Source organism: Cydia pomonella, chromosome 9 (assembly GCF_033807575.1).
Source record: "Cydia pomonella isolate Wapato2018A chromosome 9, ilCydPomo1, whole genome shotgun sequence".
Classification (NCBI taxonomy): domain Eukaryota; kingdom Metazoa; phylum Arthropoda; class Insecta; order Lepidoptera; family Tortricidae; genus Cydia; species Cydia pomonella.
In genome coordinates, this window is record NC_084711.1 from 14,395,035 (window position 1) to 14,539,213 (window position 144,179).

The window sequence follows — 144,179 nt, forward strand, 5'->3', positions numbered from 1 at the left end:
ATCTTTTGTACCAGAACTAGGTCAGTTGCAGTGTCGCGTGTACGGAATAAACACACACATCCTCGTTTCTAATCCTAACCTCGTATCGGAATCGTTTTCAGAATCTTCCCGTGATCAGGGTTTTAATGCTGAAAGAAAACGTAGGATCGTACTATTTCTACGTACATTAAGTTGTGTTCACATTTATATTTACACGATGAAAGAATTCAATATGTACCTATACGTATAGAATGTGTCAAAAAGGTCAAAATAACCTGCCAAAGAAAGACACATAGGTACACAGAAACCAACAGAAAAAATAATGCCTACCCTGCCTTCTATGGAATTCTTGCATGTTATTATTAAGTTATTGACGATCGTGATGTCTTTTAATTTTCGCTTAGGCAAATTTGTACTGAAATCTAATCTAATATAATCTAAGTCAGATAAATAAATACTTAGACATTATAACCTACTAAAAATGTAATTATGATATATGCAGCATCTAACGAGCTCAACCAGTTGCGGGTTTAGTTAGGGTCGGCAACGCGCATGTAACTCCTCTGGAGTTGCAGGCGTACACAGGCTACGGAGACTGCTTACCATCAGGCGGGCCGTATGCTTGTTTGCCACAGATGTAGTATAAAAAAAACCCTTATCGAGCGACCGTAGGTAATCGATGTATTTAGTTTCCAAACCCCCGTATCAGATGAAACCATAAGAAAATTTATTGAGAAAACTCCTCGCGTAGTCTATAATTTGAATAGATTTAGCATAGCCTGTGCCTTCACCAGGTCGGATTACGTGTGAAAGTATACTTCAAAATTATTCTCTAAGTGGACAGAGGAGAGACGTTTATTGGATATATTTTTCTTCGAGATAAGATATTGCGACAGTCTATAGTGAAAATCAGTCGAAGGTAGCGTCCTATGTAATTTGCACAAGTTTTCTAATCTGTGATTAGCGATAATGCGGACACGTCCTGGAGGTATATTCTGATTGGTTACGCTAGCTTGGGCGAGTCGAGTTTCTGGGCAAACCAGTGTAAGGTGGCCGTGATATTTGTAAGAACTACTTATAGGTATACGTTATTTGATAACACTATTATATATATATTATATACAGCGGCAATTGTTACAGACCTACTGATGAGTGCTAAATCTGTACCTAAGTATTACCGGATGCCTAGATTATCTAGTGGATTTATTTTCGATTGTGCTAGAAAAATATTAATATCATACAATAGATAAATAAATATTTGGCGACAGTCTTACTCAGATCGACCAGCCCCAACCTAAGAAAAGGCTTAACTATGGATAAATAGGCGACGATATACATACTTATAGAAAAATACATACTTAGATGCATAGATAGCATCCATAACTCAGGAACAATATATATTAATAAATGCCTTTACCAGGATGCGAATCCGGGACCATCTGCTTCGTAGGCAGGGTCAATACCGACTAGGCTATGAGGCCGTTAACAAAAACCCGACAAGTGCGGGTTGGACTCACCCACCGAGGGTTCCGTACTTTTTAGAAGTTATAGCGGCAGAGAAATACATCATCGGTGAAAATTTCAACTGTTTAACTATCACGGTTCATGAGATACAGCCTGGTGACAGGCGGATAGACGCACGGAAGGACGGGTCTTAGTAATAAGGTCCCGTTTTACCCTTTGGGTACGGAACCCTTAAAAGTATTGGTTGTGCACACCTATGAGAATAGACGTTGGGAGTATGAAAGAGCTGCAAGAGGGGTAATTGTCTATTATGGTTCATTATGGAATTTATGGAAGCGAGACTAAGCTCTGCATAGGTACTTTAATCCCATTGTAGAAAATATTTTCCGGATAAAGTTCTGGTTAACGTAGTGCTATCCTCTTTGGATCTATCCTTAACATAAGTTTCTTCGTTTGCAAAGCAAGATGGATGTGAGTTTATAAATTCAGGATGATAAGGGAGATTAGAAATATATGGGGCGATAGACACTCACGAGCTTTGTGAGTTACCGATAATTGCTAACTTATGAAATTCATTGTCAAGTTATTACTCTCATATAAAATAGTCGATTTATTTTATAAATTATCCAGATATTTATTAAAAAAAATTAGGTTGTAAATTTTTACTAATGAATTGACTAATTATTTGTAGGTAATATTTTTTACAAATAGCCTCATTTTTTGTGGGGTTGGGTTAGCCACTCCTGACAGACAGTCATGTTTTTCACGACCGATCTCGCCTAGGGGGTAGTGACACTGCCTATGAAGCCGATGGTCCTGGGTTCGAATCCCGTTAAGGGCATTTATTTGTCTGGTGACTACAGATATTTGTTCCTGAGTCATGGATGTTATCTATGTATGTAAGTATTTGTACTTATACCTATGATATATATTGTATCGTTGTCTGAGTACCCACAACATACGGCCCGATTCGAAGAAAGATATAAGATAACGATAAGTTCTGCATACAAATCATGGTTCCATTTTTATCACTTGTCAGTATGCCCATCCCTTTCACGCTTACATACTTGTTAGAACGTGACAGGCACGGTGACAAATGATAAAGAGTCGACCATCTTAGCCCTACTGCAGCGGTATCATGGTCGCATTTTTATCACCTGTCATGTCATGCATAACTTTCGCACTTACATACTTGTTAGAACGTGACAGGCATGGTGACAAATGATAAAAAGCCGACCATCTTAGCCCTACTGTAGGGCTAAGATGGTCGGCTCTTTATCATTTGTCACCATACCTGTTCCGTTCTAATGAGTATGTAAGTGCGAAAGTGACGGGCATAGTGACAAGTGATAAAAATGGAACCATGATGCCGCCGCAGGTTTAGATAAGTTCTCATTTAGATATCGTTTGTATGTCGTATAATTGACAGAAGCAGCTCGATTGACGGGCAACCAATGTCACTTTGACGTTAGAAATATCGTAGATAGATCTCATTGGGATCATAGCGGAATCGAAATAAACGTCAATTTTAACATGTCGTTTAGTTATCGAACTTTTAAAGATATTTCCAAGATCTTAAACGTGTCCCTTCTTGGCTTACCGTGGGACTTAGTTGATTTGTGTAAGAATGTCCCTATAATATGTACTTATTTATTTAATCCGAACTGGCGTGTTCTAATGTATCTAGCATGCATATCTAGCATAGCATGCATAGCACCATGCTAGCATTAGAACACGCCAGTTCGGATTAAAAATGTTTTTAGGCTTTCATCCCACTTGCGCAGTAAGCGTGCTATTTCACGCAAGAGCACCGGGAGCTAAAGTCCATGTTACCTTCACGGGAGTTCTAGCGTTTTAGGGTTCCGTACCCAAAGAGTCAAACGGGACCCTATTACTGAGACTCCGCTGTCCGTCCGTCCGTCCGTCCGTCTGTCACCAGGCTGTATCTCATGAACCATGATGGTTAACCAGTTGAAATTTCTACAGATTATGTATTTCTGTTGCCGCTATAACAACAAATACTAAAAACAGAATAAAATAAATATTTCTTTCCAATCTCGAGGTTCTCATCCAATCACTGAAGTTAAGCAACGTCGGGCGGGGTCAGTACTTGGATGGGTGACCGTTTTGATAGATAATGGTACGGTACCCTTCCGCTGCGAGTCCGACTCGCACTTGGTCGATTTTTTTTTTAATTATGTCACCAACTCATACGAACCAAGTAGCTTATAAGTTAAATACTTGTTTTAAGTAAAATGCTGCCACTACTGAGCTTGGTCTAACTCTATCAAAAAAGCCGGTCAAGCGCGAGTTCATTTTACTCGCGCACCGAGGGTTCCGTACAAACTTGAATTATGTCGTGTAACTAAAGGCGAAAGACTTTTGATCAGATGTACCTATACCTACTAAGTATAATTGTGTACAGCGCCGTCTATCGGCAAATTGTTGTTTTTCGAGGATAATTCACTATAATGTGAACCGATTCCAAAACTTGTTCCTTTATTTGGAAAAAGGTGTCTTTAATAATCACACGTAAAGTTGGTTAAGTTGCATACTGAATTCGAAAATGTTTTTCGTTAATAAAAAAAAGTCCAACTAGGACAAAAAACAAGTTACCTCTACCTGTACCTGTATTGTATCTGTGTCTGTAGTTATGAACAACGCTAACCCGGACACAGTCTGTTTTTTTTTTAATACCATGACGGTGGAATACAAGCAAATGGCCAGCCTGATGGTAAGCAGTCACCACATTCTATGGACGCCTGAGTATATTATTTATATTATATTCTTTTTATATTTATTTACCATAACAATGTACATAATGGATATATACAGATGATTACTTTAACTAGCTTATATCTAAAATAGGCCCTTGAGGCATTGTACCAAGGATGCTGGCGGCATTTCCTCGTTGTATCGCAATACTGATACGTTGTGTGCGGAAGCCGCCAGCTCTTCGGTCACCAGTTACGTCAACCAGACGTTTCGCGATTTCTCTAAAAAACTTGTGCGCGCTGGGACCCCATGGACCTAGAGTTTCAACGCCAAATGGTACAAAATGGTACTATATATTAGGGGGAATGGTATTTTTTTCATATTTTCCGTCATAAATCATGTTATTTTTACTAAAAAAAAAAAAATGTTTTGGAATGTACAATTTAAGTTCTATCAAATAATACCTCACTTAGCCTGGTCACTAGACTTTGAATTTTTGCCCCCTATTAATATTGGGCATTTTAAATAACATATAAAAATAATACTTTGAATGTGTCCGGGTTAGCGTTGTTCATAACTAATTAACTATTCCAAATTTCAAATCGATAGCTATTAAATGGTTCTCGAGATATTTAGCGATGATGTGACAGACAAACAGACATATGGACGGACGGACAGAGTCGCACCATAAGGGTTCCTTTTGTACCTTTTTGGTATGGAACCCTAAAAATGACAAAATAGCGGAAAACTCAAGTCTTTAATTCTCTCCTGCCTGTGGCTGTCGTGTATCTATAGAATCTGGTTTACAATATTTCACTTACCCCCCTTACACGTTTTAGCGAAAGTTGTATCGCAAGATTTTATTAATTCTGCTGGAAACGAGTTTTACCCCAACAACAGCGAGCGACTTTCTCGCATATTTGCGAGCTTACATTGTGGGACAACTAGACGATGTCTCCGTCGAGTGCTCCTTTCTCTGGTAGCAGAAAATACATATTCGTGTAAGTTAGCCCTTACATACTTCTCAGAAAAATTCTTCACAGTATAGTCGTGACACTTTCCTGTTATGATCCTCACAGTGCGCTTTTGCATTTTAAAAACTCTGTCACGACCAGCTGCCAGGCCCCACAGGTTACTACACCTTGCGTTAGTATTTAAATTATTGAATGGAAATATACCTCTATAGTACGACTGACGTAAATTTTCACGTGACAGACTAGGTGCGAGTCTGTATAAGGCGTAGCAGGCTGATGCTAGTCTGTCACTCGTAGACTCGTTGTGAAGGGGCCAAGTGAGACCAGTCTAACGAACAGCCGAAGTACTGATCTTGATTAAACTGTGGTCTTGAGTAACCTTGAACATTATACTCGTACTATGTTAAGTTTCTTATAATTTTTTCATATCTAGCTAAGCATGTAGTATATTCGTTTTGTCAATATTTAGCATCACCCGTTTGTTACCAAACCAACCACTTGGTTATAGTATAAAACTAATAAATAATGAATCAAAACCGTTCAAGAAAACAAGCTTCTATCCTGTGGATAATAGGTACCTGTTGTTATAGTGATAAGGTTATTGTAGCTGTATGTATCCTGTATTACTCCACGTGTTGACTCATTACTTTTAAGTGATAGTTTATTATAGTTTGGACACAGATTCCCATTTCCCGCTTCATTTATGGCGGCAGCCATGTTTCTCATCTGCTAAGTAACTGCATTTAGGTACCTATTTACTAAGCATACTGAAGATTAAGTTTGGCAGTTCTCAAAGTTTATTCGCTAATAGTTCCAATTCTAACTTAAAGTTACATAAATTACGCTCTAATGCGCAATGTTTGCTCAGCTTAGAATCAAAATTCCGTTCTATGTGCTGCGACCGGCGACCGCTGCATTCCCCATGATCGAATAATAAGGGCGCAAGTGTATCTTGAAACTATAGACATTTTACTCCTAACGCTGTGTCCAAACCAGTTCAACAAAACTGAAAATTAAAAACAAGATTGAGCAATCGGAGATCTGATTCAAACTGGTCCGTCATTGCTCAGTTACTGGTAGGGATAACAACACAGCGCTTACGCTTCTTTGGAACTGAGCGAAATGTAGTATGTGATGTACTGGAGAATTCAGCCAGTGCATAAAGCATTGGACACGGTCCATTGTATTAGCCTGATTGTACTGCGGGCTTTGTCTGCGAATGGTTAACGATATAATTAAAAGTTCGCTGGGAGCAGCAGCGGTACAGATCTTAACTGCTAATTAAGTTATTACACTAAATACAGAACATAAAAAAATACATTAACGTGTTGTGAAATATATCTCAAAAAGCAATCAATGGATTAACGGTAATGAAATATTTAAGTGTATACAGGGATATGCTGCTGTATGTTGGTAAATTTTCAAATACAAATTAAGGCTTGGGAAACTTGTGGTAGTACAAACTGGAGGTAAATTAATTCAAAACGAACTTAAACAACACAAAAAAACTCGAAAATAAATTCTACATGAACTAAATTACTTATTTACTTAATGCTGTGGCGCAGCGACTCGATGCTTCTCTGTCCAAAACCGTTTCTGTCCAATCTACGACGCCGAGTTTTAAACGAAAGTTAACAAAATGGTTACTGTATAAATGTCTTACTTAGATTATAAGGAACCGATGACATTGTGATATATTGAATTGTAATAATTGATTTTCGACATTGTAAGTATTTTAAATTTATTTAATTTTTAGAATTTTTTAATTATTTTTGTCAATATTTGTACGCTTGCTTGCATGCTGTATATAAGGATTCCTGTTGATTATTTTAAGAGCAAATTGTACTGTATTCTTACAAATAAAGAATTAAGAATTATAAGTTCGCTAAGGTCTTTTTGCACTTCGTCTCTCCAGGACTAACTAAATTAAATAATAATTATCTTTACCTTTAAAAAAAAAAAAATTATAACAGTTAAACCTAGAAATAAAATACACTATAAAATATACTTACCTACAAAAACAACAGATCTGGGACCCAAAGTCTCAACCGCGAGCGCCACATACTTAAATAATTAATCCTCCTGGACATAGCTTGCTGCCACTTAAACTTGCTACTGTTGAAAATTTCTAGCGATTTAAACTTCACATGAAAGTTTTTGTCTCAAAGAAAATCTCCGAACACCGTACTTAAGTACTAGAACCGAAAAAAACTAAAAGCGGGCTAAAAGTTGCATGGAGTTACGTGGCCCGAATGGCAGGTACAAACTTGCATTCCTTTGTGACTGAGGAATACGTTGTTTCATTAAGGGTCGAGTTAATGAATGTTGTATACGAACATTAACACAATATTATTATTATTGGCTTTTATATAATACGCGGATTTCGGGCTTTGTACCTCCTACCGGGACCTACAAAATTTTACAAAAATTTCATTTCTTATTAAGACTTTTTTAAACATTTAGGATTCACCGAAGTGATTTAAATTAGCTTTAACTCAAGGAAGCTGCGTTGTTTTATCATATAATTACTACCTATATTTCAATGTCTTCAACATTCTTTACCTTTTCTTTCACTTATCATCCAGAAAAACTTATTTCAATTAGTAAGTATTTTAAAGTTCAATAAGTATTGGTGCACATAATGGTGTATAAATGGTAATGGTATATTCAAATCGCATGAGTGGCGCCAGAGCTGCTAACAACTTTCGGGCCAACCCTCGTATCGCACTTACAAACTTTTTTATTTAATGAGCAAAACCTACAATTGCTCAATTAGCTATGAGCTTATTGAGCATACCTAAATAATCTTCATCATGTGTTTACATATAAATGTAATTCAAGTCGTTATTATTGAAAATGGTTTACCTGCCTTAATATTGCCTTAATAATATATTAGGCACTTCATTACCTAAGTATTATCTTTCGTAGCGTATTACCTACTAATAGGTTTCCTCTATATACTTATAAATATCTGCGGTAGCCGTGGTTAGAGATATAAATATTATGTCTGTGACGGTTATTATTTGGTCACTCATAATATTATGTATTTCTTAAAGTGGCTTCACCACGGCCCGCGGCCGCGGTCTATAAGAAAACTGTACACCCTCAGAATTTCCCAGAATTGATCCTCGATATACGGAGGAATATCAGGTCACCAAACTTGGTTATGTTACTATGTTCCTTCATTATTTGTTATGATTTACACAATAATAATCCAATCATATTTAGGGGAATATTATTTATCTAGAAATTTGGACGGAACCCTCGGTGGGCGAATCCGACTTGCACTAGTCCGGTTTTGATTTTATTAAAACCAGGCCGCGTAGCCAACATGCAAATCGCTTACACTCCGTAGCGATCGAAACGCAACTGTCACTGTCGCACTCATATGGAAGAGTGATAGAGAGACACAAAGCGTTTCGTTGTCGTAGCGATAGCGATTGTCACCTTGGCTAGGCCGGCAGGCAAGAGCATGGCGTTCTTAATTATTTACATAAAAGTTCCGTAGTTGTCGGTCCATCAAGGCAGGTTGCCTTAATAAAAAGGGGGATTTGTGTAGATACTATGGACATGTAAAAGTAAATAATAGTAGATTATACGCCAAGGGGATAAAGCACTGTTTTATGTCACAGGCGCGATGTTGTTAAAAATAGTAATAAAGAAAAGAAAGAAAAGAGCGATTAGTAGTTTCGTAACTTTTATTAGCTCTATTTCTTTGCATTACAATTTATTGTGTCTTATTAGACCGCGCCGCGCCGCCGGTTCGTGCCATTCACGAAAACGCGTCCCTTGATTCGTAATGTCATATTATTAAAGATTAGATTTGACAATTCTGCGCGTCATCGTGGATGACACGAACTATATACGAGTACGAGTGGCGAGGCGAATTATGATACGAATGAGGGGTCGGTATGAATTATGCCCATAAATATAAATGCACAAAACATGTTGTAAAGTGGAACTTATATTAAATAATATACAATGATTAATGGGACTCCGTAATGAAACAATCCTGACCGCGTTTGGGCTGCTTAATTGTGATAAGTATTTAAACCATACATTTTTATTAGCATATAACTATAGATCATTGTTTGTTTATGCTGCGATTTCTTTACGAAAACATTTTTTTATCTCTTATTAAGTTAAAAATTATCAAATTAGTTTCTGGAAAACAGAGGGGAGATACGAAGTTTTCCCATTAAGATGTTATCGTAACATAAAAATTTCGCGCAGGGGAATTGGGTTAAAGCTCAAAATATCTCGGAGCTAGGCGAAATTAATGCCAAAGGTGAGTATAACATATGCAAGCGTGCACTTCAATCAGCAGCTCAAAGGTCAAAGTTGTGAATAACCTAGAGGGATAATTACTTTACAAGACCTGAATAAAAAATAAATCTCGCGCACACTGACGAATTTTTTTTCAATCATGTATTGTAACATCAAACTGTAAGTGTTACTTAGTGTTTTCAGTGCTCCAAATTTATGTAAGTATAATTTGGAGAACTGAAAACACTTTTTTAAATAAGCATAATTTTTTTAAAGGTGGTCCTTAAAGTACTAGTAGAATAGTAAGTAGTTTTACTATTCTACTTAAAAAATAAAATAATCGCAGCAATACATAGAAGTGAGATATGAAATTTTGTGTTTCATTTGGTACCAATATTAGCACGAGCGGGTAAACAACAACTTTGCCCCCTTTTAAAACAAATAACTATTAAGTTCAAGGGAAAATTTGTAACTGTAATTCTATCAATTTTTTTTATTGTGATTTTTCCGCAAACGTATTAAAAACGTCGTTTATTATGCGTTTGCAAGTGTTATTATGTATTTGTCCCGTTTCTTTAAAGACATGTTGATGACATACCCACTTTGCATACTTCGTATATCCTATTTCATTTACGATGGCGGGATTCCGCTTGAAACTGCACAAATATCATAATGTTGATCTACTGTTTAATAATTGCTTTACGAGCTCCGCTCTTCAAAGTCAGCGTGTTAATACGCCTACGTATTAACAGTTCGCCAGGTATCCTTTGTTGTCACTACTCGTTTGTTTACGCCTAATCACCGTCTCAAGTGGAATCCCGCCATTATAAATGAAATGGGGTATATAATATTGACTGTTACCTACCCCATAACAAATTCCTGGAGAAGTTTACCTGTAGCCTGTAGTGGTAAATATTGAGCCAATATTTTAGTTCCGAACGTGTCATTAGTGTAAGTATCGTTTTCCGAATAAGAGATGAGTCTTTTGCCCCTTGCCTAGCTGCTGTTTGTTACCTAACGTTGAATAAGTCTGCAATTTTGTTCCACTACTAAAACAAACTAGATTACAAATAAACTGAATTACAAGTGTAAACTCGATCGGACATAAGTACTATTTCTGGAATACGGAGGTGCTATTATAAATTATTTTCTGTATAATTTTGTTTGTGGCATAAATTAATTGATCATGTCATTCATAGGTTGAGATTTTATAACTTGTAGACGTTGTATTGCAGCGAGTATAAGTAGGTAGGTACATTAAAACACATTTAGGTACTCTTGCTTCATATTTATTGAAGACGTACAGTTAACTTATTAACAGAATTTAAAAGATATTTACAAGGAAATGTAATATTTAAGACATGGGTAAAATAGATTTTAGTTGGTATAGGTATATAACATTTTCATTTAACCTAATGATATGTAAGGAATTACTTTGCCATAAAATTCATTGCATGTAAAGTACAAGAAAATAAATAAACGCATTTAAGGTTTAAAACAGATCATTTAAGTAAAATATAAATATGTAGATAATGTAGGTAGGTATATTATGTTCATTAAATAAATGTTAAAGTGGATTGCAGAAAATATATACATGTCCGCAGGTATTATATAAATAATACGTTTAAATTTTCTAAAAATAATAAGTAACTATATTTAACATTATTATCCTAAGCAAATTTAAACTACACCTTATGAACGTGCACAACATTTAACAGTGATTAAAATTATCTAATAACTATTTAAATCAGTTTTAACAAAACAAATCAAATTACTCTCAATAAATTTATTAATCTTGGTCAGTTTTATAAATAGTTTTCATTCACTTCTCTTTGAGAATAATTTAAACCATTATAAAACCAGCCTTAAATGAAACATACATTAAACCTTACATAATTATACTATAAATCTAACAATAATTTTGATATGCTTGATATTCTTGATATCACACAAGTAGCTGAAATTACTTCTTTTCTTTTTTGTTTCTTTCAACCTTTTATTTATCACTGAAAGTTACTTGAGCAACTTGTGGTGAAATATTTGTCAGCAGCAAGTATCTTGTTCGAAAGTTGCCTCCGCTCCCTAATATTAGTTGTATCTTCGATACATCACAATACTGGTACACCGTATATTAACGCAGAATGAGTTATACCTTCATTATTACGAACGCAAATCCAATTCGTTTATGCAATATGTATAATAGAAATATTTGAAGAGAATCATAGGAAATATCTGAATTAACCACTGCCTCATTCATTTTTAAATTGTCATCATTTTCGTGTCTCAGAATCAATTTAGGTTCCTACGACTGTAGATGGTAACAAAATGGTATTTCATAAGAGTTTCATATTGACAAGTGCTCTTTTGGGCTAGAATTGCAGTGAAACGGCTATAGCAGATATCAGAGCAAATTGTAAATAGATATTTCGTTTCCTTGTCCATTTAATAACTTTAGTTTATTATTTTTGGATAAGCAATCGTAGAAGGCTTACATTTTATAAAATATTTAATTATTCGTTGACTGTCTTGTGATTTGGAAATGAAACATTGATAATGGCGTTGTGTGCCATTCCGCAGTCGCCCAGGCGGCGGCGCTACCTGTGGACACTTTATGCTAAATATTACTTAACCTTACTCAACTAACTCTTCAGTCTTGGACGTTTCGCTTAAATAGAATACTCCTAAACCCGCGTTGAATGTATATCGATATCTCTCCACTTTTACTTTAATTTAAATCGTGTGTATATTCTACAGTGTGACCAACACACTCAACAACGACTCCATAACAACACTGAGATCAAAGAAATTTATGATATTATATAGACACACACAGAATGAATCGGATTAAGATTTTCAAGAGTATCGTTCTAAAGAAGACAATTAGCTACTAACTTTAAACATTGCAATGATGAATTTTGAAAACATGGGAAATATTGTTAAGAATTTCAAAAATCACATTCACTATAGTAACATAAAAACATTTACGAGTCACACGACACGATCAAAACTTACGACATCTAAAAAGAGAAAGCGAAAAATGTACACAACACGCATCCTCGTGGAATTACTCTATTAGAATACATTTAGCTTAAGTACTTACGCCTCAACTAGTGACTACTAAGAACGAACTGATCACAAACAGCTTTAAAATCCATACCTAAATGTATAAAATCGCTGTGTAAAGGTTTGCACATAATACTTAATTATTAGCTATTAATATTAAAAATATATTGCTCAGGGTTCCAGTGAGTCGGTCTATCGAATCAGTGCGTGTTAATTGTAAAGGATCTTCGCTGATCTAAACAATCATAATTATTGACCGCGTCTTTCATACTTTCAATTTTTGTTCCCGTTTCGTAGACACTGTCAAAATTAATAAATATAATATATCCAGTATAAACGATCATTTCGATTGGTACAATAAACCCAAAATGAAATCGGTATATAACTACATTGTCTAACTGAAGTGCAGCAAAATTTTGTATACAAAACATCCCGTACTAATAAATAATTTTTTTTATTTCCAGGTGTTCTAATTTGTAATTACTCTAGATGTATACATATATATATTTTAAAAACCTTAAGCACTAATGATATGTATTATTTTGATATGTAAGAATTACATTCGATCACAACGATATGGTGCGTCCATATGTCCGGTAACGCCATTGACCAGTTACTTAGTCCTCGGGCCAGCCGAGGTCTTCTCCTACGAGATCGTAGAACCTCTGGTTGTGCTGTATAAAAAACTTCCTAAGCTTGGTGACGACGGCCGGGTCCACCCGCGGGTGCTTACGACCTTTAGTTTCACGCAGACACTTGTCCGTAGTGTCATTTCGTAAACAGTAGAAGCCTTTAGTTTCGTTGAAGTAAAAGTTTCTTCTTCCTGTACATAAATAAAATAGAAACAATTAAACTGTAATCTATTGCATATTTACATTCTTAAGAAAGTATTTTATACAATCGTGTTATAATAGAAATCTTTTCAGTCGAGTGCTGACTCACCAATTTTGTGCTCTAATCCAAGGAACTTCTCGATACGCCGCAGCTGAGGCACCGGATCTTCGATCAGCAGGTCTCCATTGACTACCAGAATCTGCTCCCGCGGAAACACTTCCAGCCAACGATGCAAGTAAGCGTGGTACAATGATATGGCGATAGGCCTAGAACAATTTTTTACGTTAACTCCTTTTATGGGTCCATATATAGTCAACAAGAAAAATTCACTCCGCTTAATGCGCTACCGCAAAAAAGAGTTTTAGCTTAATGATACAGGCTTATAGTATTATTTGCAATTTGTAAGAGATTCATTAGAAAGCATTCAGCACTTGATTAGTTTTCGGCTATATGTAAAAAGAAAAAAATGTGACGTATGATCTGACATTTAAAGACTATTTAAAAACGCAGCAGGTATTTTAATATTTTCCATAAAACTTTAATAGTTACAGGCCACTAATCTAAAGAAGACCTACCTATACGCGACGTTGATGGAGCCATCGGGCGATATGGCGAGATGCTCAAACGGCTTGGCGGCGTCAGGTGCCGGATGGGATGGCGTCATGGCGTGCGCCGGAGCCGAAGGCGTGGCGCGGCTGCGCAGCTGCGTGTAGTCGGAGATGGCGCGAGTCACCGGCTCGCGCACTATGAGGAGCAGCCGCACTGAGGAGTTCATAGCGCGGACACGTTCTGGCACCTTTAGGGAACACTATTTAGTAATTTGTCTAGAAAAATAAATAGTACCATCATTAGGAAAAATACACGTTTAGGCAGTGACACTGTAATTAACAAGAGCCCCAATCCCCATGTGTACCTAATTGACAACTTTATTATTGTTAATAATTGTAACCAAATTTATTACACAAAAATGTATTTCAAGTCATTTTCTTCTTTAATGTTCTTTCTATCTATTATGACTATTCGAAATCGAAGTACTTACTGAAAATTTACACGTGAGCAATACCTAAGTACTTATCCGGTTAGGCATGATTCTTACCTCAGGAGTAACGAAGTAACTAGGGCTCTTCTCTATCGTAATCTGCCCTTTAAAGGACAGTGGCATTTTACTCCTGTACCACTCCAGGCCCAAAGCGTAGTTCTCATCGCGATCGAAGAAATGCACTTCGCCAGACGCCTTCTGTACCATTGGATGGAGGTACAGCATCTCTAGAAGTGCTCGCGTACCGCACTTGCGGACTCCGATTATTAACGCCTGAAGAAAAATGTTACGTTAAACATGTTTAGCAGATTAAAAAGGGTTAGTAAACTTAACAATATTGTCAAGTTTGCAAAGCGCTGTGGTGTGGCGGGAGCTAATTTCTGTAAACCATCAAGTACACGCTGTGTTTGCGATTCCATTAAAGCGGTGTTGGTTATAAGTGCAAAAACAACGAGCAACGGAATACTGAATAGAATACTATTCAGTATTCCATCTTTTTCAGTGGTTCATTAATAGTAATACTCAGAGATGTGAAAAATACTTTATAAAAAGTATTTAAATACAAAATACAAATACTTCCTTGATATACTATTTCAAATTTGTATTTAAAATACTAAATACAAAATAGGTATTTTCAAAATGCTTTTTTAAAATACAAATACTTTGTGATAAAAGATACTCTTAAATAGTGAATACCTAGTCTGAATTAAAAAGTTAGTATTGCTCGGAATTTACAAGTTGGAAAGGCTTTCTTTATTCTTTAAAAATAGTCCTCTAGAGTACAAATTTTGTGTCTCCTCATGTTTACCGGTTGAATGTACTTTTAAGTGATGGTTTTTAACGGTCAATTATTAAAAGCATTAATTTAGATTTGTAATGTTTTACAGCTAGTATATACCTCTCGTTGGTTGGTGAAAACGTCTCGTTTGTGTTTCACCAGGGCAGAAAGGTTGTTTACCTCTCGTGCCTTGAAACCCTTGCAACGCAAGATTCAACATTTTTAATCTCTCTCTACGCTTGTGGTCATTTGCGGCGTTACTAAACAGTTTCACCAGTTCCATGTTAAAATAATAAATAAATATTATAGGACATTATTACACAAATTGACTAAGTCCCACAGTAATAAGCTCATTAAGGCTTGTGTTGTGGGTACTAGACAATGATAAATATTTATAAATACTTAAGTACATATACATAAGGTCGATATTTAAACGATAGATACAATAACAGCTTCGACAGGAAAACATAACTAAGTATGTAATAATAGTATTAAGCAAACGCGGATCCCTAGAGGTTTTTAATAGTGGCTTATTGTGTTAAACCCTGTTTCAAAAAATTCATAGTGAATAAATACACAAAAAAAAAACAGAAAATTAGAACACCTGTGTTCATCACACAAATAAATGCCCTTACCAGGATTTGAACCCGGGACCATCGGCTTCATAGGCAGGGTCACTACCCACTAGGCCAGACCGGTCGCCATAAAAGAATGAGAGAGTTGCAAGGATTGTAACGTCAGAAGAGATTGTAACTCCTACTTACTCACCTAATAAAAAGTATTTTGTATTTTGAAAATAGAAAATAGGTCCCAAAAACTATTTGAAATAAAATACAAAATAGTTTTCTTTAAAAGGTATTTAAATACAAAATACAAAATAGGTATTTTGCATTTTGTATTTGCATTTTAAATACAAGTATTTCAAATAAGTCACATCTCTGGTAATACTTGTCGGTTTGAGACTGAGGAAGTAACTGACCGTAATACGTTATAAATAAAATAAAAAAATATTATAGGACATTATTACACAAATTGACTAAGTCCCACAGTAAGCTCACTAAGGCTTGTATTGTGGGTACTTAGACAACGATATATATAATATATAAATACATAGAAAACACCCATGACTCAGGAACAAATATTCATGCTCATCACACAAATAAATGCCCTTACCAGGATTTGAACCCGGGACCATCAGCTTCATAGGTAGGGTCACTACCCACTAGGCCAGACCGGTCGTCAAAATGGTTATGGTTATATACATGGTTATATGGTCGTGGTTATGGTTTATAGCCTAGTTATTTTTCTTTCGTGTAATTTACCTGTGGAAGCCTCTTCATCGGTCTCGGCGGCCTTGCGGGCCGCGTCCTCTTCCGCAACGCCATGGGATGGTTGATGCTGCGGCCGCCCATTTCTTGGCTGTGCAGGATCTTGCGGCTCTCGCTTGCCGCGGATGCCAGGCTGGCAGCCTGAGGAATTATACGTGTTAGCCAAATACCTTTTAATTTAATGGATACGTCCGCATAGGTTGACTACCAGGCGTATTTTATTCCCAGTATCATAATACAAGATTCAATAAAATCAACCTTATCACCGAATCAACTGAGGTATTTGGAAATTCCAGTATTCATTCTGCCAATCCTGATACTTGATGTAAAAAGTGCCAAAAATATAAAATAGGTATGGTGAAGGAATTTAATTTCCTACTCATTTCGTACCTTGTCACAGTGACAAACAACATGAAAATCGCTAGAGACCTCATACTATTGTCACTGTGACAAGGTACGAAATGAGTAGGAAATTAAATTCTTTGACTGTACAATTTAAATCCCGCACACAGATTTTAGAAGATAACCTGCCTCACCGTTCTACAGTGGTGCTCGTAAAACGAAAACTGATTGAAAATCAATCTACACGGCGTCGAAAATATTTTGGCTGGAAGGTTACAAAATAAACAGAAAGAATTCAATACCGGAAGGGTATTCTTTTGGTAAGGGAAGTAAACCTTTGATGTTATTTTTGAATGAACATTCATTGTAGTTTAAGACACCTTCAGTTTGAGCACATAATCCTATAGACGGCGAGATTGTATCGGCATAGTCGGATCTCATTTAGATTATCCTGTGTTTGCGATCACGGGCATCCGATATCGTCCGGGGATTAGCAGTCAAACAATTTCCTATATTATGTACGTTCACTTCAGCGTCTGTTTATGTTGTTTATAGACATTGCTCCTTTGTGGATGCTCGTATCGATACAATACGTAAACCAAACACGAGCATATAAGCAAATAATTGTCTCAAGATGTTACCAATAAAGCAATGAAGTCTTTGAAAACTCTGAGCGTAGTTGTTTTGTGATAATAATAGTGCCAGACATTTTAATGTTTTGAAAAATAAACATTACAGTTTTTAACTTTTTTTGTATAATTACTATAAGGTAAAGGGCCCCCTGTTTCAGCAGGTTAAGGCTCTTGAGAAATCGTATATTTTTTAAAATATAACTAAGCATGATAATACCATGAAAACATTTGAGTAAGTTATAATAATTCTTTGGTAGTAATTTAATGTATAAACTATAGAGTTTTAGTTAAAACTTATTTTTATATGAATTTATGATTTGGCTCCCATTTCGTGATAAAATTCAGCTCAGCTCCTACTCGTGTCCCCTGTTTCGGGATAAAGTTTTCTAGAGTAATTGATAATAATTTGATGACAATAATCATACATATTTAACGGGCTTACCTACTTAAGTAAAGTCATGTTCATAATTTCATCTTAACTACCTTATCTTGCCCTTACCTTAAAACTTTTTCTATACTCATCGACTTTAATGGTGTTATTTGAACTTCGTAAACCAAACTAGAATCACATACCTTTCACTGTGACTTTACGAATGACTTTATTATGAAACGCATTAGTGAAGTATAATGAATTTGATCAATCGCGTCTCGCCGCGGTCAAGAGGACAAAACCAGAGGATAGAAAAAAGCCATCAACCAGCTTCTCTTTCAGTAGATACTTACGATACTAATTTTGTTTATTTATTTAGGTTAAGTTGTATACAATTGTGATATAATCAAGTTTTTCAATCTTACTTAGGCCACTCAGCATTTTTTACAAGCTACTTAAGAAATAAATAAATAAATAAATTATTCATTTCAGACCAAGTTGATCCATAGCTTGTTAGTAACAGAGTATCTAAATAACTATGTTAGTAGAACAATAAAAAGAAATTAAAAAAAACAATAGAAAAAAAAATTAAAACAGTTTTGCAAGCATTGAAAGCCATCATTTCTACCTTTTTACTTATGAACTGATTGATTTTAGTTTCTATATTATGTTTTGTACGGAATTTTGTTCCTCGCATGTCCCTGAACAATAAAAAGAACCAATATTTTACTAAAATCTCAACAAGTTAAGATGCCTACCTGCTTAATGATCAGAAATGTACTCATTGTAAGTCAATTGCGTAAGTTGTTTTTCTTTATGTGTTACCTATCAGCCTATCACTAATATCACTATAGATTTATATGTCACGAACTAGGAGAAAAGTAACAAAAAAGCAGTACCGTACCTCGTGTCACTGATTTTTTTTAAATTACCGCACTTAATTTAGTCGATCATATATTGAAAGTACGTAAATTAATAATTAACTATCTTATATGTTATAAACTTAAACAAAAATAAATAAAACAAATTGAATTATAAACAAAGTTGTGCTAGTCTTTACGGTGCGAATTTACCTTAAAAATGTAAACTCGGGTCATATTCAAACTAGTTTTATGAGAATTCTAGTGGAAAAAAAAATATACCGATTTTCGCTCATACGAAACTTCATGAAATACATTATTTGTTTTCTATATCATATTTAAATTACCTTCGTTGTTATATTAATACGCAAGCAATCAAATTATATCTAGAAAATCCTTGATTCGTTAGTGACACGAAAAATAAAATGACCGCTATTTCGTTAGTCAATTTATTGCAATTTTAAGGTACTTCTATGCATATATTTATTTATTTTTAATATCAAATCAATTACTAAGGAACCGACAGAAACACTCTCAAAAACTTTTATTCGAATGGATTTACATTTTCCTTCCTATAAGCTTAACAAGTTAGAGCGCGTACCTTACGGCTACAAAAAGTGCGCGCATACAACACAGTTGATCGCGGCTAATCGTGGCCGTCTGACAGTTTCGAGCGTCGTATTACTTTCAGTTTAGGCACTAAAATATTGGTCCTTGGTTTTTTAACGAGATTAAATAACACAGTCTTTTTCTTATGTATAATTTGAATAAAATATATTGTAATTGCTTAATATTTGCGCCAGGAAAAAAACTAACGAAATGACTTACTATCACGGACTTACGGACCTTTACCTTATATTTTACTAATATTACTCTTACCACTGACCTATCACACATAGACAGTTAGTCCTCATAAGGCTAATCTGCCAAAAGTGAAGCAGAAACACGATCGATGTGTGCGTGTCTTACGCTCAGCGACACACACATATATACAAAAATGGGTTGCCAGAGTTAATTTATTCCCCTCAAAGTAGATGGATTTTAACCACATCCTTATACTTGGCTATCAATCAGTGTGTATGTAGATATTAAATTTGTAGCAAAAGCTTTCACGGTTTCTTTTAAGGACTTTGCTTTCAATACCGTTGATTTTGACATCTTACTGGGTATTTTACGCTCTCTCAATGTTTCTTCTGCAGCAATTGAGTGGTTCCACAGCTACTTGGATGGTTGTCGGCAACGAGTTAAAGTTGATAACTCTTCTTCTTCATCTTGGTGCAGTACTCTGGCCGGCGTCCCGCAGGGTGGTGTGCTGTCCCCCTTACTATTTTCTATCTTCATTAATTCTATTACTTCCAATCTCCTCTCTTCTTATCATCTCTATGCCGACGACTTCCAAATCTACTCACAAGGCCTGCTAGATGATTTACCACATCTTGTACATTCCATTAACACCGACCTGGAACGCATTTCTGAATGGGGCTCTTGCTATGGTTTAAGGGTTAATCCATCTAAAACTCAAGTAATTATCATTGGCAGCCCAAGAAGTATAGCAAGAGTCGATTTCGATGATTTGCCTGGGGTTCTGTTCGATGGGGTACTGATTCCTTTCTAGAGAAAGGAATCACCACACAACCAGGTCAAAAAAAAAATTCTGGGTGTAATCATTGATCGTACTCTTTCTTGGATTCCGCAGATCAGTGAGGTGAGCACAAAGGTCTTTGCTACGATTGGTTCCCTACGTCGACTTCGTAACTTCCTGCCTCTCGCCACTAAAATTGCGCTTGCTCAGTCTCTCCTTCTGCCTATTTTGGACTATGCTGATATCTGCTATTTAGACCTTACTGAAGAGCAATTGAACAAACTCGAACGACTTCAAAACGTGTGCATTAGGTTCATTTTCGGGTTGCGCAAATTCGATCATATTTCAAGCTTTCGTTCGCAGCTCAAATGGTTACCCATCCGATTCCGTCGCAACACGCATATTCTTTCCCTCTTGTATGCCACTCTGTTCCACCCCAACACTCCGTGCTCCGGCTTTAAGATAAGCCCGGTTTAAATTTCTTTCATCTCTTAGATGCTCTCAAAATCTGCTACTTGTTCCCCCTCCTTCCTCTTCAAAATTCTACAACAACTCTTTCAATTTCCGTGCTGTCCGGCTGTGGAATAATCTACCCATTGATAGACGTGCTAAATCACTTCCCATTTTTAAAAACCTATTAAAAGAACATTATTTGTCTGTTTCATGAAGGTCCTATACTCGTATTCTTTTAAACTCGTTGTCGTTGTTATGGCTTCCTTTGTCATTTATATATATATATACAGATCGCTGTTTAGCGATAAGTCCGCCTGTTGTTACCTACCAATGTGTATATTTTATCAATTTCTGTATCTTTTTTTATGTAGTTTGTTTATTGCACATAAAGAATTTTATTATTATTATTATTTCTGTACTTTGTGAAATAATGTTTAAATAAAAAAACGTTTCTTTTTTTATTTTACAAATATGCACGAATAATATCTGGTAGAATTGACTTTGGAATAATGATTTTAAATGATAAATATTTAATATGTTGTAAAACAAATAACTATGTATCGTCAGAACTAGTAATTGTACCTGCCGGCCTAGCCAAGGTGACAATCGCTATTGCTTCGACAACGAAACGCTTTGTGTCTCTCTATCAGTCTTCCATATAAGTGCGACAGTGACAGTTGCGTTTCGTTTTTACAGACCTAACTGTTACACCTGTGTTCCACAAATAAAATTTACTTTACCTGCTCATCAAAATGGCGAGAGCATATTCGACTATGCTGTAATTTGAATTTTATAAAAGACGAAACATAATTTGAAATAAAAGAATGACAAATTAAAAAAGAATATTTTCTATAGTCATACAAGGAACTTAAAGTAAGCATATGAATTTTATCAATTTAAGAGCCCTTAATCCTTGGAGCGTTCTCCGATTTCACGAAATAACGCTCGATAGATGGCGTTGGCGCTCGGTACGCGAGCGCCGGCAACGCGACGCGCGTTTCAATGCAGACTAGAATAATCTTGATAGTTTTCAATATAATTTCAAGCAACATTAATTTTAGTGTCATATGATATCATATGGGCACTCTTTATTTTATTGTATATGCACAGTAGTTTTTTTTTTATGTACACTACTACTAAGTGTACAGACTACAGAGTGTACTATAACCCTTGCTCTTTATTCTGTCTCTTTCACACCAATGGAAAATGAAGAAGTTACTAAATGACTGCAGGTATAAATAAAGTATATTAGTGCGATAGAGAGACAGATAGTGTTTCGTTGTCGTATCGTAAACGATTGGCATGTTGGCCACACACTTGCTTAGTGCCTAGCCAAAATACCAATCGTTTGCGTATATTAGTGCGATAGAGAGAGAGTAGTGTTTCGTTGTCGTATCGTAAACGATTGGCATGTTGGCTACGCACCCATGATACCTAGCCAAGAAGCCAATCGATTGCGCATATTAGTGCGATAGAGAGACAGATAGTGTTTCCTTGTCGTATCGTAAACGTTTGGCATGTTGGCTACGCACCCATGCTGCCCAGCCAAGATGCCAATCGTTTGTGCATATTAGTACGAGAGAGAGACAGATAGTGTTTCGTTGTCGTATCGATTAGCATGGTGGCTACGCACCCATGCTGCGTAGTCAAGATGCCAATCGTTAGCGCACATTAGTGCTATAGAGTTTCAGTGTTATTTGAAATCACGTTAGGGTTTGTATTATTATTTTTGACCCGAATGAAGTCCATCCAGGTTCTTATGATGGAGTCAGGAGTTGGTCACCAGAACTCCTAATCTACTCATTATAATTCCATCGTGCTTGGGCTCAAAAGATTTGCCCTGACGAACACCATCGATCTAGATGAGGTCCAGGGTCTCATGACGGAGTCAGGAGTTGGTCACCAGAACTCCCCAGAACTCCTAATCTACTCATCATAACTCCATCGAGTTTGGGCTCAATAGATTTACCCTGATGAGCACCATCAATCTAGATGAAGTCCAGGGTCTCATGATGGAGTCAGGAGTAGGTCACTAGAACTCCTAATCTACTCATTATAATTCCATCGTATTCGAGCTCAATAGATTTGCCCTGACGAGTACCATCGATCTAAATGAAGTCCAGGGTCTCATGATGGAGTCAGGAGTTGGTCACCAGAACTCCTAATCTACTCATTATAATTCCATCGTGTTTGGGCTCAAAAGATTTGCCCTGACGAGTACCATCGATCTAGATGAAGTCCAGGGTCTCATGATGGAGTCAGGAGTTGGTCACCATAATTCCTAATCTACTCATCATAACTCCATCGTGTTTGGGCTCAATAGATTTGCCCTCACGAGCACCATCAATCTAGATGATGTTCAGGGTCTCATGATGGAGTCAGGAGTTGGTCACTAGAACTCCTAATCTACTCATTATAATTCCATCGTGTTTGGGCTCAAAAGATTTGCCCTGACGAGTACCATCGATCTAGATGAAGTCCAGGGTCTCATGATGGAGTCAGGAGTTGGTCACCAGAACTCCTAATCTACTCATTATAATTCCATCGTGTTTGGGCTCAAAAGATTTGCCCTGACGAGTACCATCGATCTAGATGAAGTACAGGGTCTCATGATGGAGTCAGGAGTTGGTCACCATAATTCCTAATCTACTCATCATAACTCCATCGTGTTTGGGCTCAATAGATTTGCCCTGACGAGTACCATCGATCTAAATGAAGTCCAGGGTCTCATGATGGAGTCAGGAGTTGGTCACTAGAACTCCTAATCTACTCATTATAATTCCATCGTGTTTGGGCTCAAAAGATTTGCCCTGACGAGTACCATCGATCTAGATGAAGTCCAGGGTCTCATGATGGAGTCAGGAGTTGGTCACCATAATTCCTAATCTACTCATCATAACTCCATCGTGTTTGGGCTCAATAGATTTGCCCTCACGAGCACCATTAATCTAGATGATGTTCAGGGTCTCATGATGGAGTCAGGAGTTGGTCACTAGAACTCCTAATCTACTCATTATAATTCCATCGAGTTTGGGCTCAAAAGATTTGCCCTGACGAGTACCATCGATCTAGATGAAGTCCAGGGTCTCATGATGGAGTCAAGAGTTGGTCACCAGAACTCGTAATCTATTTATCATAACTCCATCGTGTTTGGGCTCAATAGATTTACTCCGACAAGCACCATCAAATTAACAACTACTGAGTCCATCATGAGACCCTCGACTTAATCTAGATCGATGGTACTCGTCAGGGCAAATCTTTTGAGCCCAAACACGATGGAGTTATGATGAATAGACTAGGAGTTCTGGTGATCAACTCCTGAGTCCATCATGAGACCCTGGACCTGATCTAGATTGATGGTGCTCGTCAGGGCAACTCTATTGAGCCCATACACGATGGAGTTATGATGAGTAGATTAGGAGTTCTGGTGACCAACTCCTGACTCCATCATGAGACCCTGGACCTCATCTAGATCGATGGTGCTCGTCAGGGCAAATCTTTTGAGCCCAAACACGTTGGAATTATAATGAGTAGATTAGGAGTTCTAGTGACCAACTCCTGACTCCATCATGAGACCCTGGACTTTATCTAGATTGATGATGCTCGTCAGGGCTAATCTATTGAGCCCAAACACGATGAGGTTATGATGAGTAGTTTAGGAGTTCTGGTGACCAACTCCTGACTCCATCATGAGACCCTGGACCTCATCTAGATCGATGGTGTTCATCAGGGCAAATCTATTGAGCCCAAACACGATGGAGTTATGATGAGTAGATTAGGAGTTCTGGTGACCAACTCCTGACTCCATCATGAGACCCTGGACCTCATCTAGATCGATGGTGCTCATCAGGGCAAATCTTTTGAGCCCAAACACGTTGGAATTATAATGAGTAGATTAGGAGTTCTAGTGACCAACTCCTGACTCCATCATGAGACCCTGGACTTTATCTAGATCGATGGTGTTCGTCAGGGCAAATCTTTTGAGCCCAAACACGATGGGATTATAATTAGTAGATTAGGAGTTCTGGTGACCAACTCCTGACTCCATCATGAGAACCTGGACTTTATCTAGATTGATGATACTCGTCAGGGCAAATCTATTGAGCCCGAACACGATGAGGTTATGATGAGTAGTTTAGGAGTTCTGGTGACCAACTCCTGACTCCATCATGAGACCCTGGGCCTCATCTAGATCGATGGTGTTCATCAGGGCAAATCTATTGAGCCCAAACACGATGGAGTTATGATGAGTAGATTAGGAGTTCTGGTGACCAGCTCCTGACTCCATCATGAGACCCTGGACCTCATCTAGATTGATGGTGCTCGTCAGGGCAACTGTTACGGACAGCATGGACCCCTGCCGAGACGAATGCTCGGACGGTACAGACCCGGGCCGGAAAGAATTGCCTAACGCGTAAAACTAAATAAAATAGCTATAGGGTGCCTAGCTATAGGATAGGAATAAGTTGACACAAACACACTTTGTATGATTGACTTGTCGGTCGATTGACTGGAAACAGGATGAAATTGTGGTCGCTATGAGGGTAGCGTTTTGTGTCAGCTTGTTACGTGACGTCATCACCGCGGGTGAGCGGCCGGTGCGATCGCTGCGGAAGCCGGAAGCGTACTGAGCGGCGCGGACCTCGGTGCGCGGTATTTATATGTTCGGGTCGAGGCGACCCAATTTCACCTGATTTCTCCCAAGTTAGGCTTTCCCCAGGGATCGTAGTGACCTGTATAGATAGAACATAGGATTAGCTATCCGTAGACACAAACATTGTAAGCATTGGGCCTAGAATTATCGAGATATTAAGACTTAAAGTTATTTTTGTATGGAGTTGAACTATCGATGAAGATAATTCTTATATTCATGAATATTTTCAGCTGAAACTGGTATAATAGGGTAGATCTTCGTAAATGCTTTCTAAAAAGGTACGGTTCATCACTGAAAACCTCAGGGTTCCCGAGATAAACCCGAAAAGGTGGTTAAATACGGGGAAAGTTCTACGCCCAATGCGAGAAAGAGATAGCACAAGAAAGAGAAGTCCACGTAACGAGGCCGTTCTCGAATTATCTGGAGTTACTTTCGAGACCTCGTATTCGCCCTATATAAGCAGGCGAGATACGGCCTGCGGACAGTGAGTTAGTACAGTCAGTTCAGTTCAGTTCAAGCGATCGGAAAACAAAAAGGAAAAGTGAGGAAAAAGTGAAAGTGCCCTAAAGTTGTGATCAGTATTAGTGGTAATAGTGGTTTTAGTGCTAGTTACGTGGACCGCTTAGTTATTTTACCTTAGTAAGTACTAGAATAACGTTATAGTGAAAGTGCCTATAGTGTTAGTGTTTAGTGCTTAAGTTTGGTGCCTAAGGTCTAGACTAAGTGTGTGCTAGTGCTAAATAAATAAGAATCTAATTAAGTGGTGTTTGTTTGACGCTCCAACTACGTCCCACCGTGGGAGGAATTGGATTTCCGAACCAGCAGGCTCCGTAAATAAATATTAAACTGAGTTATCGCTGAGAGCTGACTCCAGGGTGTCCTCTGGCGGTTACAGTTTTGGTCCTTCGAACCGGATCCTGAAATTCAGTGGGACCTAGTAACTTTCAGTGAGTACAGTGAGTGTCTAATTAGATTCTTATTGGACTAATACTGAACAGTGGGAACTGTGTTGTGTGAATATTGTGTGTGACTGACGAACCGTGCAGTGAACTGTGTTGTGAACTGTGTTGTGAAGTGTTAATAATGTCGGGAAGTAACTCGAAAATGGGAGTTACAACAAGATCGCAGTCGGACCGCACTAGGAACGAGCGGGAACGTACGACCTCCACGGATACCACGGGTCGCGTATCAGAGGTCGCGGAGCGGGCAACGGACACGTCGGGAGGATCTAGCCAGCGCACCGGGAGGCCGTTAACGACGGCTACCGGAAGGGAGTCGACGGCTAGCCCTCCATCTAGGGGGGAACACCGCGAGGACGTCGAGGGCACCGGGTCAAAGGCCATCGACGAGGAAGCAGAGGCGGGTTCCAAATCTTCGCCGCCGGTACTAGGGAAGGCTAAGGCCGAGGTACCACTGACAAAGGCCGTGAAGATAACTGTCCACAAGGGGCCTCCGCGTTCACCGTCTGTGATCGAGCGGTTTAATCAACGGCGGATTGAGCGACGCCGCGCCGAGCGCGAACAATTGAGCGCGCGGTCAAGGAGAATGTCGCCCATTTCCGAGGGGGAGAGTAGGGCGGCGGAGGAGAGGCAAGAACCTCCGCGCACCACACCCCTACCTCCAGCATCCTCGCCTAAGAAAAACGCACGGAATGAAGAGTCGTCGGTCAAATCTGCATCATCAAGGGGTTCACACATCAGCAGTCTATGTTCAAGCAAAATAAAAGAGCTTCAATATATAAAAGAAAAAAAGAAACTGGAACTAAAGCTCAGGGAGCTCGCTCTGGAACGCGAGATGCTTGACATAGAATATAAGCACCGTCTTAACGTCGTGCTTAACGAATATGGGTCACTTTCGGACACCTCCGTGGCATCATCACGCGGGAGTAGCCCCAAGCGACGAGTACGAGCCGAACCCGAGAGCCGAGTCAGCGAGTGGCTTAATGACATTGGAGAGATCGTCGAGACGCCGCATCGCCCCCACGACGACCCGCCTCGCGTTCGCGTAGAGACGCTACCCGTGCCGACACGGGCCGAGCGCGCCCGATCGCCGCCGCGCGGGCCGCGAGCTGAGTACCGATCGCCGCCGCGCCAGCCACGGAAAGGGGATAGATCGCCGCCGCGCAGACCGCGCAATGAATATCGGGCGCCGTCACCGGTAGAGCCGCCGCGACGATCACAATACGAGTACCGTGCGCCGTCGCCCTTAGAGCCAGAAATGGGGCCGTCGCGACCACGCAACGAGTACATGGAGTCACGAACTGAACCACAAAGGGATTACTTCGCGTCAACGCCGTTCACTCCTCATACTAAACTAAGGTCGTCGGTAGAGCCGCCGCCGAGTGACGCGGCTACTGCATTTAATAGGCTCGCCGACCAATTAAGGGACGCCGTACGCACAACGCCGCCAAAACAATGCTACGAGCTGCCACCTTTCTCGGGCAACCCGAACGAGTGGTTATTATTTTATAATGCCTACAGCGAGTCAACTCGACGCTACAATTTTAGTGCATTCGAAAACATGGCAAGGCTTCGAAATTGTTTACGTGGGGATGCACGCCAATGCGTGCAACATCTATTATCAACGTCGACACAGCCAGATTTAATAATGAAATTGTTGAAAAAGAACTTTGGAAGGATTGACCTTTTAGTCGATAAAGCGCTAGAAGAGCTTAAACGTCTGCCGCCTGTGGGTCCTAGTGCCATAGATTTAAATAACTTTGCTACAAAAGTCGTCAATATAGTAAGCACCTTGTGTGAACTGGATAGTAAAAATTACAGTAACAATCCTTTGTTGGTAAGAGAAATAACCGATCGTCTGAGTCCCCACTTACGAAGCAGATGGTGTGCATATGCCCGAGAAAATATAAAGAATGGTAAATGTGAGCTTATGCTCATGGCGGATTTTCTCATCGAGGAAAGCGACGCCGAGTTAGAGTTCTCACACGCTCGGCTACCTACAAGCAATATGAAGAGGAGGGAAACGGCAGCGAAGGAAACTGCCCGCCCATCAACGACGAGCCAACAAGTCCAGGGAAGTAGACGTCCACAGCGGGCGCAGTACCACGCCGAGCAGGCATACACGACGGGTAACGCCGAGGCGCGGCGTGTACCCTGCCTATGTTGCGGCGGTGGCCACAGAACCCCGGAGTGCAAGCGGATCTTGGCCATGGACATAGGAGCTAGATGGGACTGGGCCAGGAGTAACACAATATGCTTCAGATGCCTAAACAGCAAGCATAGAAAGACTAAGTGCCATGACAAACCTTGTGGAATCGACGGATGCACTTTTAGGCATCATAAGTTGCTGCACGAGGGAAAGGCGCAGGAAGTGACGCGTGAACGCCGGCCGCCACCAGTGTCCCGCGCGGCCGCACCCTCTTTGCAGCCCACCGCCAGCCTAGGGTCCGGACATACGCCGGCGGTTATAGCACAAGAGCCGGACACTGTTACGAACACTACGGAGTATGTGAATAACACAACCACGGTGTTCCTCAAAATGGTTCCCGTCACCGTAGAGGGTCCTAAGGGGAAGGTGGACACCTACGCTATGTTGGACGACGGGTGCACTATAAGCCTGATTCAGACAGACGTAGCGGACACCGTAGGAGCTACGGGACCTGCCACGCCGCTATGTCTCGCAGGCGTAAGCAATATGGAAGCGGAGCCTGAAATAAGCAGACAGGTGAAGGTGCGCGTACGCGGAAAGGGCTTGGAAACCGCATACGATCTCGTCTTCACGACGGTACGACGTATAGGCCTACGCACGCAACGGATGAGTAAGAAAATCATGGAGCTGGAACACTTCAAAAATATACCGACTGCGTGCTATGAAGAGGCTATACCTAAACTGCTTATCGGCATCGACCAATGGCCTGTGCTACTACCACAGGAAGCAATCGTCAGGGGTCTGGACGAGCCAGCGGCAGTGCTAACTGGGCTTGGATGGGTGATCTTCGGGGGAAAACCACGGCTGGTTATTCCCAAGGAGGGCGAGGAACACCTGATGCTGCACTGCCGCGAGAGGGATGAGAACCTAGACTCCATGCTACGAGATTATTTCAACATAGATTCGCTGGGAATAAAAAACGTTACAAAGGTGGATCCGCAAGTCCAAAGGGCCATGGATATTTTGGACAGAACAATAAAGAAAATCAACGACAATGGACCACGCTATGAAGTAGGTCAGCTATGGCGGGACGACGAACCACGAATGCCACCGACCATACAAACTGCAATGTGTCGGTTAAGGAGTATCGAGAGAAAGATGGATCGGGATCCGGCATTCGCTGAGAGTTACAAGGAACAAATTGATAATTTATTAAAGAAAAAGTACGCCGAGCCACTGCAGGAGCCGCCAGATAGCAAGATAGCGTGGGTATTGCCGCATTTTGCGGTAACTAATCCGAACAAACCGGGCAAGATAAGGCTAGTCTTCGACGCTGCGTGTCGCGTTCAAGGGAAATGCCTAAACGATTTTCTTTTGGAAGGACCGGATCTATTACAGTCAATTATAGGGATTCTCTTTCGGTTCCGCGAAGGGCAATTTGCAGTTGTGGCGGATCTACAGGAAATGTTCCTCCAAGTAAAAATAAGGGCCGAGGATCAACCGTCACAAATGTTCATTTGGAGAGGGGACCGCCGGACAGGGAATCCGCAATTTTACAAAATGACGAGCATGCTTTTTGGTGCAGCAAGCTCACCATTCCTGGCCCATAGCGTCAGAAATAGAAACGCTATGGACAACGCTGATGAGTTCCCGGATGCTGTGGAAGACATCACACGTAATCATTACATGGACGATTACGTAGCCAGCTACCCGGATGAGAAGGAACTCTTACATCGTGCTACGCAAGTCGCGTCGTCTCACGCCAAGGGAGGGTTCCAGTTACGAGGGTGGACTTCAAACAGTGTGAAGCTACTCCAGCAGATCCCGACGGAGTTACACGCAAGTACACCGGCACAGCTCGGCAAAGGCAAGGAAAATAAGATCCTTGGGATGTACTGGAACCCTGAAACCGACCAGTTGGGTTTCAACACAACAATGATAAGGGTACCGGCCGAAGTGAAGGAAATGATACAGACGCCTACGAAGAGGCAAATGTTATCGGCCGTGATGTCAGTATATGACCCGCTGGGGCTGTTAAGCCACTATACTATAACAGCAAGGGTTCAGCTGCAGGGTCTGTGGGCCAGGAGGCTGGACTGGGACTCTCCACTGCCAGAAGAGGATAAGCGTGACTTCGAGGCCTGGCTGCGAGCTCTGGATAGCGTCGCGAAGCTCAGGATACCAAGATGCTATCTTTCAACGGGGGCAGTGGCGAGAAGGGAACTACACGTGTTCGTGGACGCCAGCACCAAAGCATACGCATGCGTGGCGTACTGGCGAGTAGCCTCAAATGGCGGGGAGGCCCAAGTGAGCCTAATCGCGGCAAAAAGTAAGGTTGGGTCAACGAGGCAACTCAGCATACCACGCATGGAACTTCAGTCGGCGCTCATCGGGTCAAGGCTACGGCAGACCATCCGAGAGGAGCATCGTCTGACGCCGGATCAGGTCATCGGGTGGACGGAGGCCTGCCGCGCAATGTGTGGCCGCGCGGCATCGTCACCCAGGTGTACCCAGGACCGGATTGTGGAATACGATCGGCTGACGTTCAAACCCGAGGAGGCGTGTTCCGGAGGCCCGTTACAAAGTTGGCTGTCCTACCGTTGCAACAGGAGCAGTCGCAGGAGCGTCAGCGGGGGCAGACTGTTACGGACAGCATGGACCCCTGCCGAGACGAATGCTCGGACGGTACAGACCCGGGCCGGAAAGAATTGCCTAACGCGTAAAACTAAATAAAATAGCTATAGGGTGCCTAGCTATAGGATAGGAATAAGTTGACACAAACACACTTTGTATGATTGACTTGTCGGTCGATTGACTGGAAACAGGATGAAATTGTGGTCGCTATGAGGGTAGCGTTTTGTGTCAGCTTGTTACGTGACGTCATCACCGCGGGTGAGCGGCCGGTGCGATCGCTGCGGAAGCCGGAAGCGTACTGAGCGGCGCGGACCTCGGTGCGCGGTATTTATATGTTCGGGTCGAGGCGACCCAATTTCACCTGATTTCTCCCAAGTTAGGCTTTCCCCAGGGATCGTAGTGACCTGTATAGATAGAACATAGGATTAGCTATCCGTAGACACAAACATTGTAAGCATTGGGCCTAGAATTATCGAGATATTAAGACTTAAAGTTATTTTTGTATGGAGTTGAACTATCGATGAAGATAATTCTTATATTCATGAATATTTTCAGCTGAAACTGGTATAATAGGGTAGATCTTCGTAAATGCTTTCTAAAAAGGTACGGTTCATCACTGAAAACCTCAGGGTTCCCGAGATAAACCCGAAAAGGTGGTTAAATACGGGGAAAGTTCTACGCCCAATGCGAGAAAGAGATAGCACAAGAAAGAGAAGTCCACGTAACGAGGCCGTTCTCGAATTATCTGGAGTTACTTTCGAGACCTCGTATTCGCCCTATATAAGCAGGCGAGATACGGCCTGCGGACAGTGAGTTAGTACAGTCAGTTCAGTTCAGTTCAAGCGATCGGAAAACAAAAAGGAAAAGTGAGGAAAAAGTGAAAGTGCCCTAAAGTTGTGATCAGTATTAGTGGTAATAGTGGTTTTAGTGCTAGTTACGTGGACCGCTTAGTTATTTTACCTTAGTAAGTACTAGAATAACGTTATAGTGAAAGTGCCTATAGTGTTAGTGTTTAGTGCTTAAGTTTGGTGCCTAAGGTCTAGACTAAGTGTGTGCTAGTGCTAAATAAATAAGAATCTAATTAAGTGGTGTTTGTTTGACGCTCCAACTACGTCCCACCGTGGGAGGAATTGGATTTCCGAACCAGCAGGCTCCGTAAATAAATATTAAACTGAGTTATCGCTGAGAGCTGACTCCAGGGTGTCCTCTGGCGGTTACAGCAACTCTATTGAACCCAAACACGATGGAGTTATGATGAGTAGATTAGGAGTTCTGGTGACCAGCTCCTGACTCCATCATGAGACCCTGGACCTCATCTAGATTGAAGGTGCTCATCAGGGCAACTCTGTTGAGCCCAAACACGATGGAATTATAATGAGTAGATTAGGAGTTCTAGTGACCAACTCCTGACTCCATCATGAGACCCTGGACTTTATCTAGATTGATGATGCTCGTCAGGGCTAATCTATTGAGCCCAAACACGATGAGGTTATGATGAGTAGTTTAGGAGTTCTGGTGACCAACTCCTGACTCCATCATGAGACCCTGGACCTCATCTAGATCGATGGTGTTCATCAGGGCAAATCTATTGAGCCCAAACACGATGGAGTTATGATGAGTAGATTAGGAGTTCTGGTGACCAGCTCCTGACTCCATCATGAGACCCTGGACCTCATCTAGATTGATGGTGCTCGTCAGGGCAACTCTATTGAACCCAAACACGATGGAGTTATGATGAGTAGATTAGGAGTTCTGGTGACCAGCTCCTGACTCCATCATGAGACCCTGGACCTCATCTAGATTGAAGGTGCTCATCAGGGCAACTCTGTTGAGCCCAAACACGATGGAATTATAATGAGTAGATTAGGAGTTCTAGTGACCAACTCCTGACTCCATCATGAGACCCTGGACCTCATCTAGATCGATGGTGTTCGTCAGGGCAAATCTTTTGAGCCCAAACACGATGGGATTATAATTAGTAGATTAGGAGTTCTGGTGACCAACTCCTGACTCCATCATGAGACCCTGGACTTTATCTAGATTGATGATACTCGTCAGGGCAAATCTATTGAGCCCGAACACGATGAGGTTATGATGAGTAGTTTAGGAGTTCTGGTGACCAACTCCTGACTCCATCATGAGACCCTGGGCCTCATCTAGATCGATGGTGTTCATCAGGGCAAATCTATTGAGCCCAAACACGATGGAGTTATGATGAGTAGATTAGGAGTTCTGGTGACCAGCTCCTGACTCCATCATGAGACCCTGGACCTCATCTAGATTGATGGTGCTCGTCAGGGCAACTCTATTGAACCCAAACACGATGGAGTTATGATGAGTAGATTAGGAGTTCTGGTGACCAGCTCCTGACTCCATCATGAGACCCTGGACCTCATCTAGATTGAAGGTGCTCATCAGGGCAACTCTGTTGAGCCCAAACACGATGGAATTATAATGAGTAGATTAGGAGTTCTAGTGACCAACTCCTGACTCCATCATGAGACCCTGGACCTCATCTAGATCGATGGTGTTCGTCAGGGCAAATCTTTTGAGCCCAAACACGATGGGATTATAATTAGTAGATTAGGAGTTCTGGTGACCAACTCCTGACTCCATCATGAGAACTTGGACTTCATCCGGGTCAAAAATAATAATGCAAACCCTAACGTAATTTCAAGTGAAAATGCGTTTTTCAGAAAATCGCAGCCAAATAACACTAGACCTTACTCATAGTGTTGTGTTCCTGCCGGTGAGTAAGGTTGCCAGAGCTCAACGAGGGGTGGGAGGGGGTTAGGGTCGGCAACGCGCATGTAACTCATCTGAAGTTGCAGGCGTACATATGCGGGCCGTATGCTTGTTTGCCACCGACTTAGTATTAAAAAAAAAGTAACACTGAAAATCCATCAATAAGCGAGTCTGTTAGGCATACTGTAAAAAATGAACTTTTATTAAGAGTCCTTATTCCTACAGACGAGCGTATTTTGTAAAATGCTTCCTTTTTCATTCAAGATTACGACGTAACTATTAGTATATATTCAAAAACTGGTAACGTACTTAAATAATCGTTTCCTAAACTAGGGGCTCCAACAGTTCAAATTTTCATTTTCTCTTTTAAACCTCTTTTTTAATGAGTTTTTTTGGGAGTCTTTTCCAAATTTTGCAGTGAGATGTGGCGTTTCGGTTCTCAATTTTGCTGTAAACAAGAATCATTTGGTACATGAATGACTACAATTTGATTCAACATATCTCGTACGAGGGGCTGGAATGATTAACAATCGAAGATTCATTTGAAAAAACTGATAAAATAACTTCCGAGTTTTCTTCATTTTTTTAGGCGAAAACAGGGTTTTATTATATTTTTTTTCCGCAAATTGTACGCATATTTTGCTTTAAAAATAATATTATAGCAAACTGTAACTTTATGTTAACCTATAAAAAAAAAATCATAACTATGGGACCTACATTGCCGTAAATTTATATTTTTTTAAAACACGTATAAATCACGCAGCAGCGACGCCCCGCTCTCAGTCCGCGCGGAGCGCGCTTAGAGGACGGACCTGTGCTCGATTGTCAGGCATTCGTTGCGATCGTAATCAGCTACGGAGTTCCGAGAAGTGCTATATACTGCGATTAGAAAATCTTAATAAAAGTTCATTTTTTACACTATGCTTAACAGACTCTCGCTTATTGATGGATTTTCAGTGGTCCTTTTTTTTATACTACTTCGGTGGCAAACAAGCTTACGGCCCGCCTGATGGTAAGCAGTATCCGTAGCCTATGTACGCCTGCAACTCCAGAGGAGTTACATGCGCGTTGCCGACTCTAACCCCCTCCCACCCCTCGTTGAGCTCTGGCAACCTTACTCACCGGCAGGAACACAACACTATGAGTAGGGTCTAGTGTTATTTGGCTGCGATTTTCTGAAAAACGCATTTTTACTTGAAATTACGTTAGGGTTTGCATTTGCATTATTATTTTTGACCCGGATGAAGTCCAAGTTCTCATGATGGAGTCAGGAGTTGGTCACCAGAACTCCTAATCTACTCATTATTATCCCATCGTGTTTGGGCTCAAAAGATTTGCCCTGACGAACACCATCGATCTAGATGAGGTCCAGGGTCTCATGATGGAGTCAGGAGTTGGTCACCAGGACTCTTAATCTACTTATCATAACGCCATCGTGTTTGGGCTCAATAGATTTGCCCTGACGAGCACCATCAATCTAGATAAAGTCCAGGGTCTCATGATGGAGTCAGGAGTTGGTCACTAGAACTCCTAATCTACTCATTATAATTCCATCGTGTTTTGGCTCAAAAGATTTGCCCTGACGAGCACCATAAATCTAGATGAGGCCCAGGGTCTCATGATGGAGTCAGGAGTTGGTCACCAGAACTCCTAATCTACTCATCATAACTCCATCGTGTTTGGGCTCAATAGATTTGCCCTGACGAGCATCATCAATCTAGATAAAATCCAGGGTCTCATGATGGAGTCAGGAGTTGGTCACTAGAACTCCTAATCTACTCATTATAATTCCAACGTGTTTGGGCTCATGAGATTTGCCATGACGAGCACCATCGACCTAGATGAGGTCCAGGGTCTCATGATGGAGTCAGGAGTTGGTCACCAGAACTCCTAATCTACTCATCATAACTCCATCGTGTTTGGGCTCAATAGAGTTGCCCTGACGAGCACCATCAATCTAGATCAGGTCCAGGGTCTCATGATGGACTCAGGAGTTGGTCACCAGAACTCCTAGTCTATTCATCATAAATCCATCGTGTTGGGGCTCAAAAGATTTGCCCTGACGAGTACCATCGATCTAGATTAAGTCGAGGGTCTCATGATGGACTCAGGAGTTGGTCACCAGAACTCCTAATCTATTCATCATAATGGTAATTTGATGGTGCTTGTCGGGGTAAATCTATTGAGCCCAAACACGATGGAGTTATGATAAATAGATTACGAGTTCTGGTGACCAACTCCTGACTCCATCATAAGACCCTGGACTTCATCTAGATCGATGGTACTCGTCAGGGCAAATCTTTTGAGCCCAAACACGATGGAATTATAATGAGTAGATTAGGAGTTCTAGTGACCAACTCCTGACTCCATCATAAGACCCTGAACATCATCTAGATTGATGGTGCTCGTGAGGGCAAATCTATTGAGCCCAAACACGATGGAGTTATGATGAGTAGATTAGGAATTATGGTGACCAACTCCTGACTCCATCATGAGACCCTGGACTTCATCTAGATCGATGGTACTCGTCAGGGCAAATCTTTTGAGCCCAAACACGATGGAATTATAATGAGTAGATTAGGAGTTCTAGTGACCTACTCCTGACTCCATCATGAGACCCTGGACTTCATCTAGATTGATGGTGCTCATCAGGGTAAATCTATTGAGCCCGAACTCGATGGAGTTATGATGAGTAGATTAGGAGTTCTGGGGAGTTCTGGTGACCAACTCCTGACTCCGTCATGAGACCCTGGACCTCATCTAGATCGATGGTGTTCGTCAGGGCAAATCTTTTGAGCCCAAGCACGATGGAATTATAATGAGTAGATTAGGAGTTCTGGTGACCAACTCCTGACTCCATCATAAGAACCTGGATGGACTTCATTCGGGTCATAAATAATAATACAAACCCTAACGTGATTTCAAATAACACTGAAACTCTATAGCACTAATGTGCGCAAACGATTGGCATCTTGACTAGGCAGCATGAGTGCGTAGCCACCATGCCAATCGATACGACAACGAAACACTATCTGTCTCTCTCTCGTACTAATATGCACAAACGATTGGCATCTTGGCTGGGCAGCATGGGTGCGTAGCCAACATGCCAAACGTTTACGATACGACAAGGAAACACTATCTGTCTCTCTATCGCACTAATATGCGCAATCGATTGGCTTCTTGGCTAGGTATCATGGGTGCGTAGCCAACATGCCAATCGTTTACGATACGACAACGAAACATTACTGTCTCTCTATCGCACTAATATACGCAAACGATTGGTATTTTGGCTAGGCACCAAGCAAGTGTGTGGCCAACATGCCAATCGTTTACGATACGACAACGAAACACTATCTGTCTCTCTATCGCACTAATATACTTTATTTATACCTGCAGTCATTTACTAACTTCTTCATTTTCCATTGGTGTGAAAGAGACAGAATAAAGAGCAAGGGTTATAGTACACTCTGTAGTCTGTACACTTAGTAGTAGTGTACATAAAAAAAACTACTGTGCATATAAAATAAAATAAAGAGTGCCCATATGATATCATATAACACTAAAATTAATGTTGCTTGAAATTATATTGAAAACTATCAAGATTATTCTAGTCTGCATTGAAACGCGCGTCGCGTTGCCGGCGCTCGCGTACCGAGCGCCAACGCCATCTATCGAGCGTTATTTCGTGAAATCGGAGAACGCTCCAAGGATTAAGGGCTCTTAAGTAGACCAAGATACCCACTTACCAGGATAAGCTTTTGCTGGATATGACACGTGATGCTTGAGAGACACGATGACTTAGACAATAACTTTTGGGTTCAGAAAATATGAGAAAATAAATATTTTTTCGGGGCGGATAATCTTACACATGCCGATCGATCTAGTCCCAAACTAAGCACAGCTTGTGTACTATGGATTCTAAGCGAAGATATACATAACTTATATAGTTCGTAACGTTCGTAGGAATAAGGCTTTGGACAGAGAAGCATGGCGGTTTTTGGTGTCGGAGGACAAAAAACACTTTTGGTCGCTGCGCCACAGCAGTAAGTATATAGTTCGTCGCAGGGTCACTATTACCGACTATACTAGGAAGCCATTGTAAATACGTCATAATTTGTACGTCTTCAATATTTTTTTTCCAGACTTTTCACGTTCTGAGACCCATCAAACTAACTAGCGAATTTCGCTGTTCTTGTTTGATAGACTGGATTCGTTGTAACTGTTGTAAGTAGCTAATTGCCTTATTTAGTCTGCAGTGACCCGAAACTCATGCTTCTCGCATCGTCTACATGCGCGTTTACCATTAAACACTGAACATTACAGTACCTGGAATATAATAATATGTTACACAATGAAGGCCGCAAAAATATCTGACGTGATCTTATTTGTAGAGCCATAACGTGTGCGTGTCACATATTTTTGCGGCTTTCGAAGAGTAACATATTATTGCCTGTAAATACTTGACTACTTTAATCTAAGCTAGACTTGTGATTAAGTAGGTACCTAACGAATCTACTTATACCTAGGTAAGATGACTAATATCGCCTCCTATTGCATTCTACGAAAACGCCACCGTCAATATCAACACACAACATGAACAGCTGTGTATGCAAACCATTCCATTTTCTTTCTTGATCTAGAAACCTAACAAAACAAAGTTCGCGATGACACACGCTGACCTCATGTACCAATCGCGCATATAATTAATCACAAATTGAATACGCGTTAATGAGTAACCGTTTATTTTACATCTAATTGGAACAAACAAAGAAATTAAACAATTTAATACTTACATGCTGCATCATCGCTCATTATTTTATTTCCATGGCGATAAGGATTAATTAAGTATATTCTCTTTTCAAAACTAACAAAGAAAATGGTAATCATGACGACTCATTTGTTCTACTTACACTATATCCTCAGATCTACCGAAAATCTTGACAGCACTATTCAGGATTCTCTACTACAAGAAAAAACGTCATCTAGCGCGTAAATTTAATTTAAAATCATTTTTTGATTAAAGTTATTTTAATAATTTTATTGTAAAATGGATAATTTATTTTCTCTAATAAAGAAATGAATTTAATACATTAAGAGTCCTTATTCCTACAGACGAGCGTATTTTGTAAAATGCTTCCTTTTTCATTCAAGATTACGACGTAACTATTAGTATTTATTCAAAAACTGATAACGTACTTAAATAATCGTTTCCTAAACTAGGGGCTCCAACAGTTCAAATTTTCATTTTCTCTTTTAAACCTCTTTTTTAATGAGGTTTTTTGGGAGTCTTTTCCAAATTTTGCAATGAGATGTGGCGTTTCGGTTCTCAATTTTGCTATAAACAAGAATCATTTGGTACATGAATGACTACAATTTGATTCAACATATCTCGTACGAGGGGCTGGAATGATTAACAATCGAAGATTCATTTGAAAAAACTGATAAAATACCTTCCGAGTTTTCTTCATTTTTTTGGCGAAAACAGGGTTTTATTATATTTATTTCCGCAAATTGTACGCATATTTTGCTTTAAAAATAATATTATAGCAAACTGTAACTTTATGTTAACCTATAAAAAAAAAATCGTAACTATGGGACCTACATTGCCGTAAATTTATATTTTTTTAAAACACGTATAAATCACGCAGCAGCGACGCCCCGGTCTCAGTCCGCGCGGAGCGCGCTTAGAGGACGGACCTGTGCTCGATTGTCAGGCATTCGTTGCGATCGTAATCAGCTACGGAGTTCCGAGAAGTGCTATATACTGCGATTAGAAAATCTTAATAAAAGTTCATTTTTTACAGTATGCCTAACAGACTCCCTTATTGATGGATTTTCAGTGTTACTTTTTTTTTAATAATAAGTCGGTGGCAAACAAGCATACGGCCCGCATATGTACGCCTGCAACTCTCGAGGAGTTACATGCGCGTTGCCGACCCTAACCCCCTCCCGCCCCTCGTTGAGCTCTGGCAACCTTACTCACCGGCAGGAACACAACACTATGAGTAAGGTCTAGTGTTATTTGGCTGCGATTTTCTGAGAAACGCATTTTCACTTGAAATTACGTTAGGGTTTGCATTATTATTTTTGACCCGGATGAAGTCCAAGTTCTCATGATGGAGTCAGGAGTTGGTCACCAGAACTCTTAATCTACTAATTATAATCCCATCGTGTTTGGGCTCAAAAGATTTGCCCTGACGAACACCATCGATCTAGATGAGGTCCAGGGTCTCATGATGGAGTCAGGAGTTGGTCACTAGAACTCCTAATCTACTCATTATAATTCCATCGTGTTTGGGCTCAACAGAGTTGCCCTGATGAGCACCTTCAATCTAGATGAGGTCCAGGGTCTCATGATGGAGTCAGGAGCTGGTCACCAGAACTCCTAATCTACTCATCATAACTCCATCGTGTTTGGGTTCAATAGAGTTGCCCTGACGAGCACCTTCAATCTAGATGAGGTCCAGGGTCTCATGATGGAGTCAGGAGCTGGTCACCAGAACTCTTAATCTACTCATCATAACTCCATCGTGTTTGGGCTCAATAGAGTTGCCCTGACGAGCACCATCGATCTAGATGAGGTCCAGGGTATCATGACGGAGTCAGGAGTTGGTCACCAGAAATCCCCAGAACTCCTAATCTACTCATCATAACTCCATCGAGTTTGGGCTCAATAGATTTACCCTGATGAGCACCATCAATCTAGATGAAGTCCAGGGTCTCATGATGGAGTCAGGAGCTGGTCACCAGAACTCCTAATCTACTCATCATAACTCCATCGTGTTTGGGCTCAATAGATTTGCCCTGATGAACACCATCGATCTAGATGAGGCCCAGGGTCTCATGATGGAGTCAGGAGTTGGTCACCAGAACTCCTAATCTACTCATTATAATTCCATCGTGTTTGGGCTCAAAAGATTTGCCCTGACGAGTACCATCGATCTAGATGAAGTCCAGGGTCTCATGATGGAGTCAGGAGTTGGTCACTAGAACTCCTAATCTACTCATTATAATTCCAACGTGTTTGGGCTCAAAAGATTTGCCCTGATGAGCACCATCGATCTAGATGAGGTCCAGGGTCTCATGATGGAGTCAGGAGTTGGTCACCAGAACTCCTACTCTACTCATCATAACTCCATCGTGTTTGGGCTCAATAGAGTTGCCCTGACGAGCACCTTCAATCTAGATGAGGTCCAGGGTCTCATGATGGAGTCGGGAGCTGGTCACCAGAACTCCTAATCTACTCATCATAACTCCATCGTGTTTGGGTTCAAAAGATTTGCCCTGATGAGCACCATCGATCTAGATGAGATCCAGGGTCTCATGATGGAGTCAGGAGCTGGTTACCAGAACTCCTAATCTACTCATCATAACTCCATCGTGTTTGGGCTCAATAGATTTGCCCTGATGAACACCATCGATCTAGATGAGGCCCAGGGTCTCATGATGGAGTCAGGAGTTGGTCACCAGAACTCCTAAACTACTCATCATAACCTCATCGTGTTTGGGCTCAATAGATTTGCCCTGACGAGCATCATCAATCTAGATAAAGTCCAGGGTCTCATGATGGAGTCAGGAGTTGGTCACTAGAACTCCTAATCTACTCATTATAATTCCAACGTGTTTGGGCTCAAAAGATTTGCCCTGACGAGCACCATCGATCTAGATGAGGTCCAGGGTCTCATGATGGAGTCAGGAGTTGGTCACCAGAACTCCTAATCTACTCATCATAACTCCATCGTGTATGGGCTCAATAGAGTTGCCCTGACGAGCACCATCAATCTAGATCAGGTCCAGGGTCTCATGATGGACTCAGGAGTTGATCACCAGAACTCCTAGTCTATTCATCATAACTCCATCGTGTTTGGGCTCAAAAGATTTGCCCTGACGAGTACCATCGATCTAGATTAAGTCGAGGGTCTCATGATGGACTCAGTAGTTGGTCACCAGAACTCCTAATCTATTCATCATAATGGTAATTTGATGGTGCTTGTCGGAGTAAATCTATTGAGCCCAAACACGATGGAGTTATGATGAGTAGATTAGGAATTATGGTGACCAACTCCTGACTCCATCATGAGACCCTGGACTTCATCTAGATCGATGGTACTCGTCAGGCCAAATCTTTTGAGCCCAAACACGATGGAATTATAATGAGTAGATTAGGAGTTCTAGTGACCAACTCCTGACTCCATCATGAGACCCTGAACATCATCTAGATTGATGGTGCTCGTGAGGGCAAATCTATTGAGCCCAAACACGATGGAGTTATGATGAGTAGATTAGGAATTATGGTGACCAACTCCTGACTCCATCATGAGACCCTGGACTTCATCTAGATCGATGGTACTCGTCAGGCCAAATCTTTTGAGCCCAAACACGATGGAATTATAATGAGTAGATTAGGAGTTCTAGTGACCAACTCCTGACTCCATCATGAGACCCTGAACATCATCTAGATTGATGGTGCTCGTGAGGGTAAATCTATTGAGCCCAAACACGATGGAGTTATGATGAGTAGATTAGGAATTATGGTGACCAACTCCTGACTCCATCATGAGACCCTGGACTTCATCTAGATCGATGGTACTCGTCAGGGCAAATCTTTTGAGCCCAAACACGATGGAATTATAATGAGTAGATTAGGAGTTCTGGTGACCAACTCCTGACTCCATCATGAGACCCTGGACTTCATTTAGATCGATGGTACTCGTCAGGGCAAATCTATTGAGCTCGAATACGATGGAATTATAATGAGTAGATTAGGAGTTCTAGTGACCTACTCCTGACTCCATCATGAGACCCTGGACTTCATCTAGATTGATGGTGCTCATCAGGGTAAATCTATTGAGCCCAAACTCGATGGAGTTATGATGAGTAGATTAGGAGTTCTGGGGATTTCTGGTGACCAACTCCTGACTCCGTCATGAGACCCTGGACCTCATCTAGATCGATGGTGTTCGTCAGGGCAAATCTTTTGAGCCCAAGCACGATGGAATTATAATGAGTAGATTAGGAGTTCTGGTGACCAACTCCTGACTCCATCATAAGAACCTGGATGGACTTCATTCAGGTCAAAAATAATAATACAAACCCTAACGTGATTTCAAATAACACTGAAACTCTATAGCACTAATGTGCGCAATCGATTGGCATCTTGACTACGCAGCATGGGTGCGTAGCCACCTTGCCAATCGATACGACAACGAAACACTATCTGTCTCTCTCTCGTACTAATATGCACAAATGATTGGCATCTTGGCTGGGCAGCATGGGTACGTAGCCAACATGCCAAACGTTTACGATACGACAAGGAAACACTATCTGTCTCTCTATCGCACTAATATGCGCAATCGATTGGCTTCTTGGCTAGGTATCATGGGTGCGTAGCCAACATGCCAATCGTTTACGATACGACAACGAAACACTACTCTCTCTCTATCGCACTAATATACGCAAACGATTGGTATTTTGGCTAGGCACTAAGCAAGTGTGTGGCCAACATGCCAATCGTTTACGATACGACAACGAAACACTATCTGTCTCTCTATCGCACTAATATACTTTATTTATACCTGCAGTCATTTAATAACTTCTTCATTTTCCATTGGTGTGAAAGAGACAGAATAAAGAGCAAGGGTTATAGTACACTCTGTAGTCTGTACACTTAGTAGTAGTGTACATAAAAAAAAAACTACTGTGCATATACAATAAAATAAAGAGTGCCCATATGATATCATATGACACTAAAATTAATGTTGCTTGAAATTATATTGAAAACTATCAAGATTATTCTAGTCTGCATTGAAACGCGCGTCGCGTTGCCGGCGCTCGCGTACCGAGCGCCAACGCCATCTATCGAGCGTTATTTCGTGAAATCGGAGAACGCTCCAAGGATTAAGGGCTCTTAAGATTTTCTAATCGCAGTATGTAGCACTTCTCGGAACTCCGTAGCTGATTACGATCGCAACGAATGCCTGACAATCGAGCACAGGTCCGTCCTCTAAGCGCGCTCCGCGCGGACTGAGAGCGGGGCGTCGCTGCTGCGTGATTTATACGTGTTTTAAAAAAATATAAATTTACGGCAATGTAGGTCCCATAGTTACGATTTTTTTTTTATAGGTTAACATAAAGTTACAGTTTGCTATAATATTATTTTTAAAGCAAAATATGCGTACAATTTGCGGAAATAAAATATAATAAAACCCTGTTTTCGCCAAAAAAATGAAGAAAACTCGGAAGGTATTTTATCAGTTTTTTCAAATGAATCTTCGATTGTTAATCATTCCAGCCCCTCGTACGAGATATGTTGAATCAAATTGTAGTCATTCATGTACCAAATGATTCTTGTTTATAGCAAAATTGAGAACCGAAACGCCACATCTCACTGCAAAATTTGGAAAAGACTCCCAAAAAACCTCATTAAAAAAGAGGTTTAAAAGAGAAAATGAAAATTTGAACTGTTGGAGCCGCTAGTTTAGGAAACGATTATTTAAGTACGTTACCAGTTTTTGAATAAATACTAATAGTTACGTCGTAATCTTTAATGAAAAAGGAAGCATTTTACAAAATACGCTCGTCTGTAGGAATAAGGACTCTTAATCGTAATGCCTCATTTAGAGAAAAAAAGATTCATATCACCTGGCAACATTTATAAGTAATGGCGGCTGACGAAAATTTGGACTTTTGTATTTAAAGTTACGTAAAAATATCACATTAACCACGATACTTACGCGTGAAATGTTATATCAGGCTGTTTGTTTTTATTCACTGATGTGTTGTGACACCCATTCACCGCACAAATAACCATCTTTCTTGTATTTTTTAATTTATAATCGGGAGATTCCAATTCGACCTTGAGTACTGCGAGGACCGTTCGGATACGATGACACGAGTGCGACATAATGCCGTACTCGAAATGGCTTCACTAGGGATGTACAGACTAGGCATCTAGGCTAATTATAAATCTATGACTCTTACCTGATTTAAAATGAACAGACACAAGTAGGGCGTGTATTGTGTGCTACTGTACAGGTACGTTAATCAAGAACGTCAAGATTACAGTTGCACGTCTTATTAGTAATACCTACACATCGCAGGAGAATACCTATCAATTATCACGAACTAATTGCTAATAACTATAGCAGATTATGCAACACAAACCCACCGGAATTAGAGGGATATGTTCGAATTAATGAACTACTGTATGATTCGGTGATTGGACGTGTTAATGATTTCCAGTGTTCCACATATTTGATAATCTATACGAATCGCGTATTTACAGTGGCTAAATTTGAATTGTGAATGGTAATTGGAGTGATTTAACTGCGATCTGCATTTTGTTGTTGATAGCCAAGCTTCATTGACTGGATTAAGCTAAAATTACCTGCGGGTACATTTTTGATACAAAAGCGGAAGATATGTCATTTTTCACGAGTCCCGGGAGATGTTTCACGAGTGGTTGTGATAAATAAAAATACTTCAGATGAGTAAAAACAAATTATGAAACGACGTTGTTTAATACTTTTGCGAGAAAATGTCAGCAAAACAAAAAGTTATCATTAAAGCAGATTAGATCTATGATTTTTTTTCCATATGGTTACTTTACCTTAGACAATGATTTAGTCTGGCGAAACATCTATGCTTATTTTTAGCTATTGATACGATTTTTGTGAAATGTAATTTATAATTTCGGTACTGGTAAAGTTAAAAAAAGTTGTAGAAAGATATGTAATGCAAGTGATGCAAGCTAAAAACCTTAATTCCTGCGCTGCGAGTATCACGATGAAATGCAACCCAACCCCTTTTCTAGTTACAACGTAGTAGGGATGCTTACATAATTAGTGATTCTCAACAAAGTTATAGTAGCAGTTAATTTTAACTTCGTCAAGTATCTAACAGAAAACTGTTACCTATGTTAACAAATCTTGTTGCTACTTATATTAGATTTATTACTTTACTTAATTAAGTCGGGTGTTGCACTTATTATTTTAGACAAAAATCGCCTATTACATTATGACCTTATTAATATACCTAATCCCAATTATTATAGTCGACATTCCTTTGGCTGATTTCCTTTGGCGAAGTGGAGTCACCAAGATATTTGATGTACATTTTTAAGGTTTGGCTCACAACTTTATCTTGATATTTATATCATTTTAGCTACTAGGCCAAGTTTGATATCGTTTTCGTATAAATTGAGGATGCTGAATTCATTTATGGTATCATATTGACACCATTCCGAGGTAACAATATATTAAATATGAAAAAAAAAAAAAAATTTGAATTCTTCTTCACGCTTAAATCGCTGTACCAATTGAGTTAAAATTTGGTATAGAGAGTCCCAGGGAATTTTTATCCCAAAAAAATCCCTTAAAAGTGAAAAGGGAGGTGTAGGTTTGTATGAAGACTTAATAACCGCTCAATCGATTAAGATGAAATCTACGTCTACATCTTTGATTTAGTTGAAAATGATACCAAACTTGACTTAAAAAGTAAACTTAAACAATTATTAACCTCAGACGTCGCCGCTATAGCTATAATAAGGAGGCACCCGGAAGAAACCCAGAAAAAAACAGACACAGGCCACAATTATACTGGTTTGTCTACCGCGGACTTGCGCTCGGTTAACGATGGAAACAGAGCTTGTGTAGGGTAGGTATCTACCATAAAAATGTCCTAACGGAAGTATGGCGGCAACCCTTTGGCTGGAACAACAGCCATCATAAAAGAAGGGCGGCGTGGCGTTATCTGCGGGAGCAGCGCTTACGAACATTAATTACGATTACGACCAGTGCGATAGGAGAAGGCCTCTGGTGCTTAGGAAGTGCACACTGCTTGGTACTAACTGAAAATATTCACGTTTTATATGGGGACAAAATTTTAGATTTAAAAATAACTAGATTTTTATTTTTTCCCTGCTTGTCGAGGTTTTCCAAAAATAACCACAAAATGGGGTTTTAAAAAAATGAATCAGCGTCACGCATGAAAAGTTGAAACTTTATAGGCTACGCTTATCGCTTTATCATTAAGAGGGCGTGATTGCTATTAACATGAAACAAAATGTGTTCGGTTTTACCAGTTTTGTTACCAATAGTATGAATACTTATAAAAATGTTGCGGGCAATTTCTGAGGACACAGCGGTATGGTTGAGAGGTCTTGGTGACTCAGATTAAACGCTTAAATCCTCCATAAGTTAATAAAACATTGTGTCGTTCGTTGCCCTAAGATCACGTCGGTAGGTACCTACTTTATCGGTATCGCTCTGCTGAATAATTGAAGAAGATGTCAACAGAAAAATAATAGGTAGTTGAGACCAAATTAAATGTTCATTTGGTTGCAAGATTATAACGTTTCGTAAGGTACTTTCTTAATTGAACATTTATCTAGTTAAGGAGATTATCGTGGTATTCCTCAATATGTATTTTCAACCAAATATTAGGCAATGATGAAATATATTATCGACGCTGAGTCTACATCTGATAAAAGTTCTTGCGCATTATTTTTCGATTGTGGTAATAGCTGGAAACCGACTAGCAACATTTGCTAGTCCTTGATCGCCCCGTTGTCCACTCAGCTGTTGGCTTTTCGTGAATTTCTTTGAAAGATTCTATTACAAGTTAGTACTATAAGCCGCTTTTAATTGGGATAAAAAAAATACTAGCATATTCGAGCACACACAATGAGTGTTTGCCGCGTGGCTGTAATTAGACCAGGCTCTCTAGAAGAGTGTCGTATGCATAATAGTTAGACCGCAGTTTGACTTCCGATCCTTGTAGTAGGTCTCCCAAGCTTCAACTACAGGTGTAACTATATTTTACAATATTTGACAACTCCTGACATTAGAATTGGCAACTTATTCGACCTAGCCATCTGGCATAAACAGCTCCACAAACTCATGAACCTCGCTAAACCTCGGCCGTCTAAAAAAGCACCGTCAAACCACTTTATATGTCACGGTATTTGTTAACAATTTCAACTTATTTTAATCATAAATATGCGTGAATACATTATAACGAAAAAAAAAACCTTTTTGGTGGTGGTATCATTCGCACGAACGATACCACTTTTCAGCCCGGCAACATCAGGCCCGGCAACATTTTTAAAGCTTGGGAGAACTAGCAATGCACCGACGAGAAGTTTCCATAGTTGCGAAAATGTTCTCGAGAACGAGAATTTATCGGAATACTTAATGATTTCATAATATACACCATTTGGATATTTAGATATTTAGGTTTCATTCGAGAATAAGTAGGCTAATTTCACCCTGCCTCATGTACCCAATCGTGGCTCAGTTGGATTACACGCGATTTGCAATGACGATGTCCCGGGTTCCATCCCCGAATGATGAAATATATATATTTTTTTTGTACTTTAATTTCCTATTTTTGATTGACTAAGCTTTGTAGCAGAGAGAGGGAGGTCTCTGGATCTATACTCTGCACTGTAACTTTTGTATTTTGTTTTTTGTAACTTTTTTTATTTTTATTTTAGAGCAATTAAACATCATTTAGAGGTTGCAACAACAACTTGACACAACGAAAGACACGCATTAGGAAATTTGTCGGTACTTAGTAAATAAAACAGGGCTGCCAAGACCAAAAGTGGTAATGTTCTCTGAAATATAACGAGAATTTAAGCAACTTATTGGTAACTTATCACTTATTAACAAAATAACTAACTGTAAAAGACAATAACATATACATTATAACATGTTATTTAATATTATGACAATTCAAACTTTATTCTAAGAACATTCTCTTTTTTATACAATAAGTTTCAGATTGCAGCAATGTTCTGCGAACATTCTCGAGAATATTTCCGCGATTTGGGAATGTTCTGCAATTTGTACATTGCTAGGGAGAACTACTACAGGGATAAGAAGTCAAACTGCGGTCTAATAATTATACATACGATACTCTTCTTGTGATCCTCGTCTACATCTAACAATATAGCTCTACACTATATGTAGGTATATTACAAGCAGACATTACAGAACAGTTGCCAGTTTTATTACAATAAAATCTCGATGAGATTTGCTCGATAAAGCACTGCAGTGTAACATTTCGAGTCTGCCTGAGGGCTTGGTCGCCACGCCCCGCTGGAGCACGCATCGCCCGAGCCGGAAGCCGAGTAGGCTTGCAAATAATTAGCAACCGATCGCCAGCCGAATTAAGTATAACACTAAATTTAAACGTGAAGAAAAAGTGTTGTTTGAAACCCATTTTTTAAACTATTGTAAATATAGTGAGCGTCAGGATGGCGGGTGGACCTCAGCAAATTTGAACGAAATATTTATTTATAAACATATTGTACCTTCGGTGTACCTCAGTGTACCTTTAATAGAATCCAGTGTACTTCTCCCTAAAACGAGATATTTAACAAAAAAGGTCCATGCGCCTTTCTGACGTCAGGATGGCGGATGGACCTATGAAATCTTGCATTATACTATATATATATATATATATATATATATATATATATATACACTATACGCTATATTATATATACTATATAACACAACCCTACCCTACAATTAATAAAGTATGCAGTCATATTATAACTTCAGTGTACCTCTGTAAACTTTTAAAAGAAATCAGTATATCTATCCCTAAAACGAGTCAGGCTCAAAACAAAGTCTATTTGAGGGGTAATTTCAGTTAGGCAGAAGAGTCTGTGGCCTGTGTTGACTATTTGATAAACCATTTGGCTGAATTACTAATAGTTTATTTACTAGGCACTGAAAATGTTTATATTAAGTACGGATTTTAAAATAAGCCAACTAACACCTACCATTGTGTGTTTGAATAAAATGTATTGTGTAATAGCTACTTCGGGCGAGTTTTTCCATTAAAAATGCAATTTATGAATCCAAAAGATAAGTTTGTTTAATAAAAAACCAAATATTTTTGTAAAAACCATAAAGTTGCTCAAAAAAGGCCGAGTACCTACAATTAACTGGGTAATATATTAAGGTCGTTTCATCGTTCAACCCTTGTTTAGTTAATTTAGTCGGTGCCCCTGTCTCGACTGATTTGTTGGATTGCTGTTGCTGTGTTTAGGATAAACAAACAAATAGCACCCGGCTGTTGGTATTAAAACCTATGGCACAAGGACAACGTTCGGGTTAATATTATAATTTTATATATTGGCGTTTTCCGGGAAATTCGTTCATTTTGGCCGACCCTTGGTTATGACTCAGCTACTAACTTCCCCTATGACATTAACAATATGGATCGTCACCCTCGGTATGGATATAACAATAAATAAAACAGTATGTTCATGTGTGGATGCCGATGGACAAAGGTGCCGGGTTTCGGCAGATTCATGGCCAATTCTTTTGAAATAATGGCTTCTCCAGGACATGACTTCAAAGCTAAGTAGAATATTATCAGTATCACATCATTTTTTTAAGAAGAAATTTATAAGTATGTAAAAAATATATTATACCTACCTAATTACCTGATTGTAGTCCGACACACATTACATACTTTGTTTTCTAAAATTTCGATGAAATTAATTATAGCAGTTGAGTTTTCTAATTTTTGGTTTCCAAGTTCTGCATTTCATACATTCCGGACCCCTGGCCCTATCGATTACAAGCTCTCTGGTTTCCTGCAGCTCGGCCTTCGGCCACGTACGGGAAGACATCGAGATTGAATGCTCTAGGTCTTAATATGCCCTAGTTAGGAGCTTTGCTTTCGGCGTTTCTTTATATCTACATATGGGCATTAGTTCATGGCCGAGCTCAATACTCTTGAAGCTCTTCCTTTGAATTGTCTACAAGACAATTCTTTTACTTAGCACTGTATACAGGGGCCTTGCAAAGGCCTAACGCCACCCTGACCGTGAATAGGTACTTATCTATTAGTCCAAGATCACAGTAGCCGATTGCAGATTGTGACATCAGTGCTGCTATCGGATTGATTCGGTTGTAGTCGGTGCGGAATCAGTTTAGTATTTTTGCTTCCAGCCAAAGATGCGCGACAGCAGGGCACTCGATCCCTTGCATTTTCTTCAATTAGGAAAAGAAAGGACACAAAACTAGTGTTGGTAAGAACTCGAATCTTTTAAGTCTAAACTTGAAGAACTTCAATAGTTATTACGCGCCTCTGCGCTTAAAAAACTTCCGAGTCGAGTCCTTTATTGAGTTTTTTAAGTGCAACTTAAAAAGACTCGATTCTTCGAATAAAAACTTCGTCAAAAAATGTATAGGTTTTATCTACGAATAACACAAAGGAAAATTGACATTTTGTAATAATTTATGCATATACCATGAATTTAATGTGGAGACCATGCCTTTTGGAACCCATTAACGCCCATTTTACCCACTTGGGTACACCTGGGTTATGGCGTTTGATTCGATTTTCTACTCTATCTCTACCTAACAGCATTAGACAAATGATGGGTGCCCAAAAATGGGTGTGGGCGCTAATAGGTTAAAGGGTTTAAGTCTTTATAAAAGACTATCTCGATAAGGACTCAAGTTTCGACTTAATGACTAGAGTCTGAAAAACTGAATCAAGTTTTAAAGCAGAGGACTCAAAGGACTTGAGTCTTAACCAACACTACACCTAACGCGAGGAATTTCGTCCATTGACCCAACTGTTCCTATCTCTATCGCACGCGCGTAATTAAGTATATTGCTGTCCGGCCCATGATGCCGGCGGGCAATGAGACTGTGCGAACGGCATAGCAATATAATTAAGCGCGTGCCAGCGTCCTTTTTTAGGAATATGGATGTGGCGCCGATCGTTTACCACAAAAAAAAAAGATCCTGTTGCCAAATTGTTCTCACCTGTATGCTGTAAAGCGCGCTGTCGTACAGCACGTGGAAGGTGAGGAAGAGAGACAGCAGCGTCACGGAGAGTAGCGCAGCCGCGAGCTTGGGCCGCGACACCCCCACCACGAGTACGCAGTCCGCCAGCTCGCCCTCTGCCGGCCGGAACGACGACCGCGGCAACCATCTACAAAAACATATCAATTTTAGTCTTTCAGGCAAATTTTATCAGTAGAGAAAGGGGCAAAACTTAAATATGTAGGCGCACATCCCATACAAATTTTAATTTTCGTGGTTTGACAGACTATTGTAAATAGACTGAGGCTTCCGCGAGTGTAGCTCTATAGTCGGTGGTCACAGCACTATGGCTAGGCCCGAACTGTTAGATGCTCACTGCTGAAACGAGTGCGCGGCAGTGGCAACAGCATGCTGAGGAGTTTGGCCGAGCGTCTTGACAGCCCGCTAATTAAATATTGGATTGATGTCACGATGGGGAGGGACAAGTAGGCCTAAAATCGGGGTATTTTGTAAGTGGTTTAATGTTTATTGTGGTTATTGTTAGTTAGTTAGTGCTTCTGGGCATTTTCCGCAAATCGACAACCATTGTGCCTATTTGCGTTGTGGTTATTGTGTGTTAGATTCTAGTTTTTTTATTTTTTTGCATTGTTTTTCTGTGTGTACTCTAACTCACATGCATTCTACTAACTCATCTATGGATTATGTTGGACCGAAATAAACAATTTTTATTTTTGTTTTTTTATTTTTATATATTAAGTAATTACGTACCCTATGAAATTTCTAACGTAAAGTAACCTATAATAGAAAAAAACTTACTTCACAAAATGCCTAGTATGGAATGCCATTAAAATTATTTACGACCAGAATGCATTTCAAAACAAGATTAACTAATAACTAGCCCCAAGAATTAAAATACGTGAAGCTCAACAGTTCTATTTTGCATATAATATTAGAGTAACACCAAGGTGGCAGCCCATTTGATAGCCTAGCTTATGCAAGTGTTAAGTAAACGTTATTTTGACCATGACTAAAATATTGCTTAAAAACGTAACTTAAGATTGAAGAATAGTTTTTCGAATCTAACAAAATAACGGTTTAACGTACGGAGGAAACGGTTTCGACTAACTATATCTATCACTTTTTTGATGTCAATTGCTTCAGCATAATATATTCTTCGCTTTTTTTTAATTTTTTTGAAAATTTTGAAAAAAAAAAAGAAAACCTATAATCTAGTTTTTCATTGTGTCAATAACATACTAAAAAACATGGAGAATGGAAAATATTTAGCAGTGGACAAACGTTTTCTCTTTTTGTATGGACGATCACGTATACTTTCCTCTTAATGAATGAATGAAAAATGAATGAATGAAAATCATTTAATGAAGAAGATAAATCGCCAAACGTAAAATACGCGTCGTTAAGGAATTCCGTTCTGGTCTTCATCAGTAGTTCGACTTGATCAAATGTAACTTTTTTATATGGCAATTCTTGGTTGTTGGTGAAAGTACAAAAATCACTATAAATATCTCTCCCTATATTTCTCATGGATCCCATCACCAGAACTGGATTTTGACATAAATGGCAACAATTTGTAAGTATATAATTTCAAACAAAAAAAATATCTATCCAAACCGCTCGAAAAATGACGGAGTTCTGAGATAACAAACATTAAAAAAAACATACAACCGAATTGAGAACCTCCTCCTTATGAAATATTGAAGTCTGTGAATAAGCTCTGAGCGTCGGTACAATCGGACTGCAACCCGACAACAACTTACAGTCAGCGTGCAGCTCCCATACAAATTGCAGTCGGGTTGCAGTCCATCTGTATCGGCTTTAATAGGCGTGAGTAATCGTAACACTATATATACCGAAGCAGCCATTTAGGGCCGGTACAGAAGGTCTGCAACCCGATTGCAAGTTGTATGGGAACTGCACGCCGACGTTGCAGTTGACATGCAGTCGGGTGTAGTTCTTACAGCTTAGTGCGCTCGAAATGCACTGCGAGTCATGTTATGTCATAGCTCGTCCGAACTTATTGGTGTGCGCGATACTCCATACTCCATAGCAAGAACAAATGAAATTTTGAGCGTACTAGAATCGGCCTCAGAGACTACAAAACTTACAGAATATCGAGCGGCAGAGACTGCGAGCAACTCCTATAGGTTGCTTCCGTGCGTTTGATCGGCAGCGCTGGACTCATCTGCACGCGCGTCTCCATGCGGTCCCATCGATCTGCTCCTCCTATGTGGACATTGCGTATGATCTACGCCATTACATCTACTTGCATCACAGTCGTTGCTTCTATCTGTTACACGTTGATATGTGAAAATATGCCGCCATCGTTTTGTTATTGTGACCAAAATCTGCAATGAAAAAATCAAATTGCCATACCTAAATATGTTATCGATGTTTTCTTTAAATCAAGAACAGGGAAGGTCAAGGACTGTTGCTTCGGTCTAGTAAACTGTACAAACTTGGTATTTTTGTATGTAAATAATGTCAAATGGTAAAATGATATCCACCAAAAAGTATCAATGAACGCATATCCCAAAAAGGAAGAACATTGTTATATAGGTTTATCTCCTAATCGCCGGATGACGATCTATCATGTTTGTTTATGAAAATTATGTACCATCTACCGGGGTGAATAGGGACAAATCTTAAAATGTGATTAACCTGATAATTTCTTAATAACTACCTACGCAAATTGTCTTATATAAAACAGACTATTATTTTTAATCGAATGATACAATTGATGTACGTAGTCATTAAGAAAAAATTATCAGGTAAATAACATTTTATGTTTTATCCCTTTTCACCCCAGCCGTCCCTATTCACTCCGTTTGGCGGTATTTCATACTAACACCACAGCTTAATTGAATATTAGTATAGTACACCTTACTTAAAAAAGTAAAAGTTTATGGACGGTCAATTAACTCTGTCAACGACGGCAAGAAAATTAAAAAAAATCAGCCAAGAGAATGTCGAGCCATGCTCAGTGTAGGGTTTCGTAGTCACCATTCTGTCCGAATAAGATAGACGGTATAGCATCATGTACATTATAAGCATAAGGGAGTACCTTCGCAGCGCTTTGTACGTCTTTTTACAAAGAAGAGAAGATTTTTTGCAATAATTCAAATCGGCTGAACCGATCGTGTTCGCTATAGTTTTTATTGAAAGTACGAGTAATTGATAAGCTTTTTTTTTAAAAAAAAAAACATATTTTTTGGACCCATGGTTCAAAAGTTAGAGGGCGAGGGGTACCTACACATATTTTTGTTTTCTTTCGGAGCGATTTTCAAAAATTTTCTTTCTCTCTTCATTTAAGATCATGGCTCTTGTCGGTGGAGTAGATGCCAGTTTTCGCGGTCCTCGGCCAAGTTCTTTAGAACCTGTAAGACATGACATTTGCTTTTCCTTTTAGTTGCTGCGTGTAACTTGCTTGTGGTTTTCCTCTTCCTATTCTACCTTCGATCTTGCCTCCCAAAATAGTTTAAAAGAAAGTGTCGTGTCTTAAGTCAAGTCTTAAGTGACCTATCATTTTGCCTCGTCTATTCTCTATGGTCCGTAGTAGGTTCCTCTCTCCAACAATTCGCAGCACTCCCTCGTTCGTTTCTCAGTCCAACTTATTCTCTCCATTCTTCTCCACAACCACATCTCAAAAGCCTCTAATCGTTTCCTATATTTCTGTCTCATTGTCCACGTCTCATACCCATACAAAGCGATAATCGAGATGTAAATCTTAATACGGCTTTTTTGTATTCTAGAGATCTTAGCCTTTAGCAAATATTTTTTGGCGTTGAAAACTGTTTTTGCCATTGCTATCCTTGATATTATTTTATATGTACATCTGGAGTCCTGTGTCACTGAACTGCCTAAATATCTAAATTTGTTTACTTGTTCCCTCTGATGTTAATTTGTTCCTTAACCGGGCGAATTTTGAAGCAATTAGTGTTTTAGTTTTATTAGTTTTAATTTTGAGTCCAAATTGTGTAAATATTAGATCCGTCTGTTCCATTATTCTTTTTGATTCTGTTGAACTTGGAGCCAGCGCTGCTATGTAGTCCGCAAATCTAATAAATACTATTCTTTCGACATTAACTTTGACTCCTTCTTCAGTTTTTCTAATTTTTTCTAATGGCACTCTCTATAAATATATTAAAGATATATTATAAGATAAGGGTGAGAGTGGAAAACCCTGCCGCACTCCTTGTTTTATCCTTGCTCTGCAACTTTCCTTTCGCACACTGATAATTGTTTCCTGTTCTTTATACAAATTAAAATTTATTCTTCGGTCTCTGAAGTCTACGCCCGCCCCTCATAATATTGTCATCATGCTCTTTCAATTGACCCTATCAAAGGCCTTCTCCAAGTCAAGAAAGGCTGTATCTGTGTTTTGGCTCAGGTCTATACTCCTGTCTACAATCATTCTCAGCGCCAATATGGCCTCTCTCGTACCTTTTTTCTGTCAGAATCCATATTAGTCTGGTCTTAGGTTTTCCTCCATAACTGGTCTCTTCGATGCTTGTGAGATTATTAAGTTAAGTGTCTTGTGTTCCTCGCATTTTAATGTGTTCGGTTTTTTTGGCCTCGTGATAGTTTTACTCACTTGGAAATCCTTTGGTATAACTCCTGTTTTGTATATATCTTGTGTTATAGAAAAAAATCTCTTCATGAATGGGATCACATTCTGCGTCCTTAATGAATTCAATGTATAGGCCATCATCGCCTGCGGCTTTTCCATTTTGTATTCCGATTAACGCCTTGTCAAATTCTTCCCTAAGTATATCGGGACCTATTCTGTCTTTATCAACTGTTATTTCAGGTTATATATCTTCTGCCTTAGCCTTGACATTCATATACGTTTTCTATATATCTTTTGCATCTACTTACAATATCATTATCGTTTAGAAGCATTTTTCCTGCCTCATCTAATATCACAGTACTCTTTGTTTTGTAGTTCCTATTCATCTCTTTTATATTTGTGCATGCTTTATCCATGTGTTCTTTATACATGTAGTGTTCAATTACATCACATTTTCTTTCTTCATCTTCTTTTCTCTCCCTGCATTTGGTAGTTATTTTATTTGTATTACACTATCATTGTCAGTTTTACCCTTATAATGTCTTCTTACAATCATCATGTCTATAATATATTTCGTTAACCAATCTTTTCTTGACACTATCTTTTCTTTGATATCGCACTCGTCTTTATTATAACCTTATTCCATTTATATTCTATGTCCTTTGGTAAATTGTTATTATTATTATATTCTATATCCTCTTCCTTAATTAATTTTAATTTGTCTCCCAATGCATTGCTATATTGCACTCTTATGTCCGGGTCCTTAAGTCTAGTGAGATCAATATTTTTTCTCGTATTCTTTCTAGTATTATTGTTCTTTTCTATAAAATGTTTACTTATAAGTAGATTATGGTCAGATTTTATATCGGCACCTGGCAAGGTCTTACAATACACCAAGCGGTTTCGATATTTTTGCTTCACGATTATGTAGTCTAGTAACTGGTATATAATGATATCTCCCGGCATCTTTCAAATATAGAGTCCCGTTTTGGTTGCTGAAATAACGATACCATAGGGTTAAAGTGAAAAAAAATGATTTAGAATGGGAGATACCCTACAAAACATTTTTTGTACTTTTTATTTTACCGTACTGTCGCCATGCATGTTTTATGTATCCATGCCAAATCGCAGCTTTCTACTTGCAGCACTAACAGCAAAGCAAAGCCGCGAACGGACGGACAGACGAACATGGCGAAACTATAAGGGTTCCTAGTTACGGAACCCTAAAAATGGGGCACTCTATACGATGCTTTAATACTTACGTAGGTCAGTTTAGTTATTACGTAAAAAGTTGATAGGTATACCTTCTATTTACACTTAAAGCCCCCAAGAAATTCTCAGAACTTGCAGGTTGATGCGTGTCGTTAGGTTTAAGTGTCACGCACTTTCTTCATTAAGGCTACAGCATACTACCTTGACGTTTACCATTTAGCAAAGTAGGCGGGAGTAGGTTAATCCGAAACACATTTCTATTACCCATTGTTAACAAGGTTGAGTCTAACTTATTCAAAAAGGAAAAAGTTTTACGAAAAAGCTATTAAGTTCATGCTTCGGGCGGGGCTTATACCCTTGTCTCCATATCATTTAAGTAATGTACCTATCAAATTAGAAACAGAAACAAATAAGACGATAAAATAAGGAGCGAATGTAATGTGTAGTTATAATTGAAATGGTTTGGTTTAAGGTTCAACTGGAAATAGTGCAAGAGACAATTTCATCAAGACATACATGAACAAATGGACATGTTTAATAATATACTTATAGCAACGAGAAAATGCTAACATTGTCCTATTGTAGCTGCAACGGGCATACATATTACAAAACTACGTGTATGTCTGACAATAGTGACAATACACGTCAAGTTTATACACCGTGTTTTTATTTAACTCCGTTAGCTTCGGTTAATGTAGTGACATTTAAGGAAACTTTTGTTTTTCATTAAAGGTAGGTAATTAAATACTGCATAATTATAACTTTGTTGAATTGTTGGGGGTTGCAAGGCTTTTTTATCGTGAATTTTCATTCCTTATTCATAATTGTGCTAAATCTTTTTCCATCTTTGATTACCCTCGTAAGGCCCAAGATCCTGCTAGGACTTATTCAGTTCGATGAAATTTAAATCATATTCAATTGGATCAGAGTTGCATTTCTTTTGTTTCGTTAAATTTTCAAACAAAAATCAACTGTATTCCCTGCACTATAGGTTCAAATTTCAGTAACAAATTTTGGATTTTACATATGTATGGCTGGGCCTTAAGAGGTTATTCCTGGCATCACTAAAACGGAATTAAATAGAATACCAGTGTCTTTGTCAGTACAGAAACGTCTAACTGACTTTCATCTTATTGTCACTCAAATAAATAATAGATTATTATTTTGTTAAATAATACATATTTTTGTTAATTAACAGTGTAACAAATTTTTATTGACGTAACAAGTATTTATTTTTTTACCCGTCAATAAGTAAGTTATCTAAATTAATAGTGTTGTAAAAAAACTCCTTAAACTGACGACCGGTTTGGCCTAGTGGGTGCCTGCCCACGAAGCTGATGGTCCCGGGTTCAAATCCTGGTAAGGGCATTTATTCGTGTGATGAGCATGGATATTTGTTCCTGAGTCATGGGTGTTTTCTATGTATTTAAGTATTTATAAATATTTATATATTATATATATCGTTGTCTACGTACCCTCAACACAAACCTTATTGAGCTTACTGTGGGACTTAGTCAATTTGTGTAATAATGTCCTATAATATTTATTTATTTATTTATAAATTACGTAAGTTTTGCGTCAACGGCATGAAAAGCACGGTCCCTGCTTCTTACACTTAAACAATGTATGAACTATTATTATTTCAGTAAAATAAAGGTAAATGTTTTTTTTTGGAGTAATTCTGGAGTTTTTATCAGTGAATAAAATTGTAAGTAGGTACCTACTTAGAATCTTACTGTAAAATTTCCAACGTGACTATAAGTAATGTATCATATTTCAATTGTGTCCGTCCATTTGAAGTTGTATTTTGATGAAACAGTTTCCTGATTGCTTAGGATGAGTTGCGTTGTCGCACGCGACTCCATACGTCAAGCGCGACATCAAGAATAGTCGCGCGCGACAATGTAAGTCATGCTAAGCGGTCTGTTGTATCCTTGTACCTATACTTAGATTGCAACTAAACCTTCATCATTATTTCATATTACCTACATTGACTATGAGTTAATCATTTTCATTGTTTTAATAATTGTCTGTTAATGTAATTTATGAACATACCACATATTTTCCATTATGTCAGCTTAGCCTCTCCCGCACCTGTAAAAGAACATCATTGTTAATACATGTTATTTAATATTTTCCAAGGTAGCATGCCGAAAATAGACTTAAATTTAGATAATGGACCTGAAGTTAAAACCCTGAGAGAGTACTATTATTCTATTCCTCTTTGTAATCTTTTAAAAAGATAAAATTTCTCATCAAAGCGTATAATATAGGTTAAGCAAAAAAAACATATAACAATTATTTTTCGCCCGTTTTATTGTATGTCTGTTACCTCAGATCTCCATCATTTCTGAACTTCAAATATTTTAGACATACATATAGCGGTTTTAGTATTTCCATACCTTTTATGATCTGAGATTTCCATCAACAAACCAAGCATTTTCATCCAAAACAGTGCCATTTGATGAAGTGAAACTGCTCATGATGACTATAACGGGCTTTTTTAACAATGCATATTTCACTTTTCACGAAATAAATTTGTCCTCTTCGTTATATTTGTTAAGCAAGTAAGTTCTGAAGGAAAGACATTTGTGTTAAGGTCTAGTTCCGATGATAATGCGGTCCAACTCCTCAAATCATGATGGCTTCAGATCCTGACCTTGAAACTTGAAATGAAACGTATCCAAAGCGCAAAATACACAGGCTTGGCACCGACTTCAAACTTATCAGTTGCTAGCGAATTTTTAACGGGATCATATTTTAGCTTACATCAAGTCCTTACCTTACAAATCTTATAATATCCCCATAAAATTCTTCCCATAAATTCGTTGAATTATTCCCAACTCATAACTTCATCCAAATAGACACAATTATCTATTTTCTAAGCGAAAATTACATTTCGAAGTTGAAGCGGGCATGGGAGTATTGCGCTGGATAAAATTAAAGTTCGGTTGTAAAGTTGAAGAACACGAAGGTAGGAAATCACGGCCAGATTGCGGAGTGCGCGACACGAACGCCCGGTTTACGACCGCGGTGAAATAAGTCCAGTTCACACGTTTACACCTTTGTTGTACGAATTCTACGTTATGAAGAGTCCAAATATTGTACTGCTGAACTTATTTAATGTTGCAGCTACGTGCCAGCGGTTAATATTGCGACTGCATAGTATCATGTAATTCCAACATTCCGCATTGTCTCCGCGGAGTCAAAGAATGAGAAACAAAAGTTGCAATAGCGGGCTTTCCTGATGGCTCATTTTCGTTTCGTACGTTTACTTTACGAGTGTATGATGTCACTTTGAAGCTATTTTAAATTGCGGGATACGGAGCGCGTTTTAAATTCGTGTTCTACGATTACAAAGAAAACTCGAGTCGGTTACAGTTACAAGATATTTGTAGTATAAGTATGCGACTTATTTTAAGAACAGACGTTTAACATTAATTACAACAAATACCAATCCGCTGATAAATTCTAACGTTCATTTAGTATACTAATAATATATAGGTATATCATTTACAATATGAAATTAATTAAAAGAATTAGAATTATTAAAACAATAAGAACAAGGACAGTCTAATACCTATGCCTAAAATGTACCTACTCAAGTAGTTTGTAATCGCACGATACACATAACCTTGTGATACGACAGAAAATTATTTAGAATACATAAACCAGTCAATATAAACACCCGCGATTTTATTAAATATTTATGTAGAATAACAGGTCAAAAGATTTCTATAAGTTGCATTAGTTTCTCAAGTCTCGCTGCTCGCGGATACTTACTTTTACTGAATCATAAAAACTCTGCTGCGTGGAAAATTGAAGTCCATTTCTTTTTACATTGTAAGAAATATACAAGTTTAAACCCTTTTTAAAGCCCTACTGAACCTTTTCCATGAGAATAAGACTGCTTCATAAAGCTTTGAAGCTCCTTAGAAATGGGGCACGTTTTGCTTTTCGAAGTAAACGTATTCAAGTTATGAATACAATTGTCAGGCAGTTGAATATTTCATAAGAATAGGTCAATAATAAATACAATAATAATTTCCGCGAGAAAAGTGTTTTGAATAACACGAAGCATTTGGAATATATAGTTCTATTGTAATTAAAACATAATTATAATTACTTTTCGAACATATACCATATATTATATATATATATTTATGGGAAAAATATTTTGTCAGCGATAAAGATTGCCACTGTTATTGCTTCTTTAAACGCTATTATTTATTATTATATTATTTAACGCTGTTTATTGCTTGCTTGCTTGTTGTTTGTGTAATAATGTCCTATAATATTTATGTATTTCTTTATTTCATGCTGAACATTTTTATTTCAATAACACGACTGCAATGTTTTCGGTCATAATTTTATGAAACACACAAGTAAAACGGTTTGAAAACGTTTTACCAGATTCCATTTTTTTTTTTCTTGAGAATTCTTCGCCTCTTTCAATATTGTTAAAAAATGGAACTGCGTCAGAATATCGAATCGTTTGATAAATCATTCAACGAAATCTGCTTACGAGCAGGTCGGATGTTACGTTGGAGGCCTACTTCATACATATATAGGTACATGATATTACACAAACATAGGACATATTTAATATGAATAGCTCAAGATTTAATTAATATTCTGTACCTACCTATATTAAGAAAGAGCGGATTTTCCTGATACAGTTATATATTTTTACTTACAAGGAGAATCCAAATCCAAACTGTATAATGTTTAACCTAATTAACTTTTTTCCTTTTCGTTTTTCACACCTATTCATATATACATACAATGACTACTGATACAAAATAACCCTCTTCGTATGTAGTCGGGTAAAAAGAAGTATGTAGGTAGTTCACTTTGCAAGATAAGAGCTTTCTATTTCTTCTGCTTATAGTGCCCACGTGACTGCCGTCAATTGACGTTATGACTTTTTGTAACGACTTAACTTTAGAGAAAGAGCAGTAACGATAAAACATAAGAGAAGATATAAAACTACCGATTTTAGATAGGTACTTGAATTACTTGAGCAGAAAGTTTCATGAGAAAAGGTAAGATCCTTTGTCTGCAGAGCAAAAATAGACTTACGGCCCGATTAACTTAAACATATGTCAAATTAGGTCTAGAGACGATAGGGATCGGATATGTCAGTGTCAAAAGTGACGTTTTTGTTTGAAGAAACGTCATTTTTGACACTGGCATAACCGATCAATATCATATTTAGGCCTAATCTTGGACGTATCTGAAAGTTCAAATTGGGCCGTTAAAGCATTATACGCTCCAACCCACGTACGATTCCATAAACATATTATAATATCCCTTAAGGGTTCTGAAATGGAATATAGTAGTTTTTTAATAGTTAAAATATTAGGCTACTTATTTAGAAAATGCTCTTTATTGTACAGTAGATCGTAACAAAGGTAAACTATGTAGTGAACGCAATAATTATAAATACAGTTACATTTTTTAAATTAGGTGGGTACTTGTATTTGAATTATTTATTTTGTATCATAGAAATAAGAGGTACCTTCTATGGTCTGAGTTTTCTACAGTTGTTACATTTGTATTGCTTTTTAACTTTGATGATTATATGGCCGGAGGGTGTCGTGGGTCGGAAGCTCCGTGGCAAACTACCGAACCCGACGCAAGAGCAGCCGATTCAACAGAGCCACGCTGTTTTGTCACCTAAGTAGTGTTTAGTTTTAATAATATATATATAATTATGTACCTTAACTTAATCTATAAGGTAATATGGACCTTGTTGCCTGAATAATGGTTTTAAATAAAACATATACAAAAAATCTAATATTGATTCATTCTTAATTAATAGTCCCAAGAGTATCTTGTTATTAGTTACTATTTAAACACAATTAAAACGAATTTATAAAAATTAAAATTAAATTATCGCAATACATTTTAAAACACTACCCACCTTAAGAAACGAGTAGCATGAGCTTGTACCTCTGAGCGATTTTGTATGCTACCGTAATTAAGATTACTTTTACTATATAACTCTGTTCTCGTGTAAGTGACTTGTATGTATTTTATGAGAATAAATATCTTTAAAACTAAACCTATATACGTGTAGCTAAAAACAAACCAACAGTATCTAAAACAAAAATGTTATTTTCATTAAAAGTCACGGAAAGCTACAGTTAAATTAATGATGTTGCAACCGGGGTGTGCGATGCATTTGTCGAGTGCAGGGACAGGCGAAGGGCGGGTCAAGGCTCACCGTACGAGTATTAATACACCGCCAATCGTGTCACGTTGGCTATTTCCACGCGAAGGCCCAACTTAGCTTATTGGATCGTAGCAGATCTGAGGGCTTAATAAAGGAAAATTGCTCTGAGATCTTATCGGTGCATTTTTACGACAAATTGGCTTCAACTTTCAGCCTCGTGTTCAAATGAGATTGAACTTGTTTGAATTGATAAACCAAGCAAAAATGCTCTTTCAGCTTTTGAAAAGCGCCATAACATAATACATGCGACTTAATATCTTAGCTTACTAGAAACGTAAGTGAAGCTGTTGGAATGTCGACATTTTCAATTCGTGGGTTTCAATACAGCTGCAACCAATCTCCACTCTTTCAGACGTGTGGAATGAAATACGGACTTCAGCTTTTAGAGCACGAACATGCATAAATTGCGGTGCCGCCTGGTTAAATATTTGGCTGCGCCACGTGTTTATTTAAACAAAGCACTAGTTCCTCTGTTGGCTTCCTTTTAAAATTGAACTCAAAAATACAAATAGCTTTCATATTCGCCTCAGCTTTCTTTAATAGCATTTTGAAACCTGACCATAATTTAAATGTATCTTTTGTCAATTTGGCTTTTGTTTAGAATGCTGAACGGTTTAAATTAAAATGTCTTTTCACAAACTGTCTCTTCAATAATTGACACCGTGTAGTACCTACTATTTTACACGTGTTACACAGTGCATGTGACATAAACATAACAAAATAAAACAATTTATGGAATAAAAGAATTCAGACTAGTTTAGATTACCAATTTTTAGAGCTTTCTTTGGCGGAACGTTAATTAAAGAATGAAATTGATCTCTGGAGGCACCCTCTTTACGACCAATCATAAAACAGGCATTTAGAGGAAAACATAAAGTTACGCAGTAATTTTTACGTGAGTCAGACATTTTATTCCATAATTAAATTCCTTCAAGTCGCGGATTTACACGCCCTATACGCATAATAAGAATATTCGCATAAATTGATGTCCCAGTGTGACGCGCCTCATTATATTATCATAGGTCAAGTACATGTGTATAGTGTATTTTAAATTGTGCAATGAAATTGTCTCAAAACTGCTACCCTACGAAACCCACAACGAAACCTACCTACGACACAACACTTGCTATTTGGTCAGTTGTCGACGCAATCCGAAGATGTACAAGGTAAGTATTTTAAATTGTGCAATGAAATTGTCTTGAAACTGCTAAACAACGAAACCTACCTACCATACAACACTCGCTATTTGGTCAGTTGTCGACGCAATCCGAAGATCTACAATGTAAGTATTTTAAATTGTCTTGAAACTGATAACCTACAAAACCCGCAATGAAACCTACCTACCACACAACACACGCTATTTGGTCAGTTGTCGACGCAATCTGAAGATCTACAATGTAAGTATTTTAAATAGTGCAATGAAATTGTCTTGAAACTGCTAACCTACGAAACCCGCAATGAAACCTACCTACGACACAACACTTGCTATTTGGTCAGTTGTCGACGCAATCCGAAGATCTACAATGTAAGTATTTTAAATTGTCTTGAAACCCGCAATGAAACCTACCACAAAAGACTCGCTATTTGTTAAATATCTGTTTCCATCTAGCTTATTTGACGTGGGAGCGAGCGAGAAGCATTCAGTTGATAAGTGGCTAAATGCGGTCTGACGGATTAAGCCAGCTTACGAGCGTTAGCTACCGCGTATCCCGCACGTATTCTAAAACGACGTATTTACTTCGAGACGATAACATTTGTAGGTTCTTTTAGCTTGGTAACAGGGCATCGCTTTGTTGTGTCTAGACTAATCAAACAAATTAACAGGAATTTCAAGGTAGAAAAGCCAATTTAGTGAATGTATTCTGGCAATTATCAAACAGTTATAGTGATCGATAGATTAATACAAAATTTCAGTTATTACAAAAGAGTAAACTAGTTTTTATGGTGGGTCATGAGTACAATCCACTTTTAACTTTATTAAGTCTTATGAGGTACTAAATCTCTCTGCATCTGACTGTACATAAATGTTTGTGTACGTGTACCTAAAATTAAATTTAAATTGTAAAATTCTATTACGAGTTTAATGTGCCATATCATGCCTACATAGGCGGTTTGTCACGGACGTTTCCTTGGTCATATTTTCATGGTAATTTTGAGCCGGTGTTTCATTAAGCCAGAGTTTACCGGCTTGCAGCGGGTTTATGCAAAAACGTGCAACTCGCGGTACTGGCAATTTTCTTTGAAGGCCGGGCCTTGAAGAACGCCGTTACCGGTTATTTACTGCTAATATAAAACTGACTGAAATGCTTGGGGTTTTGGAAATAAGACTTACTTCCTGTATTTAGCCTTCGGCCGAGGCCAAGGATAACGTTTTTGCATGCGATGGATAAAAATCAATGTGACATGTGTGATATGAATATAAAAGTAATAAAAACAAATACAAAATACATATAAACACATAAAAAATCTAACGCCAGCAGCGAGTCAGAGCTGGTAATGGAATAGTTAGGGCCATATGTACTGTAAAACGTTGTACGTTACATGTGCGAATAGGTAATTCGCAACTCGTGTCGATTTATCGCCACTCGTATCGAATTTCCCATTTTTCGCACTTGTATCGTAATGTACTATTACAGTACATTTGGTGCTACTTTACCGCACCAGTGCGAAAATGAGCATATTACGTTACTATATGTCGAACATTTAAAGTGCCATATGTACTGTAAAACGTTGTACGATATATGTGCGAATAGGTAATTCGCAACTCGTGTCGATTTAATCCCTTCGATCGTGTTTTAATTTATCGCCACTCGTTTCGAATTTCCTATTTTTCGCACTTGTATCGTAATGTACTAATTCTTTTCTTTCACCCTAGGTGAATTTAATGCGACATTTTCGACGAGCACCCCCGCGATAAAAATCCAAGGTCGGTTCCATTGTCTCAGTGATATTTGAAAATAACAAAATTAAGTGTGTTCCGTAACCCTTTGGAAACTAACTTGCTTCGAGATCCAGTGCCATTGTGCAGAAAAGGGCAAGTTATTCAGTGAATGACAGTGAAGGGCCTGAAAGGTCGCCTCCCCGTGTTGTATCTCTATTGAGGCTTGAGCCACCTCTGTACAATAACACAGTCGAGTTGCCTTTTCCACTTACCTTGACTTTGAAGCACCCGTCTTTAGATAATCATTTTAATTTGCTCTGAGATTGTCGATCAAAATTCTCTTAATGTTCGCAACATCAGAGTCAGAGGTGTAGGGTTAGAGCCGGTATAGTTTTATTTGACGGTCATAAGCGCATTGTAATATGCTTACTTGAATAATAAACTATCTTTATCTTTAACACAGCTAAGAAAATATTTGATAAATTTAAAAACTCATGGGCAAATTTTAGATGCAAATTTTTAAAAGTTGTAGATGAATCCTGATGTAGATTATTTTAATTGCGGTTTATTCAGTAATTAGGTTGGCTGGCTTACCTAGTGGCCAATTAATAGTCGGGAACTCGGATCAAGTTCTATGCCAGCCTCTGAGGTAGCGTAGGTACATACATTACCTACCTACATAACTGCAAGTTCGCTAATCCTCAGGGGTTTAGATTTTTTGGAAATATCATTAACGTTAATGTGTGCGCAAGGTTGGACTAATAAAACTATATTTCCATTTCTAGGTATCCATTTTATATGACTATAGATCAAAGTTTACCAATGTTTTACGTTGTAATTTAAACTAAAAAAAATTAGGTTAGGTTTTAGGTTTTTTGTGAATTAAATTTTATGGCTGCTAGAGTTAGGCCAAGATAAGTCTGCAGCGATTTTGATAGCCCAGACTGTGCAAGTGTTATATTGAATCTCAAACTTCTATAAAATTATGACGTGTAAAAATAGCACTTGCACAGTCTATACTATCAAAATATTTACAGATTTATCTTGATCTAACTCTAGAAGTCTAGAATATAAACAGACACAAAAAGTTACTTTAACGAAACGTATTAAGAAATCTAATTAAGATTGATAACATTATTTTATGATTTGTATGCTGCTAGTATAAAACAGTGGTTAAATAAATAAATAAGTTATCTTATGCCGTTAACGTTATTAGGTACTGTTATTAGCCTTAGATCTGAAGGATAAGTAGGTTAAACAAAGTTATCAAACCCGAGAAAGCGTTTAATTTCACCTAATTCACTATGAATCAACTCTTGGTTAGATGTCAAACCTCTTGCGGGATTTCGTGTAATATACATACTTATACGCTTAAAATTATTGTTCTATTAAATTATGCGTTTGACTAACTTATCTTTTAATAGCTCGTCAGATTGAATGTCAGTCGTGTTTTACGTTCATTTACACCGGAGTGGATTTCGGGTTAAGGTTTATTTGGAGCAACCGGAGTACTCACGTTATGCTCGTCTTTTATAAGACTAACGGTTATATAAGCCATTACAGGGAATCGCTGTGATATGATCGTGCAGCAGCCTGCTATCTTTCAGTAATGTGTCGATTAAGGCCCGGGTTACACAGCGTAAGTAAACGTAATAACGCCGAGCGCGGAGGTTCGCGACATTACCATAAAGTGCGGAGGCTATAACGGGGGCCTCTGAGAAATTTAGTTGCCAATAAATACGCGGTAATAACAATAAATAATCAAATTGTGAATCCCACAACTTTAATGGATACATGGTTTATTAGAAACCCTTTGGGGCTTTCAGGGAAGCAAGGAGGATGTGTCCGAAAAATAAACATAAAACAGTAATTGCCTCAGATTTTGTATCGCCCGATTACAGTAGGTAAAAGTCTACGCGCATACGCAGCGGCTTACGTGAACGATGACTCGCGAATGCGACGCGGCGCGGCGCGGCGCGGTGCGGCAGCCCAACGGCATTCGCGTTCACAACGAGATCACCCACGTAGGACAGTTCCATAGGTATCAAAGGATTGAATTCACCCGCGCCGCGTTGCGAGTTATTCGCTCACGTAAGACGCTGCGATAGTGTCCATCCAATAGGCTCATCCCAGATGAATATGTAGTCCCGTTGTTACAGATGCCCTGTAACTGATGGTACCTTAATATAGTCGCCCTTTAAGTACCTCACTGGGTGAGAATATACTCGGACAGGTATCTATCTATTCTTGACCGATGCTGGATGAAGTAAGTTCATATACGTATTTTAGCAGTAGGTACTTATGTAGGTAGTAGGTATAAAATAAACGTGTCTGCATTCTACATATTTCTCTACTTGCGTAATGCGTAAGCAACTGGACTGTTCGTTAGATTGAGATATAGATTAAAGAAAGTTAGATAACTATGGGTGAGTAAGTTTCACATACTCCTATCTATTGCTGGCGACTTCGTTCGCGTGAATTTTGATATTGATTGTAAGAATTCTACACGAACATTCTGGAGCAAAAAATGTGACCAAAACCGGCAAAACGTTTTTCGTCAAGATTTGCTTGTATCTGTATATGTATAACCTGTCAAGGCGTTCTTATGGCAAGCAACAAAGTGGGACGTTTAGCAGTTAAGTACTATTTCGGGTTAATAAGTCAAATAAAAACCCGTAGATGTAACTAGAATATTCTAGATTAAGTATACGTAATATTTCACGGTTGTAATTGTCCTGTGCACAGCAGCACAGCACGAGCATGTTACCACATGATGTGATTACGCGTGGATGGCCGACCTCAATCCAAAGCTTTAATTAATTCTCGATTCAGGTGCCATACGCCGTTCAATATCGACCACTACCCGACTGTATGGTAAAACCGTAGTCGGACATCTATAAGGCATTACTAACTTAAGGTCTGAGTATACGCAATGGGATTTTATCAGTTCTTATCGGACGAAGACGGGAAAATTCTAGATTGCTGTCCGGAAGAGGGGCTGTCGCCTATTATTCTATATTACTTCATTTTCATTCATGAATGTACGCACTTCAGATGAAAATTTAACAAAAATGTGTATTTGTCAACAACAATACGAGTAAATAGTCTGAATAGTCTGAAACATTCGGTCCTATAGTCTGATTCCGATTAAATAAATAGCTCTCCCTTTTATTTTGGTCGTACGTTGACACAAAGAACAAAAAATATATGATATCATTCATCATAGGTACAGTCAGTATCGATGGTATCAGACGAAACGCGCCAAAAGTCTTTCCAAGTTCTAAATAGGGACATATCTCTGCAGTTCACCGTTCTAAAGTATCAGTCATAATCTAAATTGTTCTACATAAGCACAAAGACATATTTCTTTTTGTTGAGTTATTAGTGAATGTCAGACACTTTTGACGCGTAATCCGATCCGCTACTTTTGATGCTAACTGTACACACCGAGTTAATTTTTTACACCTCGACGCGACATAACTGCGAACATACAATGTATTTTGTCTACAACACACGTGATTATGCGCCGACATTGTTGAGGCGTGAAATACATCTAGATAATCGGCTTTTCTGTGTGCCTTGGAAACTCCATTGGAGCACAGAGTACATGACGTGAACAGTAAGCTAATTTTACAATAACAAAGACATGATTGGAGTTTTATGTAATCCGCGATTTTTACCTAATGTCCCAAATAATTTCATTTCAATATAAAAGTTAAAATTATAATGTGATGTTGTGATGCGGCGCTTTCAATTAAATCACGCTCTTTTACTCAAATAAAATAACAATACCGCAGTTAAGATAAAAACAGCTTGAATGAACAATTTATGTACTGAAAGTTGGAAAACAAAACGTATAAAACATGGACCTAGAATACTAAGGACGTAGTTTCTCTAAAACACAACTAGGATTCCATCATCCGCCAATTGCCTAGTATTTACGCGTGACACACACACATTGACAGTTATATCTATGGCCTCATCCACCAATCTGCTGTCAGTCGAATTGAGACGTCAATACATTAATTGTTTGAAGAAAAAAAATACGCATGCGTGGTCGAATGTTGCAAAAATTATACCGATCGAAAGAAAAAAAGAGACAGGATAAGTTTTCATAGATAAGTTAATCAAGTATCACGTTATGTTTCGTAAAATACGATATTAATCTATGAAGTTGTACTTAAAGTGGAGGGCGCTCTCACTTTTTTGCCATACATATGGTATAAAATGTACGGGTGGTTTTAATTGGTTTACATTGACGCTTTAGTGCCCTGTTCCAAATGTCAACACTTGTAGGAGTTATAGGTATGTTAACCTACTCAATTAATTGTATGCAGGTACTAATACTGTCTATTATATACTTTTCTGTTTTGAATACGAGTACTGCGACCGCACACTTTGTAATATGTTTTTAGAGAAATGTTTGGCTCGAGAAAAAAAAACAACATATAAATGGAAATTTAGTCTCGTTTGAATTTAACATTGTTTCTCTTATGCGGGAGTAAAAGTTGGAAACCACCGTACATGTGTACGGTACCTACACGATCAAATACGGGGACTATTTTCCTTGTACATCAAGAATTCAATCTTGGCGTAATCATTAGTTACCAGTACTTACATTTACTAAAGTGGACCAAAGCGAATCGGAGCCAATGAAAAATCCGTTGAAATGTCAAATATTGCGTCGATATGTGCATACTAAAAGTACACCGTATGTAGCCTGCGACATAGCCTGCGACACCAGTCATAAGAAATATTTTAAATATTAAGAGGAAAGAGCACGGCCGTTTCTCCATACAAACATAGTCTCTATTTTCCTCTCTGGATATTGACATTATAGAAAATATTTCTACATAAGTTGATGTTTATTAACCATAGCTATGCCCCTGCGTTTGACATTTTTAGATTATTGTATAAGGTAATTTCGCGCGGGTCCTCCACTTTCGTCTTAATACTTAAGTATATATTTTTGGTCTGATCCAACTCGCCCTGTGATCCGATTTCGATTCGTCTCGGTCTACTATATATTGATAAATATACTGACAATTCTAATCTAATCTCGCATGATCATTGTTTATGATTTATGATCCACAAAATGTTCCAATATCACTACCGGGAATGTCGGAACGAGGGCTCGGGGATTCGACATCCATATGAACATCCGCGGCACTAAGTAGGTACACAAGGCGGGCTGTTGTGATGATATCCAAACCGCTGGTGGCATTATACTCAATAGGCTGGCTTTTGTAAAGCGTATGAAAATATGTGCTCAACCAATCTTTTGTATTCTGATATTAATTAATTGATTCGAGAACACTCCTTTGTCCGCTGCGAAAAATTATGCATAGGTACCTTATAGTTTTTTGCTATTTAAAAATCCTATTGTATTCTCTACTAATCTTATTTAAGAACCTTGAAATGTCAATAGGCGTCAAGTTTAATTAAAATCAATCATTACAGCCCTACTTAATGAGACTGTTCTTTGGGTACCATTTAAATCTAGTAGTAGCTTAGTTCGTAACTAAATCTAAGTTTAAGAATTGAATTCTTACTTACTAATCATACCACAAATAAGTCAGATACACACATCTTATACTTAGTAATCCATAATATACTTCGTCCATAATAGACTTTCGATATAACCATATTATCTATTTAGAAGTTTCCATAGAACTTCCATACAACATAATATCTTCATTAAAACAATAATTACCCCTCTTTCTCTTTTTCTTTCTCTTTTTTAAATGTATATAATTATGAATGTATGTATGTATGTCACTTTATTGCACATAAACAGGTGAACATACAACAGACAAAAAAAATGTTATGTACAAAGGCGAACTTATCCCTAAAAGGGATAATGTATATAACTTTCCTTATCACATCTGGCATCTGCAAATATTTATGATAACATACGTATTTACTTTCTCAAAGTTGCTTTTATGTCAATGTTACATATTCTGTATCGTTTAACAAGGTAATGACTGCGAGCACTTAATATGAATGTTTGCGAAAAGTCGGGGTTCGCTACGAAACATAATATTATTATAACCTTAATTTTAATCGTTACGTAGACATACAAAGATCTAATGTTTCTGGAAAATGTTGTTGAGGGTTTATTTTGGGTCGGTATGTTCTTGGGTATGTATATTATTTTACATCCTAATCTTTATTATATGTTTCGAGTCCTTGTTATGGTATTGCAAACGACTAGACAACACGATGATTTGAAATTAAACATAATAGTTAAAACTTATTCAACGTGCATGTAGCACCAGCCTCTACGACTTACTGGTAGTGTAGCGTGCTTGTGCCGCGTGTAGCAGAACAACGAATGGCGTGAATTGGCGTAGAGCTTTAATACGCTTAAATATCCTTTTTTCTTATTGTTTTGACGGTTTGTTGATTTTTTAATACTACGACGGTAGCAAACAAGCATACTGCCCGCCTGATGGTAAGCAGTCTCCGTAACCTAAGGCCGCCTGCAACTCCAGAGGTGTGACATGCGCGTTGCCGACCCTAACACTCCGCACCCTCTTTGAGCACTGGCAACCTTACTACTCACCGGCAGGAACACAACACTGAGTAGGGTCTAGTGTTATTTGGCTGCGGTTTTCTGTTAGGTGGAGGTACGTCCCCAGTTGGGCTCTGCTTTAGATCTGGATTGTCATCCGCTGTGTTGTGTGTGTGTTGGTTTGTTACCATTTAATTAGTCTGTATCGAATGTGATCATAGTACATACTAGTTACTACAACTGTAGTTATATATGTCCGGTATAGAATTTGGAGCTCCAGTCTGGCCTTGACCGCCCGCCTCTTACGTAATAAAGTCGTTGTATTCAATGCCTCATGGCCTTATCCAGGTTCATTTATATTTTACTATCAGATGAATATCTCAGTCGAAATACTACACGTACTGAAAAAAGCTTTCATCTAAACTGCCTTTCTTTTGATTTTAATCGTAAAATGTGCCAGGGTGGTCTCATCAATTATTCAATGTAATTTGTTTTACAACATGTTTAAGTCAGCCACATCAATTAAATTCACAATTTATAGTGCTATATCCAAAGATAAGAGCTACCCACAAATAATATTTGTTCTACAATCTGTGTAGATATTATATAATTAGTACCTATATAATTTTTTTCTTTCTTTCTGAAACTCATATGGTAGATAATTAAAATACATTTTCTTAAGGTAACAAAATTATTAGTAACGTCGACATATTGCCCTGCAATTTTTGACAGAGCGAAAGGTCTCCATTTTAGCTTGGGTAATGCTTACGTATGTCTGTCTGGGCCAAGATTGCGGATCCATGGGGTTGGCGAGGTTTACAGCTAACAGAAGCACTTTTACTGTGATACGGAACAGAATAAGAGTTGCTCACAATGTGATCTTATTATTTTGCTAGGGACGTGTAGGTTGTACGTTAAACTATAGGGTGATACATGTAGGACGAGCACGCTTTATTCTGCCTACGCCTAACAAGCAAGTTAACGGCGCTTTAATTCAATCTATGAGTAGGAGGTATTAATTAATTACATTTCCTAGGAATCGTATGAGATTCCGATATTGTATCAGGAAATGTATAAAACTAATTCTTGCTGCGAATAAAACACGATAGTAAACTGCACAATTTGACATAACAAGACTGTTTCCAGAAAAATAGGTTAGATTAGATTAGAACTGCGACCCCTACGAAAACGAATTGTTACCAGTATAGTAGGTAAGGTTAGGTTTGAACTGCGACCACCACGAAAACGAATTGTTGCTAAAATATTAAATTTAATACATTTCCAGAAATCCCATTTTAGGAAATGTATAAATTTCTTACGAAATGTGTGTAATAAAATTTATTTAGAATTTTAGGAATTATAAACATTTCCTAGAAATTGTATACAAAGACGGATTACATACGTTTCCGTTAACATATATATATATATATATACTACCACGTTATAAGTGTTATACTTATTGAACGCTTTTAATAACACTGTGCCAGCATATAACGAAAGCAACATATCTGTTTTATCTGGAACGAAAACAGACCCCACTAGACCAATTTATACACTATCGGCGTTAAGCAAAGTTTTCAAGAGACTCATCCTTGATCAACTTTTGTCTCATTTTAACTATGAATGATTTAATTATATAGAATTTTGATTCTTGGAGACTCCGTACATCTCTAAGGATAATTTGATAAACGATATAATCTTTTAGTTCTCACACTTAGAGACATTTACACCTCTAAATAATTTTAGATTAGTTTTTTTATCTGTTTGTGTGTTTTTTTTAAATATTATATTATAGTTTTTTTGTACTTCGACATTAAAAAAATTTATACATGTCTAACTAATAATAGTACTTACATTGATATTTTTAGTTAATATTATTTTATAATTGCTGTCTGCTTTTTAGGGTTCCGTAGCCAAATGGCAAAAAACGGAACCCTTATAGATTCGTCATGTCCGTCTGTCTGTCCGATTATGTCACCGCCACTTTTTTCCGAAACTATAAGAGCTATACTGTTCAAACTTGGTAAGTAGATGTATTCTATGAACCGCATTAGGATTTTTATACAAACATAGAAAAAAAAAACAATAAATTTTGGGGGTTCCCCATACTTAGAACTGAAACTCAAAAAATCTTTTTTCATCAAACCCATACGTGTGGGGTATCTATGGATAGGTCTTCAAAAATGATATTTAGGTTTCTAATATCATTTTTTTCTAAACTGAATAGTTTGCGCGAGAGACACTTCCAAAGTGAAAAAAATTGTGCCCCCCCTCCCTCTAACTTCTAAAATAACAGAATGAAAAATCTAAAAAAAATATATGATATACATTACCATGCAAACTTCCACCGAAAATTGGTTTGAACGAGATCTAGTAAGTAGTTTTTTTTTAATACGTCATAAAATTAAAAATAAATTTTTTTTTCATCAAACCCATACGTGTGGGGTATCTATGGATAGGTCTTCAAAAATGATATGTAGGTTCCTAATATCATTTTTTTCTAAACTGAATAGTTTGCGCGAGAGACACTTCCAAAGTGAAAAAAAGTGTGCCCCCCCCCCCCCTGTAACTTCTAAAAATAACAGAATGAAAAATCTAAAAAAAATATATGATATACATTACCATGCAAACTTCCACCGAAAATTGGTTTGAACGAGATCTAGTAAGTAGTTTTTTTAATATGTCATAAATGGTACGGAACCCTTCATGGGCGAGTCCGACTCGCACTTGGCCGCTTTTTTTGCATGTAATTCCATGTTGTCGTGATTTCTGAGTTGCTCAGTTGCAGGTTATTAAAAAAAAACTGTATATTAGAAAGTTCGAATAAGCCACTAGTATAATAATAGCGGTGGGACGACTGTTCTGTCCACGCTTTGTAGTCAGGTGTCTTAATTAATTCATTATTCGTGTTCGTAATGAATCGACTCCGGAAATAGTATATACCTCACAAATACAATTGTGTTCAAGCTGATAGGGAGCAGCTGCTAAAATGTCAAGGCTTTGAAAATGTACCACTATTGAAATAAATATCTACACTTATCTAGTAGCAAAATATAGCTATGTTCCAAATTTCATTAAAATATAGGTACCTTATAGTTTCTGAGGTAAACGGCTGGGACTTAACGAAACTATGAGGCGTACCGTTTTTGCCATTTTGATTTAGTAGCCCTAAAATGTACAAGTAATGTCACACGTTAAAATGGACGTTCCTCTATTAGAATATCGGAAGATAGATTCACCACCATACCATTAACTAGGTAGGTTTAAGGTCATCAAAACTATTGTACATAAGTACAGTGCTTATACATTTTGTATCCGTGGATAAGTGCTAGCAACTTTGCTGATGCATAATTGTATAATGTCGTAACGGAATCAAAGAAATTTTACTTTTTCCTCATAATCACAGCAAAGAAAATGTATTTATATTTTGAACTACAACTCGCTTGAAACATGTTCAGAATACCCTCACTTCTTAAGTTAAAACGTGTCCTACGTGCGCGAGAAAGAAAGCAATAAAATTACGAATAGATTATTACTGAGAGCGACCGAGAAACTTTAGCTTTCCCGGCGCTATAGGAAATTCAGAGATTAAAAAGTTTCAGCAGGTTCCGGAGGCATTTCTCAGGCAATGTCGCGATAATACACATTTTCCCATCTTATCCCGTGTATCCCCACACAATGTTATGCAAATAACTAAAGTTAACAAAAACCCTCCAGTCCAGTCTATCGACAGCTTTAAATTTTGTATTCAGGAGTGGCCCTATTCTGAAACGCGTGACTGATAAAAATTAGTTGAATAAAACATGATTTCCTTTCATTTCCTTTTAAGTGATTAAATATAAATTACCTTCGCAGCAAAGAAAATTTGAAATAGAGGTGTATTGTCAAAGAAAGCTTTGATCCTTATTCTTTCACTGATATGTGTTAAGTTTGTTAAATATCAGTGATAGTAATGATTATAGTTAAATGGTGTTCTAAGCAGTTCTAGTTTTAATCAAGTGTCGAAAGATGGCAGTTAATTTATTGTGGATACAAAGTTTTCTTTGACAGTCCACCTCTATTTCAAATTCTCTTTACTTCGCAGGCAATATAAATTTCATGATTCTTAGGCAGGGACTAAAAACAATATTAAATACACATTCATTTCGCTCGGACTTGTCCGTACACGCATTAGAGCGAGCAAGACGCACGGGTGAATGAGAACGAGATGAGAACAAAATGACATTATTTAGTCATCGTTTTGATGTTAGTTGTAAGTTTAATTTGGCTACTGTTTTCTTTCAAACGATATGTTATTATGTAATAAAACCAAATGTGGAACTTAACTGTAGGTGCAGGTACAGGTACACACTGTACAATACATAACACAAGATTTATTGAAAGACAGTGGCCTTGATATTTCATGTACTCAGGGAAATGTATCGACCATTAATTGTCGGGTACATCGAGTAACGGAACTAAGGAGACGAGGTGTTAAAAATAATTGTACCACAACTTTATTGTAAAAAAAATGTATAAATTATTATGAACACTTCACCGCTTATCACCTTCTGATGCCGACTATCTACTGTACAACAATGACAATGACAAATGATCCTAATGATCCTTAGGTCTACTATCAGTTTAATAGAACCTTGTACAGACAATGTAGACTAATTGATACTGCGGCCTATGCATGCGTTTCGCCTATCAATATGTCCCTATTGTTATGGATACGTGAAAAATAAACTCAAAAGTGGAACGAGGACTATTTACAAAGGATAAGTAGTTCATGAGAATCATGAAAGAGTTAAGTAGCTGAAGTTTACCACTACTATTTGGCGTTAGTGGATTGAATTGTGGGAAGAAATGAATTCAAAATTACTTATTTATATGATATGCAACTGACCGCCATTTCAATTAATATTTTTGCCTCTTTCCGTGTTATAAAAGCTTGCGCTTATCCTTAAAAAGCTTAATATATTTTAATATTGTTTAAAAAGACAAATTAAAATCCAATTTCTCTTGGTAGGTTTTGGTTCGAAAATATTTTGAACAGAAGTACTTACACTAGGTATAATTGTGTACAGCGCCATCTATCGGAAAATGGTCTAACTAATTTGTGCGATATAATGCACGTATGTCGATTTTTCGAGGATAATTCTCTATCATGTGAACCGATTTCAAAAATTGTTCTTTTATTTGAAAAAATGTGTCTCATAGCAAGTGTAATAAACACACGTTACGTTAAGTTGATTAAATTGCAAACAGTATTCGAAAATGTTATTAGTTAATTTTTTAAAAAATATCAAGATAGTAATGGTAATATTGAGTAAAAAATGTATAATTGTCTACGGTAAACTTCGGAGATAAGGGGGGGAATAAGTTTTTTTTTTCACATGTTCATCCATAAACGGTAATCTCTCTCTACCACTCTTCCATATTAGTGCGACAGAGACATTAGCATATCGTTTGCTACAGGGCTTGAACGATTGGCATTTCGGCTAGGTACCCAGTTTATACGATGAACATCTTTCCTACGTTTATGTGATTTAAATGTGTGATTTTGTCTATAGTAAAATTTCGTCATCTTCACTGAAAAAAAATGATCTGCTTTATACAATATCAATAAATGTTTGAAAAACAGTAAAATACAAAACAATAATGTTAACTGTTTGAATATCTCTAAGTATTGAAAAACGATAAAAATAAATGAACAGTCACTACACTTCAGTTACTCAAAACAGTAAAATTTGCTGTCTTTCTATTTTTTTTTCGATAGGCTCATTTGGAACTGTTTAATTATTTTAAATGTTTTTTTTCCCCAGTGTTTTCAAGTTGTCCTTGTCCTCTTTTGTCGACATTCCTATGTCGTCACCTTCGTAACTCGTACCTTTACATTCCTATATAGTCCAAGGCGCTGACTCGCCACAGTGTTAAATGGGAAGAATAGCTTTGCGATCCTAACGAAATAACGGTACTTTTTCTATAAAATTTCCATTTCGAGAGGAAACAGTTTCCACTAACTAAACCTTAACAAATCACTTTGATTTTGATGTTGATCGCTTCAGCATAATATATTCAAGGTTTATAGGTTTCGCTTGTTTTTGTATTGCAAATTTTGAATTAAAGGAAAACATAAAAATCATAGAGAATGGAAAATATTAGAAGAGGAAAAACATTTTCTCTTTTTGTATGGACGAGTAGAGTCAGCATCAATAGTAGCGGATGAAACAACGCGCCAAAAGTATCTGATATTCCGGATAACTTTTCCAAAAAAGATAATTCTCTAAATTTTACTTTCAAAAAAATATCTTTTACAGTCTAAATTGTTCTACATATAGAACCATCAACTTTGGTTAGGCTGTTACAGAACTACTACTACTTTTGATTCTGACTGTACGTGGTATACTTTCCTCGTAACTTCTCGCCATTCCTATATAGGCTTAGCACTATACCAATAACACTGTGGACCAAATAGGAATATGAACAAGATAAGAAATTGACGATATAACAATGTGGACGAGTTAGGAAGGTGACAATTTAGGAAATTATATGCTGATAACATGGCACTATAGACGATTTAAAAAGGTGACGAAATAGGATTGTGGACGAATTCGTTCTGAGCCTCTATATAATTGAAAGGTCTTTTAAGTACTTTGTCAGCTAATTAGATTAGAAGTAAGCCATCGTTAATAAACATTTGAAGTACGCTTGAAACTACATCAATTAAAACTAAACGGACCGCTGCCGGAAAGTTAATAAATAGGCTGAATAAAATTTATTTAGAAACCGACAACCTCACAAAAATAATATATTTGTGGTATAGGCCTAAATAATATACTAAGAGGAAGTTAATTCTAAGATCAAACGGCTTTTTAGTGTCAAGATCTGTACAGGATAAAATAATGTCTTGACTTTTCAGCAACAAAAAGTGACTTATAATGTAATAGTTAAAAACGCAAATTAATATGAATACTTGGTATTCTGTGGTACCTATAAAGAAATGGACTAGGCTATGAACGTAAACACACAAGAGCGCACACACGTAGTAAATATTAAATGTGTTAACCATTCAATTCTGGCATCACTGTTCTAGTTTACAAGTGTTACTGTTTAGTGTTTCATCTAGAAAACTTTGTTTAACTTTATAAGAGTACAGAGTTACAAATGTAAAGAGTTACAAAAGTTGCGCAACTAGCGATATATAAAATTGGCAGCCAAAAGAGATTATCAAAGACGTTAGAGTCCTCTATTTTCTAACTAGGATCCCGCCTAAAAATCAATAAGGTGAATAAGAAAATTTACATACCAAATTGCAAAAGTTCGTTAATGTACCTAGTATGTTAAAATAGCGGTTTTACAGTTTCCGGGTTTGTTTTGATCCCCTAGAACCCAGGAGTGTTTGGTCACGGTGTTATTAATTAAAGGGAAGCAACCCTTATTCGCATGATTAATGCACGCTCTCAAGGACGGCGGACGGCCTTGCAGCCGGGACATTTGTCACGGGAGACGATTTAGTGCTTGTTTCCGTCCTTAATCTATTTAAACGCATAAGTTTGGGTAATGTTGGAATTGCATGTCAGCTGTCTTGGAGATTGTCAAGCCTTTTTTAGCATTGACTAAGCGAGTGGTAAACGTCTATCGTTGGCGGGTCTGGTTATAAATAAAGCCTAAATAGTCTCGTTTTTTTTTTCACAAGCATCCGCTTTCGGAATCTCGGTGATTGAGTCATATGAATAATTTAGGTAAGTTTGAGATTCTGTTTGGTTGTAATAACAAGGATTGATACGGTACCGTTTGGATTCTGAATAATTGAAAATTATCTAGACCAACTTTTCCAGAAGTCTGTTGATTAACTCAATGATTTTATTAATAACGTTTTAAAACAGAAAAAGTGTGTCAGCTTTCAGTGCATTAAAACATGATAAAAGCTTGTTCTAATAATGCCTTGCCTACTACAATATTGCTAGTTTCCAATAGATAAATTACGTCGTGATCATCATGAAAATATGAATCATGGGATCCAAATACCAGTTTCACTTTAATTCAATCTCCCTTATTCAATAACTTAAAAAAAATGTAACTGTCGTGAGACATACTAATATTAAACTAATTTTACGCTTTAAATTCACTTAGTGCTCGCACTGTTAGTGCTTGAGAAAAGATACCTAGGCTCTCCGAGTCCTAGGCCTCATGAGTGACTAAAACACGTTAGTTTGCACCCTAAAACTAGTTTAATTATCAAAAAGTTATGAAAATACTCGTAAGACTGACTGCACGTTCTGACAGTTGGACCTACCGTACGTCTTCCTTTACAAACTTGATTGATGACGTTGAGTAATATCAACGCTAAAGCACTCATCCATAATGTTGGAATTTATGTGAAAATTCCCCAATATTCATACATTTACATCGACTGCGTTATACATATGCAAAGCGGCAGCACGTAATTTAAATATCAGGTGCCGCATCATACAAGTGCAGTATAAACTCCCGTGGCAAATGCACACATCCGAATTTCAAATATCATGTGTTTATTCAGATGAATTTGTGCACGTGTATGCCTTTTGATGATTCATTTTTTGACATCGGCTGTTACATACTAAGACCCTCAGCCCACGGAGCGTAAGCGTAAGAGACGCGTAAGCGTATCACAATATACGCATAGAAAGAGAGCGTTACGAGCACGAACAAGTCCGCACACGAAGCGTCGTCGTAGCGTAGAGTATGAGATTTTTGGCGTCATTACGACAGGCGTAGCGTAATACAGGCGTAAAAAACAAAACTTCTGAAAGTAAGATTGTCGATACATCCGCCGAAGACATTTGACGCCAGTGACGCTATGATTTCAACTAATGAGCTTTCACTTATAAAACGATTACGCTTACGTGACGCTTGCGCGACGCTTGGTGCCCAAAACTCTACGCGTCTCGTAACAGTTGTAACATTTTTAAGATGCGCTGACGCTCCGTGTGCTGAGGGCCTAAGTTTTCTATGAACAAACGTGACATATTGCACACGAACCGACGAACGAGCAGACGAACCATCTGATGGTAAGCGATTGCCGTCGCCCAAGGACACCCGTAACCCAGAGGGGTTGTATATGCTTTGCCAGCCTTTAATATAGGAGTACGCTGTTTTCTTGAAGGTCGTGTCGGTCCAGAAATACTGCAGACGACAGTTTATTCCACAGTTTAGCTGTGAAAGGCAGGAAGTAAAATAAAAAGGTCTACTTTTTCGGGGACGTTACGCCAATAGCAGTTACACCTTAATGAACTCCATAAATCTGTATTATACAACCGTTTAATTTATAGCTAAGTTATCAAACGTTATCATGCCAAATATGAGCATCTTAAGGGGCCCACTGTTTACCAGTTAGTCGGACGATATCAGCCTGTCAGTTATTCGCGATTGTCAGCTTTTGCGAATAACTGACAGACCGATATCGTCCGACTAACTTGTAATCAGTGGGCTACTTTACCTTTAAGAGAAGTTTATTTCATATTACGTCGGTTGCAAACAAGTATACGGCCCGCCTGGTAAGCAGTCTCCGTGGCCTATGGACGCCTGCAACTTTGGAGGAGTTAAATGCCCGTTGTCGACCCTAACACTCCGCACCCTCGTTGAGCTTTAATAAATGGCTTTAAAAATGAAATAATACGATGAAAGGCCAACATTATCATAACTTACAAGACCTATGAAGACCGAAATTTCTGTTAAAGTAGCGATGTTGACTTGGTCACGGAGTTAGTTTGTATTAAGTTAGACTTCAATCTGTTTTACCGGCTTCTTTTAGTCTGTCGTAGTGTTTCGTACAGTTTTTTCAGGTATTCAGCAAAAAATAATAATGCCAAGTGTGTGTAAAGTAATTTCATAAGATAATTATGTATTATTTATAATATCTAATGCCTTGGTAAATGTCCATAGGATTGGACTGTATGATGTTATTCAAAAGGACTTTAGTTAACCTAATACAGACTATATAATAATAATATGAGGTTGTATGTTGCATACTGTGGTTTACTTTTCTGTATCGATCATTAATAATTAACAACTTCATGAAGCTAAGAAAACCTTTAATTGCCTGACCACGGTAGCTTCCACGCAGTACAATGTAAATAAAACTTAATTGGTGTAGCGACTTTTTCCGCGAAATAATTAGTAAATATAACCGTTCTTCCAAAAACGTTTTGTGATTTCAGTGAGCGTGAACTGCGGGATAAACTTGTTCAAGCGTGAGGAGGTAAATAACCCGAGGAATATGACACTTATTGCTACGCGCCGCTATCACTTTGCTACGAGGTAGTCTCTCGTAGCAGCTGCTACGAGTATGGAAGACCAATCCCAGTTTGAGTTCTGAGTTACTGCAGAATGATGAAATGAAAAACTTCATGTCCAACTTCAACTTCCTATACGCGTTCTATCTAATTAACGAATTTCAAATGAGGTTAGGCATCGTTAAATTCTCATTAAGTAACATAGCAACGTGTTTACTACATAGTTAACCACACTCGTAGTATACTCGTAAAGTGTCAAGTTTTCAAGGCCTTGAGCTTTGACCTTCCACATGTTTTACATTATCCGTTATTACTGCATTCTTAAGGTGCTTAATAGCATACTGTTTCATAATCTTACCGTATGGACAGCTGCCTGAAGTAATGCAACCCAGCTTTAGCAACACAATCTCACATTACACATTCGATCTTCTCTTTTGTTCGTTAACACTCAGTCGTTATTCATCGTAAAAACTCTTCAGCATTATAGTTTATTGCAGTATGTGATTGTGGATGTTATTTGTTGATATTATTAAGTTGTTAGTCGCGTGCGAGGTAGGTTGGCAGCTGTCACGAGCGGGCGAGACGCGCGGTCCGTGCGAGCGTCGGCGGCGACTGACCGGGCGGCGCGCGCCATGGGCCCGGTCGATATATGCGGCAGAACAGAATAAACACGCCGTACCGTACTCGCGCCGTGATGTTGCCAGCCTCCGCCCGCGCCCGCGCACCCCGCCCCGCCTCTCGGTGTTGCCGACTCGGATGTTTGCGGCGGTTTGTATCTCGAGTGCTCGCTTCACGCCCCGCGCGATGCTTAGGTAGGTACGCGACACGCTCCCAGACTCACAAATAGGTGTCGTTATGAAAATGATGCCAATGTATTTGTTTCGTTTTAGTGTAACGACTCGTTACACTTCTTGTTCGCACCGTATCTTTTTCATTTTCCGCTTTAGCACTTCAGCATCGGTCCTGAATTTGAATTTCAAAACTCGATCGCGATAAGTAATATAGGTAGTAGTTATAATTCCCCATTCTCTCCGTGCTTGAGGCAATAGTGGTACGCTACGTATAATTTACGTGTAACCTTCGCTTATCTCTACGTTTGAGACAGAACCATTTACATAATAAAACGATCTGTAGTCAGGAAGGATCATCCTGCAATTTCGTCATTGAACTATCGAAGTATCAGCATCGAGTTATTTTATGCATTATGACGATAGATTATTGTCTATTGAAGGAATGATAAAGTTGATATCCCGAGTTTGTGCAAAGTTTTATACCAATACAATACAAACATCGCGTAACAAAAGTACTTGAAAGAAGTTGAAGAGTTTCCGCGTAGAAGGCAGATTCTTTTTAACTTTTGTAGTTGGGTTGTTGTACAAAAAGCGTTTTAATGCTTGTGATTCATACATGTGGTTTTTGTTATTTATTAATTTGCTAAGAGAAAAACATAGAATTGAAAGTCCCCACTTCGTCTAACGACCGATCAACGTTACCTTTTTAATTACCCTTTGGAGATCTGTGTCGTTTTACTTTAAAATATCGGTGCTTATCGTTTTGGTAGAAACGCGGATCCCCGAGGGTTGCTGATCGGATACAATATTCATATTCATGAAGCCAGATTGAGGTTTTGATAAGTAAATACGCCATGTATAAAGCTATGCTGTACGTTCACCTGGTACCCGGCGCGACAGGCTGACAAGTATATTTTCGGATACATTTTGCGATCGAATTTATACAGGGATGATTTTAGCTATTAATGACCACGTGCTGCAACGTTTTTTGTATGATCAATATTACTCTAGAATATCTTGTGGGTATCCTAAATATTATACTTTAACCATCCACATCATCAGTCGAAAGAAGTAGCAGTTATAAATCTTAATCAAGTTTATGGTAGTATATAAAACTCCACCTCCCACTCAGTTGAGGGAAAATTATATTAGTCCATAAGGTAATGGCACCACTTTTGGTGTTTTATATGGGCAATAGGAATACCTATGGTATGTTATGTGTTATTTCATAGAGCAACTCAGGGTTGCTTTACTGCTTGGGCAAATGGCAGACGCTCTACCATTTTGTGCCTGCGTGTAATATATACAAGGTGCCCGCGAGGAAACGGAAAAAAATTAACCACGTATTCCTGAGGTCATAAGAAGGAAAAAATCTTATACTTACACATTTAAGTCAATCCCGCCAAAAAAAAATTGTGTTTATTTTTACTTATTGTATGCTTTTAAACATAATAAGTACATGTTCTTGGAAAATGTATGGATTAATATGAATTGGTACATTTTTTTTGTAAAAACTAGTCTATTCAAAGGGTTCCTTGTCACTTTGATATCTGTCAATAAGATAGTATAAATCTAGGTCCCACAGTGGCGATATAGCCATCGAAAAGGCGTTATGCACTGAAACACAATAAAAAAACGTTTTTTTTAAATAGGTATTAACTCTGAAACTAGGCGAATTAAAAAAAGTTTAAATGACATTTTTTATCTCTATTTAAATCCGATCCGGAATATACTGTTAAATTATTTTCGTTTCCTCGCTGGCACTGTATATAAGTATAACTGATATTCGGTAACTTTTTAAGTATTATATGGCGCCAGAAAATAAGGTAGTTGGTTAACAAATACATAATTACGAAAAAATTGATAGCGAATTTTTAAATTTTCTATTATATTAATATTTTACAAGAGAAGAATTAAAAACAAAATTTAATTTCATACAAAAGCTCCACTACGTCACATTTTTTGGGGACAAGAGACAAGACCACGAAAATAATTTTGACTCATTCGTTTGTGCGGAGTCGCAGTTCCATTCCAACTTAACCTAACCCATTTATATCAGGCACCTAATTATGCCACACAAATAATTATGTGATGTCAGTTAGAACAAATAATATGCTTTAGAGTATGTAATAATTATGGCAATGTTTATTAGTCGAAGTGTAAATATACCTTATAACCATTATACCAATAATAACATTATGTATGCCATTAATTAGGTATTACGATAGTATGCCATTTATTACGTTATCCAAAGTCGAGCAAAAAAGTGACACGGCCATACCATCCTTTTCTCGAAGCGGTTCAGGATTTGGATAAAACTAGAAGCCTGAATTTATTACGCTCATACAGTGTTTCTGCTATACAAAGCTGTTCTTTTGCAAGGTATTACTAGCCTATCAGGCTACCTCGTATTAAAATTACATACATCTTGATATGTCTTGAAAAGTTCTGAATTCATTTTAACAAAAACACATATTGCATATATGTACAGTCAGCGTCAAATACTTTGTAGCAACCAAAGTAGCCAAATAGTTCGGTACACCATATATTAAGTATGGTGTACCGAACTATTTGGCCACTTTGACTGCTACAAAGTATTTGACGCTGACTGTACATACAAGGTATTGTCATTAGCTCAAGATCTTTGTACAATTGTCTGCAAGATGTCATAATATCAACATCGCAATTAATTCATTCTTGGTACAGTAACCAAACAGGCATTTATAAACACAGTAAATTTCAAATTTCATTCAATTTGAACCAGTAGTTTAAGAATTATAACTAGTCAGTGTTTTTTAATTTTGTCACTCACTGACTGACCGATCATCAAAACTCTAAGGCACTTCTAGCAGACATAGAAGCTTCAAATTTAGAATACAATTAGTGTTTAGATCAAAGAAAAACTCAAATATTTTGCAATTTCGGTCCAGTTTTCTAGAAACACCAACTGCATAAATAACCTTGTTATCCGTGTTAAGGATTACAATGTTACATTTGCAGTGAATGAATCAGTGTACCTGTACATGTATAATATAATGGAATTCAAGAGGTAGAAGGTACTGGAAAAGAAAAGAGTAGGACTATCTACAAAAATAAATGAGATGCCATCAAAAACATAACTTGTAAAAGAAACAAGTCTCGTCACTCAGTTCTTCTACCGTAAAAAGTACCGCACTAAAGAATCTAATTTAATATAATATTTATTATATGAAACTGTTTATTTAAAATATGAAAGATTTTTAATATTGATATGGTCACTAGAAGATGTTGTTAGGTTAGCTAATTACGTAACAACTTAAGACAGAAGGTCATTAAGAAGGGACTGAATAACTTAACCGACTTGGTATTGGATACATGGATCTCACTACTTTTTACGGTAGAAGAACTGCGTTGCGAGACTTGTTTTACAAGTTATGGTTTTGATCACATAACGATATATCAAACTATAATGCATGAAAATTTATTAAAAAAATGCTCCCCCCCCCCCCCCTCACACATAGGTTTTTGGCCTTCTAGGCTCTTGTAGCTCCATAACCTCTTGATGGACCCTGCTCATAGTATGATGAATAAATTATAATGCCCTCAACTACGTTTGCTCAATTTCATGTACCTAAATTAAATATTGCGTAACAAACTATGTTCTGATAGCTAAGTTGAAAACATCGAAATGCCGGAACGTGCCCCTAGCCAGCCGTGTGTTCCAAGTTGAATATAAGAACTTCTCTTCGCTTCACTCGCTCGTTCAAATAGAAATTCACTTAATACAATTACTGTTATCTGATCAACGTTTATTTATTTTCCCAAGTTGCCGGCACAGAAACAACGCGGCAAAGCAACGCTTAATACAGTTTCAACAATGACTGGCGCACAAACAAGACTTTGAAGTCGGTCAACCAATGTCTATAAGTCGTATTACATAAATATCTTTAGCGAACTGTCTCGTAACGAAGCTGATAAAATTACAAGTAATTTAACGTACTTGAATGTTTTGTTTTAATTTATACTATTCATTTAAACTCAATAACTATAAGAACGGGTCTATTTGTTAAATCACTTTTATTTAAATTATTAAACTATTTGCCAGCATAAGTTGCGTTCTCGCGCGCGAGTCCATATTTGAAGTCGCGCTAGATGTATGGAGTCGCGTGTGAGAACTCATGCTAGCAGATCTGGACGATCACGTGTAAAATTCAGGAAGCAATTTGAACGAATATATTTACATATATCATCAAGAAGTAGGTAGCTACGAGTATTTATTTCATATTTCAGGTTTAATAGAATCTACTAAGAAAGCTTTTCGGTGAAGGAAAACATCCTGAGGAAACATGCATACATCTGCGAAGGAATTCAAAGGCTTCCGCAAAGGAATCCGCATTGGGCTAGCGTGGGGCTATAGCCCGAGCCCTCTCGCGCATGAGAGGAGGCCTGTGCCCAGCAGTGGGACGTATATAGGCTGATTTTTTTTTATTATTTACTCAGCAATAGGATTCGCTTCCGTAGTTTGCATTTTCTGAGAAATGTGTTCTGGGTCTTAAAAGGTAACATTTAATAAACTATTATTGAAACAGTAAGCTAAATTGGTATCATATTGGATGTTTCTGAATACGCCCCTTAACTATTACATTGTTCTAAAAACATTCCCACTTATGGAAGTGGCAGTACAGTGCTAGACAAACATAAAAAGCTTGTTATAACGTGATATATTAACTTGTCATGATCTCATGATACATTATGACGTAACCCAGTTAGTTATGTGTGTTAGCTTTCTATTTTCGTTCGAAACCCCCAGATTTAGTTAGCTAGTTAAAATATTATAGCGGAACATTTCGCGTTCGATTCCTGTCGGTTCGTGTGTTGACGTTAATGTGCTTATAATGAATGCCGTGGCAGGCGGCATCCGACTTCGGAGCCTGGGACACATGGGCCTGGTCTTTGACAAACATAGCTGGCTAAATACTTACAGTATACGGTCTAAGATACTCAATACGGGCGTAAAATAGAAAATTATTTATTTATTTATTATAGTTCGCCAACAGGTGTAATACAAATACAAATCGACTTAAATAATAACTACGAAAATCATACCGGAGTATTCACCCAATTATGTTCAGTTTCCTATATTCTCCAACGAACCCAATCTTTTATAAAACGAAATTTACTGATTATCATACCGTATAAATTTCACTGGATATCTACTACGAGTATACTTGCTAGTGTATATACAAAGGAAACTAAGGTCACCTTTAAGAGTCTGCAGCCAGCTCGGTTCTCCATACAAATGTATTTACACTCTCATTTTAAAATGACTACCTAGATTCTGACTGACTATCTGAAACTTTCTACTTACAATAGGATAAAGTGTATCTATGCCTTTAATTAGTTTATATTTTACGACCTGTCTGGCCTAGTGAGTAATAATAACCCTGCTTATGAAGCCGATGGGCCCAGGTCAAATCCTGGTAAGGGCATTCATTCTTGTGATCAGCACGGATATTTGTTGCTGAGTCATGGGTGTTTTCTATGTATTACATAAATAAACCTCATATCATTGTATGTGCAAAGTTTTATTACAATCCAACACGTAGTTTTAAAATGAGAATGAAACTCCGTTTGGAAGGGAAGGTGAAGTTTGGCCGAGCTTGAAGCGGAATTTTAACAAACCGAAACGTTTCGGCAAGCATTTAGCAGAGGAATGAAACATGGGGATTTCTTTAAGAAGTAAAATTACACATTTTAGTTTCAGTAATGAATTTCTAGCTAACACTTACCTACATAACAATATAGGTACTACTTCAAAATAGCTACTGAGAATGTTTAGATGTAGACCGGTGTCTAATGAATGTTATTCATGTCTAATGTAACTTTACAACTTCTCATTCGGGTTACAAATTAACAACAAATGCAACACTAAGTGTCAAAATTAATTCATATACGCACACTGGTTTATAGTACCCATGCAGCGGAAACTTTGAAATCACAAATATACTTCGAGACGTGTTTGAACATGTGAACGACGCATCGCTTTCCATTATATGGATGTAGGGGAATTTAGGCGTTTCACACCGTGAGAGCCTGATATCCCCGCAACTATGACGCTCGCTTGCTGCAATCAAAATGATCACGCGCGTCATGAAGAATCGCAGAAAATCTGCTAGTGTAAAAATCATTTTAGCGGTTAGGGGTTGTAGCAGAATATAAGGTATTCATGGATTTCGCAAGATGAGACAATATCATTTCCTTCACTGAGATTATTAATCACTCTTGTAGTTCATACTTAAGTGTAAGTATTTCATTTTGTTTTACTTTAACATTTAGTACCTTCAGAAAGACTGCGTGACATTTAGTAGTACCTAGTAGCTTTATAAGAATTATAACAGTGCTATGATATGAAGATAACATGACAGGCTGTAACAGTGGGCCAAGGTCGTTGATGCCAAAATATCCGTCGCAATTACGGAAAGACACGCATATAGGCCTCTTTCATAATGACTTACCTTTGATATTTTGCATTATTAGTATTATTGAAACTACTAACCACGCTGTTATTGTGGGATTTTATACTCAATTATAGTTATTTAGAATATAATTGTTAGAATTTTTTTTTATTCGTAAACACTTAAACAGTCAATAGACATTCATAAAAGAGAACATAGTGAGAATAAAGTATCACGAAATGGCCTCAATGGCAAGTTGCTGGCGACTTACAGCGCTGATCTTCCGCTGATTTCGATTCGTTTTAAATTACACGTTATCGTTGCAGGCGTACATAGGCTACGGAGACTGCTTACCATCAGGTAGGCCGTATGCTTGTTTTCCACCGACGTAGTATAAAGAAAAAGTAAAATGCACTAAGGTACAAAGGAAAGGGTACAATCTATGATTTACTTCGGTATATAACTAAAGTAACTAGACACTAGATTTATAGCCTCAATTATTCGTCGACATAAAAATAAATAATTCTTTAGGCAATATTAAAGGTAAAGAAAAATAGATAACTCGACTTTATTTTCTCCGTACCATCTTCTGGGTGCGTAGACAAGATGCCAATCGTTCACGCTCCGTAGCATACCGTAGTTATCTTTCTCTATCACTCTTCCATATTCGTGCGATAGAGACAGTTGTGTTTCGTTCGCTATGGAACATTAACAATTGGCATCTTGTCTACGCACTCTGAGCCCTTGATAGAAAATAACTAGTTGACCTCTCCTCTGTATACAAACTTCTATGATGGAGCGACAACTGTATCTGCAGCTGACTAAATATACCTAATTATAATTACTTTCAGCGTCATCCTGAATTAAATTTTAACTAACCCGCCTGGTTTGTGGTTGACCTTAATTTATAGTTCTTAATTAGCCGTAAAATTCGTTTAAATTAATCGTGCTTAGGTTTGTCATGAAAGGCGAAGAGGCAGTCGCGTGACCAACGCTTTACTAAATACCTACAACAGTTCATTTTATGATCCTAAGTATTGATTTGCTTTACATAAATACCAAGGGTAAGCAAGTAACAGTATCTTCTATCAAAGTTTTGACAGGGTATAAAATTCTGCATTTGTGTAGGTATATACTCGTATTTAGTATACACTAAAATCCTAAATCGTGGGATCGGATAACCTGACAGATTTTAAACGTGTATTCTTGATTGCATTAAGACAGTAAAATATCATACAAAGTTTTCTGAAATCGGTTTTGTTTTAGAGATGACAACAATTCTTGTGAATGTTTATGCAATAACTCGGAGGAAAACGCTTTTTTGGCTGCCACGCTACCACTATGCGACTTGATTTAGATCTACGGACATACATTAAAGTTTTAAAGGAAACTCGCAATTATCTGTAATTAAATAAAAACTTAACTTAGTTGTAATGTTTTTTTTGCTAAGATGTAAAAAGAAATAACTGAAGAAGAAATTGTCGTGTGCAGAAAACACTCACAATTATTTTGCCGAATTCGACCAAAATCATATAACCTTTTTTACCGTTATGACCTCAGGAATACGAGGTGTATGTGATATATTAATGCTGATATTTGGCCGGATAAAAATAGTCTCATACGTAACTCAGTTCGACTTACATGTTTATGAATTCACCATGGATCGTTCGCGGAAGCACCCTTACTTCATCGCTGATGCATAAGTTCTATGAATGCAATCACATAGGACTCATCGATTGGTTCTATTCTCAGTTAGCCTTGAGTCGTCAGACCGCCTGTTGTTCTTACATATTTAATCTGCACGTTGGATACAGCACTACTTAAGGAGCTCTGAGTTCTGAACTGAGCAGAATTTGAACCGAAGTTCTGACAGACGTAACTAGTTCGACGTTTAGACGTTCAAATACCGCTAAAATATAATTTCTTAGGAATTTTCATTATTTGTCTTCGGTAGGTATAAAAATTACATTATATTTGCCATCTCTAGGTATATCCAAGAGTTTAAAAAAAGGAGTTCAAAGAAAATAAACAATTACTTAGGTAGTGATTATATTTCCAATCCATCGAACCGTTTGGGTTGTAGATTGTGTCACAGAATAAGACTTAGGTACAGTCAAGGTATTAAATAACGATACGGATAAAGTGCCAAAAATATGTGTACACGACTTTATTGTCCATGCATTAAGGTAGTACTTTTAATAACTTGAACGTACCTACATAGTTTCAAGCAAAATCTAGAAAACTGTCCCAATCAGTCGGGTAAAACCTCGGTAAGTAATTTATACTAATAGAGAAAAGTAGGTAACATATACACAATTGTACAGGCTATACCTACTCCGTACTACTGCACGCATCCAAAATGTATACGTTTAAACAATCCGCCTAGACCTAGTTGACGGCACCAGCGTACTAGTCTCTGAGTTAGTTGTTTAATACCTGTCGGCTTTCGTGTAAACTGACCTACAAGGACATCCACTGCGGGTTCATGAATTAACTAGGGTTAATGAAAACTGGATAAAGGTTAGCGTGGGATTATTTGATTAAGCCTTGAACATAGTTGAAATTACCTTCAATTACAATTATGATGAAGTCTTGTTTGAACCTTTTCGTTAAACGATTTGAATAAAATAAGATTAGGGTAGGTCTAAGTAAATAAATTTCGATGGTCAACCAGATGGTAAATGTAACTATGGGATTATTGCGTTTATTTAAGTTATTTTTTAAACAATATGAGTTAAGGTCTCGTCATCTAGTGATAAAAGCATGAGGTACTTGAAGAATAAAACCTAACATAAAGGGCGTTCCGACCAATCACATTCAAACAATAACGAAAAAACGCCATAAATATTTTGGTCTAATCAAATTATCTTCTTATTTATAGGAAATGGTATGACTTAGGTTCATGACAAAATCTATTATTATTTATTATTTTATTTAAGTAATCTTTATTACTTGCCGGACTTAATGCCTTAATCTTCTATAAATATGTCACTGTAAAAGCCCGAAGTACAGTAAAACCTAGGATATACCGGTAAAACCTAGGTTTTACCGATCCCGATCGGTAAAGCCCGAAATGTTAAATAATTATTGTTCACTTAGGGCTTTTACCGACATGGATTCGGTAAATCCTAGGTTTTGCCACGGCTACCGGTAAATGTTGAATCATGCACTGGTTCTTGACATTATTATACGAAAATCTTGTACCAGTGTAAGGGGCGTTACATGTAGCGCCATTTAGAATGATGCTTCGTATTGTTTCGGCATTTTACTAGTCATGTAGATCTAGGTCTTCCAGTTCTGCTGAAGGTGAGAGTGAACTCTACTCACTGCAAATTCGAACGCCGTGGCTGTATATAGAAGTCCTGGGAGCAGAGTAATGTACAGTGTATCACATACCCTCTGTAGGCAATATAGGTACCCATTTGGTGCGAATTTTCGGGCTGTAGCTAGCCGCTGTAATGGGTAACTGAAACGCGTTCCGTATATGCTTCAATTTCCAGATGACTAGAGTGCATAATGCAGAGATTATCATATCGCCAGCGATTGGCATCTTGACTAGGTACCAAGGTTTAGGTATACCTAGTTTACAGTAAAACCAAGTTATAGCGAGTATGCCTGGGTGATCAAATGATGCCGAGGTGGGATCGCAGGGGAAGAAGCGTGGTATGGTATCACAATGTGGCACTCTTCCTATCCTCTGTGAACTTTGCGGGGCCGTTCCGCTGTAGCGGCGTTTTTGGGGCTGCAGAGGAAGAGGAGTGTCGGTGTTACGGTGTGCCGTTCTCCCTGTCCTCTGCAACCAAGTTGTCGTTTGCGGCAGAACTATGGACCTCATCTGCCCCGGGTGCTGGGGAGTTTTCTGGCGCCCGTGGCCTCCTTGTGGCGGGCTCGGGGAGGCCCGCTACACTACAGGACGGAGGCCGAGGAGCAAGGCGCGTCGAACCATCTGGCGCGCCTAGCGTGAAGGGCCTTCGGGCAATAAAATTGTACGTGGAAATATAGTACATATAGTAGTGTGCTGTAGTACTTAAAAGACACAAATCAAAATAATTAATAAAATAATTCTATATTAATTTCCCACCTTGAGGTTGATATAACTATGCAATAGTTAAACAGGACTCCAAAAACATGTAATATCTATAGGCGCCCGCTAGACGGGTTAACGAGGTCACATAACGATCAACACAGTAGTGTACGCTGAGCGTGCACTAGGCGGACACCAGAGCTATATCAAGTTGTATAGTCTAACAGCCCGATTCGAAGAATGAGATATGATAACGATAAGTTCTGGTTTAGATTAGTTCTCATTTAGATATCGTTCGTATGTCGTATAATTGACAGAAGCAGCTCGATTCGGACAACCAATGTCACTTTGACGTTAGAAATATGGTAGATAGATCTTACTGGGATCACAGCAGAATCGAAATAAACATCAATTTTGACATGTCGTTTAGTTATCGATCTTTTAAAGATCTTTCCAAGATTTTAAACGTGTCTTGATCATTCTTCGAATCGGGCCGTAACATCCTGGCGGCGTAGCCAAGATTAGAAACTTGATAACTGATAACGTATGGAAATAGTCACATGACTTTTCGTAGCATCTGTCATCCTGATACGTTTTTGTTTGCCGTTTGACGATGTATATGTAATGTTCGACAAAATGTACAATGAGAGAGTTTTAAAACAATAGTTCACATTTAAATCGAATACAAATAGGTCAACATTGAACGTTTATGACTGTTACATTTTGTATATTCTAACAAATAACGCTCTGAACTTTATTTCACTGAAACAATCGACGTATGAAATTCGCATACTTTGTAGCACTATTCAAATTAGACTCGTAGACTCGTACGTTTATACAGTTAGCTATATAGAAACGTATTCATAATAGGACTACGTGTAGCAGAAAATTGCTTCCGTGGCCAAGAACTTTGTTGAAAGGTGGGTATTTACTACAATTATTTCCTCGCCTTGTACTCGTATGTACCTAACCAATCTTTGGCGGTATGTAACAATTAAATAATTATAATTAAATTTTTGACAATTAAATAAAAAATCTTTGCTTGGCCGCATTTTGGTGTCCATTTTAGCTTTTTCTAATTGGGTTATGTTATACAGGTTCACAAAATTTAATTCCAAACTATAACTGCTAAAATATTGCATGATTAAAAAAAGATCGCTCAAAAGACAATTGCATAGAAAAATTCACAATTTTTTGGAGATTATAAACAACTTATAAAGTGGCAATAAGCTACGGTAACACGTTAACATTTAGCGTACTTTAGACGTTACTCTTTTTTTAGGGTTCCGTACCAAAAAGGTACAAAAGGACCCTTATGGTGGGACTCTGTCCGTCCGTTTGTCTGTCAGTCACATCGCTAAATATCTCGAGAACCACTTAAGCTATCGCTTTGAAATTTGGAATAGTTATAAACAACGCTAACCCAGACACATTGAAAGTATTATTTTATTTTTATTAACTATGGAAAAGGCTCAAAATAAAGAAGGGGCAAAATTTCAAAGTGGAGTGACTAAGGTCAAATGGGGTATCATTTGAAAGAGCTCAAATTGTATATTGCAAAACAGTTTTTCATTTTATCAGTGTAAAAAAAAAAAATTAAAGGGGAAAATGGGGGAAATGTGAAAAAAATGTCCTTACCTCCGAAGTTTACCAAAGAAAAATTATGAAATTAATAAACCAAAACCAAAACCAATGCGATTGTTTACGAATCAGCCATGAAAGTTTAATATGGCACGGCAAATAAACTAATAATGAATCAAACACGATTAAATAACTGTCTTGTTCAAACAACCGTCGTCCAACGGATTTGTTTATCCAAATTAACAAAACGCTGGTAGATGAGTTATTGCTGCAATGTGCACTATGCTGAACGTATTAATTATATTTCCATGTGCCATCAATTCCATTTATGTGTGTGATATATGCAGATGCGTCGATAGGTATTTCGGCGAATCGAAAGCTGCAAACTAAGTAAAGCTGCATTTCGTTACTTGGTATCGCATCATTGCTCGGCATTTTTTTCGAAAGTTGATGCAAATTTGAATCGCGCATGTATGACATGACTGCTTTCATCATTGTATTTCTTTGTTGGAGCGATACGCTCGCTCGTGAATAATTCATAGTTGCGATCCACACTTAAAATGGCAATCTGTCGTCGGATGGAGTTCATAAAATGCGATGCGATTTTGAGGAAATGAATTACCCCAAACTGACAGAAATACCGATATAATAGTTTTACGTGCGTTGTAGCCACGCACGAATTTTTGTGAAGTTTACAAAAACAAAAAATATTTAAGTATCTGTTCAGATGGAATTTACTTTGGATTACCTAGCGAGTAATAAATGGAACAGGTATATTATTATAACATGCGAACTCAGCTTTTTTCCTTACACATAATAAAGCAGGAATTAATTAATCCAATCAAGCATAAGCTTCCTTGAAGCTCCGGCTCCTGCGTTCCGTAATTGAATTCTTACGTGCACGAGGATATTTCAGATTCACCCGATCCGATTCCCCCTTGTCACTGAAAATAAACATCAAACGAAATAGGAACGTGGCTAAGCCAATGTAAGTTTCACCATTCTCGCATGCCGTCTTGTCCCATGTCGTATACAATCCTTTATATAAATAGAGGGTCTTTGTTCACTCCCGCGACCGCGAGCGAGGCGATCTCGTTCAAAAATGGACCAAGTGACCTCAATACTTGGTAAGACTTTCTTTTATCCTTCTGACAGGTATCTTTATACTGAAATGGATATCCTCGTATTTTTTTAAGTCAGGGTGCGCGCTATACAAAAACGAAGGCGGAGGTGATCGGACGGAATGAAGGGTCGTTTAGTTTTATTAACACTTTTAAACCAATGGGCAGTATTTTGTTTCAAAGCAACAAATAGGTTCATGGAGTAAAATCACGGTTGAGACGTTATTTTCAGATTTACATAAAGTCGCCTTTGAATTTGATATAAACCCTTAAATGGCGAGCCATTAAAAAATCAATGAATAGTCGCGTCACAACAGAATAAAATAAATTGGCGAGGGCGATGGGACAGTGCAAAATTGCGACATTCGGTGCGGGTCCATTTAGCCTGATGGTTTTATTATGAAAATCGGCCCGCCAGGGACCAGCTGGGCGTGCTCTCGCCCCCCGCCGGGACTGCCTCGCAGATATCGCGAAAATAAAGCTTATTACGAAAGGCTTCAGCAACAATTTCATACATTTTAAAGATCAGACAGATTCAAAGATTTTATTGCCGCCAAGAACATGAAAGTTCACTATCTGGACGCCCTTCTGTATTAATGTTGTTTTAAAATTTATGACAATCAAGTTGTGCACATATTTTTACGTAATTTAATGGTTATTTTTCTTGTTCTGTATTTTTTAGAGCGATTTTAGACGTTTTGTATGGTAATATACTTTTTATAGAATTCTCTGTAATTGCAACGATATTAAAACTATTCGTACACCTTGTACCAAGTATTCGATAATGAATTATAAGAACCGGCGGAATAATGGCTGCTAAACCAAATTTGATTTTTTTAAACACTTATTATAGTAGATATTTCAACAATGTTATAAGTAATAAAGATTTTATTGTACAAAACAAGAATAGGTAAACAAGGCGAACTTATCCCTCTTCCAGCTAACTTCAAATACTTAACGAAAATCAATACCTAAGGTGATGTATGTGATGCAAGGTTTACAAATGTTGTTGCATACCTAAATGTAAGTACCTAATCCTACTTAAGTATAGATAATAACTACACAAGTAGGTACTTTACTTCCTGCTTTATAGTCATAAAATGAAAGCTAATGGAACATTAAACGTTATGCCGATTTACAATTCATAACAATAAACCTGTTAGCGATAATTTTGTTTTAAGTTCCACTGTCTTGAAATGCCAAGCGACTAGGCAACGCTTAAATTTATAATGCTTGCATACGTTAGGACAAATTTCCTGGGGCTTATTTAACGTTGATATTTGACATTTCGTCTTGTATAAATTATTCAAAGGGGGTTTCAAGTAAGTGATAGTGAGAAATCATGGTACCATTAATTTTAAATTTAATTAGCTTGGTATTTATGTTTCAAATACGCACAAGACCAACTGGTAATTATGTTTGGAAATAAAAAAATAATAATTACAAATTAACGTTAACATAAGAGACAAAAATACCTAAAGATGTAGGCAACTAGTAATTTAAATTTTATTAAACTAAATCCAAATTCTATTAATGAACTGGAGGCTGATTCTGATTTAACAATTTGTTATGGTTCTGTTCCTGTTATGATATGACTCACTGTGCAACTCACGCGCACAAAAAGCGCGAGCGAGATGTCTAACGATAACTACGACTTCCAGTGAATTTTGCTGGCGCGACGCTATCGTCAAAGTCTTATCAAAACAAGATGAAACCCGCAACACTCTGAAATCTAAATCGCCCCTCTGGGCAAGGTCAAAGAAAATCGCTGAATGAAAGCAGACTACATCACTAGAGAGGCCTCTGGTCAGCAGTAAACGTCTTCCAGCTAACGAAGATCATGATAGTTATAACTATTCGAAATCATAACATCAAAATACGCGACGTCTGAGGCGCCTGCACTCATAAATTTTCGTGGCCATAATTCGGGTGGACAGTGATTTTCCACTAATTGCCGTATCCGTCCCCAGCGCTCGCATTTAAGCAATGCACAGAATACTGTTTATTGCAGTAGGCACAGGTGGAAACATATGGGATGACACAGATTTAATTACAAAAAATCTAAAAAAAAAACGGTTTATTGCGAGTTCGTTTCACTCGCGCACCGATGGTTCCGTACAAATTTTGAATCATCTCGTGTAACAATAAAGGCGAAAGACATCAGAATCAGAAGTACGATACGATCAGAAGTACGGTACGATTTGATCAGAAGTACATATACCTAGAATTGTGTACAGCGCCATCTATCGGCAAATTGTCTTACTAATTTGCGCGATGTAATGCACGTATGTTGGTTTTTCGACGATAATTCTCTATCATGTGAACCGATTTCAAAAATTGTTCTTTTATTTGGAAAAGGGTGTCTTTGGTAAAATTGAAAAAATTGATTGATTTTTGGTAAAATTGATTGATTGAAAGGTTGGTTGAATACGATATTGTTGTTTGGTAATTAAAAAAGTTACAAAGATAGAGGTCTGATTATATTTTTGGAATGTAAAATTTAAGCTCTTTGTAATTTTACCCCCTCTTCATATGGGGCATTTTCCAAAGTTAATAACAAAGAAAAATAGTTCTATATGTCTGGGTTAGCGTTGTTCATAACTATTCCAAATTTCAAATCGATAGCTTTACACCACTCGAGATATTTAGCAGTGTGACAGACAGACGAACGAACGGACAGAGTCGCACCATAAAGGTTCCTTTTGTACATTTTTGGTACGGAAACCTAAAAACTACCTATGACGAAGCGAGGTAACGATAACTGTAAAAAATAGTATAGGTATGCTAAGTAATTATGAATAGTGTAGGTACAATTGTTTACTAATACAGGACTTAATCGCATAAAATTATATAAATTATAGGCGTGGTCTTGGAGAAGATTGAAAATGAGTGTAGGTATTTTGATAATCACAATAAGCTGGACATGAATAAAATAGTTTATACTCGGTAATAGTCGTTTATGAACGAGATATTATCTCGTCCATAAACGACTATTACTTGACATTAACAATCAAAATATGTGGCACGGCGGCGGAAAAACATGAATATACTCATCTACTATTCACTTTTAAGTACAGTCTATGTACCTATTAAATACTGACACGGATAAAGTACCGAAAATACAATATGTATACTCAACCTTATTGCCCATGCATTATAGTAGTGTGTACATATTTCTGTCAGATTATCTGTGTCGATATTTAATACCCTGACTGGTCTACTTATACTGATATTACTGATACAATTCCATATTTATATACGGTGGGTTCGGTCCCTATGTTTTTGTATTTTACAAAGTGTATTCCACAAAAATACAAACAAGCAGTTGTACAAGCAAGCTATGGTTGGCTTTATTGCAAATTAAAACCCTTTGATACACAGTATTGTTTGGCCAAGTAGTGAAGAACTGTGTTAACAGCAGACATGGGTACTGTTATCATCAATATCTCCTATATCGCCGCACCGGTCTGTAGTTTGATTAAAAGGCCCGATCCACGGCGAAGTGTCGGTAGGTATAGGCTGCGCCGCTCATCCGGAACAATTTCACACTCGCCGGAAATCCACTGCCATCTGTCCAGCGTTCAATAGACTATACTACTGTATACATGTATATACTCGTACATTATCGGAGTTATGGGAAGAACAAAGGCTTTTCTTTTTTTGTCATGTTACTTTTCGGAATATGATTTATTTATTGACGACTGGTCTGCACTAGTGGGAAGTGATGCCTAGTGATAGTGACCCTGCCTATAAAGCCGATGGTTTTGGGTTCAAATTCCGGTAAGGGTATTTATTTGTGAGATGAGCACGGATATTTGTTCCTGAGTCATGGTTGTTTTATATGTATTTAACTATTTACCTATATATTATATTTATCGTTGTCTGAGTACCCACAAGCCAAGCCTTTTTGAGCTTACTGTGAGACCTAGTCAATTTGTCTAAGAATGTCCAATATTTACTTACTTATTACTAACTACGCGTGGTAAATTATTAGGAATTTATATTGTATTTGTATGTGTTTAATGTTCTTTCATGTTGAATTATGAGACACATTGAATAGCCACGATGATAATCTATTTTAAGTTCATAAACTTTCCCACTTCACAAGGTAACTTACTTACCTCACCAAGTATTTATTATTTAATAATATTAGGTGAATTAGGTCCACGCAACAACAGTAGGTCGTAGTTTGGGTTGTGTTCTACTCAGTTTCATGTTTTAGAAATAACTTTTTTCAGGCTTTATTAGGTTTTACATTGTAAATAAACATTTCCATATAATAAATTACTTATGTGTGTGTAGGTGGAACTCATCCCAAAAGTTACCTGGAAAAAATCCTTTTAGGGATAAGTTCGGCTTTAATATATTTATTATTTTTGTGCGAAACTTACGTAATGGTAGGTTAATACGGCCAAATTTGTCTGCGGGAAATTCCATACACGAGCGCTTTTTTACAAGCTTTTATTTAGTTTCACCTGTCCCGTTGTCTGTCTGTCGGTCTGTAATCAAATCTTGCAAGTTAAAGACCCACTTCCCGACTTCTAATGAAGCTGAAAATTTGCATACATATGTAAGTTGTGTGACAATGCAATATTATAGTAATAGTACCATAGTACTATAGAGAGCTGATCTGATGATGGAGACAGGAGGTGGCCATAGGAACTCTATGATAAAACAACGCAACCTAATTGTGTTTGGAGTTTTTAGAATTGTCTCGATGAGTATTAGTTGCCTGTGGAGAAAAGTACAGTCAGCAATAAAAGCTTGTACAGTCAGCATCAATAGTAGCGGATGAAACAACGCGCCAAAAGTATCTGATATTCCGGATAACTTTTCTAAATAAATATAAATCTCTAAAATTTATGTTCATAATCATAAGTATATACTCGTATTTTACAGTCTTAATTGTTCTACACATACAATCATCAGCGATTGCTTTTAGTTTCAGGTTAAAAGTAAAAAGAAAATACGCTTGTGTTCGAAATTTCCCGCAGACGGACTTGGTCGCATATCGGTATTTAAAACCTTGACACTGGCAAATGGAAATTTCAACCAACTAAACTGGCTAATGTATTTTGCCGGGATAGTTGTAAATACGTAACTATCCATACCTATTTGAAAAAAACAATTAATTATTCGTAAAACACCACATTTAACTCTATATTTGCCTAATTATTGTGTATTTTATATTTTAGGTACGAACGGCGAATTTGCGCTCTAAATCAAGCACACGAGCAGTCGACTACTTGTCGGCAACATTACCGAGTTCCTACCCACATCAGCGGGAGACAGAGTAGCGACAACTAAAAACCTGCTGTGAATAACAAACGTGATTGTCAGACACCTGTTGGCGTGCCTTATCTGTCACGCCTGTATATTGTTGATAACATCAACCAACGTAAATATAGTCCGGCCATGATTAAGAACAATGAAAATCCTTATACCTTTTTATATCACCTATTCGGAAAAGGGCTGTTTCTTCCTTGCTAGGAGGGATCAAAGTGGCACTTTTCTTCATTGTTAGGGAGCATTCCACGGGCTGTCTCGTACGGACGTATTTTATTTCCTGTGTTGCGACTTTTATTTCGGCGTTTAAAGCAGGCGATTATTTTTCTGTGCATATTTTTGACCATTAGTCACAGAAAAGGAAACTCTTGGCAAATCTTCAGAAAATTCTCGTTTGTACAGGCCAACGGTAGACAATTTCATGGAATGCTCCTTAGCTGGGATCAAAGTAGGATTTTTCTGTTCTAGAACACTTTTTTGATATTCTTTTTGTTATAATATTTTTAGCTTAAATAATTTCCTCATAGGCGATGTGAGCAGCAGTATGGGTCACATGATTTTTCCACTTGGGCGTTAACACTTGAATCTCTTACTACGCTCAAGATTCAATATACGTCCTCGCCTTAAATATGTCATTTTGCTCCTCTGTGACATAATCTACTATTAGTGAACTCAGATAAAGGGAAGATCGGGAGATCTTTAAATCAATTAAAAACTGACGATTATTTGCACCTAATATTTAATCGTTCTGGTTTAGCCAATTTCTAGCATGGTAGAGAATGCCTTAAGGCATTAAGTCCGCATTTGTACAGTCAGCTACAGAGAGAGGTGATCCCCCTGCATACAATCAGTCTATGCAGGGGGGTCACCTCTCTCTGCAGCTGACTTTACTATCATGTATTGTGCAATAAAGATTAATAACTAAATTACGGAAAGGGTTTCGTTTTGTTTAGAATTAAATAACATAATCCAAAATTATTCATATCTAATTTCATACTTTTAATTCAATGAACTAATGTCTTAACGTATTATACACAACCAGGAGGCTAAGTAGAATAAATATGTATACCTCAAATACGCCAATTATGCCCAAAAACGTTCCAGGGAGTCATAAAAACGCCGTACCGAAATCTGTTGAAATACTTGTCCATTCTATTCCGAACATGAATACGGACGCACGAGTATGCAAACAGACTCATTAGCAGTATTCCGAGAGAGCAGCTTGTTTATAGATCGCCCGTATCACAGAAACTCGTAATACAGTAGTCGGACTAGATGGATACAAAAATTTGTTGTTATATATATATATATATATATATATTTTATCCCACTTTAAAATGACAGATCCATTACAAACAGACGAATTAACAGCATCCCGAGCAAGTACTTGTTCAAAGATCGCCCGTATTGCAAAAACTCATAATACAGTAGTCGGGCTCGCAGGTGTTGTCGGACACTTAACTTTATTGTTATATTTCACATTAGTAAAAAACTTCCAGCGTCCTTGGTCAATGCCTCAAGGGCCGACTTAAGATTTAATTTACTTTAGTATTCGTACAGATATCTTATCTAAATTAATTTGTAATGTTTGTATTAAGATCAAGCATTGGATAGGAACTTATAAATAAAAAAATCAGTTAAGTGCCATTCGGACTCGCACAGGAAGGGTTCCGTACCATTAACTATTAAAACTGTCACCCATCCAAGGACTGACCCCGCCCGACGTTGCTTAACTTCGGTGATTGGATGAGAACCTCGAGATTTGAAAGAAATATTTATTTTATTCTGTTTTTAGTATTTGTTGTTATAGTGGCAACAGAAAAAACTATATAAATATATAATCTGTAGAAATTTCAACTAGATAACTATCACAGTTCATGTGATACAGCCTAGTGACAGACGGACGATCGGACGGACGGACAGCGGAGTCTCAGTAATAGGATCCCGTTTGACCTTTTGGGTATGGAACCCTAAAAAGTAAAAAGAAAGTTTGTTTGCTCCAATTTTTACAACAGATCTGTAATTTTAGTACAGTATCAATTAAAAGCTGGATAATCGAGTAGCTAAGTAGTCAAATAATATATGAACACTGAGCTTAAGGTGCGTACGTTACATGTTAATGTAAGGCACACTACTTGAGGTATTTAGATTGGTCAAGCATGATTCCAAATCGGAAATTCTTAAGGCTAACTTTTACCTACAAATTTTAAACGTACCAGTAGGCATTTAAAAATATGATACTTTTACGAACTTATTAAAATGTTACAATGAATCAAGAGTCGTATAGTTTTTCACAAATTCTCTTCCATATTTATTGACCGTTACCTTATAGGCAGTTAGATACCTGAACAATTCATTTTCTGTGGCTGTAAACTAAAGCTTCTCTGTTACAGAAGGATCCCTTTGAGCCGTGTTGAATGATACTCGAGCTTAAAACAAAACTGCTTTACTAGCACTGCGGTGTATTAGCTGTATATTATCTTGAATCTTAGCGATTTAATATAGATCGCGGGCCAGGAGCATATTTCGTTAGTCATCGCTTTCCGGCTGATACTTGGTCAGATGATAGTTTAGATGCTGTTTTAAACTTAAAAAACCGTCAGCCGGTTCTATCACGGTGGAATGACAACATTTAAAAAAAATGCGCCTACCACTTTATGTGCGGCAAAGTATGCGTAATGTGTCAATTGCGTTGATGGCTTTTCAGGCGATTACGCCTGATGAAGTGTGCTACATGCAAAGTTTCATGATTTGTTTTTGCTATCATAAAAGGTATAGCGCTCATTTTTTACATGTTCATGCGACCAGCTGATGTTCTTACCACGACGCTGACGATTTTTAAAATTAACAACAGCATCTATCAATTGACAAAGTACCAAACGGGAGGCGATGGCATTTTTTTTTGTTTTACGTGTTTCGGTGGCTGCCATTCCTCAACCCACCAACGGAGCGGCAGCTGACGTCCACGAGGGTTCATCATACCTAGCCGTTAACCACTACACGAGTTTTCAACCGGGAAGCGATTGGTCATGGAAATGGTTCCTGGCTCGCGGTCTAATAGTAATTATTACACACGAGTTAGTCAAACTATAGATTTGTCACTAAACAGTCATTGCTTGTATTTCATCTGAAAGGCTAAGTTAAATTAGTGTTTCAATTTAACAGCTAATATAATAGATGGCACCGTACTGGCTTAGTTTCATTGGGCGATAGGGCCCGTATGCGGGGTGCGGGAGATTTTCATAAAGCATGCCATAGTGCCCGCATTCGGGGAACTGTTTTAATTAGTCGATATGGTCCGCATGCGGGGTGCGGGAGATTTCCAAAACCCATGCCATTATGAGTTTAGGAATCGTTATACCACCTTACCGCCTGCGGGGAATCACCCGCATGCTGTTTATCGACCGAGTTATCGACAAATGGAACAGGCCGCGTAGCCAACGTGCATATCTTTCCCGCTCCGTGGCGAACGAAACGCAACTGTCGCAGTCGCACTAATATGGAAGACAGATGGAAGAGTGAAGATAGCTACGATACGCTACGGAGCGTGAACGATTGTAACGTTGGCTAAGCGGCCTTACCCGTGCATTATGCGGTAAGTCTGTTTGTCAAAGTTGTTGTTTAACAATTCAGTTACCAAAGAACATGTTACCGTTTAGCCTATTAACTAGTGGAAATTTTTGTCCCCAGTAGTTACCAGTGGTAAAAGGTGGGGAATAAATCCCAGTTGTTACCACTGGTAATAACTTGGTGGTAACTAGTGGGAATAACCCGCCTGGGTTCGAATCCTGGTAAGGGCATTTATTGGTGTGATGAGCACAGATATTTCTTCCTGAGTCATGGATGTTTTCTATGTATTTAAGTATTTGTATATTATATATATCGTCTGAGTACTCACAACACAAGCTTTCTTGGCTTACCGTGGGACTAAGTCAATTTGTGTAAGAATGTCCTTATAATATTTATTTATTTACTTATTTGCTGGGCCTTTTCTGCAAATCGACAACCATTGTGCCTATTTCTATTTTGCGTATTTGCGAGCTAGCGCTATTCTAGCCACCCCATCCCAGCTCCTCCACGAAACCCAGCAATGTCTTCAGGTTGCTAACTGCCTCCTTTAGTATACACGGAATCCCAAGGTCCTGTGTACTTCTATCTATTTGCAGTAGGAGAATATATTTGGATGTTTACTCTTTTTCCATGCACTCTCTGAACATGGGGTTGTCATTTTTACCCATATTATGTAGGTGTTTGTTTATTGTGTAATGTCGCGTAGTTGGTGTCCAGGTATTTTCAGTCTTAGTATTTTGGTGAGCTTGTAGTTTATTTCCGGTAGCTGGTTTTGTATGTAGGATAATAATGATAGGGGTGTGATGGGTTCGGGCCATATATGGCCGGTGTTATAAGTTTTTAGTTTAGATTTTTCCTTTATTGCGTTTTTCATTGTTTTCCTTTATTAACAATAAATATTTACAGTAAGACTTTTAATAGGAATTATTTAAACAAGTGATGCAACTGTGAGCATAGGCAAAATGAAAATTAACTTAAAGGTGCTTTGCCACAAGATTTGTACAAGTCCAGAAGAAGATTTCTAAGTTACGAAACAAAATAGTTTTGTTTCTACTATTGCAGCGGCGTCCGTTGGCTCGTTGAGTGGACGACATTCGAAAGACTACGGCCACTACGGGTCACTTCTGGATGAGATTGGCTCAGGACCGGGATAAGTGGCGTACTAGAAGAGAGGCCTATGCTCAGCAGTGGGCGATAAAAGGCTGATATGATGATAATGATATTGCAGCGGTGGAACAGGTAATTTATACTATAGAAATTCGCAAACTGCTCGCATCTTTTCTCATACAAAAGGCTTCATTTAAGCATTTTCAAACAAAACAGATATAACTACCATACTAAATGCTAGTTAGAGGATATTCGTGGAAAATTAGACAATTATTCAATCGAAACAGATTTTTTATATAGTACGTCGGTGGCAAACAAGTATACGGCCCGCCTGATGGTAAGCAGTTTCCGTAGCCTATTAAGTTTTATTTATTTTTCGAGTCTGTTCGGAACTGACTCGAAAAATATTAATCTAAATTTTGTAACTTTTAGTGCTAATAAATATTTCTTATTCTTATTCTTATTCTAAAAATAAATAAAACTTAATAGGGCCCAATACATTCCCCGACTCTTCTCTTTTCGCATACAGACTCTCGAAGCATGTTGTGGATACCGTTTTTGTGTTTTTTTTATAACACGACGGTGGCAAACAAGCATACGGCCCGCCTGATGGTAAGCAGTCACCGTAGCCTATGGACGCCTGCAACTCCAGTGGTTGCAGGCGTCCAATGCGCGTTGCCGGCCCTATATATGTTTGTAGCATTTATGACGAAGCCTGCGCTGTGGATTGATATTGTATTTAATCTGGATTTTAAAAAGTACATACATTATGTGTTGAGTTAATTTGAACTAATAATTTAATTAGTTTTTACTATTTTATATCAGGCGATACCTAAAACGAGCGCGTAAAATCATAAAATCATATGTCAAATATACAATGCATATGTCGAAAATAAGCACGTGGGAGTAGTTATCGTCACCAAAAAGTAAGCTGAACCGACAATTTCACACAAGGGCTATAAATATGTTTACGCTTTAAAAATAATTATAATTTGCTTAGCATTGCAAATTGCGTCAGAAAGGACGGCAGTCGTTGAATTCTGGTCACGTATGAACATACACTTCTATTTTCCCATTAAAAATTATGACATTGCGTGTGGAATGCTAATGGGTGAATTCACTTATTAGCTTTTAACAACCATTATTGATTACGGTTCTATTAAGAATGGCTTCATTAAATGAAATGAATACTAGGATGTGTCAGACGTTTAGTATTAGGTATTATTACTTTGAGAAATCAATATCAAAACTGGGTGCCGATTTGAACATATGATATTATATTACTAAACCGGACCGATATTGCAGTTCTTGTAGTGCTTAACTCCGCACGGCTTATTCCCACTAGTTACCACCAAGTTGTTACCAGTGGTAACTACTGGGAATTTTTTCCCACCTTTTACCACTGGTAACTAAATTGAATTCATTGTGACGTTACCTATGAAACCTGGATCTTTTGTCAAGGATGCTTTCGCCATACTGCGAAGCGCAGCGTTGTATTTATATAGGAGCATCGTTAATAATGGCATAAGTGCCATCGACAATAAAGTCCCTCTCAATAAATAACGTAAAAAATATTCGAACGAACAAACAAATCAGTCAAAGATCGATTTCACTTTTAAGGCAGGTTACTGAAACAGAATATACTCGAATTATAATTAAACGAAGAACTACTCAATTTATAATTAATTATTAATTAAAGCACTTTATATTTATACTGTTTTTATTAGTATTGAACGCTAACCAAATTTTGGTGGTAACTACTGGAAAAAAAATCCCACCTTTTACCATTGGTAATTACTGGCACAACAAGCAAAGTTGGTGGTAACTAGTGGGATTTTTTCCCAGTAGTTACCAGTGGTAAAAGGTGGGGAAAAAAAATCCCTGTAGTTACCACTGGTAACAACTTGGTGGTAACTAGTGGCAATAACCCCTCCGCACTAGTAGTGTATGAACATGCATGATCTGTAGACGGCAGCACAGAAGCCCCCCTATTCATTGGCCATTTTACCATTATGCCAAGTTTCCATTTTTATATTTAAGTCACTAGATGACAAGCCAGCGTGAAGTATAGGATGCAGCACCTGCTTAAGAAGCGTGAATTGTTTTTGCTTTCAATTTAGGTCACTAGATGGCAGACCCTGCAACATGCGCGGTCTATATACGAATACGCGCGAGATATACTGTGGGCAATATCAAGTCATGTTTACATTTTTTAATGTCTCGTGCCGCTCTGGAGGCCGATGCCTGTTAAACAATTTGTTAAGGATTTGATATTTTATTGATACGTCCTTATTAAATATATTAAAACGGGTCACTCACGTATTTTAAGTTGAAAACGCTACGCTAATTGGGTATGAAGTATAACATTTCGAGCGTTTTACGTGTACGTGAGTGACCCGTTTTAATATATTGAATAAGTCTGTGTCTCACGGAAGTTTTGATTCGTCCTTGACAATCGTCACGCTAAAGGTAATCAGCCGTGTCATTGCGGGTGAGGCCTAATGCCATCTTATAACAAATTATTAAATTAGGACCGGCCACCTGGAGCGGTATTCATATAAGTATCACAATTTTTAAAGCGTTGATATTGTTACGACACGACGTTGACACGACTCATAGTGCATTTTCCTTGTGCCAATAAGCGCGAGTGCGTGTATCAAAATAAAGCCAAAAACGTAATAAAATCAAAACTTATAGAAGGTTTTCAAATCATAATAGCTGTACCGACCATTGCAGAGGTTCGTGTAAAAATCCATTTCAAATTCGGAGGTTTACATACCTTGTAAGCTGTAGCGCGTATCAGAGTAACCGTGTACAGTCAGCAACATACATATAGATACTACTATACAATACTTCGGCACTCATCTTTATTTCTATGGTAATAATGGTAGGTATGTTATTTTTGGCCACTTTCATTTCTTCTTTTCCACGTCACTATTTGACGCTGACTGATTATGAGGAATGTTTAATGAAATGGGTCGATTAAAATTTATACAAGCTAAGTAAGCTGTTAATAGCTATCGGGACAGAAACAAGTACTATTTACGATCGTATTTTTTTGTAATAACTTTACAAAAAAAACGATCGTAAATAGTACTTGTTTCTGTCCCGATTATACAATAAATAGCTAAACATAAACAAGCAGTTACCTAGTATAGGTACAATTAGCAATATTTGCATAGGAAGACGCATGTACATACCGCGGAAGCGAATACAACGGCGTACCTAAGCCGCGCTTGCATTAATCACGCTGCATTGTGCATATGCTAAATCCTGTTCCTTCATATTACGTGTTATATTATAATATTTAAGACCACAATTTATAAAGAGCAGGATTTACAAGCAATATTGAGAGGAAACTTGGGAAACGAGGCTTTATTTTCGTAAAAATATATTAGTAAAATATGCATTTTGGTGACATAGTGGTTTTTATTAATCAGGAACATTTTTAGTAGATTCAGTGCCGCCCAATAAATCGATATTACTTACATAATATTTTTTTTTAATTATGAATGTTCGGGCACGGAATAAGTAACTAGTAACTACCACTGTACAGAAAAGAAACTTAACTACAAACCCTATGTTTGACGAATCATGCTATTTCTTTCTAATGTATAGCACTAACCCTTTCGGCTATTTAGTTGTTAAAATTCAAGTCATTATCTTATCTGTGGTCGTACAAGGAGGAAACTGAGCAATGGTGAAAGGATCAGTTTCGCCCCCCTGGTTAGGGTTGGCCAGGAGGCTGATACTGTACACCTAGTGTAAATTTATTCGATAGCGAGACATGACGTACGCGTTTGCGTTAAGTCTCATGTTGTATGGGATTTTGAATTTCCAAAACGTCCCGCTTGGCGCGCTGTTTCTAAATCCCATACAAATGTACACTAGGGGTTCTGATTTAAGATTTTATATTCTTTTGATTCGTACTTGACGATCGTCTTGGTAATTGGTGTGCATCCCAAGCACAACTTTCATTGCATTTCGTATGCACCTATGAGCGTAAGCGACCTTCACTTCATAAAAATCGTAACAAAATCATAATTAGCCACTAGAGCTCGAAATTGAATAATACGACTTTATTTGAAAACTAGCCATGCCTGCTTATTCGTCAATGTGAAAATGGACTTACATTATCGGGAACCTGGTAAAAGGCGCCCACGCGCTTCACGAATGATACTCATAATAACCACGCGATATTGTGTGGCATATTGTTTTTACTTAATATAATGACAGCTGGGGGAATTACGCTGTCACTGTCAGTAATTCCGAACTGTCAATATGACGGATAAATTACCTATTAAATTAAAGAGGAAAGTAGCATATCGAAAGCTCAAGCATTTTAGGTATAACGAATTAAGAATTCAAAAAGGTATAAATTTACGATTTTACTCATATGCTCAGGCAGTTATCCCAGATTATGTAAATAATTATGTTATCCATTTAGTCATTTATTTAATATTGCATTGTCATGTAAATAATAAGGTGTTACATTTCATACAGCCAGTTCATGACACCCTGTAAGACCAATAGTACAGTTCTATTTATTAATGCTAGTCTACATATTATAATTAAGGTAACATAATAAAATTAACATATTAGAGCACTAGCGAACATATAAATATCTAAATAAAGTCGATACTGAAAACTAACTTTTTGTCAGAATTAATAATGCAGAGACAATTCTGAGCACGTAACACAACCACAACAAAAACAGTTCTGGAAAAAAGACACGTACCGAAATAGGGAAATACATTTAAATCCCTGTTTTCTCTAATTATACTAATTTAACATAATATAACTGCTATGTTATAGGTAGGTTTTGCCCTCTACTTATTGTGTATAGAGGATAGTTTTTCCACAATAATGGTTTAATAAACATCGTTAAATTAAAATAATCGAAAACCATATGGGAATTGACTACCCCAGTGATGTTGGTTTGTTAGTCACAATCAATATTAAAGTATTTGGTTCGATTAGAGTATTTTTTCAAACACTAATATAGTGGTACAGCGGTGACAGATGTCATCTCCATACTATTTTTCGAGATTTTGCGGTTTTAAGATTATAAATTATATGGAAATGACATCTGTCACCGTTGTTTGAAAAATACTACCTATTGATTTAATAAAACGTACCATTGACTTTCGTCGCTTTACGAGTATGACATGTTGATCAAATTAGAAAGAGCGTTATGTCGAACCAAGTCGCTTTACCACATCTCTTACATAAATCAAATAATATAAGTAAACTTCTACAAATACAAAAATACTTCCTCGGGTCCCGAATCTCTAGTGAGAGTTTATCAAGACATCAGAAAATCAGACGTCATAATCTAGAGTAGCGCAGATTTATTCGCAAATAATTCATGCGTAAAGAAAAACCCCATAACGGTTTGTCTGCAACAAAGTGTTTCATTTGTCTTCCGAACACCGCGTTATGTACGGTCTGCATATCTTGCAATCTTGCATGTTTATATATGGCTTCTTTTTAAATCTGCCTATTGTCGCGGTTGTTTTGTGCAATACAATTTGAAGTCATAATTATGTTTTGACCTGGACGCATATCTCAACGATTGGCCGGAGATTGCTCAAAACCGTGACGAATGGCAAATGTGGAAATCGATGGGGGAAGCCTTTTCCCAGCAGTGGGACACCGTATAGGCTTCTAATACATGTATAATATATAATTATATTTTGTGCGGAATGGTTAGGACCTTTTTCTTTCCCGTAATTTTATAATTGAATGCTGCACAAATTGGACATATCTTTTGCAGCTAATGTAATGTATGTAGCACTTACAAGGTATGCCGAATAATTAAATTATTTATAACCTAAGGTCTGTTTACATTAGGCCGAAATTTTATACGGTAAACCACAATAAGCTTGTGGCCAATCCTTTTTAGAATAGAGATATATACTATACTAGATTGATACTTTGCCGCCATTTCACTAATGTGCTTGTTAAATGTGATCACGACGACAGTCTTAATTATTATCTAAAGCTGGAAAGCATTTTAATAATACTCGTATATTATCATTTTCATCTTAGCTAAGAGAATTTGAAATAGAGATGGATTGTCAAGAAAATTTTGTAGCCACAGTAAATTTACTGTCATCTTTCGACACATAATTAAAACTTCTAGAACGCCATTTGACTTTGTTAAATATCAAATCCATCTTACCGGGAATCGGCTAAAGGTTGTGGAGCCATCGCTCGAAACGATGCCTTTGGCCTTTGATCTAGTAGATGGCGTGAGTTTTTGATATTTAACAAATTTAACACATACACACAATGAAAGAATAAGGGTCAAAGTGAAATGGCGTTCTAAAAGTTTTCATCATGTGTCGAAAGATGGCAGTAAATTTACTGTGGCTACAAAGTTTTCTTTGACAATCCACCTCTATTTCAAATTCCCTTTAATCTTAGTTACTGTCTAGTCTAGGTACATACTCGTAGTATTTATAAAGTTAGGATTAGTTTGCATAGTAGCCAATAAATCTTAACTTAGTGACAATATCGGCTGGAGTATTGTGGGTGTTACGGACTGCAATAATGAGTAAATTTACCAACATTGTCTGCCGACGTTACTCACGAGTGAGCTTAAGTCATAAACTTTGATCCCACGCTCTGGGCCGCGCCGGGCATCACGTATGTGAGATAAGTGAGCCCTTTCTCAGACTTATTGCCTACATTTACCAAATAATCACCCAGCCCAGCCATCTAACAGACATTGCCTAGTACGCTAGAAATTACATTAACTTACTTGCACGCAAATAATGTTAGACCGAACACGTTAGTAAATAAATTTTATAGTTCAATTTAAATTTAAATGAAATTTCGTGGTTCTAAGTAATTCGTATACTTATATCACAAGAAACGCTATCGCGATATAAATTCATTTGGCTTGCAAAGCGAGAAAAGAGAGCGTCAGTTCTCACTACAATTGTATTACTTATCTACTCACTCTGAGTTTTACTGAAGCTCAAGAATTTCCATATTAATTAAAACAATATCGCAAGAACTATATGTAAAGGTACATTCTCTGAAACGAAAAACTTACAACAGTTTATACATTTTGTGAAATAGATTAGCACCTTCGTTTTATTTCACTGTCATTTCATTCTTAAGGGTTTGATTAGTCATACTCAATAAATGTTGTAAGTTATTTTTGAATTGACACCTGGAAAATATATTTATAATTTCAAGTGTTTTTTAGGGTCCCGTACCTGATACCGGGTACCCTCCTAGGGTAGCAAATATTTTTTACAGTTGCAATTTAAATGCCTACATTTATCCTTGGTACAGTCGTCATCAGATATATCGGAGCAGCCAAAGTACTCACAAATATCTGAACACGCCTCTATTGTCACAGAGTGCTAGAGTGCGCGTTCAAATATTTTTGAGCACCCAGTCCGTTCCGATATATTTGATCCTGCGCCAAAAAGGGCCGGCCCGGTTCTTAAGTTAGCCTTTTTTTTTTCAAAATTTCATATTTTTACAAGTGTGAATACTGTGAATGGGTTCAATTTTACCGCCATGTTCGCTAGCACCGCAGAAAAACCTGTAAGTTCGTATTAAACACAAGTAAAATAAAAACTTTGACAAACGATAAATATCGAAAACTTTATTTATAGATTAACATGGATATACTAACACAAATAAGTCAAAGATTAATAAATAGAGCATGAGCCAAGTTCGATCCAGTTCCGAACCGAATTATAATTGTTTAGTCTCCAACAACGTCTCACGTACGAGAAGTAGTTAGTTCTCGAACTCCATCGAACTTCTATTGACTAAGTTCTTTTCGTTGTTAACCTTAATTTAACAAGCGCAGTCGTTAGCAGAAATAGGCACTTAGATATAATGTGATAGAAAAAACATTTGATATCAATTGAAAAGAATAAATCCTATAACGTTGGAAAACTCAGGCTTAATATTTTTTGAAAGTACGACAAAGGAATGAAATTAAACGGACTTGACATGCCGTTAAATAAAACTATAAGCCGTTTAATAAAATACGGACTACGATTTAACTGAATCAAATTTTAACGAAGTGCCTTCAAAACTAGGATTGCAGCAACTCTAGTCAACCGTACAAAATAACTGTCGACGGACTGGTTTTAATCCAATATCCAATAGCACTATCGAATTATTGAGCATCGTTCATTTCGCGGTAATCCTGAACAGAATGTTACTACTATACCTATTTATATTCATGCTAGTATGGAGAATTATTCTAAGTGTAGGCAGCATACAAGAGCGAAACACAATAAAAATAAAAGTAAGTATTTAATATGTATATTCTATTCAAATGTATTAGTTTATAAGTATGCCTCCTCTATTCTGTAAACTATACCGTACCGACCGTTGTTCAGATACATATTTAATCGCGATTTAGGTGATTGAATAACTACTTTACTCAGCGAGATGAAAAACATGACATTATTACAAAGTCAACGAATTCAATCACAAAGGGCATTAACATAGCACTTTGTACCGGAATAGCTAACAAAGATTCTCTTCAGAGTTATAAGACTTACAAATGAAATTGTAAACTTATTTAACCAATTAGAAAAGTATAGATGGCGTGTAGCGTAGCGGGGGTACAAATAAATAAGATTATCATTCAGAACACGTGCGTTTGCAGTTTGTAGTTGGGTCTGTTTGAAATGGCACAGAATAAATGAACAGTGAATCCACAGATAATTACGAGACCCAGTTACGAATTAGCAGATAAATACTTGTGAATCGTCTGTTAGGTACTTTTATTTGTTTCAAACTTGTAAACATTTAACGAGATAACGCAAGAGGAACCAATTTTTATTATTATTTAACACATTCGAGTGCCGGGAAGCCACTCGGCGAGCCCTCTGTTCTTAGGCGCTTTCCTCTACAAAGCGGAAAACGCTAGAATCGGCTACGCGTGTAGCGCTATGAAAATCTCGGCAGTGAATGCGTTAAGTACAAAAATTTAACACATTCACTGGTAGCGCGAGCTACGCGCTACGAGAGCGTAGCAGAGGGCTTACCGCGAACCACGTTCGACGTGTTGCCTCCCTGTCACACTTACGTACGAATTAAAAGTGCGACAGAGAGGTAACACGTCGAACGTGGTTCGCGGTAGGCCCTCTGATATCACGGGTTTTCGCAATTGTAGAAAATAGCGCCAACGAACAGGCTACCCGCCTAGCGGGTCGCTGGCAGTGAATGTGGGAGCAATATTCTCAGATTTTTTGTTATATTTTTTTGGTAGCTACGCGAAATAAGTAATTAGATAACTAATAAGTCACATATTAGTATGAGTAAATTTTGAAAATAAGTATAATAATCCGTGGGTACTAGAAAAAAATCTTACGGCGTTTTCAGATGTGAATAATTAAATAAATACATAAGTGATAAGACTGCCGATTGTGTTACATCTATTCTTCATAAGTTGTGCAATAAAGAGTGTATTGTATTGTAAATATGGATCCGATCTGCACTAATGTTTGTGTAAATTGGCGTTTAATTTAAAAGTGAAAGCTTCAATGTGATCTGTGTCCCTCCTATACAAATAGAAAGACCAGTATTAGCAGACGCTGACGCTATGCAATCAACGGCTCATGGCTTCGTTAGTATCCAGAACAGTTATTGTCTTATCCTGATGATCAAGTGACGGAATGGATTGAGCTTTACAAAGTTACTCAGTATATAAACTAATGATATGTTTATAAATGATAGGTAGCTGAAAGTTGCTATGTAATCGAATTAAAAATATCATTGTCTTGTCACGGGTATGATGGTCGTTCTTGTCTACGTCACAGCGTGATAAAACGGTGTCCGGCATTATCAATCCCTTGGTGTTAAAAAGTGACGGTTACTTATTTTATCACGGGGTTAAAGTTATCCATAATACGCTTACTGATATATGAATCATTTGTAGTTAAGTGATCTTGAACCGATTTTTTATCTTAATATACACCGTGTTTTTATTGAATTCCGTTAACTTCCGTTAAGAGAAACTAAATGGCATAGTTAATTAAAAAAAAAACTTTTTTAATTTTTTTTTAATACTAATTAGATGTTGCATATAGCGATGTTGTAACACGGGCATTACATTTAAATCACTCAAACAATTGAAAACTGTGACGTATCAATGTCATTTCGAACATCAATCGTCCGAGATAGTATTTACGTTTAGTATCAAATGTATTAACTCATACTAAACACTAATCAATTATGTAAACAGGCCCTAAGGCAAGTGTACACGCTCGTAAGGGGCTTATAAGATAAAAATATTGATTATCTCCGAAATGGAGTTAATTAGAATACCGGTATTTTTGAGAAAGTTACTTAATTTAAGCTCAGGGATGCACCCTTGAGATTAACGGGAAAAAAAACGCGGTGTATAAGGGTCAATTTATAACTGTCAAATAATCACAATTTTTAATATTCTTGTGTTACTCTGATTATGGGACAAAGAAACAATAATTAAGTAGGTAGTTTAAGTAACAGTACAGTAGCAATCCTGCTAACAGACAATAATATCATCGTCTCTTTTAAGATTGCTAAACTGAAGTTTTCCACAACCACAAAACAAGCATTTTAAAGCACATTCTCCTCGTTACTGCCAAGTATTCCGCAACTTTATTCTATATAAAGAGGTAGAACTGTGCATGTCTAGAAGCGATTATTTTAGTCGACGGAGAGTTCCGTTAGAATTTGATAGAATTATTTTTTAATGCCAGTCAGGTCCCGTTGAGTAGGGTACAGCGGCATCGATCTTGTAATATCGCAATTTAACAAAGTTTGGTTAAAGGTCACAGACAAAATAGTATCTACTTTCTTAAAGATTCTAAGATTATTAAAGCGAACTATGAACATTTTTTGTTAAAGGGTTTAGTGATTATCGTAACATCTGACAGAGCTTTTAACACAGAAGAAAGGAGTATTTTAAACAATTTGGCCTTTAATGTAATGCTTTAAAATTGCGTACATACAATTTCGGTTCACTTGTTATAAAAAATACGTAAATCGCTGCCAACTTATCTTGGTCTGAATCTATCTGGACAGCTCGCGATCAAAAGTATCTACAACATTTTAATTGTTGTCTAGTTGTTAAGTTTTCAGAGAATGGTAGATAGTTTGGACGCATAGTCTGATTCGCTACTTTTGATGCTGACTGTAAGTGAATTATGATTTATGCGAAAATGATACCCATTTTACCTGCTGACGGCTATAGGTAGGTAGAAATAGAAACTTTTAGAGTTTAATTAATAAAAATTAATTATAAAAAAAAATATTACTTTAAATACAGAAGTTAGTTCATATAGTACTTACAATTATCTCCACCTTACAGAAAACCGCAGCCAAATAACAGTATTCCTGCCGGGGAGTAAGGTTTTCAGAGCTCAACGAGGGTGCGGAGTATTAGGATCGGCAACGCGCATGCAAGTTCTCTAGGCGTACATTATTTAGGCACGGAGACTGCTTACCATCAGGCGGGCCGTATGCTTGTTTGTCACCGACGTTTTTCTTATTATACTAAAAACTACAATATTGCACTACTTCCTATACATTTTTCTACTTGGCTAAGGATCCCTAAAAATGATATACTCGGTAGCCAGGCGGGTGGCATGAAGTTCAACTGCTGTAAAATATTGGTCGCAATGAGTGCTCGGCATTTGCAGCCGGCTGGAATCGTGACTCAAAGCTAGATAATAAATTAGATCCGTCGATGGCGTACTTGGTGTTTTGCGGCTTATTTTCTTTAGTCATAAATTCCGCCGATGGATTTGGTGACCGCTGCAACGCAAAGGTTAAATACCAGACGTATTTATATTACTCGAAAATTGTTTTAGCAATATATGTGAATAATCCTTTTGCCAATACCTACAGGCGAATTTGTACTTAATGCCAAAATGTGGACGCAATTCTTGTTACCACATCATCTTCTTTTCTTTTTCATTCTTGGCACACATCTCTTCATTCTAAGAGGGTTGGATATAGACCCTACGGTAGTTCATTTTGCATTGGGGATTGCGAACATAACTGGGAACAGAAGTATTTTAAGATTCACAGGCCATCCAAGAACGCACAAAACACTTCCATTTGGTAACAACCATTTATTGAAAGTGAGCGATGATATTTTGGTATACACTAATCTGTCGCTGAGAATTGATCCCACCCTCTTACATAATTATGCTCATAGCTGTAGGTATGCAGGTTTCCTCACGATGATCATTTATCCCGATGGCAACTGAAGTTTTTATAAAATTTTAATCACATACAATTCAATTCAATTCAATTCAATTTCTTTATTGCTCATAAGGAAAAAAATCCATGCAGATACACAGTATAAAATCATATCAAATGTAAACCAAATGTAAACAATAATATTGATAATAAAATTAATAAATGACACAAAATTAAAATGGATGAGGTCATTCCGATTAAAATAATAATGAATAATTACAATAAATTAATACAACATATCAGTAAATTCAACAAATAATAATAATAACAGTCCAAAACAATAAAAATTTAAATAAAATGAGTCTGATTATCCGTCTAAATTAATCCAATATCTTACCAAAGTATTCGTCCAGGTTATAGAATGGTCTACTTATTAAATACGTCTTAAGATTTGTACTGAACTCCTTAACGTTACTGGAATCCTTAATTTTTATTTCAAGACTGTTATATATTTTGATTGCGATATGATTGATGCTTTTCTTATAGTATGCAAAGTGTGTAACAACGGCAAGCATATGAGGTTATTATTGTAACCTTTAGGCCTCAGCGTGGTCGCATTAATGAGTAGGTAAAACCATTATAAACTATAATATTTATTTAATAACAATCCCAATGCAACTTGCAATAAAACTAGGTGTTCACAGCAGCAATTTAGACACAAGTTAGTAATTATTATAATTCACCTCAAATTACCAACCTAGAGTTAGTTATTCAATATGCATCTTTACTTTACACTTAATTAATATACATTATGTACATTTTATGACAGATTTTACTACTGTAATAGTAGTTATTAAGTTTACGGGCATAATTATGTGGGTGTTTAATGAAATATGTACATATATAATAGTCAGGCATGGCACTATGTGATTTTACATATGATTGTACCCGTGTGTGTTTACTTAAAATTAAGTATAAGCAACAGCTCGTGAATTTTGGTAACGGATCATTAATTTGATACCTAATTTTTCCACGTTTTGTCCGAATTCTCCCGATTCAAACGTAATTCGACGAGGTTAAAAAGCGCTATTGCTCCACAGAGAACCATTTTAAATTGCTTTAGAGTTGGTGGCGTTTTGCAATTTACGCAATCAAATAACGATTCCATACAATTACAGTCATAAGCAAGCATACTATATTTCAGTCTCTGATAATAAAATATAAATGTTTATATTGTGACGGACCTCGATAAAAAACTAAACGTGTTATTTTAAATAATATTGTATTTAATTTGAGTGTAGATAGTTAAGGCCGCTAAGCTTAAGTGGAGTTTGGTGGGACACGTCTGCCGTAAGCACCCGGATCGGTGGGCAAAATTGGCTACCGAATGGACACCGCAGATTAACCGGAGCAGAGGCAGACCAAAAAAGATGGCGGGATGACCACGACGCTTTTTGCAGTGACTAGCGGGAACATGCACGAAAACGTGATGAGTGGCGGGACACAAAATAAACTACTAAAAAAATAAAAATACAAGGTTTCGATAACTTCTAATATCTCAATAGGCTTTAGGTAAAAATGCATGTGAAAAATAAGGGCAGATGAGATTAGTGCAAATTCATCAAGATCAAGGAAGTTTTTTATCATACAATTACCTACATATTTTCTAATTTTATGCATTTTTATCTGGTTGCTTCAATTGAGACTGAAACATTATTAGACGAAGGTGAACAACACGATATATGATACTACTTTGATCAGTTACGTAAATTAGAGCCCTTCAAAGGCACCTTAGTTATTTAAGATCATGTTGAAATAGTTGCCCGTCTTTGTGGTGACACCAAATGACTTTTGATTTAGTTTCAAGTATTTTAATCGTAAAGTAATTTGCTGCACCCTTGGAAAGTGTCATATTCACACTACATATACAAGGTGAAGGATTAACTAGGTATTTGTAATAATATCAGCAAATCTAACAACCGAACACTCCGAACAGTCAAACACCCATGTAATCACTTGCACTTCAAAATAAGTGTCATTTACACAGTATTGATCATTAATTTTGTTCTTTTATGTTTCAGCTACCATTTTAGATAAATGATTCATTCATTTTACTATGATAGTTAATTATTGCTTTTATATCAAAGTTTCCACCGCTCAATACAATTAATTATTAGCCTCTTTGTTTACGCTATTTTGTAGCATGAAATTTTATCAATTAGGTGCATAATCAAGTGTAATACAATGGAGACTTGAGTTTCTCTGACTCTGAAATACGGAATTCCACAAAGCGCATCTGCGCCACTGCAACTTCATCGTTCAGGCTGAATTGATAATGCAAACTAACAAGACTAATTCACAAAGGCACTGTGAAAGAAATCTTGAATATCTTACAAATAAATGTCACAAATAATTACGGGTGACTGGATAAAATAGCTAAGATTTAGGCCTATTCGAGTTTTAGTTATTCGATTTTTTTCCGATATGATGCTGATCTGCTAGTGTCAAATTGACGTTTTTGGTTAAAGAAAAGTCACTTTTAACACTGACAGATCAGTATCACATCGGAAACAAATCGAATAACTAAAACTTGAATTGGCCTGTTAGAGAGAATAACTTGATTGTTTCAGCTCTTCTTTTAATACAAATGTGTTAAAAGCTGCGTATGTGTGTTTAGTGTAGTTCATTATGGTCGAGGACTACAAAAAGGAGTACGTACTTATTTTTATGCAATCCATTCAAGTTTTGCATGCCGTATGTACTAACCATTACTTGCCGCAAAACTAAATGGCGGGTCCGTCATAATGCCATCTCTTGCACTCCTAGTTGGTCTTACCAAGGATAAAGGATATAGCATTATGATCTCTGTCGCCAGTTAGTTTTGCGGCAAGTATAGCCAAAGTTGTAAAATAAAATTTAATTATTTCTCATCTCGTTAAATCCACCCCCTATATGCAACGCTGCAAGTTTATGGAGTAAAATCTGAATTGATTATGCTAACTCTACTCAATTTATGAAGACTTGGTGCGAAAATTAGAGAATACCGTTTTAATCCATAATAGATAGGCTTTTGTTCCGTCTTTGTAACCTAATTACAGTTGCTAATTGAAGAACCTACGTAGGTACTAACTTGGTTTAACTTCGGGAGCGCTTTTTGAACGCTGTTGTTTCAATCAAGTTTTTAATTAATTAATTGATTTTTCCATTATCTTAACATGTCTACCGCATAATGAGCTGAGTATGTATAATTAATAATATAGCAATGTTTTATATATATTTTAGGAGTTTGCTCAAAAGGTCGTAACATTTTTAAGTATTTATTTATTATTGTAAGTCCCAAGATTTCTGAGAAAGAAAGTTTTCAGCAATATACACTGATTTACATATAAAATGTGTAAATATGTGTTCCTAATTTAATAAATCTGATTTTAAGTAATTTTATTCTCGCTGTACGTACCTACACGTGAAATTCTAGTCAGAAGAGACGAAATGAAACTCATATTTTAAAGATTTAAGATGGGAGGCAACGCAATGAACGAATCGCAGCCAAAGTCAGGAGCTTAGGTTCATAAAAGCTTCACCAGGGCCGAAGAACAGCTAGCACACGATATATTATTGCTACAACGCCACAATTTTGCCACATATGTTTGTTAAATTTTATGGTAAAATTGATGTTAAGCGCGGTGTTTTTTAAAGTCCGTTTATTTCAAGGGTGCATTCCTGAGCATAAATTTCTCAAAGAAACCGGTATTCTAATTAACTCCATTTTGGAGATAAACGATATTTTATGTTTATCTGATAAAGCCCCTACGAGCGCGTACACTTGCCTTAGGCCTGTTTACGTATTGATTAGTGTTTAGTATGAATTTATACATTTGCTACTAAATGCAAGTACTATCTCGGACGATCGATATTCGAGATGTCATTGATTTCATAGTTTTCAATTGTTTGGTGGATTGTATACAATAACGACGCTATTTAATTACTTTTATAAAAGAAAATAACTAGGCACAGCTGTAATGGCAATTCAGTTTTCTTAAATGTACTTACTAAAGTTAACTTAAGTACTTACCCGAAGTTAACGGAGTTAAAAAACACGGTGTATATCAAAATTATATCTAAAACGCATTAGATGTGTGCGGCCATTCGTTATTGTACTAGTAAAAATCTAAGTGTTAATCAAAGAAAACACCACATGTTAGTACAAGGGAGGCGTTGTCATATCGTTAGGTAAATTGCATTAAAAAAATGTCCTAATACTTTCTAAAGCCACAAGCTCCCGCGCGAATAATCAATTTGGCAATTATTCATTGCTTTATTTCCATTTTTCAGAAATGTAATCCTCCAGCAGCTTATTTAGGTGCACATTTTTAACTTGAATCCCTTATGTTAAAAACAGGCAGTTCTTTCTGGTTGTTTACGTAACTAAGGATATCAGGTAGGTATGCGAACTAGGTGGGAATTATTTAAACGAACCAAATGGTGTGTACAGTTTTTGACAAATAAAAGACAGCAGTGCCAACACAACAGAAATTATATAAATAATAGGCAGGCTATGGTAGGTAGAGGCAAGGAGCAAAATCTCCATATACCAAAAAGTGTCCGACAAAAAACCATAAATAGGTGGCGCTACAATACCTAGAATACTCGAGAAAAAAATTTAATCATAGACAGAGCACTTCAGTCCGTCAATAACGCATAGGTTCTTAGCTACTCTAGCGCTACTGTGGAGAGATTTGGAACTATTATTTATAACTGACAGCTGGACACTTTTTCAACAATTCTGCCTAAGGAGTTTCTGTTCCTTGCCTGTTCCTTCCATAAGGCAGGCGTTATATCAACACAAAAAACCATAGACAAAAATGTAGGTAAGTACAATATTTGTTTCGGTGGTTCTTTGTTATTTATTACTAACTACATAATACTGCATTGAATTGTTTGGTTTTGATTGTCGCTTCAGATATCCACACGATTATTTATGTAACACTACGTAACATCTACTGGATTTATTATTGTTCGAACCTACGAACGACCCAAAGCGTACCGCATTGCATTGAATTCCAAATGGCCCGGCCCGGGCCACCCTAAAGCTCGAATTATGCATGACAATAGTATAGTTTGTACCTAATTGGTTTTAAAAATGCGATCGTGCTCTGTATATTTAAAAACCAATTATATACGCTCGCCGGCGTGCTTGCTCTTATTAAAGTTAAATTTCCTGCGCCTTCGAGCTTCGTACCTACAGCTGTTTATAGCATGGCTTAAATTGGCCTAAGACTCTTTTATAGCACAGCGCCGAGAAATTCACGATAAAATGAAAGTTTGCAACAACAGCCGGCCCGGTAAGCCCTCGTTTAAAAATATATTTAACGTACCCGCCAAATTACTTAGGTGCTTGAGTTTATGTTGCTTACTGCTGACAATTTATTGTGACGACAGAACTTTTAGTCGCCCTATTGAAATTATCAAGTTATTATATGTACTTTAATTTAGACAGAGAACTTTTCAATATGTTTAAAGAAGAGTAAAGATTTTATTATAATTTTATTGTTTATGTTTCTTATTAATACGCCTAGGTAGGCGTAATAATACACAGTTGTCTGGAAAGTTTTATATAATATAGGATTAGTACATGATACAATACGTGAGAAGAATACTTCTATGATAACTACATATAATATAAGTAAAAATGTATGTGTTTCTTAGCAGTGTAATTTACGTAGCGAAATATTCATGTGTTTTTTTTTTATAATATAAAACAGGAGCCGGCAAACCAGCGAGTGTAAAGTATTTGCTGAATATGTTATCTTTTTTTTAAGAATTCTTTGAGTTATAGGTCTGAGGTGTAATAGTGCCACCTTTCCACTAGTTTCCACATCGATTGATAGGTTCTATAGTTCGTTTTAGAGCATTAGAAAGAAGTTAAGCGAACTTGACGTGCCTTTTTATTAAAAAAAAAAAGTTTAAAAATTTTACCACAGCAAATATGTAACAATAATAAACCATTTACGATTATTTATATTATTTTGCTTTCATAAGTAACATAAACAATTTTTTTAAAGCATTTTTCAGTAATAAGATCAATCTTGACATGATTGTTGACCTTTTTTCTAATGGCGCCATAAAAAGTTCACAGTTCAGTAAAAATCTCGGCCCGTAGTATTATGAATTGCTCTACGCGGAAAAGAGATTTATCTCACTTCTATCCTCAAAGAAAAATACGCAAGTTACCAAAATGTGTAGAGGCAATATACCTACACCATAACATGTTATTAAGTCTTTTAACATAAACAATCATAAATATTAAGCTGAAAACAAACTTTCTAAAATGCACTCAACTTGCCGGGTTCAAAGCATTGTGCCGTGTAATTAAATTCTGCATAACGGAATACTTTCTTCATAAAGCAATGTTGGCACGTGACAAAGGGCCGGCTAGGCGGGAAGTGCTAAATTACTCTGGTTCACTCTCCCAACATCCTGTTTCACTCATATTTATCAATGCAATTCCGACCTTACTGAACTAGAAATAGAAATCATGTTGCATAACGCAGTCATAATAGCTATGACGTTGAGAAATTGAGAGGATTTACTCACTTTGCATGCGTCTGTTTTACGTTAACATTCCGAGAGTGCGCGATTTTAATTCTGTTAATTGGATTGCTTTGAAGTGTTGATGACTTGGAAGATGTTTTTTAGTGTTATTTATTTTTATTTTGTCTATACTTTTCTATAATAGGTTTAGATAAATGGTGATAGAACGGCTACACTAAATTATATTAGCACCTAAGAGCTTAATGAATCCTTGAATAATATAGTTTAAATACAACGACACAACCCTCACAATGAAATGATAAAAAAACTCTACACTATGGGTATTCATTAATAATATTTTTATTATATTTCTGTGCGATATAATCGTCATGACTAATTAATGTGTTTACCTGTTGACACAAAGATATACAGAAAGGTATTTTATTATGATATTTAATATTTTTGCTCCCTTATCCAAATCCCGATCATAGAATAATTCTTTTGTACTTAATCCCCCTCAGAATTGTTTGTACGCTATAGTAAAAGTGAGCTGTAAGCCTAAGTGATCCTGAATAAATTATGGTTTAAGAGCATGCATCTGGCTTTGGTTACTGTAATTTATGCTTTTCTTTAGTGCTAAAATCGTTCAAAATACACACGACAAGTTTAGCCGTTGAATAAGTAATGGAACCTTAATGGTCGTGTTCCGAGCAATTTATTGCAGGTAGAAAAGCTTGTGGTTTTTCTTTATTTTGATACAATATTGCAAGAGTATTTTAATTAACTGTTCTATGCACGCTAAACTATATTATTAACAATTATTTAAAACCAGAATTCGAAGCTAACTCTACAGATTGTGCTAGTTACCTAAATGACGTTATCTGAAAGTAAATCCCATCAAGTCGAGGCTTTTTGCCTTGGTAAGCCATAAGTACTCTATATTTATCGCCCACGCTATAACAGGTGTCCCTAAGTGATTCAGATAGGAAGGCTTTACTCTGCGAGTTGCTGTGTGCCACTGGTCCCACCTCGCTACACCACAGTAGGTATTTGAAAACTAGTTAGATTATCAACATTATTGCACGAGACAATTTAATATGTTTGCGAATGTAACATACAGTTGACATGCCATGTGCCATATAAATGAGGTGTTATAGCATCAACTGCGAATGCTTAAGAGGAAAGGGGACGATCGATTCTCCATACAAACGTAGTACTCATTTTCCTCCCTGGATATTGTGATTATGGAAAATATGATTACAGAATTTGATGTACTTTGATCATAGCTATTGATTTTTTTCGATTAAAATACATCAAATTGTGTAAAAATATTCTTAATAATGTTAATATCCATAGAGGAAAATGAGGACTACGTTTGTTTGGAAAGGCGGTTTCAGGGCGGTCGTCACCTTTCGTCTTAAGACACTTAAGCTCGGTAAAATGAGAACTTGATGTTTACTTTTTCATTTAATATACCTAATATGGAACAAAATTGTAAGATTTTAAAAATATTTTATTTCTAAAAAAGGCATACAACACCATAAATCTATCCTACAGCACATACAAGAAACAAAACACCACATTTTAGATAACCATTAAATCCCCGAACATCGGAAATCCGGATATTAGGAGTAATATCTGAGAGGCGTATTGCAGTACTGGCCTGGCAACTTATCTGCGTCTTGGAGAGTACTTTAACACATTGGGAAAAGGTATATCGTTGCTTGGCTTATGGCAGGGATAAGTTTGTGGGCCTATAGCCGCTGCGTCCTCGACACCTGCACTGGACGCGTGATGTGAAACCCGAATACTGTTCTCCTCCTAACAAAATGGCGATCATTTGTTAGAAATCTTCAGCCGTTACGCCGTTTTCTAAATGGGGTATGTGCATTTCGTGTCACTTACTACGGTTGTGGAATTGAAATAGGAAATTAATCCTCAAAGAGATTCAACGATCATGTACTTACATAATATATGTAGGTATAACTTTTTAGGTAAATGTTCCAACTTCAATTTAATAATAGCTATGTGCACTTCTCAATTTTGGTCAAGCTTTTATTCTATTATTTCCTTGTAATCTACCGAACATTCATAATAAATAACATGTGTTACATGGGGACACGGAAGACACGTTACCCGATCGGTCTTTGAAGTTAGAAGTACCGGGTTGAAATTGGGGGCAAGACACTCTGCTCAAGTTTGACATCAAAGGCTTATTGAAAATGTTTCACGAGTAATCCCTATTTTAAATTAGATAGGTAAGAATTTATCATATGTATCAAAGAATTTCGAAACATTTTCAAATTGGTTTAGGGTAACATTTTTTTACATTCCAACAAAAGGTGATTACACAATATTCCTTAACAAACATGTCCAATTTTCTTAATTTGATACACGATTGAAGGCGCAGTTACAAGCAGAAATTGTATTGAGCAATTATGTCTCAGCTAACAATATTGCTTGTCGTGGTCGAGAGACAGTACGAACTCAGGTATTAGAATATGAATCTAGGTAAAAGTAGAGCATAATGCTCACGATAATTCAAAAAGTTATAAAAAAAAAACATTTGCTCAGGAGAAATTAACCCAATATTACTTTTTTTTTCTAACAAACTGGAGGACAGTTTGTTGGCAGAGGAACTTCCTTAAAACATAAATGGGTAGACTTAGCTAATTGGCTAGTTACTTGTTAAGTCCATCTCATTTCTTATGGTAGTAACTTCAATTATTTTGTTTACAATAACAATATACATAATATAATATTTTGTTTAAGAGAAACATTTACATTTTAAATTTGAACATCCTAAGTGATTTACATTCCCTTATATCAAATGGTATATAAATAAATGAGCAGTGCTTGAAAGTGTCTCTTGCCCGACGTATCTGTCAACGGCGACACCTGACAAATTTTAAAAAGTTGCCACCGATACTGTGCCAACAATTGGGCTGTCAAATAAGAACCTACCCACGTCCACTGTGAATATGAACTCATTTTCACCCTCGTTTTCTATTTTTTTACAACTGAACAATTTTATCGTGTCCATTACTGGCTGTAATAAACTATCAGAACATAGTATGTAATTCCGACCAAACGCGTTAATAAATCAATACATCATTGGCGGCGACTGAAACTAATTTATTTTTTGTAGGGCGAGAAAATTAAGATCTGTAATTACGTACACAGTACAAACACAAGTATAGTATATAACTCATATAAGTAACATACATATTCCGCATTTGGCACAGCTTCAATTATTTTGCGAGGATCCTTATTCAACAGGGGTATCGTATTATCTCGTTTCGGACTAAATTAATTTATCTATATTCAGTGTTTCTGTTACCGTATGTATATGTCGCACGGAAATTATGAAAACAGAGATTTGAAAAAATGTCTAAGTGATATGATCAAATCACGCAGGATGTTAAAATGGCGAATCCATATCATCATTTCCCTGGAAAAATTCAGTCATTTGACCAAATCACTGACTCTGTTTAGTGAAAAGACAAAATCGGCCAATAAACGCGACACGCTTTTTCCCTAACCACGACAGTAAGTTGACAAAACGAACTCAAAAAGTCAACTAGTTTTATCATTTCGCTAAACAAGTTTAGTGAAATGATAAAGTCTCAACTGGAAGATGGTATGTATATGGTGATTTGATTAAATCTCTGAACTGGTTTAGTGAAATGACGTAAGCAAGTATTAAAGAAGGAAATCGCGTTTTGACTAAAAACGGATTTTTACCGTAACATGTACACCGTCCGACCGTGTAATATGATATTTTGATTGGATGGACCAGTACATTACCTACTTACTAATATTAGTAAACATGTTTGCGTTCTTTATAAGCTTACATGGCTAAATAATTTTTCTTTGACATTTAAACAGGTCTAAACATAACATAACTTAAGGCGCGTTTAAGTAACGTTCCTACTTGTATAGCCAGTCAGCCAGCCTTTATTCGGCATTACTGCCTTACTGGTTACTGTTGAAAATGTCAAAATCCATGACATTTGCGGCAGTAGTAGTAGAATGTAAACTTCATGACTTATTTGGAGAAAAAATGATTCATTTTACTGGCAATATTTATAAGTAATAGCGGCTAACGAAGGTTTGAATTTCTGTATTCACAAGTACGTAAAAAATTAAAAATATCATATTAAACTCAATACGTACGCGTGAAATGTAATACCATGCTATTTGTTTTTATTTAGTGATGAGTTGTGACACACATTCACCACACAAACCGCCATCTTTCTTTCCAGTTTTTTTTTTAATTTACAACCGAAGGAGGTGTACACAAACCGACTCGACCTTGAGTACTGCGAGGGCCGTTCGAACGATTGCGACATAATGTCGCAGTTGAAATGGCTTCCTTAGGGATGTTCGGACTAGGGATCTATGGCTTATAAATTTATGCCTGCCATATTATAAGACACCTGCACGGAAAGTTTTGCTTGATTAAACATAAAAATTGGTCAATATTTGAATAATATATTCAAGTAAAATAAGGTAAGAGTATCTGCCTTTGTACATGTCGTAGCCAATTGGTTCAATTAGCCAGCTTATTAAACGCCTAGACCGTTCATTAAAACCCGGATTCAATAAAGATGAATTTAAAAACTTTATTAATCGCCCTAGATTAACAAGAACAATAAGTAAAAAAATGTCAGAGGTTCCGTCGTGTCGTAATAATTATTATAGAAAAAGAAGTAGAAAGTATCTGGTCCCCAAATTGTATAATGAAATACCGTATGATATAAGGGAATTTAAATCATTTAGGATGTTTAAATGTAAATTGAAAACGTTTCTATTAAACAAAATTAAATTACCACCACAATAAGCTATAAGATGTACGGTACTTACTTATTAATTAACTAGGCAATAAGCTAACCCATCTGTATTTAAGGGAGTTCCCTCTTCTCCCAACAAACTGTCTTGCAGTTTGGCAGAAGAAAACAAAATTGTAAAAGCAGGGTTTTTTTTACCAGAATAAATGATTATTTATTTATTTATTTATTTTTATTTATAATGAAATGGCTGAAGAACAACCAGTCATTGAGCACAACGTTTAAGCAGATGGCTGAACGTCGTGTAGTCATTTAGGTTAGGTATGTCTTGCGCCTACACAAAGGTCCCTGCATGGGCAGGCAGGATGTGTAATCCTAATCAACGGCCGCTTGGGAGTCCAACATAACCATCCCGGGATTCCCAGGCCCGTCCCCTGGCCTGAGCGATATGCGTGACGCACTCCCCCTCTATAAAAAAGGCTATGTTAGGTTATTTTATTTATTTATTTTTATTTTAAACTATTTATTTTATTTTATTTTTTAAATTAAATTTTTATTACTTGGCTGAGTGAAAGTTTTCAATACGCCAAGTTGATAAACGTTAAATTAACCATCGGCCTAGGCATCGAATTGGATGCCGGCGTTTATTTAACGGCCTAGGCGTCAAATTTAGCTGGTTATGTTAGCCAAATAGCTGCGACATGATTATTCATCTCTCCTATTCGGAAAGTTCATCTTTCATAGGCTAAGTCAGGTGGAAAATTGCATTTCCCCCTTCAAAGTGCACTTCTTAAGGTGAAAAGTATTTTTTTTTGTACTTCGAGCAACGGCTAACAGCCATATATGCCATATTATTAAGTTAAAAGCTCTCATATTAGGTTCCGCATTTTCAGACCAAGTATTATCGAAATTAAATGTCGATTGCATTGCATTATTAACAGACATAGGAATCCACGGAGCAAAATTTTTTGACAAGTAGGGAGTTCCTATATTGATAATCTCGACTATCGATGCTAGTTCTATATACTAGTGATCACTCAAGGGTTTGCTTGTAAAAATACGTTTTTATTCAAAGTAATAATAATAATAAAATAATAACTCAATATACTCTTCTTCGTTTTTAAGACAAGACAAGACAATTTTATAATTTTACTCATCCCATTTTTTTTCTTCGTGAATGTCCCATTTACTAACGACCAGAATTTGTTCCATATTTTCGGGTATTAAGCGTCTAAAATTAAGGGAGTAAGTAAAATTATAAAATTGTCTTGTCTTGTCTTAAAAACGAAGAAGAGTACATTGAGTTATTATTTAATTATTTTTTACTCTTAATAAAAACATATTATTTTTACAAGCAAACCCTTGAGTGATCACTAGTATATAGAACTTAGCATCGATAGTTGAGTTTATCGATACAGGAACTCTCTATTTGTCAAACAATTTTGCCCCACGGATTCCTATGTCTGATTGTTAAAAAAAATATAGAGTGTACATTTACATTTAGATTGGAAAAAATCAACAACCATACGTAGACCGATTCCGATCTTAAGTTGGGATGTGTCTGAAACGGCCTTAATGTACACTCGCCTTAAAAAAAGTTAAACTGAATGAATGAATGAATGTATGTAATTTAATGATAATATTCATTAACAATATATATATGTTTATTTCATACATATTACTACCCTTCTTTAACATATTAGTAAGTCGTCTCTAGCCCACGCCAACATTTTAAAAGTGAATGTTTTTTGTCCAAACATTGTTTATGGAAATATAGTTTAAAAAGTATATGTGATAAGCCACCTCTTGTTTCATATTTGTCTGTTGCAAAACTAGGAAAAGGCGGGAATAGGTACTAAATAAATTGTTAATGATTTGTTATAACTAATATACCTATAATAAACCTACATTTCGTGTGTTTAACTTTCCTCAAAGTCGATTCGAAATGAAAAGTACTGTTTAACTCGAATAAAAATAACCATCCACCCTTGAACTATTGGCGTCAAAACGTAACCTACCATTCACTTTCCACCCATAGTTAACAATCTGCTATTTAACAAGTATCTATATCCGAAGCACTCCGAAGTAAACGTTAAAAATGCTTTTATTAGAGGCTAGATACGGGATTAAACTGAAAATTAGCCGTTGCGGTATAATACCAGTGCAATTTAACGCTGGCTCTGAATCTATAATGGCCGCAGAGCGCCTTGCATGCTGAGATTATCGCAAAGGCGGTATAGCTTCTGTTCTATTTCGACTCGCTAGGTCAGAAAGGGACGCGCTGTGTTTTTAGTTGAAAATGCAACCATGCTCTCTTCGAAAGCAGGCAATAGTCGTTCGTTGGCAAGCAGTGCCCGCTAAGTATTTTGTCGTAGCAGCGAAAACCGCTAAGTACGCGGAAAATTCACTCGCTCCTTTAGCAGGGAGGGCCATTTCCGTTGCAGCCACCATTTCCTGCTGTTAGCAAGTGCTCGGAAAATGGAGAACATGACAGTCATGGTTTATCTAAAACATAGAATCTATAGTGTTATCGAAAGGTTCTCTGACATACCTACACGTGATAACTCATCACAAAATTGTAATTTGTTTATAGGGTAGGCACCGTGGACCAGGGATCGGAAACCGGTATTTTTTGTATGGGAACGAAAACGGTATTTTTTCGTTCTTTGTTAATTATTTCATTTCTAATTGGGAAATCTCATAATACGAAGTCGTTATCTAAAAACACAACCGAGTCCTATATTTGGAGTATAAAATAAACAGAAATATATGTTTATTTCAAAGTTTTTCCAATAAACCGGTTCCGATCCCTGCCGTGGACAGCCTGGAGCAAGGTATTTTTCGATTATATCTATACGTTGTGTACTCGCAAGAGAATTTCAGGAATTGCTTTTTAGATGTAAGCAAAATACTTACCGAAATACGAAAAACTGGTACCTAATAAATGCCTTTTTCGCTATTTTTAGTCCCGCCGATCTAATTTACGTAATGTAATGTATGAAATTGAAAATCATGAAAGTTACATTATATTGCCAAAGAACCTCCACATAAGTTAGCTTCTGCGTAGAGCTTGCCCCCATAATTATATCCGGTATACCATTGTCCTGTGTACGGGAATAACATATCTACGCGTTAGTTAAGTAATTAAGTTCACTTTAGTATCGGCACAGGAGTAATGGTAAGTTCTGTACCATGTAATATTAAAAAGCTTTTTAAGATGGTTGGCGCAGCAAGCCAACGTAAAAGCAAAGATTACTGTAGTGACCTAAAAATTATATACCTCTGGGATTTGCGGCAGTGTCGCATAAAAGAAACTCCGCCAAGTTAGTGCGAAGCGGGGCTAGGTAGCGTTATATATTACGACTCGTAACGTTTAGGTATATGTATATGCTAGTTATGTGTAGCCGGTGACAAATAAACGTGAAAGACTGGAAATTTCCAAACTTTTGCCATTGTTCTAGATGGCGACTTCTCCGTTAGTAAGTGTTCTACATTAGTATTATGCCTCCATTGCAATATCAACTACAATAAAACCCACTAAAAGATTCTGAAGAGACCACTCTAAAAACGCTTCTTAAGCTGAAAAGTATATTAACTGTGAAAAAATATTGCTGCATTCATATTAAAATATAGCATATTACGCGGGTAATCCTACTAAGTGGATTCTAATACCCAGATATCACTGCGTCAATTGAAAGTCTAATCACCATTCACAATGCAGATAGATACAATGTACAATACTCCTCGCAACGAGAAGTCACTTAGTGGCGCTGTTTCTAACAACGATGAGGAATACAATTTTTACCGAGCCTTTTTCACTGATAGGACAGCTCAACTTGTAGGTACATTTTTATAGCACAAATCAACTTCTAATGATCGTGTGGAATTAATGTACGAGTATATAAATGGCCAACATTTATGGAAAAAATCTGCATCATCACGCTGAAAACAAGCCTTCTACTTATGCATGGAAATGTAAATTAGCTTGCTGCGTCAATTAATATTCACAGGGAAAAGTTGCTAAGCGCCATTTAAAACAGAATGCTTAATAAGGGAATGTTAATATACAAGTGATTCATCTAATAATTATGTGCTAAAATGCGACTAAAAACTTATTGGACATGAAAACTTGACTAGCTTACTTTTGCCTTGTGTTATGATATTTGGGTCTTAAAATGCTAATCATTACCTAATTTCGCCAAAATACTAAGAGTATATTTTATAGTTACACCGTTAAACATACATCTGAAATCATATTAATCGTGGCTATATATATAGGAGGAGGTTTTATTTACATGAGCACCATAAGACTCCCTTAGTACTTTAATATCCGCTGTTTTACAGACCCAGTACGTGATATTAATAAAAGATATAGACCAGTAGGGCTAAGATGGTCGGTTCTTTATCATTTGTCACCATACCTGACACGTTCTAACGAGTATGTAAGTGCGAAAGTGACGGGCATAGCGACAAGTGATAAAAATGGAACCATGCTGCAATTGCAGGATCTCTAGAAATGTGTCATATCTTATACCTTTAAACGAGCAATTCTTGTATATATATATATATATATATATATATATATATATATATATATATATATATATATATATATATATATGTACATATATATATATATATTTCTGTGATCTAGAAACGGCTCTAACGATTTCGCTGAAATTTGGTATATGGGGGTTTTTGGGGGTATACAATCGATCTAGATTAGTCTTATGTTTGGGAAAACGCGTGTTTTCGAGTTTTCATGCGTTTTTCTTTCGACGCAGAATATGGTCGCTAATTTCGTGTTGCCGGCCACTGTCCGTCTGGTCCAGCGGGTTAAGACGCGGACGGCTAGAAACGAGTGTTACGGATTCGAAACTCGCCCGGTGACTAACTTTTTTTTTTATATGTTCAAGTTTATATATAATTTTTTAATTTTTATTGTTTTAGACAAGTTTAATTTAGTAAAAGAATGTAGTTAAGATTATCACCTACACACCACCATATTACAATAAATAGTTATAACCGAGCAAAGCTCGGTCGCCCAGGTACTGCATAATTATTAGACCACACGCACCTTGGCATCAGGTGGTAGCATGGTTCCATTTTTATCACTTGTCACTATGCCTGTCACTTTCGCGTTTACATATTTGTTAGAACGTGACTACTGATTGCAATAATGTTCCTAGGCCGCAAGAGACTCGATATTGCCAGGCTGACAAGTGGTGCCGTTTTAACTGCCAGTCCCTTGAATTTCCCCCTTGAAATTCTCATACATTGGCCATAGAAACAATCACACTTTTTCAACAAATCGGACTTAAGTGAGTAGCGTAATTAAATCCTCCAATTAATTGGTATCAATTTAAATACAGTTTAATTACCTATATATTGACGTATTTTGTGTTATCAGTCTTTCTAGAGATCCTGTTCTAATAGGACAAGCTGTATCCAATTTCTACAAATATAATTCCAGTTAAATCTTTGTGGTAAATACTATCACATAAAATGGCAGTTGTTACCAAGTAATTTGACATGTTATTATTAGATTGTGAAAGCTTCCCGTTATTTCCATTGTGAGCCGATCAAAGGGACTCAATTTTCCAGACTAAAATATTAAAGCAGTAAAACGGAATTGCGCCCTGCTTTGTGGATAGTTTGTGCTTGAGCTCAATAATGCGTCTGCCGCCGACAATATATATACCTAACGACAGTTAGAAAAATATCGACAACTTGTGTGTGACGAATATATACTCGTGTTTTAAGGGTTATAAACGTTCCTTTAGAATTGTTGGAATCCATGGATGGAGCTTTTATATGATATTTTATCACCATACTTACTTGAGACATAGACAATAGTGTTAATTACGTATATGTAGGAACTAACCTGCGCCCAAGACGCCGTCCACGTAGAAGTCGTTAAAAAATTGTGAACCTTATTTTCAAAAACCAACTTAGTGAGAGTCTACAACTCAGAAAGCGCGTTAATACGAGTATATGAACAGTCGCTAGCATGAAAATCGTTTTAACGGTTCAATTTGCGGTTTCGTTGAATATGTTAATGTAGCCATCCTTGTTTAAGTAATCAACCATAAATCATTTTACTAAGAGATTCATGCAACATTTATTGAAATGCAAATTGTCGCGCTAAATGGAGACACATCATAAAGGCCAATACCAAAGAAAGCAACAACAACGGACAGCGTGAATGGATACTGATGAGAGTGATGAGAGAAAACAGGTAATTTATTAAGCAGCGAAAAATAAGATGCATCATCACGTTTTAAATCTAATTTTAATACCGGAATACATGAAGGATGATTATTCCAGTATAAATGGAAAAATCAATGTACAATAGGTAGGTATGTGGCTTCTATTTTCCACACAAGGATGTACGTTTCAAACTATTGTTTTTGATAATAATTGTAATGCATCGTAGACATAGGTTCGCGATATCTCAGTTTACGAGTACACCTTTTAAATTTATTGTAAAACGTGTTACTATGACTACCTACAGTAATTTTAGTCAAAATACGCTGTAAGACAGAATAAAACGTTCCAAGAAGCTCTAACAATCTTCGTTACAGTGCTTGCCATCTTCGTTATTTCGTTCCGAACTTGCATTCACCCCGGTTTTACTCTAACAATATTAAATGATCCTGGTCTGCAGTTTTCGTGAATTATTCATAAGTATAAACTGACAAGAATCGTTTTAGACGGAACGAAATAAAATACCACGATATTGTTTACAATTCAAAGTCGAGATGAATTTTCTTATGCGAACTTAGTGTCAAAATACCATTATAATAAATATAAATATTTTTTGGTAATTTATGTGACTGCCTAATGTTTAATAATGCACAGTTTTAACATACATACACCGTTTTAACCACACATATATTATAAGTTCTCTATATTGTGCTCAAAAACGACATGTTACGATCGGCACTGCAAAGTCGACGCGAACATATTAAAATAATTTTATGCATAACGTAACATGCGTGATTTGTCAAAACGTCACCTTGAATGATATTCGAATAGAGGTCAAATCAAATAACTTTGTTTTTCAGAGATGTTCGAAAATCGAATGTAATTACAAAATTGATTTTGTTCTAATAATGAAGCAATATTATTTTCACGTCAGCAGCTCGAACAAGGATAATTTGCTGCTTAAAAACAGTGAGCAAAATCGCATTTTGCTCACCGAGTGAGACAAAATAACATTCAAGTGACCTTTAGATTCGAATGTCATTTCAACGTGCGGGGCCTAATACAAGTTCGAAATATTTGGATTCTATTGTCTTTATCCCTTTCACGTCATTGACGTCATTAGCAAAAAGAAAGAGTCAAAAAAAGCGCATCCGTAATTCAACGGTATATTGACGGTTTATAATAGACCCCCGAAATAAGTCAGACCGCATCGTTCCAAAACACCCTACGAGTCTTCATTCGTAATAATTAATTTATGAAATAAAAGTTTAAAATTTAATAAAAACACCATATTTTACGTATTTTATTATACAATTAAAACAATGAACTTATACAAATTTACGCAATTGTTACGCAGTAAATAATTCTACTTAACTACTTTTAACGATCTCTACTATAGTTGACAAAAAGTAGTGTCCGCAATTCGGACCGGATCTTACAAAGTTTTTTTTTACAAAAAAAAGTTGTCGATTGAACTGTCAATTGATGTTTGTTAATTCATTATTTTATTGAAATTTCTTTCGTTTTGTTTTATTGCGGTAATTAAAGTTAATTGTTAGAATACCTTCAGAAAACATGAGTGAAATAGTGATCCGTCCGTCTGGATTAGATTTTTTCAGGTTGTAGGTATTTTTTGATGGCTGACTGACGTGAAAAATTTTGTGTACTACACGAGATCAAAGTTATTTACATCTCGTGCGATTTTGAGTTCCTTACTACGCTCAAGATTCTAAATTATAGAATCTTTCGCTTGCACGGGACTCAAAACAAGCACTCGAAGAAATATCATACTTTGCTCTCTTGTTGTACAAATAACTATATTTCATTTCAACAAGAAATTTGCTGTAAGTTGTAACAAAACAGTACCCCTAGTGTAAATTTTATCGACATCATAACGTGACGAACGCGTTTGCGTTAAGTCTCATTTTGTATAGGATTTTGAGTTTCCAAAACGTCCCGCTTGGCGCGCTCTTTCTAAATCCAATACAAAATGAGACTAAACGCAAACGCGTACGTCACGTTTCAAAATAGAATTTATTTACACTAGGGGTACAGTTTATTTTTATGCTGATCGTAATTTACGTTTTTTTAACGCAACATAAGAGTGTTTAGTTTATGATATTTGAGTGTAGATAAAATAATTAAAAATGCTGTCTTTTACAATGTAATAAAAACCATCTACTTTTTAATATATACATCCATCCATCCATCTACTTTTTAATATTTTTCAGACTAGTGGTCCCTAAACCTTTTCAATACAATGATTTTCTTTCCATTTTTCGACTTAATTATGAAAGAAAACCCCGAAATCATTTTGAATACATTATAACAACTCTTATTGTCCACAAAAGAGAAGTAAAATTGTGACTTATAAAATAAATGTTACCGTTCCTTTTCATAAAGGCTTCTAATAAAGTTGTTAGATAGATTTATATCTACCCCTATACTTATGTATAAATCGACGTCAAAAAATACTATACCAAATATCAAAATATAATAAATTACAAAAGATAAGTTAATTTAGTTTATATCTCATCATACTTATCTATATGCCATATTGTTTACCAAAAAAGAAAGTATTCTTTTATTTTAGTAAATTGGCTGTAAACGTGGTAATTTTAATATCATTATTAAGAAGTTTCCAACGACTTTCCTACACTTGTTGTTAGTATTTAGTTGTGGGTGTTTGAATTTGAATACGCCCACATAATGCTCCCTCGTCAATAAAGCCTAGTAGGCACTAACTGACACCAACCTACTTATACGAGTATTTATCTATTCTGGGGAAGTCCCCAAGCCAAGGTGACAATCGTTTGCAGAAAAAGAAACGAAACGCTACCTAAGATAAATAATGAATGGAAATAATATGCGCCGAGCGCTAAGTGCAGTGTGCGTGCGGATATTGTATTCTACCTGTCCCTCTATTTCTCGTACTGCAATAACTACCCACTATGGTCTTTGTGAACTTTGTTATTGTCATATTTCTAAATAATGTAAATAATGTAAGAATAAAATCAATACTCACGGGCGCAATTGCAGGGCATGTATGTAAATGGTTTTTAAGTCTCATGAAGTGAAATGTTAATTTCTTTTAAGAATAATAAATATCTTTAAACCCGAAATGAATGATAGGCCCTCAGTAGGTAGGTAGGTAGATCTATATAGCGAACCAATATAATAATTTAAACTCGATCTCCCATCGCCAATTTAATTTAATGGCGAGGCAGAAAAATAAGGTTAGAAGGAAGTAGCTTGTAAGTATTGAAATCAAAACATGTTTGGATCGAATTAATTTATATTTACCTGTTTTAAACGCAATATTATATTTAATTAGCACTTCCTATATATCAATGACCACGACCAGCCCCTCCAAGCGACTGCCACGGCTTAGTGCGCGCATGAGGGTTCCAGTTCGGAATTATCACATCACGATGCGTAGGCTTCCTCGGCAGACCATCAATTTGAATATCTCTAGCAACTCTTTCATGCGGGAAATCTACAACTTCGATATCATTATTAAGCTTGGTAATGTCTATGCTCCTTACATGTCGTCCTCTGAGACGATCCCAAGGATTCGTTTTGACATTGGGATTCCAGTTCGGAATTATTACGTCACGGTGCGTGGGTTTCCTTATTCCAGGAATTTGAATATCACGAGCAGTTCTCGCATATATGGGAATGCGAGGTACCGGTGCTGGAACACTTGGTCGCGGGTACAAAGGCTTCGGCCTAAGAGGATTGAGATGACCGGGGAGTCTGATTTCTCGTGCGTTACGTCTGTCGACAGAGTCAAGGCTGCGTGCATTTCGACGGTTATATCCCGGATGCGTGGCGCCGGTATCACGGCTTCCTGATGACGGCGAATGGCTGCCACCTCCGCGTTTCGCACTGGGTGAGTCTAAGCTCCTCGCAGTCCTTTCCAATAACTCCACTTCATCTAATAGGTACGGAACATCGTCTGCTAGTGATGTTAGTTCACCCACTTCCCGGACCCGACGTATGATAGGTTTTCGTTGTCTCGGCGGTCTATACGTTGGCTGAATAAACCGCTGACAGGCTGACTCAGCCACAAACGCCACCAGAATGACTCCCAGCAAAAGAGATACTTTCAACATGTTGAGTTGCGTACAACACAAATGTTAAACTCAAACTAATTAATGTAGTCCGTTGTTCACTACTTATACTGCTGTTTGAGGAAACACAGGTTCTTCCCGAAAGGGGACGGCCTGAAGTTTATGTTTGTTTAATATATCATATCTAAAAGCAATATCGCATGACCTACGTGACCGTCACCGTCACGCTCTCTCGATTTATTTGTAGACAGAGTATGACGCACACTTCTCACAGATAGTCGGGACTTTTTAACAAATGGATGTTGAACTGTTATGAACATGAGTAAGCAATTTTTAGGGTTCCGTTGCCAAATGGCAAAAAACGGAACCCTTATGGATTCGTCATGTCTGTCTGTCTGTCTGTCTGTCCGTCCGTATGTCACAGCCACTTTTTTCCGAAACTATACATACTATACTGTTGAAACTACAAAAACACACATAAATAGAAAAATCAACAATAAATTTTGGCGGTACCCCCATACTTAGAGCTGAAACTCAAAAAGTTTATTTAATCAAACTCATACGTGTGGGGTATCCATGGATCGGTCTTCAAAAATGATATTGAGGTTTCTAATATAATTTTTTTCTAAACTGAATAGTTAACGCGGGAGACACTTCCAAAGTGGAAAAATGTGTGTCCCCCTCCCGTAACTTCTAAAATAACAGAATGAAAAATCTAAAAAAAATATATGATATACATTGCCATGCAAACTTCCACTGAAAATTGGTTTGAACGAGATCTAGTAAGTAGTTTTTTTTTTAATACGTCATAAAATTTAAAAAGATTTTTTTTTTTCATCAGACCCATACGTGTGGGGTATCTAGGGATAGGTCTTCAAAAATGATATTTAGGTTTCTAAGCTCATTTTTTTCTAAACTGAATAGTTTGCGCGAAAGACACTTCCAAAGTGAAAAAAAGTGTGCCCCCCCCCCCCCTGTAACTTCTAAAACAACACAATGTAAAATCTAAAAAAAATATATGATATTACCATGCAAACTTCCACCGAAAATTGGTTTGAACGAGATCTAATAAGTAGCTTTTTTTTAATTCGTCATAAAATTTAAAAAAAAAATCATCAAACCCATACGTGTGGGGTATCTACGGATAGGTCTTCAAAAATGATATTTAGGTTCCTAATATAATTTTTTTCTAAACTGAATAGTTTGCGCGAGAGATACTTCCAAGTGAAAAAAATTGTGTCCCCCCTTCCCCCCCTGTAACTTCTAAAATATCAGAACGAAAAATCTAAAAAAAATATATGATATACATTACCATGCAAACTTCCACCGAAAATTGGTTTGAACCAGATCTAGTAAGTAGTTTTTTTAATACGTCATAAATGGTACGGAACCCTTCATGGGCGAGTCCGACTCGCACTTGGCCGCTTTTTTTTTCTAGAAATAAAACTGCATTAAAAGACTTTTTACAATTTGCTTGTCGAAATTATTCTTGTGTACTAAATGAAACATTCGATTTTATGGAAATTTTGTACGATAAAATTAAATGTAATAAAAAAAATAATAATATAAAAAGTAACTAAATGTTGCATATAGCGTTGTTGTTACACGGGCATTAAATTTAATTTAACCAAACAATTGAAAACTGACATATCAATGTGATTTCGAACATCGATCGAGATAGTACTTACGTTTAGTAGCAAATGTATACAGACCCTAAGGTTAGTGTATACGCTTGTAAGGGCCTTATAAGATAAAAATAAATTATTGATTAACTCCGAAATTGAGTTAATTAGAATACCGGTGTCTTTGAGAACGTACTTAATTTAAGCTCAGGAATGCACCCTTGAAATTAACGGGAAAAAAACACGGTGTATATAAATATATATACGAGTATAAATAAAAATGAATCGCCGAAATGTATGTGATCCTGATCGCATAACTTCCGAAAGACTGGACCGATTTGGCTAATTTTGGTATTGAAATATTCAGAGAGAAGGTTTAGACGGTGAGAAAATATGGAAAAATTACGAGGAAAATAGTAAACACAACGATATCATTTTCCCATACAACTGTTCCTACCTGTCAAACATATGATCCGTCCTGCCGGTGCCGTAGACTCGAGTCCCCTCAAATTGAATAAAGATTTAGAATGGACAACATACATCTACTATATTCGGATCATCGCGTATTTAGATTTTAAATACAAATAATAATAACAATAGCAAGTGTCACCGTCACCAAGCATTTTCATTGTTGGTTGTCGAACTTTATGGGTGCAGTGCGTTCAGAAATAGAATATTGTAATAATTTATTACAGACCCTAACTTTAAATTACAAATAAAACAAAATTAGAGTCAGACCAAGCTAAGTTAGCAGCGGTTTTGATAGACCAGACGGGGCACGTGTTATTTTAAACGTCAAGCGTCTATGAAATGATGACGTTTACTTAATACTTGCACCGTCTTAACCTTTTGACCGCCAAAGACGTTATATGACGCGCGCGGCTACAGTCCAATACGAGTATCAACCTTCATGCGTACCGACAAGGTTCACGATTACACGCCGCGTGCGATAGGCGTGGCGTTCAAAAGGTTAATCTGACACTAAAAACTTAATGGAACATGAAATTGAATGATTATGTGACTCCATCATCCATGTCTAGATTGTCTAGGTTCAATATGTAATTTCACAGTGCTTTAGTTTTAACTGTTATACTGTGTTAATTAAAATGAATAAATAAAAAAAAAAAAAAAAAAAAATCCAAATGTATCTGATCAAGATGAAGATCGATATCTGAGGATCTGAGAGGCTGTGATCAAGATGAAAATCGATATCGGAGGATTTGAAAGGTCCTTTATTAGGAATAAGAGGTGAAATTGGAATAAACGGCCGCCATCCTGAATTTTTGCATTGCTGCTCTGATCAAGATGAAAATGTATATCCGAGGATCCGAGAAGCCTTTTATAATGAATCTGAGGCCAAAATTGAAACAAAAAACGGGCTCTTGAATTTCTGCATTTTTACTGAGAACAAGATGAAAATCGATACTTAGGTATCTGAAGATCCGAGAGGCCCTTTTGAGGTCAAAATCGAAAAAAATATCAGCCGCCATCTTGAATTTCTATTTTCTGCTCTGGTCAAAATGAAAATCCATATCTGAGGATCTAAGAGGCCCTT

General features: G+C 37.2%; 2 protein-coding genes across 2 annotated transcripts; both read right to left on the reverse strand.

Annotated features, from left to right (window-relative positions):
• Positions 1 to 10,671: 10,671 nt before the first annotated feature.
• LOC133521438 (heparan sulfate glucosamine 3-O-sulfotransferase 5) lies at positions 10,672 to 84,047 on the reverse strand. Its single transcript, XM_061856398.1, has 9 exons — positions 83,669 to 84,047; positions 59,474 to 59,512; positions 53,745 to 53,984; positions 51,619 to 51,787; positions 16,435 to 16,581; positions 14,392 to 14,607; positions 13,871 to 14,091; positions 13,404 to 13,561; positions 10,672 to 13,284 (listed from the first exon to the last, which is right to left on the reverse strand). The coding sequence occupies exons 3-9, from the start codon at positions 53,837 to 53,839 to the stop codon at positions 13,079 to 13,081; spliced, it is 1,212 nt and encodes a 403-aa protein (XP_061712382.1). The 5' UTR covers positions 53,840 to 53,984; positions 59,474 to 59,512; positions 83,669 to 84,047; the 3' UTR covers positions 10,672 to 13,078.
• Positions 84,048 to 140,215: 56,168 nt separating this feature from the next.
• LOC133521439 (uncharacterized) lies at positions 140,216 to 141,096 on the reverse strand. The gene has a single exon (XM_061856399.1). It carries the CDS (start codon positions 141,042 to 141,044, stop codon positions 140,277 to 140,279), a length of 768 nt encoding a protein of 255 aa, XP_061712383.1. The 5' UTR covers positions 141,045 to 141,096; the 3' UTR covers positions 140,216 to 140,276.
• Between the last annotated feature and the right edge of the window lie 3,083 nt (positions 141,097 to 144,179).

Excerpts from the sequence above, each read along its gene's own strand:
- LOC133521438 (XM_061856398.1), bottom strand. The coding sequence starts at position 53,839 with ATGGAGACGCGCGTGCAGATGAGTCCAGCGCTGCCGATCAAACGCACG. Across the intron at positions 14,092-14,391 it reads GTTACTTCGTTACTCCTGAG|GTGCCAGAACGTGTCCGCGC; the intron begins GTAAGAATCATG and ends TGTTCCCTAAAG. Across the intron at positions 13,285-13,403 it reads TGGATTAGAGCACAAAATTG|GAAGAAGAAACTTTTACTTC; the intron begins GTGAGTCAGCAC and ends ATTTATGTACAG.
- LOC133521439 (XM_061856399.1), bottom strand. The coding sequence starts at position 141,044 with ATGTTGAAAGTATCTCTTTTGCTGGGAGTCATTCTGGTGGCGTTTGTG.